Below are 144,179 nucleotides of genomic sequence, written 5' to 3'. Positions count from 1 at the left end.
CCCCGATTCTGAGCTGCGTCTGGGACCCTGCTCAGGAGAATGCAGCAAAGTAGTTCAGATCCAGGGCTTTTGGTCTAAGAGGAATTCAGGCAGTCACTCTTTGGATGCCAGTTCTCCAGCTCAACTGCCTGTCAGCCCAGGATCTGGTCTTAGTCATGGCTTGACACCCCTAAATTCCTCCCAGGTGTGCTCTGAACTCACCCTGTTCCGTGTTCTGATGAATCTGCCATTCTCCACGGGAGTAGCCTCAAGAAGTCCCTCTCATTTGAAGCTCCACTCAGAGTGCACTAAACACTGCTGGGGAGGGGCGTGGCCAACAGAGCACCCACCCCTTTCAGCTGTAGAACATTTAGCTCTAGAGTGAGCACTGCTGTGCATTGCGGAACTTAAGCAGTATCCCAGTCTTGGCCTGGGAAGAGCCATTGACACCCACACTTTCTGGGGTGACATTGTCTCCTGAGGATAGAGTCAGGCCAGGAGCAGCAACTGATGTTCCCGAGAGACAAACTTTCTTCACCTCCAGCCCATGCTGGCCCTAGGATCTGGGCTTTTTTGGTGACATGAGTGCTGAGCCTCCCAGGTAGATGGGTTTTCAGGGGTCAGGTGGTGATTGTCACCAAAGATATCCATAAGGATAAGTCATACTGTACTAATTCCCATATTAGATTCCTTCTCACAGGTCACAGAGGCCATAGTGGGTCCTAAATGTGGAGTCAGGTTCCTGTGCACTTTTGAGGAGACTGGTCAGACGTTTAGGCTTCGTGATATTTTGTTGGCATTATTTTGGGGGGATTTTATTTTTACAATTGGGGCCAAACCTGGGGCTGCCATGTGGAGGGAAAAGGCTTTGCCATAGCTGTAGATCATCCCTAATTATAAACTCCTGAATTCTCCCAATCCTGGAACTATCTAGGTCCCTCACATGATGCAACCTTTGGGGCATTCCTCACATAGAATCATGGGGTGGACTGCATCCCAAAGAGAGACAGTGGGAAAAATTCCCCAGTGTCTCCCTGTGGCTGTGAGGATGGGAGTGCTGACCAGTGGATGGCAGGCCCCATGTGAAAGCCTTTTGGTTTCTACTTGAGTGGAATCTTCACCATGCCTTTTTTTTTTTCCTTGAAACACAGGTTGCCCTGGAACTTACAGTCTTCCATCACCCTGACTCAGTTTCCCATGACTGGGATCATAGGCTTAAACTACTATGCCCATTTTTCTTTTTTGTATTTATAAATCTGCTAAAAAGCCAGAAGGATCCGGAATGTAAAATGGTGCGGTCCAAGGCATTTCCAACAGGGGATTCTTGACCTAGGAGTATCCAGACCAGTGTTTATTGTGTGGCTACTTCATTCCCATAACAGCTTATATTTGACAAAGAATTCCAAGTTGTGATATCACTGGGCATCAGGCGATATCCCACACAGCAGGACTGACACAGGTTGTAATTAAGGCTGGAGAAACTTACTAGGACCCTGGTAATCCTACCACCCTGGGGCCTTTAGATAGCCTTAATCTGATCTTCCCCCTGTGCTATGAATCAATTGCTCTTGAAGGTAGATTTGAATTTACAGTCACTGTGAGGCAGGAGAATTAGGACCCTATGATCTCTCTGGGCTCCATAGGAAGAGCCTGTTTCAATAGTAAAAGAGGTCACCTGTGAGTTCTTACTGTCTTCCCTGAGGCCTTCCTGCTGGAGTTAGACTAGCTGTCTCACCAATTGAAGTAGAGGGCAGAATGCTGGTGCCTTCTATAGTGAGGACTAGTGACAGATGGTCTATGGAAATTCTAGAAAGGTCTACTAGTATATGTCCTGTGCATGGGAACTGCTGGCTTCCCTGTGTCCTTTGCCTTTATTTTGCAGTCCATGGGGCACCTGGAAATGTCCCCAAACCAGGATGTACACAGGGCCTGTCCCGTGACTCTCACTTGCACTCAGAGCCTGCCTGATAGTCATAGGTCTGACAGAGTCCTGACACCTGCAGAGACCACTATAAGGGACCCTGCAATCCCCACACTGCCCATCAGTGTCTATAATGTCCCTATACGACACTGAGACGATCTAAGCTCCTTCCAATCTTTATGCTGCATCAGAATCTGATCATTGCTACTTTTGCTCCTCTCATACCCACACTAGAAGCCCTGTACCCACACTAGTCCCAGCTGGCCTGTTGCCTACTGATATCTCATGGACTCTGCCCCAATATTCCCTCTTTGCCTGGGTCCCTGCAACTGTGTCCAGTTCTGCCTGCTTCCCTGCCTCCCCTCTTCCATTTTCCAAATGGCCACATTGACACATGGGTTTCTGGGTCTCCCACTCCTCGGATGCTGGGAACAGGTTCATTCTTTGCTGTTTGAATGGTTGTCCTAACACTGGAGGACCTTGCTTCAAGTAGTGGCAGTCAAACCTGGTGCTGATCGTGTCAGATCTGTCCAGGCTGTCTGTGTGACTGTGGCAATGCGCCTCTGTTTTGGCTGAGTGTTATTTACCTCCCTCATGGCCATGTGATAACCAGACCATGAGAATGTTCATTGTTTGGAAAGAAGGGTGTGGAGGACATATGCTCCTCATCCTAGCATTAGTGGAAAAAAGACATAGGTAGATGATGCATTCTAGACCATCCTGGGCTATAGAAACTCTGCCTCGAAGAATGCAGGTGGAGCAGGGCTGGGGTTCAGTTGGTTGCCTAGCAGCCTACCACATTGAGCAGGCACTGCTCAACCACCTGTACATACACATCTCCTGAGATCTCTCTCCTAAATGGGAGGTGACCGTGTCCATCTAGTATAGCACATGCCCTGGAAGGACAAAAGCTACCTACAGGAGCTGTGGTGATGACTCCCAGGTTAGAGCATCTGCTGCTCTCTCAGAAGAGCCACATGGTCCCTAACAATCATCTACAATGGGGAATGCTATTCCCTCTTTTGGATCATGAGGGAAATGCACTCAGGAGTGGCCCAGACATACATTTGAAAAAAAAAGATCCATTGAGTTACATGATAAAAATAAATATAATCAGCAACAATAAAAAACACAGCATATGAATGATCAAGTGAAACAGCACCTATAAAAACCTATTTCCCAAAATGACGTTGATGGTCATTATCTTTGTGGTTTAATACTAATGCTGTATTGTAAGAAAAACCGAGGCACATGGTTCTCGATTAGGATTATTCTATATTCCTTTGTGAAAGTTGTCATTTTTTCTGCAGCTCTACAGGCATGAGTGTGTGTTACTCAATATCTGGGCAAACAGTCAATAAGGAATGTGTGTTGTAGACTGATATAGACTAGGATGAGCAGAACACATGACAGCATGGATACAGTATGTCAGTGATTACATCATAAAGTGTGTGTCCATAAAAAAAGTCACATTATCCACACAAAAGACACTATCACCCTGTGTACCCCTTGGTGGCTTTGAATTCACTGGATCATGCAAAGATCCATATCCAGCTGTCAGTTCTAAGTCTACAGGAGGGGAAAGGACCCTTGAATAAGATGGTCTTAAGAGTCAAGAGTTACAAATCAATTTTTATTCATAAGGAATACAATTTACAAAAAACAGGCATAAAATGAACAACTAAAATGGTATAAAAAAATGAAAAACAGTAACAAGAATATATAACTATGAAATACCAAAAAGAAAACTTCAATGAAAATCATAACCAAAAACATTTCTTAACAGCATTTTCTTAATGAATATTTAGAAACACAGTTGTAGTGCTGTTTCTCCTCTAAGACGTGAGATGTCAAGGCAGTCCCCTCAGTTGTCTCTCAAATGGTGTTGTCGGTAGGAGAGAGGAGAAAGACGTCAATGAGACAGGCTGGCATACGGATACATAAATTTAGGGTTTCTATACATTGAGGAAATTATCGGAGAAGAAGAATATTCCCCCAAAAAGTCTTTGACTGTGAGGATTGTCGTCACAGGGAACTCCTGAGAGAGAAACTCATTCCTCAGGGGACTGTCTTCCTGGGATCCGTCCTATGCCATGTCTCCTGCAGTTTCTGAGACCTGGGAGGAGAAGGAAGCTATTAAGACACTGATTTGGTGGGGACATGCATACCAGCTGTCAAGTTGCTGCCTTCTGTCCCCTCAAATACATTGGACAGACAGCACTGATCTTTTCACTGAAATCATTGCTGATATCTCTGCAGGCTGGGACATCACCAGCAACCCTCACAGTACTGTGGGAGAACAAGCTGCTCCTCAGACTCTACCAGTGCAAACCAGAAATGGGGAAATGGGGAGAGACCTAATTGGGGTGCAGGAAGAAAGAGAAGGCCACATGATACCCAGATCAAAGCCAATGACCAGGACTCATTTGCCATTTGCACTTGGTTCTTATCCCTACAAGGTGCTTCCAACCATAACATGACCTCTGTATGACCTTTGTCACACGACCAAGAACTCATTCAAAACTCTTCATAGCATCCAATCTTTGATAGGGAGATGCAGTCATATGATATGTTATTCCTCTGTCACCATTTCTGGACTGCAGTTTCAAAAAGGGCAGAGAAGTATAATTGCCAATAATTCAGTTTCTGAAAAGTGTTTAACATCCAAGAATACTTGTGCACAGACAGAGCAATGAATAACTCTATCACATGAAGTGGGTGACTGATTGGGTGTGGGGAGATTAGAAAGGTGATAGGGGAAGCAAAGATGTATCCAATAGGCAAATGGTATCAGACATTGTTAATCTGACTCAGCTGCTTGTTCCTACCACATTTTACTGGGTCTGGAGGTTGCTGGTCTTCTCCTGTTCGTCTTCATCTTTCCGGTTCAACTCAAACAAATATCGCTGTACCTCCTTGCTCTCCTGCTTCAATGTGACCAACTTCTTCTTCATACATGCCTGGTCCATCAGGAGCCGGCTCTGCAGGTTGCTGGAAACACACTCTGCATAGTAAGATCCTGAAGCCTCTTCCTCCCATTCCAAATGCCAAATCCCACAAAGTCCACCAGGACCCAGATACCCATAAAGACTTCATAGAATACATCTCCATACATGTAAGGCTGCTGCACAAACAGCAAACGGCCAATCCAGGGAAGAATAAATTGTTTCTGTGACCCAAGCACCAATAAGAGTCCATGTCTGTCCAAAAGAACAAGGGATCTACAACTACCCATGAGAGCCCAATGCATCGGGACAGCATCAATTAGTAGGCAGTAAACAACCACACGAGGACAGTAGAACAAAGGGAGGTCATGCTAACCATGTGGTCCACACATTGAGCTTTGTTAAACCTGGTCTGACACCAGAGCCGCAGGTTGGCCTAATAACACACTGATGCCTGAATCAGTGTAGTTCTATCCAGAGCCTTCTAAAGATGCATAGACACTGTGGTGATAAATGACAGTCTCTTATGGAACTGAAACTGAGTCCAAAAGACCCACGGCACAGTGATATTTAAACAGCAGAAGAGATGGGCCCAGAGCTGCAGACCCTCCGGTCCAGAACAAAGAGAGGCAGACATGGCCATTCCACAAGTGATGGGCCCTTCTGACCAGTACTTACCGATAGAAGTTAATCTCCTTCTTGAGCTCCTGAAATTTCTCACGATGTTCAATGTTCTTGGTGTCTAAGTTGTGCAGTAATGACATGACCTCTTTCTCCTTTATCTTCAAGTTTTCATAAAATGGATTTGGCCTGAAGTAGGGGCTGGCCCCAGGAAGATAGAACCCAATGAACATAGAGGTTTAGGATTATATGAACTCAGGCTGTGCCCTGTACTACCCCAGCCCTGGAAGGACACTTTCTGACTTCTACATATTTGGATCTTCTTCAGCTTCAGAAACTTGGAATTGTGTGCCCAGGACAACAGAAGCTAAGCACCCAGATAAAGGGTTCCCTGGCTCACTTTTTTCAATCAGGAGGGCTGGATCTGCATTCAAACCTGTTATGCTGTCAAGAGCCTAGGCCACAGCTCTTACGCTAACACACACACACACACACACACACACACACACACACACACACACACACACATACCCAGAAACCTCTTATTTCCTTTTTCCTGTTTTGACAAGTGGAATGCTACAAGCCGAATAACTAATATTCTAGAGGCAGACAGTACACGTAATTCTGGAGATGAGACCAGATATTGCCACAAACTTATAATCTGCCCAAGGCATACAAATGTATAGACAAATGTGACCACACAGGCAAAGAACTGTACTGTTGAAAGTGGGGCTTCCAAAATAAAGCACTTACACCTCCATGAAACTATTATACAGGTAAATCCTGAGGTCAAAAAACAGACCCCTAAATTCCAAGTGTGCAGGGACATAGAAACATATAAAAGTTGTTCATACGCATGCAGACCTGTGCACACACAGACACACAAACTGGGACACACCCACAAAAAAAGAAAAGTAAACAGACTCAGAGAATGAGAAAGAGAGACAAATATGGAAAGAGCACAACTGGAATCAGTAGAAATGTATGCACCATTACTGTCTCAGTGTTTAAGGCACACAGACAAGAAGGAACAGGCCTGAGCCTCAGGCCTTCTAGTTAAGCATGGAGATGAACAATGTGTTACCTGTCACCTAAGGGTGCTGCCAGGAGATGATAGCGTTCAGTCACCTTCCTAGCAAGTACAAACACTGTCCACAAACTCACAGCACCTAGAACCTTGCAAACTGCCACCTGTCAAGGGCTTTCCAATTGTACACTGGGAACTCATGCTCCAGTGACTTTATCCCTGAATGATTCACTCACATCACAAGTTCAGATTTTCAACAGGCGGAATCAGAGAGTCCATTTCCAAACTCACTCCTCAGTAAGGGTCAGATTCTGAATCTCCTCTCTATGGGAGATGAGGTTTAGAACAAGGTCGTTTGTTTGGAGCAATGCATACCTCTTGCTCATGGATCCACCTGTCACATAAAGGAGGCGATCTGTCAGCTCATTTCTCTCCTTGGTAGTTAGCTCCAGTTCTCTATTCAGCCTCTCCTCTTCCTCGTTGGCCTGCACCTTGTTTAGGATATTTTCAGGGGATGACGTCTGTCTGCAGGCCTCTGTAGGTAGAAGAACACAAGTGAACCTGCATGGGGCGAATGCATAGAGCATACACAGACCACAGTGAGGTCCAAACAGGAGAACATGCTTGGAAGCCAGTGTCACTGCAAGGAGTTTGGTCTATGTGTAAGAGGCCTCCTAAGTGGATCACAGTTCCCCCACTACTATATAGAGACCAAGAGATTTAAGCAGCCAGGAGTTCCCTATGCCCGCCCACACAGGCTTACAAGTACCAGAGAGATGCCTTCTCCAGGATTATTATCAGGTACGCAGGCTACAACCTGGTTTCAGGACCCTCACCCCTCTGGTTTCAGAAGCAGATCATCAATTCAGCATCCACAATGACTTGATTGATCAGGGATACTCAGATATCCTACACTGTTACTCTAGTCCAATAACTTTGCATTAAAATGTCATGTAGGGGGAGGACATGGTCAACAGACTTATTAATTACCCCTACTGAAATGACAAATGCCCCAGAAGTGTCAGTAGGTTACAGGCTCTTTCTCTACCTGCCCCATATAGTTTGGCTACTGTAGAAAAATATCTTCCACACAGAACCTCTTGTATGAAGGTAAGATTGGCCCCGTCAGCCAGAGGTAGTCAGAGGAGTTCTACGAATATAAGGTCATGTCAGGAGCACAATTCTCTCCCTCTTACTACTGTCAGCTAGTCACTTAATTTAAAGAAGCAATGAAAGTGAAGTACATTGATGCCCTGTTTAATTCAGAAAAGTTATACCCTCCACGACTCCTGATGGTGTTATTATATCAATTTAACCTACCGAATGCACTGTAAAAGTAAAGACTAGAAGTTCACCCAATAATAGCATAGGCAGTGCCATATCCTCCATGTGGTTATGGAGAAACTAATGATGTGAAAACCTTGACTTTCAGGAATTGTGATAATCATGGAATTCAATATCTGTGGAGATGTTCCAGTGGTTGTGGACCATTGCTATAAAGGCCAGCGGAAGACCCCCACACACACCCCTGACAGGAAGCTCAACATACACTGCCCAGAACTTACTCCACATTCCCCATGTCCTGTGTCCATCATTACCTTTAGGTTTCATTTGCTTCACTCTAGACTCTTCTCTATTAACATCAACTCTCCCAAAGCGCCTGAGAAGACGGGCAAACATGTCTGTGGATATATCCTTTGGACACTAAGAGAAAAAGTAGGGAATTGGTTGTCACAACGATACTGGTGACATCACAGGGATTCCAAGGTCTCTCTAGGAGACAATAGAATGTCCACGAAGGGACGGCTGATGTCATGGAGAACAGACTTTGCCTCCCTGCTAATGTTCTGCCTGTAATGAGCAAAAGCTGATGGACCCTTTTCAGGGGACTTCCCTGTGGCATAGCCACTGAGCACCACATGATTCCAAAGCCAAATTTGACTCTAGGCTTGATTGGAAAAACCTAAGTCATTGCTATGTATCTAAATGAGTGCTTCCTCCCCAATCCCTGCACAGAAATGTTTCATCCTACCTCAAATTCTCCTCAGTCAGCAATATTACCCATTAAAGATTACTGAGCAATCACACCAGTTCCTATAAGTAGCCAAAGAGGTCTCCTGTGTCATCATGTGCAGGTGCATGAAATCACACCCAGAAATAGCCTGTCGGGTAGGTTGCAATGTGGGTGTGTGTTATAGGTACAACCTGAAGCTTTGTGCTTAACATTTGACAGTTGCCACCAGATTCCTTAGGAGAAAGAATTGCATTCATTATGGTCCTGGCAACAATGTGGTGATCTGTTAGGAGAGGAAACTGAAATATTGGATCCACCAGTGAATGCACCCTCAGGCTGAGTGTGGGGCTCTCCTCTTTGCACTTAAGTTACCAAAGCAGGATTGCTTACAGGCCTCTCTAAGCTATAACGTGTGATTTCATCTGAAAAATAAAATAGTCAGCAGATGTGGGGGGGGGATGCAGCCAAAGGAGTAGGACAAGCCTAGAGACATAACTCAGTGGACAGAGTAAGAAACAAGAATCTTTACTCCTGTTTCATGGATCACCCCACAAAACACAAAAGCATCTATCGTACTAAAAAAAAAAAAAACAGTTATTTTATTGAATGCGTACACTAATACTGTTTACAGTATTAGTGGCAAAGCTCAGATTTTGGGGGCAGATCCATGACTTGAACTATCTTCCTGACAACATATAAAGCAATAAATAAATAAATAAATAAATAAATAAATAAGAAAAAACACAAAAATAAAAAACACAAAAAGCACAAGCCTCTCTTGTGAAGTTACAGAAGAGTGATCCAGTGGTCACTTCTGACCAGGCCATTTTAGCTATGACGGTGCATAGTGACCCTTAATTTGATGGGTCCTATATAAAGCTTTGTGAAATATTGTCATTTTAACCAACCTCATCTAGAACATACGTAACAACACAGGATATGATCACAATGTCCTTGCTGTGTATCAAGTTATTTTTCTGTGTCCTTGATTGTCAGGCATATTACACCAACAATCTGAGATGGCTGGTAGACTTGGAAGAAAGTGGATATGAAAGATCCCCGTTTGATATCAGTACAGCCATTTCTTAAGCATGAGAATCTTTTAAGCTGGCCCTCGCTTAGCCCCTAGACGTTAGACAATAGACCAGAAAGTACAGAAAGCACATTCCCACCCACTCTCTAGGAAGCTGCCCGACCATAAGAACAGAGGGTATAGAACATATTTACTGCAGGGCAATTACAAGACAGGAAACATCTCTGGGAAGCTGACTGATCACTATAGAAGTGAGATGTCCTTGGTACTGAATGCAGCTGTGCTATAGGCTGACATAGCTATAGCCTTGTCCTGGGAACTCCAGAAGAGAAACACCTGCCAAGACAGATATCCTTGATCCTTGTCCTGGGAACCCCAGGATAAGAAAACATATATCAAGTCAGACGTCCTTCCTACTGAAATAGCTACATTGATGTGGTTACGGCCTTATCCCAGGACGAGAAACATCTGCCTAGTTATTCTTGGCACCGAAATAGCTGAGCTAATGAAACTGTGTGATCATAAATGACTGTTTAAGCTGTACATTTCTGTTGTTTGAGGCTCCTTACATCCCTCCTCGTGAGGACCGTGTCGAGCCCCAGTGCATTGGTAACCCAAAGTAAACCTCTTGTTTTTACATCAAGACTGAGTCCAGTGTGTTCATGGGGTGGTGATTGTCCTCAGGACTGGAGCGAGAGTCTCCTCTGTCTGAGGGTCTTTCAGATAAAGCTATAGTTGTGGGTTACACACCTCAATTTTCATTGGCTAATGCTGTCCTCACAGTCCTTGGAGGCCCCTTTGTAAGACTACCTGTTGGAAAGTAGAAGCAGCTTTATTTGAGCTCAAAGTGAACCTGACGAGCAACGTAGAGAACAAGATGGGGTAATTGAGAACCTGTCTAAAACCAGCACAGAAACCCACCCTTCATTCAAAGCATCATCTACCAATTCTTGAATTTTTACCATTCTCTACCAACCAGTCTTTCATTCAGGAAAGGTAGAAAAAACCGGAAATGATCTTTTTATTCTAAGGATCTTGATCTGTCTTTCCTTTGGTCCACGTTAAGAACAAATGAAATGGGTATGACCATCTGAACAACTTAGTATCACCTACTCAGCATTTCTAGCCTAATACTGTGCCTATGGCAATCTCAAGCTTCCCTGAGTGTTGCTGCCCCAGCAAGAAGAGTGAAGAACTGAGGTCAAACCCCACTGAACCTTTCAAGGGGTTAGAAGAAAGCCATGAGAGATACTGCACTTCTTTGTCCTTAGATTAAATCAAGATGATACAACGTGAATCTATTGGGCTATTCAACCATACATCTTCCTCACAACCCCACCTATCTGAGTTCATTGCTTGGCAGAATTCATGCCCCACCATCCTAGATATTTCTTGATTCATTGCTGCCAAGGGCCAGGTTTCCTGAGTTTTGTTTTTTATAGAATTGGGTTTAGTCAATCATAGTTGCCCTCTGTAAGAAATGACAAATATCTATAATAACTGACCACACTGTACTTGTGTATACAAGTACAGTAGTGGAAAATTCAGCATAACCGAGGAGTGGGAAATCACCACTGTTTCCTGGCCTTTCTCTGCCCATATCACAGCTCACAGGCGGCTGGGGCAAACCTTGAGTTCCTCTGTAGAAACAGAGTGATGTTGAATGGACACTGAGCAGGCAGAGCAACACAGCTGAGGCAACTCAATTCCAGCAACAAATGCATTATTTGTTTCCCATCTTAACAGCTCCTTTTGAGGACTTGTCCCCACACCTAGCTTAAACACAGCAATTTTCATACATGCCCGCCTGCTATTTCATATTGTTGCTGTAATACGCCTCCACATCATAGATTTCAAAAAAGAAAGAAAATAAACCTGACACTGAGAAGGGTGATGCTTGTCAACAGCTAGTGTGTTGGGGGCCCAGGTACGGTCACAAATAACCAGGACACAGGGGATGCAGAGCAAAGGCAGATGCAACTGCATGCAGCTGCACGTTTATTAACCCTTATATAGGCATGAATATGGATTACCTCACTTTCCCTTTTGGCAAAATATAATAAGATCGTTATTCCCATGATACCAGGAACAACCGAGGCAAGACTAGGCAAAGAAGTGAGACTAAGCAAAGGCTTCTCCTTAAAATATCTGTATAGCAAATCACCCCTCTTCCTCTTATCACAATATACTTGTCATAACCCAGAGAGCATGAGAGCCGCTTCCACAAAAAACGGACACAGTACAGCATAGTGTAAGGTAAAGTGAGAAAAACATTTCCTTCTCAAGGGCAGCATTGCAGCCCCTGCTTGCATCTCTCAGCCGTCTTTCCTTGATCCTGTCTGGGAAGTGTCTCTCAGTGACTCCTCAATTTCTCTCTTTGTCCTTTTGTTTTAAAAGTAACACATTCTATAACATAGCTAAATGTCCTTGAAGGGGTTTAATCATGCAAAAAGAAAGCAATATAATATATAATGTATGCAACCTTTAATGAGTGTATCTATTTTCTTAGGGGTATTATTCAGATACCTTCCCAGATCTGGATTTAACTTTGGTAATTGTTATCTGTCTACAAAATCAACAATATCGAATAAATATTCCAGTTTTCTGGCGTAAAGTCCTCGGGAGTAAGAACTAATGATTTTGGAATTTGCTCGGTGTCTATTGTTATGTCCCTCATTTCATTTCTGATTTTTAATTCATGTATTGTCTCTCTTGTGCATTGTTAGTTTGAGGAAGGGGTTGTCTCTCTTGTGGATCTTCTCAAAAAAATAAAGAGGAAGAAAAGACAGCTCTTGCTTTCCTTGACTTTGTATTTTTCTCTTTGTTTCTAAAGGCTTGATTTCAACCCTGAGTTTATTTCCTTTCATCAGATCCTACCAGACTCTCTATGGGATGAGGCTTTGCCTCCTCTTGGTAACAGCAGCATGGAATAAATGAAGCTTCTGCTGATCTCTGTTGTGGTTTTGCACATCACAATCTCCCCGAAAACCATGCATACCCTGGTTTTAGGCTCTATTAAAGCGGCCCACTAATTCAGTGTTCCCTGCAAGGTGCCATGGAACAGTAGTAACATAATTCTGCATGCACATAGACAGGTTTCTCCACAGTCTTATGGGTCATTTGATAACAATTTATAGTGAGATCATGGATGAACACACACACACACACACACACACACACACACACACACACAGACACTCATACTCATACTGTCACTCATACACACACAAACTTTAAAGCAATAGTAATTTTTCTTAGAGTCTGATATAATTGGTTCTAATACAAAGACATCCTGAGTGTAGTTACTATATAACTAAATAGTACTCATGCTCTCAGGCAAAGAGTTTAAAGTTTATAGGTACCTAATAAACTAGCATTGGGACATATAAAGAACATTTAAATGTTCAGCAGAAATACAAAGAACAACTAATTTAATTTGTTAAAAGTGAAAGCTTATACAATTCTGAAGGTTTTTATACTGGTTTTATTATACATATAACTATGAAAAGAAAACATACATACTTGATCAATGAAATGAGGAAGAGTGATTTAATGAACAGAAAAATGGATGGTACTTCAAAACTTCCATGATTACATATTATCTATTTAATTCCCTCCACAATAGCAAGAAACGGACATTATTATTTATGTGACATTACAGATACATAAACTGAGAAAATATTGTTTGGCCTGATTTTCTGAGCTTTTTAAAGGTTTAGTTAATTGACAGAGCTGTGGTTTAAAATTAGGGTCCATATTCTTCTGTTTTAAATGTGTGACACTTTTCTCTTTTTTTCTCCATCTTTATTAAATGGATATTTCTTATTTACATTTCAATTGTTATTACCTTTCTGGGTTTCCAGGCAAACATCCCCCTAACCCCTCCCCCTCCCCTTCTCTATGGGTGTCCCCTCCTCATCCTCCTCCCATTACCACCCTCCCCCCCAACAATCCCTTTCACTGGGGTTTCACTCTTGGCAGGACCAAGGGCTTCCCTTTTATTTCTAGTGGGTGCTGCTCTCCCTGCTCCGTGGGAAGTGGATGGGGGGAAGGCCCGGGCCTGAGGTGAGTTGGAACTGGGGTAGAAAGGCATAGGGCCTCCTAGGTGAGAATGCCAAACCACCACTGCTGCTGCAGCCACCATGGAGAAGCCCTTGTTCCTGCTGCAGGGAGGAGAGTCTGGTGGCCACAAGATGGCTGAAGGGGAGCTGAGAGTGGACAGCTTCATCACCCGCCTGCTGGAGGTATGAGGATATCGTCCGGGGAAAATTGTGCAATGACTGAAGCAGAAGTCCGAGGGCTTTGTATCACGTCTCGTGAAATCTTTCTTAGCCAGCCAACAGCTGTGAACACAGGTTTCTTTTGGAGAGCAGGCCTGTGCAGGCCCAGAACCTAGGTGGGACAGTTCAAGCTACCCTTTTTCCATGGCCAATCTCAGATCATATTCAGAAAGTATTTCTTGGGCTAAAGAGATGGCTTAGTGGTTAAGAGCACTGACACCTCTTCCAGAGGTCCTGAGTTCAAATCCCAGCAACCACATGGTGGCTCACAACCATCTGTAATGAGATATGATGCCCTCTTCTGGTGTGTCTGAAGACAGTCACGGTGTACTTGTATACAATAAATGAATAAATAAATCTTTAAAAAAAGAGTATTTCTTCCAGGTGATGGATTTCCAATTTATGGAATTGAACTAACTTACTGATGGTGGAAGTGACACAGAGAGTTAAAGTACAGAAGGAATAATCCAGAATGTCCACCAACAGTTGCTGTCACACCAGGACTTTTAAAAGCTCAGCTGCTAGAGAAGCAATGTAGTCTTTGGTTATTCTCAAGCTTAGGTCTTCTAGTCATTATAAGCTGACCATGACACAAAAAGAGTCATCTATATCAAAATAGAGAATAGTAACTAGATTCGCCCCACACTATCACATTACTACTGTATTTGAGGTTCTCAGTTAATATCTAAGAACCTGGAAGAGGCCTGGGTCTTGCTACACATACTCATAATTTATGTCCCCATTGTCAGCTGAGAGTCTTCATGCAGCCTGGGGTCAAGGAGGTAGGTCATCCCACAAAGCACAAAACACCCATCTCAGATAAACATGTATGGTTTATTGAATCCAAAACATCCATGAATTTCAGGACACAATTAAATGTTGAAACCTAAGGATAATAGATAGAGAAGAGAATTAAGATTTCTAGTTCATAGATCCAGTAAACACCTTCAACAAATCATAGCAGCAAACTTCCATAAGGTAAAGAAAGAAAAGGCCATAAAGGTACAACAAGCCTACAGAACATCAAACTAATTGTACCAGAAAAATTCCTCCATTCACATAATTATTAAAACGCTAAATGCACAGATCAAGAAAGAACATTAAAAGGGGTAAGGTATAAATATCTAGTAACAAATAAATTCAGACGTATCTGAATTACACCAGACTTCTCAACAGAGATTCTAAAAGTCAGAAAATCTTGGGCAGATGTAATGCAGACACAGGCTCCTATATCCAGCATAATCCTCAATCACCATAAAAGGAGGAACCAGGATATTTCATGACAAAACCAAACTTAAACAATTCTTTTCTGTAAGAAAGCACAACAGAGGCTAATAGGAGGAAAACTCCAAGACAATGAACTAAACTATACCCAAGAAAAACCAAGAAATTAATCTTCTCTCAATAATTTAAAAAAAGAGAAGCACACAAACATAATTTCACCTATAACCAGAAAAAGAAGAGAATGCAGCAATCATTGGCTTTAATATCTGAACAGATCTTCTTTCCCTAATCCCCAAGCTCCCAGGGGCCAAACTGCCAGCCAAAGTGTATGCAAGGATGCTCTATGGTTCAAGGTGAGGCCTGTTGCCCACCAAAGGGAGATCCTAGAGGTGTGAGTTGGGGATGGATATGTGTGGGTGGGGGAGCACTGTCACATAGGCAAAGCTGAGCAGAAAAGGGATGTAAATTTGATGAGGGGAGTCTGGAAAGCAGGACAACAGTTGAAATGTAAATAAATAAAATAACCAATTAATATAAAATAGCCAAAAATAAAATAACAAGTAAAAAGGTAAATGAAAATTAAACCAAACCAACCAAACAAACAAACAAAAACCCCTGTAGTGTATTGGCCTAATGCTGCTTGTATTTTTTTTTTTTTACTGATGCAAAATATTTATTCCACGTTAGTTATTTTATGCAGTAGTTTTTCCCCTCAACAGACTTGTGGTAACCACATCTTTTAAATCTGTAAATAATGTTATCAAAATAATCTTAATCTTTGAATCTCACAAAAATTCATATTTTACAATCCACCCTGAATATCAAGGCTGCAAGAATAACATTTCCTATATCCAAATATTTTACAGCTGTACCCAAAAAAAAAGGAAAAAAAAAACCCAAACAAAAACAACCACATATGCTTGGTTAAGGGCTAAGTTACCCCAGCAGCCAAAAATAAAATAAAATATCCAAATTATTAGCATTAATTTAATACAATTATAACTTCAATAGTCACTTTGTCATTGACAATGATTGTGTGAGCACAGGCTGGGTGCCCAGGGCTGGGAGCAGAAGCTGTTGAGCAGCGCAGCGCCCCTCCCTGCATCTTTGCCTGCACAGCTCCCACTTGTGCACAGCCCAACAGGTACTGTGTGTGCTTAAAAATTCCCACCACACAAATGTCTACTGAGCAGATAACAGGGAAGAACAACAAAAGCTAAGCAGGACAATGGCTCTGTCTTTGGGATATGACTATTTCCCTTGTGCACGAAGTATTCAACAACAGAAGAAAGGAAAGAACTTTATATTCTCTAACACAAGGCCGAGCTCAGCGGGGCAGGGCAGCTGCGAGCATTTCTACTTCTACTTCCAGGCGTCGTCGTCTGACGTCTCGCTGCTGCTTGTTCCCGTGTCTGAGTCCTCACACTCTGCAATGCAAGTGCTTCTCCATGGGGAGAACAGGCTGGAACTACGGCCTTGTAAGAAGCCATTCTTTACAAACCCGTTCCTTCGTAGCTGTTCTGTTCTCGTGTGAAACTCCTTGAGTTCATCCTCTGTGAGTGGGAGGCAACTCTCTTCATTTTCAGGATACTCCTGCCACCCCATTGCTTTCAATAACCTGTGCTCTGCTTCTAGAGAGTGTGACAGGACCTCCCTCTCCTCTACCATGGGTAGAGAAAGCCCGTTCTGAAGACAACCTTGTTCTCCATTTTCCTTTGGTTCAGGTGTGTGGCTGCCCTCCAATCTTAGCCCCTCCAGCTTGTCACAGTCTCTACTTTGGGAGCAGTCTTCATTGCGCTCATCCTTCAGAGTCTTCAGGAACTCGCTCTTCCTGTCTGTGGTTCGTCGGGTCAATTTGGTCAGGCCAGAGGAGCTGATCTCTATCGGAGGGGTAGTACTGGAGGGACTCTCTTTGGGAGCGTTGAGAACTACACCAGCAGCTAGTACCACTGGTTTAGTAACAGAAACTGGATTGGTCAAAGCAGCCTCCCGGCTGGAGGAAAGTGATCCAGGTTGTGTTCCATTCTGTTAGCTTTCCATGCGTTGGGCTTAGAGGGAGGTGGTGCAGGCTTGGGAACCAAGTTCTTTTTTTTTTTTTAGCTGGGGACCGAACCCAGGGCTTTGGGCTTCCTAGGTAAGCGCTCTACCACTGAGCTAAATCCCCAGCCCCATGGGAACCAAGTTCTTATAAATATTCAGGACCATGGTTGACACTTTGTTCCCATTTGCATGGTGGGATCCTGAGGTAAATGCAGCAGAAAAGGCGGCAGCAGGATCCTCTTTGGAAATTTTTTTGATGACTAGCATCTTTGAGGGTTGCTTGGCACTAGGTGGATTTTCCCACACTCCAGAAGGGGTCCCAATAGGTCTGCATGGCTGATTCTGTTTGCCAGCTTCTGGATTCAAAGAAGGGAAGTCTTCCTCTTCAAACTGCAACTTTTCTACTTTATCCTCTTTTTTCTCTTCCCTAATTTCAGTTGGTGTTTTTTCTTGAAAGGCACAGCCTTTCCGGGAATGGAAGCTGCCATTCCAGTGTCGGTGGTTTCCTGTACTACCTCCACCACATTGGCTCATGCCATCATGACCTCGGGAAGAGCCATGCCAACCAGACAGATTCCCTGTGGTTCCAGCATACGCTCCCTTAGAGACACCAGAGTCAACAGAATCATGGCGGAATAGGGAGGGCTGGTGCCAAGAATCTCCTGTAGTCCGCAGAGGTCCATTGTTAAAAAAGCCATCAGAGGAATTATGTCTACGACGGCTTATTCCAAATCTACCTTCTCCAAGGGATAGGTGCTCTCCGTGTTTGTCAAAGGTGGCTGTAGATGACTTAGCTGACTGTGGCGTTGAAAAATTTAGCCAAGCAGGAACAAAGTCATGCTGCGCCATTTAGGTCCAGTGTCTTTTCAGCAAGTTGAGGCATCCAACCTCATGGCCAGGATCCTCAGAGTGTCACCTCTGTGGTCCTGTATCCAAGTTGCCACCTGTATCTTCCACGAGGTTTTCTTGTAAAAAGGGTCTAAAATAGCCTGGGCAGCAGCACGCCTTGTGATGAAGCACAAAGAAGCCCAGCTCTGTGTGGCCCACCCTCTGAATCCTCTCAATCGCTCATCCTCAATACCTAGTTCCCAACACTTTTCCACAGGGGGAAGGGGAAGGGGAAGGGGAAGGGGAAGGGGAAGGGGAAGGGGAACATAAAAAGTTATTTGTTACATTTAAAAAAGGGGGGAAAGGGGGAAAAGCTATGTCTATGTTCACCTCATTCAACTTCCTTGAGTAATGGCACTATAATGTTGCTTAAATAGGTAAAACATGGACATCTGCACAGGGAGTGCAAACACTGTTCATAACAAAGTCATGGCTAAAAAGACAAGTGGTCTCAGGTGTGAACAGGAAATGTCATCAGGGTGACAGGTCAAAACTGTATAGTAAAGCACTGGGATAGAGCTTCTGCACAACCAGTTCCAGTGGCACAATATCCACAACAAAAGCTTTTAAAACAGAAATCTCATTATCATACGCAACTGCTTAAAGCAGTGTGCAGATAAATGCTTTCATTGGTTTTAACCTTCAAAATCTAAAGATATATGTAGTCTTGTTTTGTTTTTTGTAAAAGGAATCCAACAGAAACTTGATATATTTTTCCTGCCACAGAATAGCAGCTTTCAAGGCAAATGTCTTGGTATAAAGCTCCTAAATATATATCATATTTCTTTGGTCTTAACTATTTATACATTCAAAGCAAAATTATAAGTAGAAAAGGTAAGGGTCAAGGAGAAAGAGAATTCCAAAATGAGGTTTTCTTCTTAATAATTTTCTGTATTTCACTTGTTCTCCTCTTTCCCAAAAAACTGAACTGTGCTTCCAGAAGTGATATGAAGAATCTTCTATTGCTTTATTGAAGAAATCACTTTCTAATTTGGGTCCATCTCCATCATTACACAAACATTAAAAAGGCCACTTGAGTCTGCAAATCCGGCAGCGGCGGGGCTACGGTCAAGGACAACTCGCAGCGTCTAATGACGCGTCCCCAGCTTCTCCGACCAGCAGAGGTGACTAGCCCACAACCATAACAAAGCTCTTCCCAAAATGGCTGCCCGGCCCACAAGGCCCAGGAGCGCTGCTTGTATTTTAATGCTAATTTGTAGAACTCAAGACTGGTTAACCCCAAATAACTGACCCTGCTCCCAGTTAACTGTGATTATGAAGAAGCCAACAGCCAACAGCTGCACAGCAGAGAGATGGGGGAGGTGAGCTTTGAGGGCTTTGCTAGAGAGGATCATGAGGAGGGAAGAAGGAAGAAGAAGCTGCCATAGAATAAAGGAAGAACGTGTGTGATGGAGAGGAGAGAGGAAGAGGACAGCAGCCATGGTTAAGGGAGAGGAGAGCCTGGTCCTGAGGGCTGTCCAAGTGCAACAAAGAGCAGCCAAGATGCTACACAGTCAGTAAGAGTTGAGCGTTATTGTTTGGAAAGTAGATCTGATACCATGGAGGGCAGGCAGCTGCACAGCTACTGTGCTGACTAATGCACACTAAAAATAAATTTAACAAAATATGTATAACCAGTAAGACAGCTCTATAGAGGATCCTAAAAGGAATACTTTAGTTTGAAGGGAAGGACAAAATACCAGAGAACACAGGGGATAAATTAATAAAACTAGGAAAGTTAATCAAAGAAGACTGGGAAAACCACAAAAATTAACAAAATGACAAAATTTAATACATAGATTTAAATAATAATTACATATCACTAAACTCAATATCTAGGGTGGTGGGGTATGAAATCTGCCATGGTCTGAACTCAGAAAGGTGGGGTTGGGAGAAACATGTCTGGTTAAATAGTCCACCCACATTGTGTCAATGTGATTTAATCTAAGGACAAAGAAGTGGAGCATCTCTCATGGCTTTCTTCTAACCCCTTGAAAGGATCACTGGGGTGTGGCCTCAGTACTTCATACTTCTTGCTGGGTCAGCGAAACTCAAGGAAGCTTGAGATTGTCATAGCACAGTATTAGGCTAGATATACTGAGTAGATGATACTAAGTTGTTCAGATGGTCATACCCATTTGCATGTGTTCTTAATGTGGACCTAAGGAAAGAGAGATCAAGGTCCTTAGAATAGAAGGAACATTCCCAGTCCTTTTCTACCATTCCAGACTGAAAGGCTGGTAGGGAGAAAGTGGTAAATAATAAAGAATTAATAGATGATGCTTTGAATGAAGGGTTGGTTTTTGTGCTGGTTTTAGACAGGGTCTCACGTATCCATGTTGCCCTCTCCCTGGCTGGCCCGGTTCACTTTGAAGTCAGTGCTTCCACTTTCCTATAGACAGTCTTACAAGAGGGGCCTCCGAGGTCTCTAGGACAGCATTAGCCATTGACAGTTGAGGTGTGCAACCCACAACTATAGTTTTAGCCACTTTGTTCCATGTCTACCAGCTATTTCAGATTGTTGCTGTCTATGCCTGACAATCAAGGACACAGAAAAATAACCTGATAGAGAGCAAAGACATGGTGATCACATCCTTGCCTCTGCTGTATGTTCTGGATGAGGTTTGTTAAAATTCCAATATTGCAAAAAGCTTTATATAGGGCCCATCACATTAAGGGTCACTATGCACTGTTTCATCTAAAATGGCCTAATCAGAACTGACCGCCAGACAACACTTCCTGCGAAGTTCCTATGAGAAGCTTAAGTTTTTTGTGTTTTTTCTTCTTCCTTCCTTCCTTCCTTCCTTCCTTCCTTCCTTTCTTTCTTTCTTTCTTTCTTTATAAGTTTAGAGGAATGTATTTTGGGCCACGGATCTGCCCCTAGTATCTTAGCTATGGATGCGATCAATCAGTGTTAGTGTATGCATTCAATAAAATGTCCATTTTTGACTAAGGTAGATGCTTCTGTGTTTTGTGGGGTGACCCATTGTCAATGTGTAGTGAGTTGGGGCCCTGGGTATGGTCGCATACCCCAGGACACAGGGGATGCAGAGCAAAGGCAGAAGAAACTGCACACAGTTGCAAGCTTTATTAATCCGTATTAAGCTAAGAATATGCATTACTACAATTTTCATTGTGTCAAGATACCATAAGATTATTATTCCCAGGATACCAGGAACAATGAGGGAAGATTAAACAAAGAAAGACGAATAAACGAAAGCTTCTTCTAAAAATATTCATATAACAAATCACCTCTCTTATTATAATCAAAATATACTCACCATTACCAAGAGAGCGTTAGAACCACTTCCACAGAAACGGGACACAGCAGAACATAATTTAAGGCCAAGTGAGAAAAACATTTTCTTCTCCAGGGCGGCATTCCAGCCCCTACTTGAATCTGTCACCAGGCCTTTCCTGACCCTGCCTGGGAGCTGCATCTCTATGTCTTAACAATTCCTTCTTTTTTCTTTTGTTTTAAAGTAACACTTTACATAACATAGCTAAAGGTCCTTGTAGGGGTTTAGTCATGTAAAAATAAAGCAACATAATACATAATGTACATAAGATTATGGCAAAACTAGCTCCTCCCATGCTATGGAAAATCCTTTGAAGACAAGCCTTGGGATCTAATCCTGTCAATTGATCAGCCAATAATTTCGCTATTTCCATAGGAGTAGTATCTTCTAGCTGTTTACCAAAAGACATTCGAACATCATATTTCAAGGCATTAATTACTTTTGAAGCACTTTCATTACCCTCTAAATAGGCTTGAATTAACTTCCAATCATGTTCTGTGTCATTATCCATATATTTACTAACAGAAAAGTAGTAGGATTTCATCATGATAAGCAATATAGGCCCGATAACTGGCATTGGCCGCAGCAGAAGAAACCATGAGTAAAACACACATTGCTAAGAATAAGTGCTCAGCAGTAAAGGACTTTCCTGAAGGGGACAAAATTATTCCTTTCAGTGCTTAATCGCTTCACCTGACCCCACAGGTAATAGGGTTGTCACTGCACGGATCCTTATCCATTGTTGTTTGTGGACACTAAGAGAAGCCAGGGCCTCAGTAATGGAGGACACCTCCTCATCTCCTGAGAACATCCATCAGGAGAAAATGGAGCTGGTTTAACTGGATTCCTTTGAGGGTAGGGAGCAGTTCTTATTATTCTGTGCTTGGATCCATCTCCTGGGTAGCCAGAATAGTCTCCCATCCTGTAATGAGACAAAACCCTCTCCCCTATATACAATGATGTCCCTTCCTGCCATTCAGCTTCCCGGGCAATTTTTATCCATACTGTCTGTTCCATGCCTTCTGGGGGGAAGTTCAACAAAGTGTCTATCGGCTCTTGATATAACTTCACCTTGTGGTAAATTAAGAAAATTAATAACATATAATGCTTGTGCCAATATAGCTCTGGGACTGGTCTGCAAACTCCATTCAGGTTGCATAAGGCCATCTCTTTCCCCCCTTTTTAATTTTATAATTTGTCATTTCAGGGTATGGTGAATTCTTTCAACAAAAGCTTGTCTTGTGTATTGTGTTCTGTACCAGTAATATGTACAATACGATATCGTTGACAAAATTGTTTATATTGATAAGAAATATATGTTGGTCCATTATCAGTTTTAATTTTAGAAGGCAGTCCCATAACAGCAAAAGTTTCCAATAGATGCTGTATAACATGAGCAGTGCGTACTCCTGGCAATGGTGTAGCCCACACAAATTTTGAAAAATTGTCTATGCTTACATCTATATGTGAAAGGCGACCAAACTCAGAAATATGGGTTATATCGATCTGACACGATGTATTAAGTTGCATCCTTCTGGGATTAATTTTAGATGGAATACATTTTATACGTGAAGACTGACACATAGGACAATTAGCAATAATTTGTTTGGCTTGAGAATAGGGAAGCTTATATTTAATATGTAAATATCCTGTATTGGCATGATTATGACTGTGTTCTTCTGGGGTAGCAAATGCCACTAATTGATCTACCATATGATTGCCAAGTGTTAAAGATTCTGGAAATTTGGAATGAGATCTAGTATGTGTAATAAATATTCTAGAGTTTCATAATAACAATAGTCCTTTAATATGTGAGAATAACATTTAATATAGGCTTAGATGTAGAAACAACAGCAGTCGCAATATTCTGTACTACTCCTACAACATAAGCGGACTCAGCTATAATATTTTTACATCATGAGTAAAATCCTGGAATACATTAATTACCGCTAATAATTCATTTTGTTGTACTGACCCAAAAGAAGATTCTTGTCCCCAAAATTTATCTTTGGTCCAATAAGCCATCTTGGTGTTAGAGCCATCTGTAAACACAGTAAAGGCTGATGGTAATGGATCAACAGAAATTAGTGTATTTATCAAATTTTTTTTTGTTTTTTAAAGCAATCCCACAATTTACTATGGGGAGGATGAAATTCACTATTTCCAGTGTAAGAAATCATGGCTAATTGAAAAACCTCAGACATCTGCATTAAATATTCCCCTTTATCTTTGCTTAATGGGAAAACAATAGCAGCACAATCATATCCCCACAGAGTAACAGGTCTTTGTATGCCTTGCTGAATAATTAAAGAAATTTGTTCCTCATAATTTGTTAATGTTTGGTTAAAGTTTTATTTAATATAAACCCATTCTAAAGGCAACTCATCCTGAGCGAAAGTGCCTGTTGGATATTCAAGAGTATTTAAACATATAATTTAATAACTCTATCTGGATCAATACGTGCCAAATATGCATCTTTCCATTTTCAGAAAAGATACCCTTGCATGCCTTCATATAAGCATTAATATCCCCAGCCTCCTTTATAGGTAATAATGCTCTCCTGTACTCTTCATTAGCATTTTCAAAAGCAAGCATTTGCAGCAGTTGTCCTCCAGCTTCCTCTCCTACCATTGTTCTTTCCAATGTTAATTTTAATATACATAAAAACTTAATATATGGTTCATAGAAAGCTACTACCTTTTTCAACCAACCAGTATCATCCTTTATAATAAGTCGGTTGGGCCACACCTTGAATCGATGCTGGCCTAATTATAGGAAAAGAAAAAGCAGGTGAATTCGTCATCATCATCGTGTGAATCTAATGGTCAACATGCCATCCTCCGGAAACTACTTAGAAAAACCTGCTTCAGGCAGTGGTGCAGAGGGCAAAACTTTTACTTTCGTTTTGTCTTAATGAAGCTCTAGCTTCTTGTTCTGCATTCGTTATTACCCTGTCTGCATTCATGGCCTTGAACACAGTAAAAATTACAGCCCAAAGAGACCAGAAATTGGAATCTTTTTGCCCTGCCTGACAGCCTTTTGCACCTTAACTTTCACTTTGACCCAGATATCAGAATCCCTGGAACCCTCGTCAGGGAACCATGGAGTTTACTCTTGCTGTCTCTAAACACTTTTCTAAACCAGACTGATAGACATGAATTCCCTGCACTCTTAAAGATGCTTAAGCATAGCGAGATGAACAGAAGATTTATCTTGTCCCATTTCCTTGTAATAAAATGTACTTACCTTATCTGACTGTCCAGACTTACCTTCAGGGACCCTGTTCCAGTGCCATAGGTCGATGTCTAGGGTGTTGGGAGCCCTGCGTCCAGTCTCATTCCTTTCTGTGTTTCCCGATGCTCAGTGGCCATGCCACTCCAGCATGCTTTGAAATGAACCAGTCCGCCGACACCACCACCACCACCACCACCACCACCACCACCACCACCACCAGCACCACCACCAATTTGGTTTTGTAAATAAAGTTTTATTGACATCGCCATCCTCAGCATTTACATCCTGTTCAGTGCTGCTTCTGGCTGCAGCTGCAGGGCTTAGGAGCCACAGAGCCCTTTAGGCTCCCAGAGCTGAGATCATTGACCATTTGCCTTGTTTGTGAAAGAGGTGACTGACCCCTGTGCTCGAGGTGGCCTTTCCGTGCCCCTTATCCCATAGCATAGGTCTCTGTGCCATCCTCTCCCTTTGCTATGGTGTGCACTTCCTGGTACATTTCCGTTAGCTCTTGACATTTCCAGAGCATTGGTCTTGCAAATTGAATTTGCATGGCACCAGGAATAGACCTGATAGCAGGGTGTGGGACACTCCCAATGGGGACCCTGCCCAGGGGCATAAGCTTACTTTTCCAGTCAACTCCATGAACAGTGAGCCTTTGTGGGACAAGATACTTCACGACATGACTTGACCTCTCTGCAGTGCACCCAATCCCTGCTTGGCTCAGATGAGTTTGTGTGTGTGTCCCCAGTAGAGACAGCACTCTGTGTGGTGGCATTGACATGGCATCCAGGAAAGTCAAAACCAGAGGGACATGTCGGGCAGTTGGAAGCAGATGTCTGCGTCCATGGAGAGAAGGATGGACTAGACACTCCTACAGGGGGTGAGCTGAGAAGCACTTCCTTGGCTTTTTCACAGCCGTGTAGGCTGCATGCCATGCTGTGTACCCATGCTGTGCTGAAGCCCCAGGCTTTGAGTCTCCCACAGCTGCTGTGTCCTGGGTCCAGGGTAGGATTAAGCAGACTTCAGCAGGAGAAAGGTGAAAACCCTGGTTGCAGGGTGGGGATGGCACAGTCATAACACTCCTGCACATGAGGCCCCTGACTTAGAGCCGTACAGCAGCTGTGACAAGCCAGCTCTGGTGACACTCATCTGCAATGCCAGGCCATGGGGGGTAGAGGCAGTAGGATCAGTTGTTTAATTATCCTTGGCTACACGGCAAGTTCGAGGCCAGCCTGGGCAACTTTGTCTATTAAAATAAGACAAAATGAGGTCTTGACTCTGAGCATCACTGCCTGTACCTGGCATGGTTGCCCCACCCCAGGTAAGAAACCCCTCTGTCCAGAGGCCATAACTGCAGGAGACCCCTGGCCAAGTGTCTATACAGCGCCCTGTTTGACTGGTCTATGCTGAGGACCAACCACGCTCTCCTCAACAGGAAGGACATGGGAGAGGCTGTTTCTGTGAGGTCCCGGGCCCTGAGACGGCCAAGAATAAACCCTGTCCTTGGGAAAGCCATGGAGACTAGGAACCCAGGGGATCTCTGCAAACACCAGGGCTGTCAGAGGACTCTGATCCTCTACAGCAGCTGCTCTCAATCTGTGGGTTCTACATCAGAGCTCCTGCACACCAGACATTTACATTACAGTTCCTCACAGTAACAAAGTGACACTCATGAAGTAGCTCTCCAATAAGTTTATGGTTGGGATCACAACATGAGGAACTGAAATAAAGAGACACAGGATTAGGAACGGTAAGAACCGCCATTCTATAGGAACCCAGGCATCTGCACTCGGTGTCTGGAAGTGTGGTAGGCTAGGCTTCACCCTCAGCGATGCCAGCATGTGGGCACCAAGCCTAGGTTCCACCCCAATGCTTCCTGGATATGTGCAGGCCTGGTTCCATCAAGAAGAAATAAAGGAACCCTTGGCAAAAAACACTGGGTACCAAACAGGTCAGGAAAACACACCCCCCTCTGCTGCAACTCCTCTCAGGAGGGCTAGTCTTTCCAGGAGGCCCCGGCTATAACCAAACCTTGTCTCCCAGTGCTTGCCCATTGGTGTCTTGGCCATATTCAGATTTGAGGACTTTGAACAGAATAGCTTCCAGCAGATTTGCATCAATGAATCCAACAAGCAGTTGCAGTCCTACTTCACCCAGCACATCTTCAAGCTGGAGCAGGTGAGAGTGGACACCTATTCCCCAGCCCAGCCCAGCCATCACCCTGAATGTCAGCTGTGTCCCTCAGTATCAGCAGGATGGGGCCTGGGCACCGTAGGTTCCCCAGGACCTAAAGCTATGTCCTTGAACTCAGTGCCATGCTCAGCCCTTCCAGCCTCTTTCAACCCTTCTGGAAGCTCTACTGCTCCTGCAGCAAGGCAGCAGTGTGCACATTCTGTCACGTCATTTGTGTGTGTCTACAGGAGGTCAGAGCCTGTCCCCTCTGTTCCTTTCTTTTGGTGTATTTGCCTTTCTGAGGAGGCAGCACCCACAGGTATGGGAGGCAGCCACATGCATATTCTGCAGCCATGTCTGATTCCTCTGAGGCTCAGTCCCACTTACACACCTACCCTCCAACCTCCCCACTCCATGTCACCCCTAGGGCTCTGTAAACCTTCCTGCTTTCTGTCTTTATATAACTGGTGAATCTGCAGCCCTCAGTGGTGTCATACAGTGTTAGTTTGTCTTTGCACTGCCTGGAGGTCTGACTTAGGAGAATGGCTACCATTCTATTCCTGTTCAAGGGTCAGAATCTGAATCCTATGTAAGGCTGAATAATATTCCAGCACATGGCTGGGCCATGTTGAATTTACACAGTCACCTATGGATCTTATATTTTGGCTTGTAAACACACACATATAAGACTCAAGTGACACCCAAGTGGAGAATTGCTGGAGTCCTCCATGGCTTTCTGAACCGTCTGAGAGACCATCCTGTCCACAGTGTATAGGGCACCATCTACTCATAGCTCACACAGCATGACAAGATTAGGGAGGGTTAACCTGGCTTCTCTGTCTCCTACTTTCTGCCACACTAGCCCTAGCATCTTTCTGTATTGCAGTGAATGTTTAGAACCCAGGAGGATTCCAGCTTCCTTGCTCAAATATAGCAAGTTCCTCCTTGCCTGCTTTGAGACTGAGTCTCATGCAGCCCAGGCTGGCTTTGATCTCACCATTAGTTAAGATAGCCATGAACTCCTGGTTCTCATGCCTCAGACGTCTCTGAGTGCTGGGTGACAGGTATGCACCACTCTTAAGTCCTGCCACTGGGACAAGAGTGAGCAGAGCCAGCTCTGAAGCACACACTTTGCTGGTGTCAGTGATGACTGACTTATGATCCTGTCTTCCTTGCCCATGGCCCTTCTCCTTGGTGCATGCCATCCTTCCTCCCTTTGACTCATGGGGACACCAAGCCTGAGGATGTCAGGAAGAAGTTTACTTACTTCACTGGGTTGGAGGCTGTTAGGTTCCTGCGTCAGTAGGTGAGATTCAAGCTAGAAGGTTTGTGGCATGAGAAACGGGAACAGAACTGGAATGGCAGGAACAATTGTCACCTGGCTCTGAGAAGACCAGGTGGGCAGAAACTCATCGTTGGGCAGGTAGTGAGCTCAAGTCCAGGCTGGGCATTGCTCAGCACATGTGAACAGGTGTGCTTACATGGACATGTGTTTCCCCCACATGGTCACCACTTATCCAGGCACGGTGAATACTCCAAGGAGCTTTTTATGTTTTATGTTTATGTTATGGTGTTTGTGTGTCCATACATACATATACACACATACATTCGTACACATACACGAATACATGTACATGAAAACACATGCATATACATGACTATACACATTCATGCTCACACACACATATATACACACCTACATGCATACACACATACACACACATACACACACATACACACATACACACATACATGCATACACACATACACATATACATACACACATACACACACATACAATACATATACACACATACAAATACACCTATACACACATATAGACAGACATATACACATATACATATACACGTATACACATACATGCATACACACATTCATATCCACACGTACATACAGACATATACATATATACTCACATACATGTAAGCACATGAGTGGAAGCCAGAGGACAGCTTGGCCCTTGTTTCTCTCCTTTTTACCACGTGGGTCCTGGGGATTGAGTCAAGCTCATCAGACTTGACAGCAAGCCCCTTTAACTGTAAAGCCCTCTCATTGGCTGCCAGTTGCCTCTTTCCACAAATTCTATCCATGGTGGGATGTTTAGAGTTGTTATTCTCATGATTCCTTCAGCAATAGTGCAGACATCATTTACACTGCATTAGGAGTTATAATTCATGTAGATGTCAGGAGAGCTGGAGGCGTGGATCAAGAAGAGAGCCCACTTTCAATGTCATTATGTGGTATTGCCTTAGGCCCTTTTATACACTCCCCTGGCTTTGTCTGAGTATATGTTTGAGGTCTCTCTATGACTGTGCAAAGAAGTAAGAGATAGGGCTGGGCCACAAAATAGGAAAGTACTTGTTCATTCAAAAACAAAAACAAAAAACAAACAAACAAACAAACAAACAAAAATAGCTCTAGGGTTAAATATTGGTGCTAGTGCTGAACTACACAGCCAGAAGGTATTTTTCTAAGTAAATAACACAATATCGGGGATGACAATATGATCAAATATCCTTCAACATAAGTTTGCAATGCTATCTACATTTTATAAATCAAATCTGACCACCGTTTTGGTTGTTTCCAATCATGTCTGAGTGCATCATCACGGGAATCCCAAGGAAAATCAGAAATGGGTTCTTGAAGCTGTTGCACAGGGCCAGTATAGACCTAAATACCACAGAGGAAACCTTGATTCTTATCTCAAGGGATCATTCACCATCCCTCTTGTCACATAACTTATGACAAGACATCACCTTTCCTAAACTTAGCCTTTTTCCCAAGTGCTGCAGAAGGGAAGATCTGGTGTCAAGGGGTCTGGATTCAAACCACAGGAACACTGAATTCATTTAAATAGGTGTAGTTTATTACTGCACACACCAATACAGTTCAACCAGAGCAACAGCTCACAACTGTGTACTGGACATTGCTAGGCCCTGCTCATTGCAAAATCCACATGGGCTCATGCACAAGTGTTGGAAATGCTTCGGTCTATGGGCCCTGACTCAGGCCATTTTACACATAATTGTTCCAATTTTCCTTGAGTCTATTGGGTCCTATGTGAAGAATACACTTGGGGAACTTGTTAAGATTAACAAACCTCATAACATACAGAACATAACAGGGTATGTGACCAGCACCACACAGTTCAACGTCAGAGTTTTTTGTTCTTTGTTAGTGTTTTTCTTGGCATCCATGATGTGGACGCGTATTACAGAACAATAGGAAAGAGCTGGCTGCTGTGTAGCAAATTCACTGCTATTAAGGTAGGTATGGGGGCAAGACCTCAGCAGTAGCCCTTAAGATGGGAAGGAGATGATGTGTTTGATAACTGAAAGGAGCTGCCTCAGCTGTGTTTCTCTGCCTGCTCAGTGCCCATTCAACATCACTCTGTCCCTGAAGAGGAACTCAAGGTCTGCCCCCTGCTGCCTGTGAGCCAGGAAGAGGCACAGAAAGGCAAGGCCACAGCACTGGTTTCCAATCCCTCAGTAATGCTGGATTTCCAATAATGTACTTGTATACACAAATACAGTGTGGTAAGTTGCAATAGATACTAATCATTTCTCACATAGGGCAGCAGTTGATTGACTACAACTAATTCTATTAAAAAAAGGAAACCTGGCTCTTGTAGAAATATACAAAGAAATATCTAGGATGGTGGGGGATGAATTCTGCCATGGACTGAACTCGTGGAAGTGGGGTTGGGAGAAAGATGCATGGTTAAATAGCCCACCAGGTTCACATTGTGTCAACTTGATTTAATCTAAGGACAAAGAAGTGGAGTATCTCTGATGGCTTTCTTCTAGTCCCTTTAAAGCATCACTGGGGTTTGAACTCAGAACTTCACACTTCTTGATGGGGCAACTACACTCAAGGAAGCTTAAGATTTTCATAGGCACAGTATTATGCTATATATACAGAGTAGATAATACTAAGATGTTCAGATGGTGATGTCCATTTGTATGCACTCTTAATGTGCACCTAAAAAAAGTGAGATCAAGGTCCTTAAAATAGAAAGATTAGTTCCAGTTTTTTTCTACCATTCCAAACAGAACGACTGGTAGGGAGAGAATGGTAAATAATCGAGAATTTGTAGATAATGCTTTGAATGAAGTGTGGATTTCTGTGCTGGTTTAAAACAGGGTCTCAAGTATCACATGTTGCCCTCTACCTGGCTGGCCAGGATCACTTTGAGCTCAGATAAACCTCCTTTCACTTTGTAATAAATAGGCTTATAAGAGTGGCCTCGAAGGACTGTGCAGACAGCATTAGCCTTTGACAGTTGAGGTGTGTAACCCACAACTATAGTTTTAGCCATGTTTTTCCATGTCTACCAGCTATTTCAGATTGTTGCTGTTATATGCCTGACAATCAAGGATGCAGAAAAATAACCTGATACAGAGTAAGGACATAGTGATCACATCTTTGCCTCTTCCGTACGTTCTGGATGAGGTTTGTTAAAATTCCAATATTGCAAAAAGCTTTATATAGGGCCCATCACATTAAGGGTCACTATGCACTGTTCTATCTAAAATGGCCTAATCAGAACTGACTCCCATATAACACATCCTGCAATCCTCATATGAGAAGCTTGAGCTTTTAGTTTTGACTTTTTCTTTTCTCGTTCTTTCTTATTTTTTGCTATAGAAGTTGAGACAAAGATAGTTAAGGCCATGAATTTGCCCCCAAAATTTGAACTACGGATGTGATCAATCAGTGTTAGTGGGTGCATTCTTTAAAGTATTCATTTTTTACTATGATAGATGCTTTTGTGTTTGGTGGGGTGGCCATTTCCCCGTGTACAGGTGCTGGGACCTTGCTCTATCCACTTAATGATGTTTATAGCCTCATTTTAGACGTTTCTGTGCCACCCTCTATATCTCTTGTGTATTTTATTTTTCTGATAAAAGCTCATGGTATATCTTACTCAGGCCTGTGAGCAGTGCTCCTTTGGCGACATTGGTGCAAAGAGCAGAACCCCACAAGCAGCACGAGGTTCCCTTCACTGGTGTCTCCAATATTGCATTTTCCTCTGCCAACTGGTCTCCACACTTTTCCTAGCACCATAAAGACTTCAACTCCTTCTCCTAAGGAATTTTCTGGCAATTGTCGATTGCTAAGCACATGACTTCATGAGTGTTCCCCTAATACACACGCATGTTGTAACCTACCATGCAGACTATTTCTTGATGTGATATAAAGCACCTGTACATAATGAGACAGGAGAACTTTTGAGTGCATATTCAAACTGGTGTGAAATATCAGGAAGTTTTAATGGCTTACATTGGTGAATGTGGACAATTTGAGTTAGTGAGACATTTTTTGGGCAAGATTTGAAAGGAAACATTCATTTAGATGCATAGGAATTACTAAGGTTTTTTATAATCAAGCCTTGAGGAAAATTTGGCTTTGGAAGCAGGAGATGCTCAGTGGCTCTGCCCCAGGAAAGTCTCCTGGAAAGGGCACCTCTGCTTATGCTCAGTACAGGGAGAACATTAGCAGGGATGCAAAGTCTGCTCCCCATGATATCTGCTGTCCCTTCTTGGACATTCTATTGTCTCCTAGAGAGTTCTGGCATCCTCTGTGATGTCACCAGTGTTGTAGTGACAACCGGTGCCCTAGTTTCTCTCAGTCTGAGTCTGGCAGTTACAAGCTAAGACATGTTTTCCCGTCTTCGCAAGCGTTTTGGGAGGGGGAACGTCGATTCTGGAGAGACTAGAGTGAAGGAGTCTGGCCTTTCGTCTCAAAGTAATGATGGACAAAGACAGCACTTCTGGGGAATGTGGAGTAAGTTCTGGGCAGTGTATTTTGAGCTTCCTGCCAGGGTGGCTGCAGGCTTAAGCTGACCTTTCTAGCAATGGGCCACAACAACTGGAGCATCTGAACAGGAATTGAATTTCCATGAATATCACAATTCCTTAAAGTCAAGGATTTCAGAACTTTAGTTTCCCCATCCCAACAGGGAGGATATGGTAAGGCCAATGCTATTATACTGTGAACTTCTGGTCTTTACTTTTCAGTTCATTTGTTCTGTTACATTGATATAATAACACCATCAGTAGTCATGGAGGGTCCACCTTTTCTGAGTTTAGACAGGGCAGCAATGTATTTCACTATCATTGCTTCTTTAAATACAGTGGGTATCTGACAGTAGTAACAGGGAGAGATTGTGCTCCAGGCAATAACCTTATGTTCTTAGACCTTCTCTGATTTCTTCTAACTGGAAGGGTCATCGTTAGCTTTATATATTAGAGATGTGTGTTACAAACTTGTTTCTAAAATACCAAAACTATTTGGAACGTGTAGACCAAGATTCAGCCTGTAAACTATTCGCACTTCTGGGGCATTTGGTATTTCACATAGGGACACTGATAAGTCTGTTGAACATATCCTCCCTGGAAATGCGTTTTAAATCCAAAGTTGTTGGCTTAGAGTATCAGGGTAGGACATCTGAGTGTCTCCAATCACTCAAGTTTTATGGATGGTGAATTTATCATCTGAGTTCTGAAGCCACAGGAGTGAGGGTCCTGAAACCAAGCTGTACCCTGTTCAGCTGATAATAATCCTGGAGAAGCCATCTCAGTGGTACATGTAAGCACCTGATGTCCGGCATAGGGAACACCTGGCTGCTTACATCTCTTGGTCTCGATAGAGTAGTGGGAGAACTGAGATCCACTGAGGAGGTCTCTTAAGCATAGACCAATCGCCTAGCAGTGACACTGGGTTCATGGCTTGTTCTCCTGTTTAGGCCTCACTGAGGTCTATGAACACTCTATGCATTGTCCCCATGCAGGTTCACTTGTGTTCTTCTACCTACAGACGCTGGGAGAGAAACATCATCCCAAGGAACTGACCTAAGCAAGAATCAGGCCATGAAGGAAAAGGAGAGGCTGATTAAAGAGCTGCAGCTCATTACCGAGGAGAGAAATGACCTGAGAGATCGCCTGAGGTTTCTGACAGAGAGATCCATGAAGAACAGGTATGAATCACTCCAAATGCTCTTGTTTCATTCCTGGGTCTGCAAGGTCACCTTTTTCTTATCCTATTAAGGTTTTGGGTTCTAGAAAGCTGTGCCTCCCTAACCACCCTGTGCTAAACCTCACCTCCCATATAGTGGAGATTCAGAACCTGACCCTTCCTGAGGAGTGAGATTGAAAATGGACTCATCTGCTTCCATTTATTGAAAAGCAGATCTTGTGGTCTGAATGAAGAATTCAGGGATAAAGTCAGGGAGAGTGAGTTCCCAGTGTGCATTTGCAAAGCCCTTTACAGCTGGTGGCTTTGCAAGATTGTAATTGCAGTGAGTTTATGGTGAGTCTCTGTACTTGCTAGGCAGGGGACTGAGTGCTGGAAGATCCAGGCAGCAGGCTGGGGTAATATAGGACACACCCTGAGTTCATATATTCCTAAATGCCGATGTTCATTGTATTCTATCATTTGGGGCCAGGCCACACTTCAGGCCAAATCCATATTATGAAGACCTGAGGAGAATGGAGGAGGCGGTCATGTCAATTCTGCACAACTTAGAGATGGAGAACACTGAGGTCCATGAGAACAACCATAAGCTGAAGAAGGAGATTACCTTCTCTAGGTAAGTCCTGGTCAGAAAGGCTATCACTTGTGGAATGGCCATATCTGACTTTCTTTGTTCTGGATTGGACGGTCTTCAGCTCTGGTTTTATCTCTTGTGCTATTTACCCATCAGTGTTCCAGGGTCATTAGGACTCAGTTTTCAGTTCCACAAAAGACTGTTCCTCATCCCAGGATTGTCTAGGCATCTTCAGAAGGCTCTAGAGAGAACAGTACTGATTGAAGTCAGCAGAAGGTTATTAGGCTGACCTGGACCTATGGTGTCACACCAGGTTTTACAAAACTCAGTGCGTGGACCACATGGTTAGCATGACCTTCTCTTTGTTCTACTTACCTCCTTTGAGGGTGTTGGCCCACTACTAATTGATGTTGCCCCCATGAATTGTGCTTTCATGGATAGTTGTAGATCCATGTTCTTTCTCAGAGGTGTGGACACTAATTGGTGTCAGGCCAAGCAAACAATTTATTCTTCCCTGAATTAACTCTTTATGTTTTGTGCAGCAGCCTTATATGTATCAAGATGCATTTTATTAAGTCTTCATGGGTATGTGGGACCTGGTAGAGTTATTGGGACTTGGGAGTAGGAATGGGAGAAAGGAGCAGCATGATCTTACTATGCAGACTGTATTTCCAGAAACCTGCTCAGCCAGCTCCTGATGGAAAACACATGTAGGAAGAAGTTGGTCCCACTGAAGCAGGAGAGCAAGGAGATACATCTTGATTATGCACTGAACCAGAAATATTTGGTTGACTTCAACAAGAAAGATAAAGACCATCAACGGCCAGAACCAGCATTATCAGGTAGGGACGAGCAGATGTGTTAGCTTAACAATATCTGATAAAATTTGCCAATTTGATACATCTTTGCTCTCTCCTACCACCTTTCTAATTTACACTCACAACCAGCCAACCACCTCATGTAATGGAATTGTTCATTGCTCTGCCTATGCACAAGTATTCTGGGAAGTTAACCACTTTTCAGAAACTGAATTATTGTGCAAGCATATTTTGCTGCTCTTTTTGAAGCTGCAGTCTAGAAATGGTGACAGATGAATAACATATCATATTATTGCATATCCATGTGATACATTGGATCCTATGTAGAGTTTTGAACAAGTTCTTGGTTCTTTGACAAATGACACTCTGTGGTCATGCGACTTCTTGTGTAGGAAGCACCTTTCCGGGATAAGAACCAAGTGCAAATGTCAAATTAGTACTTGTCATTGGCTTTAACCTTGGTGACATATGGACATCTCCTTTCTTCCTGCAACCCAATGAGGTTCCTTCCATTGCCCTGTTCTTGGTTTGCACTGGTATAAGTCTGGGTCCCATATTGTCAGCCCATATTACTGTGAGGCTCTCTGGAGATTTTGCCCTGCCCGCAGAGTTAGCAACAATGATATCACTTAAAATGTCCATGTTGACTATCCAATAGAACTGAGGTGGTAGAAGGCAGCATTCTGACAGCTGGCTTGCATTTCCCCACCAAATCAGTGTCTGAAAAACTGCCTTCCTCTCCCAGGTCTCAGAAAGTGCAAGAGAGCTGGAATTGGACACACACCAGTAAGAGAGCTTCCTGAAGAATAAGTTGCTTTCTCAGGAGTCCCTGATGACCAACATCCTGAATGGTAACAACATTTTTTGGATGTGTATTCATCCTCTGAGTTAATTTGTCATTTCTTAGAGACCCTAAGTTTATATACCACTAAGCCAGCCTGACTGATTGAGGTCTTACTTTCTTCTCAGAAAACAGCACTTGAGAGACAACTTGGGGGACCGCCTTTCATTATGTGTGCTAGAGGAGAAACAGCAATACATCTGTGCTTCTAAATGTTCGTTAAGAATATGCTTTTAGAAATATTTTTGTTATGATTTTAATTGAAGTTTTCTTTTTGTTGTTTTATATTTATATCTTCTTGTTACTATTTTTACTTTCAAATATTTTTAAATATTTTTATTCCTGTTAATCTTGTTGTGTTGTAAAAATGTATTTGTTATGAATAAAAATTGAATTCTATCTCTTGACTCTTAAGACCATCATTCTTACTCAATGGTTCTGTCCCCTCCTGTGGACCTAGAACTGACAGCTACAGATGGATCTCTGCATGTTCCATGGATCCTGGGCTAATAAGTGAATTCAAAGTCACCAAGGGGTACCCAGTGTGATAGTGTCTTTTGTGAGGATAATGTGGCTGTGTCTCAGACACACACTTTGTGATGTAATCACTGAAACACTTTACCCAATTGTTAGGGTCCATGTGGTTCTTCTGAGAGAGCAGCAGATGCTCTATCCTGTGAGTCATCACCACAGCTCCTGCAGGTAGCTTTTGTTATTCCACATGAGGTGCTGTATTAGGTGGACAGGATCACCTCCAATTAAATAGAGAGATCTCAGGAGATGTGTGTTCACAGGGAACTTACTGAGCTGTTCGTGTTCAACGTGTTAGGTTGTCAGGCATCCCTACAGGGCTCTGGTGTTCCCACTGCTCATTGTGGGTCAGCATCATCCTCCAGCATCACTTAGTGTCCATATTAGAGCAGATCTTTCACCTAATATCAATGATGACCATATGTATTATGCAAATCTGATAAAATACAGAATAGAAACTAGCTTCTTGTAGGCCAGATTGGCTTTAGTAGTCACATGGATGTGATCAATCAGTGTTAGTCATGCCCTTCCAGCATGGTAGACTGCAGGTTGTCTGTCCCCATCACTTTGCTCTCTTGTGCCCAAACAATGCTAAGGTCAGGGCCGTTCAGCCGTGAGGCAGAGGCTCACCACCCTCAGTGCTGCCTAAGACCCCTAAGACTGTCTCTTTCCGGTGTGTGCGTGCTGGACACTCAAGGATCCTGAGATCTCCGCAGCTGAGGTGAAACAGTACCGGAGCCATTGCAATGTGGGCACACATTTGTTTGTGGAGCTGGGCCACTCTTTGACTTTTGGTGAGTGGAGAGACAACTGTTGGCTGAGCCTTTGGTGAACTGGATGGCCCCTGGCCACGTCAGCAGTCAGCAGTATCAAAGCTGAGCAACCAGTGTTTTATGTTCCATTTTGTCATCGCTGGTCAGTGTTCTGATGCCACAGCACATGGCTGGTTTCAATCTCCCCATGTGGCCACAATCCCGAATTGATATTGCCTCCACTTCCCAAGTGCCACTGGAATTTCTGTAGAACCCCTAAGGCAGCAGCAAGCAGGAGCTCCTGGCTATTCCCTCCCTGCTCTCTGGATCTGCAAGTCGTTCTGTGTACATATGGCTAAGTCCTCATATACTCTTGATGCCATGATACCTTAATAAACACTTGAATCACGCCCCTTCTTACAGAGACCCCATAATGGCCAGTTTTCAACTGCTACCTGACACAATCTATAATCACCTGGGAAATGAGGGACAGTGTGGATCAGACTGGCCTTTGAGCATGACTATGCGTGACTGTCTTCGTTGTTCTGGGAGATGCCAGACAGCCTCTTTTCTGATCCTAGAGTCCCTATACCCAGCCACTTGTCCCCTCTACAGCCAGACCCTACTTCTGCTCCTAGGCACTGTCTTGGACTTCCTTCCCTCAGGTGGCTTCTCTCCTTTGGTTGCTACAGAAACCTGTTATGAGGAAAGGAACAGGGAGTTAAGACTTCAAAGCCATCTTCCCATTGATGTTCTTTCTCAGAGGTCAGTGGGACACTTAAAGAGTTTTGTGTATCCATTTTATTAAGCAAGGGACAATCATGCATCAGACACAGGAAACTAACAGCACATCTACCGGACCTCCTTCAACACCTGGGCATCTCTTCTGGCCTGTGCTTCTGTGTGCTGAAACCTGGGGACCAACTTCCTGTGGGGTTTCCCAGGATGACTGTGCACATTACTACACTGGCGTAAATCCTCAAAACTCACAAACAGCAACGGGACCGCCACAGGAACTGTTCTCCATCAACAGATACCACAGACCAGCAAGCAGAAGCATGGGAGGGTGGTGCTGTGGTTCACACACTTCTCTTTCCTCACTAGGGCAGGTGACCCGCTGGAGAAAACAAGGAGGCAGCAGGATGGAAGAGGAAAACTACAACCCAGTCCTTGCATTAAACACCCAAGCACATTTAGACTAGAAGAGAGAAGTTTGCCAAGATTGAGGGCCACTTTGGGCATCCATCATCAATAGCCCTGGCTGTCTAGGCCAGCATCAGATCCAGCCGTCTCCAGGCAGGTGTCAGCCAGGCCCTCAAGGGCACTAAGAGCATTAACCATGAAAAATAGAACAAGATCTCTGCCTCTTGCCTGCCTGACAGCCAAGCATGTGTATGCCCTGGCTATGCTCACGCTGGGACCCCTGCTAGATATTAAGATATAGATACCTGATAGTTGATTAGGACCCTGTTCGAAAAGGAAGACACCGGATATTTCCCTCTGGCATCCATATGTGCATGCGTGGTTGTACATGCTGGTAGAATCTCTCTCTCTCTCTCTCTCTCTCTCTCTCTCTCTCTCTCACACACACACACACACACACACACACACACACACACACACACATTCAAAGTTTTGAAGCACAGCAGAAGAATCTCTGGGACTCTAAGCCTGACCAGCCTCATCTGTGAGCCACAGCTTCTGTGTGAGAGCTCCTTTGTGTGAGAGGCGTAGGGTGACTGAGGAAGGTTGCTGGTGTCCATCCCTGGCCTGCATGTGCATGCATACAGACACATGGACACATGCACATGCTGAGTACCCCTCATCCAATCCTGAAATCTGAAAACACTGAATTTCAAATCCAGGCATTCTCCTAACCTACACCTTCCCTCAGGAATTGGAGATGAGGCCTTGCAAGAATCCTCAACCAGTGAGACTGGCCCAGACCTTCTGAGATCCATTCTGCCCCAGGAGAACACAGCAGGTGGTATCAGGACAACACAGACACTCAAGACTCCAGCCTGATGCAGGGACCGCCTGCTGGGTTAGGAGAAGACTCAGCATCAGGTTCCTGAATGAAAACATCACCTCTGAACACACGGGGTCGCTGTGGCTATGCCTTCAAGGCAACTTCAGCAGCAGCTTAAATGGACTAGGGATGACTATGGGAATCTGCCTGCAGGGTGATGTGAGAATCCTTTTGCTAAGGCTTGGTCGCTAGATGTTGCCACAGAAACCCTTGAACTCTTCTTGGAGTACAGTCCAGGCAGAGGCTGAACACAAAACATTCTGATTATGAACTGAGTTTAACAGATAATCTGGAACCTGAAGGCCACAGGCCCAAAGGTCTGCACTGCAGGGGTGAGGCATCACTGCAGGGATGACCACACAGTGCAGGGTTGAGGTGTCACTTCAGGGATGACCACACACTGCAGGGGTGAGGCATCACTGCAGGGATGACCACACACTGCAGGGGTGAGGTGTCACTGCAGGGATGACCACACACTGCAGGGGTGAGGAGACACTGCAGGGATGACCACACACTGCAGGGGTGAGGTGTCACTTCAGGGATGACCACACACTGCAGGGGTGAGATGTCACTGCAGGGATGACCACACACTGCAGGGGTGAGGCGTCACTGCAGGGATGACCACACACTGCAGGGGTGAGGTGTCACTGCAGGGATGACCACACACTGCAGGGGTGAGGCGTCACTGCAGGGATGACCACACACTGCAGGGGTGAGATGTCACTGCAGGGATGACCACACACTGCAGGGGTGAGGCGTCACTGCAGGGATGACCACACACTGCAGGGGTGAGCTATCACTGCAGGGATGACCGCACACTGCAGGGGTGAGGAGTCACTGTGGGGATGACCACACACTGCAGGGGTGAGGTGTCACTGCAGGGATGACCACCCACTGCAGGGGTGAGGTGTCACTGCGGGGATGACCACACACTGCAGGGGTAAGGTGTCAATGCGGGGATGACCACACTGCAGGGGTGAGGTGTTCCTGCAGGGATGACCAGGAAGCTGACTGAGCTCCTCAGGGCTCTCCCTGTCCTGAATGTGCTTCCCTTCTAGGTGAGCACTGCAGCTTTCAGGGTGCTGAAGGCCTGTGTGGGCAGCAGTAGAAACTGCTAGCCTTGTTATTCACAGCTGAAACTATCACACAGGGCATTCCAGAAGTGAACACCACCAAAGTGGGGCCTTTCACAGCATTCTGGGTAGGATGGCACAAAGCCCCATGACAATTTCACCTGCGATCCATACCAAATGTCTGCTGTCAGTGCCTGTCTCTTAGGAGCCACCTGGATGATCCAGGGGATGGTCCTAAAGAAAAGGCTTGGCAAAATTGAGGTCCCCAAAGCAAGAGGAGCAGTGAGGAGGTGCAGGGGCCGTAGACCATGGAGACTGATATATGCTGATGCTAGACTACCCAGACTCATCCCTGTGTCCAAGTCTGGATGTCACAGAGGCACCTGGCAAAGGTCCCAACAGTGTCCTTCAGGATTCAGCTGTCTCCCTACTTGCCCTCCACCTAACCCACGTCCTGTGGTTCTGGGAGTCAAGGACTTCATCACCTTTTTCGTTTTCTTGTCATATTGCAGGTACTGTGAGTCGACCACTCTTCCTCCTGCAGGAGACACATCGTTTGTCACAGAACAGGACTGCTGCACCAGGAAGACCCAGAGCATAACCAGGACGCTACAATGAAAGCAGGACTGACCCTTCATGCTGAATGACAGGAAAAGCACCCGGCCTTGTCTTTGTTGCAGACTGGATTCCTCAGCATTCCTGTTATGAACAGGGCACTAGTAACCTTCACAGGATACTTAGTGTTTATAAGACATTTATAGAATTCATCTTGTATATAGGCCATTGGGCTAGGAGCCAGCATCAAGGCATCAAGTAGGAGGAAATACAGAAACATTCTAGGAAGGGACAGCCAGGGGCCAGTGGGATGGCTCAGTGATTGAGGACCAGAGTTCAGATCCCAGCACCCACATGGATGTTCACAGTCATCTCCAGAATCAGATCTAGGGGGTCCCATGACCTCCCCAGCTCCCAAGCAGCTACATGTGTGCGTCTTAGACACTTCTCACTCACCGTGAAACAACCTAAGCCACAAAACATCCCACACCTTCTTGGATGGGCCCATCCCTGGGGGAGTCTTGTGTGTTCTGGGCTTCAACTCTAGGAAGGCTTGGCCTTGTTTTATAGGATGTCTTATTACTTGTATCAGCAGAGAGAGAAAAAAAAGATCCAGTCCTGGAACCCTAGAGGACACTGCCATGATGTCACTGCTGTGCTGGCATAGGCTTAGAGATCTCTCCATGATCCATCCGAGTCACCTAGAGCTCAGGGAATGATGGAAAAGTCCATGTGAGATCGCCCAGCGCTTACAACCATGAGAAAGCTTGGAAAACACAGGGCACATGTGGTGTTTGATCCTGGGTCAGTTCAACCCTCTTGAGCCTGCAGCTAAGACAAACAGATACACTGGCCTGAGTGCACAGGCCAGATCTCAGAACCTGTTTGCCAACCATGGAACACTCTGGATTCCTCCTCTCAGCTGGACATTGATCTGCTACACCTCATCCACCCAAGCTTCTCAAGAAATGAAGCTACCAGGTTAATACAACCACAAACTGAAGGCAGCAAGAGCCTTCACCCGCCCAGTGGCAATGAGGTCAGTCCATAGGTCTCCTGTCCCTGCACCCTCAGTACCTGTGAGAGCCATGGCCACCTATTCCCTTCCGAGGTGAGGACAATTATACCCACAACCTTGCTTTCAACAAATCCTGCCTTGGCCACTGGTGGGACCCTCATGAGATGCAGCAATCTGATGCAGGCCTCCTCAGACACTTTGGCTTCCTTTCTGGCTGCTGGAGCTTGGGCCCTCTGGCCTGGCCTAATGTAGGATCAGCAACATCCAACTCTGTCGGGCCTCAGCCACCCCACATTGGGGGCCCTGCTTCACTCCTAGGTGCATTCTTTTCCCACATCTCTCCAGTCTCTCCCTCATCCCTAATTCCCCTCGCCTCTCAGGCCCAGCCCTTCAGTCTCTGATGGAGACTGTCCTGGAAGGACAGGAGCCCCTCCCCTGAGATACTCTCCCACCCCTTGCTGCTGGGCTCTGACAACTCTGCCCTTGGGCTGACTCATCTCTACAGGCACAGCCTGCTGCTCCCCTGCCCCTGCAACCCACTTCCTAGCTCAGCTTCACACAAACACTCTAAGATCTCTACACTGGATTCCTGTTCTATTTTGCTCCCTCTCTGTCCTCCAGAAGTTCTGCTGCTCTCTCTCACCACAGCAGGACCCACCAAGACACTGCTCCTGACCCCAGCAGCCACCAGCATCCCAGGTCATGGGGCTACTAACAGCTTTGGCCCAGGACTCAGGGCTCCTTCCTTCTTCAGTATCGAGTCCAGGCTGAGACCATCTGGCCTGCTGCTGGGTCCTTGAAACCCTCAGTCTCACAGCCTCTGGGCACTCTGAGCCCTAGTCCTTATGGCTAACAAGTAGCTGCCGAGTCAAGCAACATGGGCCTCACTGGCTTCCTGGTGTGCCATGATGCTTTCCCTGCATGGCCGGCGATGACTGCATGCTAGGATTCTGTCTACAACTAGACCTGCAGGTAACACCTGATGGGTTGACCAGGCTGTCCTCCTACTCCTGTTCTCAGGAGATTCTCCTGACTAAGCCTCCCAAGTGCTGGGATGAGAAGTATGTGCCACCATGCCAGCTAGGGGTCTTCAGGTGTGATGAAAGACTGGGATCTGTGGTCCTGGTTATTTCCAACAGTGGGGACACCAGTGTTCTGAGCATTCTGTCATCTAGGACTTATATTCCATGTACTTCACATGAACACTGTGAGACTTCTGCACTGGTTACCTGTTCTCTTTGAAACCTGTCTTCAGGTATCTGACAGTGGGAGTCTCCATGAAGTTTTTGTCACCCTGAGGATGTGGCTATATTAATAAGCTCAGGCAGCATGCAAACACAGCAGAGGTTACAAACAAGACTACCAGGCTGGGGCCACTAAGTGATAGAGTGCTCCTTTGGCATGGTGAGGGCCCAAGTTCTCTTGCAACCAACATCTGCAGGGGATGTAGCTCAGTGATTAGGCACTTGCCTAGTGTATGTGAGGTCCTGGGCTCCATCCCTAGGACTAAACCCTCATCACCTACCCTGAACTCACCAGGTCCAGGCATCACTGTCAATCCTGAGGGCTTGAGTTTGATCCTTAGGCCCTCTCTGATACAAAAAGAGAAAAAAATCCCCTGATTTGTGTTTGACCCCTACATATGTCATGCCCACCCCACCTCGAGTGTACAATTAAGGAAAGCATGAGTAAGTGGTTGAGAGGCACTCACTGCCCTTGCAGGACACCCAGTTTGCTTCTCCGCACAAACTGCATGTGACTCAGCAGGTCTCAGGGTAGAACTGGATATGTGACCCTGTGCTAAAGCACTGTCCTGAGTGGGGACTGCAGCTTCTGAAGAGGAATGCAGGCCTGGCCTCCAGACCTCCACCTTCCAGGCCTGTCTTGAGAGCCTGATGCCCTGTCAAAAGAGACTCCATCTCTCCAGAGGAGCACTGCACTCAAATGACACCTCAGTGATGAAAACTATCAGTCCCCAAAGGCATGCCACTGAGCAGAGATAGCCTCAGTCATACACCTCTGCCCATCCCCAGTACCTCGTGTCAATAACTCAACCTTTCATGAAGTAGATGGCAATGCTTGAGGTAGGATGATCAGTAGTTTACTGGCCAGTCTGGGCTCTATGAGTTACTCTCCCTGAAATCAGAGCCAGCAGGAAATTCAGCTTGAAAGCTCTTTGTAGCCGAGCTCAAGGACCTGGTTCATAGCCTGGGACCCCACACAGTAGGATAAAGTGACTCCCATGGCTTTTCCTCCACCTTCAACACTCATGCTTTGGCATGCACACCCCTACAAGGAGATCAATATACATGGGATAAAAAATTAAACAGAAACATTAATGAAGACAATGCAGACACTTTTTAAAGATCCCGGGAGCCCTCACTTTGTACTGTCCTTTCCTTTGCCTTGGGAACAGCACCTGCACCAGAGACTGGAGACTTCCTGCAAAAGAGAGAGGAGAGATGCACTGTTCATTCAGCCGGGGAGCTGTGCAAAGACAAAAGCCAACCGCCTTTTCCTGACAGTGGGAGCTAGGCCCAAGTGTGGGCTGCTCCTACTAGAGGCACCAAAAGAAGAGGACCACCTTCCTCAAACCTTCCTGGAAGTCAGAGCACAGGCTATGGACGTCCCTCAATCCTCAGATGACACAATTTCAGCGATGGCTCAGAGCCTCTTAGAACAGAGAGGGACCAGAGCTTCCTCCCAAAGCAAGATCCCTGTCTTATCTGACAGGTATGAGGGCTTAGGGATGGGACAGAGGATGTGACAAGGTTACATGTACCACAGGGGCTAGGTTAATAAAGAAATCAAAGAGGAAAGAAACCTGGACGATTCCTCATCTGTTCTTTTTGCTCTATTCGTAGGGATGAGGTGGCAGTGTGGGATAGAGGACTAGGACACAGCACAGCCTTCTCTGCTCAGGGTGAGCTTTCTAGGCTGCCTGGTCACTCTGACCAGCAAATTTTCAACTGTGCGACTCTACTACCAAGGCTGACACAACTGGTGCACCATGTAGTAATAGGACTGTACTGACTTAGCGACATTTGGAATCTCACAATGATCATGTGTCACAGAAGAGTTTTTTTTTTTTTAAGAAAAGGATTTTAAAAAACTATTTATTTTGTCCATCTGAGTATGCTGTCCCTGTTTTCAGACACAACAGTAAAGGGTAGTATATGAGAGTAGAAATGGTTATGAGACACAATGTGTGGTTGCTGGGGATTGAACTCAGATCCTCTGGAAGAGCAGTCAGTGGTCTTAACCACTGAGCCATCCCTCCAGCCCCAGTATATTGTATTTTCAATATTGTTTGTTTTTATTTCTTTTCTCACCTATGTCTGTATGGCGTTTCTGTGAGTACAGGTACTCATGTGCTTGTGTAAAGGTCAGGGACAACCTGAGCACAGGTCCTCACCTTCTACCTCTCCTCCATGGCTGTGTATGCTAGGCTAGCCCTTCCCCCTAATCCTAGAGACTGTCCACTTTAGGCTCCTATCTCCCTGTGGGAAGGGCTGGATGACAGACACTACTGCATCCAGGTTCATGTGGCTTCTAGGGACCTAAACTGTTGTTGGGCTTGTTCAGATGAAAATAAACACCATTTCACAGCCCTGGCTGGGCCAGGCAGTGCACGGGTCTTTGCTGCTCTTGCAGACGACTTGAGTTCAGTCTCCAGCACCAGGGTCAGGTGGCTCACAACCACCTGAGACTCCAGGTCCAGGGACTTTCAACCTCTTCTGGATAAACCTACATGGCAAAAGCAGGGCTGGGAGCTGGAGGCTTCTGGTGTTGGCTTCTCCCTCCAGTAGGGGGCAAATCATGGGCATGTGAGGTAACATGGAACCCTGTAATTCTACAAAGTCCAATAGCTCCTGATATCCCTCATGGTGCCCCAGAGCCTGCTCACCACACATGGAGGCTTCAGTAACATGGCCTTGTCCTGACCTGTGTGCACTCTGCATCCTCACTCTCTACCCCCTGCTTTTCGTGGTTGGAAGTCTCAGGTGTAGGAGGTGCCTACCATAGGCCTCTTCTCTCAGCATTTCAGCATTTTACATTTTATGTAGTCTGTGGTGTTCCTGTGCCATGATGTGCACATGGAGAGCAGAGGACACAATGTGGACTCAGTTCTCTACTTTCACCAGATGATCAAACTGAGGCCATGAGGCTGGGTGGCAGAGCCTTTACCTGCTGATCTGTACCCACTTGACCTTCACCAAGCATCCTTTGCTGTACACAGATATATCAGCCTGTGACCCTCATCCTCCAGACTCTTATGAAGCAAACCCCATAGTGTGGAGCTCTCATGTTAGCCAGGCCTAAAGGGGAAGGCAGCAAGCCCTTCAGGAACTCTAGAAAAATGTCTATACTGGGACTAAACTCGTGCTGCCATGTAGGGCTACATTTTTCCTTTAAAAAGGGGGATTTGTGGTGGTGGTGGTGGTGGCACAGGCCTTTGATCCTAACACTTGGGAGGCAGAGGCAGACAGATCTCTGTGAATTCTAGGCCAGCTCCCTCTATAGAGCTAGTTCCAGGTCAGCTACACAAAAGAAACCCTGTCTCCAAGAGTAAAACAGAGAAAGAGAAAGAAAGAAAGAAAGAAAGAAAGAAAGAAAGAAAGAAAGAAAGAAAGAAACGATTTATATTTTTTCTACAATGAGATGCCTGCCTGTCTGTGCCTGAACCATCATGTTAACTATAACTCTTGTCACACCTGCATTTATTCAAATACTGAAGGCCAAATGGTTAAATCTTAATGACAATACAATGGGGGGGGTGCTGAAGAGATGGTTGGTTTAGTGGCTAAGAGCAGAAGACCAGGGTTCAGTTCCCAGTGCCCACATGGTGGCTCCTATTAGCCTGTAATTGCAGTTCAATGGAATCGTTCTGGACTTCATGGGCACCAGACATACCACATAGTGCACAAGCATTTATTAGGTGAAACACTCAGGCCCATAAAAATAAGTAAATAAAATATATGGTTAACAGACACTGTGATTCAGGAAGTTCTTAGTGACTTTGGTTATCATTTCTCTCTCCTGGAGACCTGTCTTCCTCATGCTCAGCCTCCCTGGCTTCTAGGACATTTCCTAGCTCTGTGGAGCATGAAGTACTCAATACCATAAGCCAAGCATTGCAAAGCCATCTGCACCTTCACTGCTACACCTTCTCCATGGCTGTGTCTAAAGGGAGAGACTTAAAATCCCACAGATGCAAGGCCAAACCTGTTGGGCTATGTGAGCCCAGCCACCCAATAGTCAGATCTACTCCTGTCCTTGGCTATGGCATGAGGCTCTTAAGACAAATTAATCTGAAGGATCTCAACAGCTATGCTGTTAGACCTCTCATTGCTCTGCCCAACCTACAAGCTCCTTTACTGGCTCAAATTCACACCCGAACTCCTCTCCTGCCTCAGCCACCATCAGCTCTTCTATTCCTCTCCATCTGTGCTCTGAATAATCCACACTAAGGTGGACGTTAACCTCTTGTGGACCTCCAGACGTATGCTTGTGATTACTCTTCATTGGCTGTTTTGTATGGGTAGGCAGGTTCTTCTAGTCTCATGAAGAACACTGCTCACACATTTTGGATCTTACAACATCCTCTTGATTGAGAATCCTGACTAATGACTGACTGAGCCTTCCATGCCTGAAGTCACCCTCTGTCTCCAGTCCAAGATGAGAATCCCCACCCTAACCCCATGGTGTCCAGTTTCATCTCAGAAGCTAGACTCTGCACTGCCCATTACCTTTTGGTTCTCTGCCTCTAATTCTGTTAAATCGTTCCTCTCTTCTTTAAAACAAATTCATTTTGTTGTTTATTTTTTGAGACAGGGTTTCTCTGTTTGGCCCTGGCTATTCTGACAGACTCTCAGTAGATCAGACTTGTCAGGAAACCAGATATCTGCCTGCCTCGGCCTCTTAAGCACTGGGATTACTGGATTGTGCCAGCATGTTTAATTAAAAATTAATTAGTGGCAGTGCATGTTGGCACATGCCTTTAATTCCATCCGTTGGGAGGTAGAGGCATTGTGAGTTCCAGGACAGCCAGGGCTATAAATTAACACCTTGTCTCAAAGAAAACAAGCCAAAAATGAAACAAAAATGTTGCAATATGGTCTTAGGTATGTAACTGAGTCTGTTCTTGAACTCTGAATCCTCCCACTTTCACTCAGGTGCTAATCAGCAGGCTTCTGTCTTGACTTTCACTGCGCACTCAGGGCTGCCAGGACTGTTACCTCTCCCAGTGTAACTCCTGACTCTCTCATCAGCATCATCACAAAACTCCTGCTAAGAATTAAGGAAACCTGAATTCTAAGGAACAGTCAGAGCTCCAGTATTTCCAAAGCTCACTCTAATAGAGATGGTCCTATGCTGCAGTAAAATGGTCACAGCTGGAGGTCTTAATTCCAGGACTTGGGACAGAGGGGTTGGAGGATCTTGAATTCAAGGTTATTTTTATGTTATATTGTTGCCTAAAGCGAGTTGGGCTGCTACAAGATACCCTGTCTCAAAACTATACCAAACACACCTAAAATGAAACAGAGGAGTTTGAGTGGGTACAGATGGGAAAGCTCGGCACTTTATGGCTAAGCCACCTGCTGCCAGCACCAAAGTCCATGCACAGCCCCAATTCTGAGCTGTGTCTGTGACCCCACTTAGGAGCACGAACCAAAGTAGCTCAGATCCAGGGCTTTTGGTCTAAGAGGAATTCAGGCAGTCACACTTTGGATGCCAGTTCTCCAGCCCAGGATCTGGTCTTAGTCATGGCTTGGCATCCCTAAATTCCTCCCACCTGTGCTCTGAACTCACCCTGTGCCCCGTTCTGATGAATCTGCCATTCTCCATGGGAGTAGCCTCAAGAAGTCCCTCACATCTGAAGCACTACTCTGAGTGCACTAAATACTGCAGGGGAGGGGTGTGGTCAGCAGAGCACCCACCCCTTTCAGCTGTAGAACATTTAGCTCTAGAGTGAGCACTGCTGTGCATTGTGGAACTTAAGCAGTATCCCAGGCTTGGCCTGGGAAGAGCCTTTGACACCCACACTTCCTGGGGTGACATTGTCTCCTGAGGATAGAGTCAGGTCAGGAGCAGCAACTGATGTTCACGAGAGACAAACTTTCTTCACCACTTGCCCATGCTGGCCCTAGGATCTGGGATTTTTGGGTGACATGAGTGCTGAGCCCCCCAGGTAGATGGGTTTTCAGGGGTCAGGTGGTTATTGTCACCAAAGGTATCCACAAGGATAAGTCATACTGTACTAATTCCCATATTAGATCCCTTCTCACGGGTCACAGAGGTCGTGCTGGGTCCTAAATGTGGACCCAGGTTCCTGCGCACTTTTGAGGAGACTGGTCAGGGCTCAGGCTTCAGGCCATTTTGTTTGAATTATTTTGGGGGATTTTATTTTTACTGTTGGGGACAAACCTAGGGCTGCCATGTGCTGGGAAAAGGCTTTGCCACAGCTGTAGATCATCCCTAATTATAAACTCCTAAATTCTCCCAATCCTGGAACTTTCTAGGTCCCTCACATGATGCAACCTTTGGGGGATTCCTCACATAGAATCATGGGGTGGATTGCATCCCAAAGAGAGACAGTGGGAAATGTTCCCCAGTGTCTGCCAGTGGCTGTGGTGATGAGAGTGCTGACCAGTGGATGGCAGGGCCCATATGAAAGCCTTTTGGTTTCCACTTGAGTGGAATCTTCACCATGCCTTTTTTTTTTTTCTTGAAACACAGGTTGCCCTGAAACTTACAGTCTTCCATCATCCTTACTCAGTTTCCCATGACTGGGATCACTGGCTTAAATTACTATGCCCATCTTTCCTTTTTTTGTATTCATAAATCTTCTAAAAGCCAGAAGGATCTAGAATTTAAAATTTTGCGGTCCAAGGCATTTCCAACAGGGGATTCTTGACCTAGGAGTGTCCAGACCAGTGTTTATTGTGTGGCTACTTCATTCCCATACCAGCTTATGTTTGACAAAGAGTTCCAAGGTGTGATGTCACTGGGCATCAGGCGGTGTCCCAAATAGCAGCACCGACTCAGGTTGTAATTTAGGCTGGAGAAACTTACTAGGACCCTGGTAATCCTAGCACCCTGGGGCCTCACATGTCCTTAGTCTGATCTAGTGATGAATCAACTGCTCTTGAGGGTGGATTGGAATTCTAGTCACTGTGAGGCAGTAGAATTAGGACCCTACGGCCACTCTGGGCTCCATAGGAAGACCCTGTTTCAATAGTAAAAGGGGTCACCTGCGAGTTCTTACTGTCTTCCCTGAGGCCTTCCTGCTGGAGTTAGAATAGCTGTCTCACCAAGTTGAAGTAGAGGGCAGAATGTTGGTGCCTTCTATAATGAGGACTAGTGACAGATAGTCTATGGAAATTCTAGAAAGATCTACAGGTATGTATGTCCTGTGCATGGGAATTGCTGGCTTCCCTGTGTCCTTTGCCTTTAATTTGCAGTCCATGGGGCACCTGGGAATGTCCCAAAACCAGGCTGCACACAGGGCTTGTCCCATGATTCTCACTTGCACCCAGTGCCTGCCTGATTGTCATAAGTCTGACAGAGCCACTGTATGCTCTCCTGACACCTGCAGAGAGCAGTATATGGGACCCTACCATCCCCACACTGCCTATCAGTGTCTACAATGTCCCTATATGGCACTGAGAGATGGTCTAAGCTGCTTCCCGCCTATATGCTGCATCAGAATCTGACCATTCCTAATTTCCACCTCTCACACCCACACTAGAAGCCCTGTACCCACACTAGCCCCAGCTGGCCTGTTGCCTACTGACATCTCATGGACTCTGCCCCAATCCCCTGCCCTGCCCTGCCCTGCCCTGCCCTGCCCTCACTCAGCTGACATTGTGGACATCTCAAGACAGTCACTGGACAATGGCTGACACACTTGTCTGAAGACTGGAAATGTTTCTCGATCTTGAAGAGGAAAGAAGGACCCTCCAACTACACTGTCCTCTAAGGCAGTTTATTCAGGTGAGGGATGACATGGATTGTTTTGTCTCACGTCACACATGTCAGTAGAAAATATCCTAGGTATTGGATGCCGCAGTTAGCATTAACAGAACAAAGCACATAGTGTTGGGAAGAATAATAAATTATGAGTAGGATTAGAAAACCCCAAGCCTCTTCCAGGTCCTAAGAGGGCAAAAAGTACCACCAAACATAGCATTAATGTGATAGGTTGGTTAAATCTAGTTACTAGATTCTAGTGTGATGCCTGTGACCCTTTGTGTGTCATGCTCAGCTTATAATGACTAGAGGACCTCAGCTTGAGAGTCACCAATGCCTCTCCCTTGCTTCTCCAGCTGCTGAGCATTGACAAGCCCAAATGAGACAGCATCTGTGTGCAGACATACTGGATTATTCTTCTTCACTTTATCTCTCCGAGTTACCTCCACTGACAGTAAGTCAGTTTAATTCCATAAATTTGAAATGAGTCACGTGGAACATATACTTTCTCAATACAATCACAGATTTCCATGTAAAAGGTGAAAAATGAACTGTCCCACCTAAGCTCTGGGCTTGCACAGACCTGCTGTGCAAAAGAAACATGTGGTCACAGCTGCAGTCTGCATTCACTATGGATGCTCTTGAGGACCTCCCTAAGCTGCATAGATTAAGATAATTATCTTGCTTTCTATCAAAAGAATTCATTATGCCAAGTTGGCCTGTAGAAGGAGGCTAGTCTCTTCAGTATTTTATCAGATGTGCATAATCTATATGATCATCGATAGTAAGTGAAAGATCTGTTTGGAATTGAAACTGAGTGATGCTGGAGGATGATCCTGAATGCACAATGAGCAGTGGAGGCACCAGAGCCCGGTGTGGATGCCTAGCAGGCTACCACATTGAGCAGGCACCCCTCAACCACCTGTACATACACATCTCCTGAGATCTCTCTCCTTAATGGGAGATGATGGCGTCCATCTAGTATAGCACATGCCCTGGAAGGACAAAAGCTACCTACAGGAGCTGTGGTGATGGCTCACAGGTTAGAGCATCTGCTGCTCTCTCAGAAGAACCACATGGTCCCTAACAATCATCTACAATGGGGAATGCTATTCCCTCTTTTGGATCATGAGGGAAATGCACTCAGGAGTGGACCAGACATACATTTGAAAAAAAAAGATCCATTGAGTTACATGATAAATATAATCAGCAACAATAAAAAACACAGCATATGAATGATCAAGTGAAACAGCACCTATAAAAACCTATTTCCCAAAATGACGTTGATGGTCATTATCTTTGTGGTTTAATACTAATGCTGTATTGTAAGAAAAACTGAGGCACATGGTTCTCCATTAGGATTATTCTATATTCCTTTGTGAAAGTTACCATTTTTTCTGCAGCTCTACAGTCATGAGTGTGTGTTACTCAATATCGGGTGCACACAGTCAATAAGGAATGTGTGTTGTTCACTGATATAGACTAGGATGAGCAGAACACATGACAGCATGGATACAGTATGGCAGTGATTACATCATAAAGTGTGTGTCCATAAAAAAGTCACATTATCCACACAAAAGACACTATCACCCTGTGTACACCTTGGTGGCTTTGAATTCCCTATTTACCCATGCTGCCTGGTCCATGCAAAGATCCATATCCAGCTGTCAGTTCTAAGTCTACAGGAGGGGAAAGGACCCTTGAATAAGATGGTCTTAAGAGTCAAGAGTTACAAATCAATTTTTATTCATAAGGAATACAATTTACAAAAAACAGGCATAAAATGAACAACTAAAATGGTATAAAAATGAAAAACAGTAACAAGAATATATAACTATGAAATAACAAAAAGAAAACTTCAATGAAAATCATAACCAAAAACATTTCTTAACAGCATTTTCTTAATGAACATTTAGAAACACAGTTGTAGTGCTGTTTCTCCTCTAGGACATGAGATGTCAAGGCAGTCCCGTCAGATGTCTCTCAAATGGTGTTGTCGGTATGAGAGAGGAGAAAGACCTCAAGGAGACAGGCTGGCATACGGATACATAAATTTAGGGTCTCTAAACATTGAGGAAATTAACTGAGAAGAAGAATATTCACCCACAAAAAGTCTTTGACTGTTGAGGATTGTCATCAGCAGGGAACTTCTGACAGAGAAACTCACTCTTCAGGGGGCTGTCTTCCTGGGATCCGTCCTATTCCATGTCTCCTGCAGTTTCTGAGACCTGGGAGGAGAAGGCAGCTATTAAGACACTGATTTGGTGGGGACACGCATACCAGCTGTGAAGTTGCTGCCTTCTGTCCCTTCAGCTGCATTGGACAGACAACACTGATCTTTCACTGAAATCATTGCTGATATCTCTGCAGGCTGGGAACATCACCAGCAACCCTCACAGTACTGTGGGATAACAAGCTGCTCCTCAGACTCTACCAGTGCAAACCAAGAACGGGGAAATGGGGAGAGACCTAATTGAGGTGCAGGAAGAAAGGAGAAGGCCACATGATACCCAGATCAAAGCCAATGACCAGGACTCATTTGCCATTTGCACTTGGTTTTTATCCCTACAAGGTGCTTCCAACCATCACATGACCCCTGTATGACCTTTGTCACAGGACCAAGAACTGGATAAAAAATCTTCATAGCATCCAATCTGTGATAGGGAGATGCAGTCATGTGATATGTTATTTCTCTGTCACCATTTCTGGACTGCAGTTTCAAAAAGGGCAGAGAAGTATAATTGCCCATAATTCAGTTTCTGAAGAGTGGTTAAAATCCCAGAATGCTTGTGCATAGACAGAGCATTGAATAACTCTATCACATGAGGTGGGTGACTTACTGGGTGTGGGGAGATTAGAAAGGTGATAGGGGAAGCAAAGATGTATCCAATAGGCAAATGGTATCAGACATTGTTAATCTGACTCAGCTGCTTGTTCCTACCACATTTTGCTGGGTCTGGAGGTTGCTGGTCTTCTCCTGTTCGTCTTCCTCAGTCGGGTTCAACTCAAACAAATATCGCTGTAACTCCTTGCTCTCCTGCTTCAATGTGACCAACTTCTTCTTCATACATGCCTGGTCCATCAGGAGCCGGCTGTGCAGGTTGCTGGAAACACACTCTGCATAGTAAGATCCTGAAGCCTCTTCCTCCCATTCCAACTGCCAAATCCCACAAAGTCCACCAGGACCCAGATTCCCATAAAGACTTCATAGAATACATCTCCATACATGTAAGGCTGCTGCACAAACAGCAAATGGCCAATCCAGGGAAGAATAAATTGTTTCTGTGACCCAAGCATCAATAAGAGTCCACGTCTCTCCAAAAGAACAAGAGATCTACAACTATCCATGAAAGCCCAATGCATCGGGGCAAAATCAATTAGTAGGCGGCAAATAACCACAAGAGGACAGTAGAACCAAGGGAGGTCATGCTAACCATGTGGTCCACACATTGAGCTTTGTTAAACCTGGTATGACCCCAGAGACGCAGGTTGGCCTAATAACACTCTGATGCCTGAATCAGTATAGTTCTATCCAGAGCCTTCTAAAGATGCATAGACACTGTGGTGAGAAGTCACAGTCTCTTATGGAACTGAATCTGAGTCCAAAAGACCCACTACACAGTGATATTTAAACAGAAGAAGAGATGGGCCCAGAGCTGCAGACCCTCCTGTCCAGAACAAAGAGAGGGAGGCAGACATGGCCATTCCACAATGATGGGCCCTTCTGACCAATACTTACCGATAGAAGTGAATCTCCTTCTTGAGCTCCTGAAATTTCTCACGATGTTCAATGTTCTTTGTGTCTAAGTTGTGCAGTAATGACATGACCTCTTTCTCCTTTATCTTCAAGTTTTCATAAAATGGATTTGGCCTGAAGTAGGGGCTGGCCCCAGGAAGATAGAACCCAATGAACATCGAGGTTTAGGATTATATGAACTCAGGCTGTGTCCTGTACTACCCCAGCCCTGGAAGGACACTTTCTGAATTCTACATATTTGGATCTTCTTCAGCTTCAGAAACTTGGAATTGTGTGCCCAGGACAACAGAAGCTAAGCACCCAGATAAAGGGTTCCCTGGCTCACTTTTTTCAATCAGGAGGGCTGGATCTACATTCAAACCTGTTATGCTGTCAAGAGCCTAGGCCACAGAGCTTACCCAAACACACACACACACACACACACACACACACACACACACACACACACACAGACACATCCAGAAACCTCTGATTTCATTTTTCCTGTTTTGACAAGTGGAATGCTACAAGCCGAATAACTAATATTCTAGAGGCAGACACTTCACATAATTCTGGAGATGAGACCAGATATTGCCACAAACTTATAGTCTTCCCAAGGCATACAAATGTACAAACAAATGTGACCACACAGGCAAAGAACTGTGCTGTTGAAAGTGGGGCTTCCAAAATAAAGCACTTGCACCTCCATGAAACTATTATACAGGTTTATCCTGAGGTCAAAAAACAGACCCCTAAATTCCAAGGGTGGAGGGACACAGAAACATATAAAAGTTGTGCATATGCATGCAGACCTATGCACACACAAACACACAAACTGGGACACACCCACAAGAAAAGCAAAGTAAACAGACTCAGAGAATGAGAAAGAGAGACAAATATGGAAAGAGCACAATGAGAATCATTAGAAATGTATGCACCATTACTGTCTCAGAGTTTAAGGCACACAGACAAGAAGGGCCAGGCCTGAGCCTCAGGCCTTCTAGTTAAGCATTGATATGAACAATGTGGGACCTGTCACCTAAGGGTGCTGCCAGGAGATGATAGCGTTCAGTCACCTTCCTAGCAAGTACAAACACTCTCCACAAACTCACAGCACCTAGAACCTTGCAAAGCTGCAACCTGTCAAGGGCTTTCCAATTGTACACTGGGAACTCATGCTCCAGTGACTTTATCCCTGAATTCTTAACTCAGATCACAAGTTCAGATTTTCAACAGGCGGAATTAGAGAGTCCATTTCCAAACTCACTCCTCAGTAAGGGTCAGGTTCTGAATCTCCTCTCTATGGGAGATGAGGTTTAGAACAAGGTCGTTTGTTTGGAGCAATGCATACCTCTTGTTCATGGATCCACCTGTCACATAAAGGAGGCGATCTGTCAGCTCATTTCTCTCCTTGGTAGTTAGCTCCAGTTCTCTATTCAGCCTCTCCTCTTCCTCGTTGGCCTGCACCTTGTTTAGGACATTTTCAGGGCATGACGTCTGTCTGCAGGCCTCTGTAGGTAGAAGAACACAAGTGAACTCTAAGGGGCGAATGCATAGAGCATACACAGACCACAGTGAGGTCCAAACAGGAGAACATGCTTGGAAGCCAGTGTCACTGCAAGGAGTTTGGTCTATGTGTAAGAGGCATCTTAAGTGGATCACAGTTCCCCCACTACTCTATAGAGACCAAGAGATGTAAGCAGCCAGGTGTTCCCTATGCCCGCCCACACAGGCTTACAAGTACCAGAGAGATGCCTTCTCCAGGATTATTATCAGGTACGCAGGCTACAACCTGGTTTCAGGAACCTCACCCCTCTGGTTTCAGAAGTCAGATCATCAATTCAGCATCCACAATGACTTGATTGATCAGGGATACTCAGATATCCTACACTGTTACTCAAGTCCAATAACTTTGCATTAAAAAGTCATGTAGGGGGAGGACATGGTCAACAGACTTAATAATTACCCCTACTGAAATGACAAATGCCCCAGAAGTGCCAATAGGTTACAGGCTCTTTCTCTACCTGCTCCATATACTTTTGCTACTGTAGAAAAATATCTGCCACACAGAACCTCTAATATATGAAGGTAAGATTGGCCCCGTCAGCCAGAGGTAGTCAGAGGAGTTCTAAGAATATAAAGTCATGGCCAGGAGCACAGTTCTCTCCCTCTTACTACTGTCAGATAGACACTGAATTTAAAGAAGCAATGAAAGTGAAGTACATTGATGCCCTGTTTAATTCAGAAAAGTTATACCCTCCATGACTACTTATGGTGTTATTATATCAATTTAACCTACCGAATGCAGTGTAAAAGTAAAGACTAGAAGTTCACCCAATAATAGCATAGGCATTGCCATATCCTCCATGTGGTTATGGAGAAACTAATGATGTGAAAACCTTGACTTTCAGGAATTGTGATAATCATGGAATTCAATATCTGTGGAGATGTTCCAGTGGTTGTGGCCCATTACTAAAAAGGCCAGCAGAAGACCCCCACACACACCCCTGACAGGAAGCTCAACATAAACTGCCCAGAACTTACTCCACATCCCCCATGTCCTGTGTCCATCATTACCTTTAGGTTTTGTTTGCTTCACTCTAGACTCTTCTCTATCAACATCAACTCTCCCAAAGCGCCTACTAAGACGGGCAAACATGTCTGTGGATATATCCTTTGGACACTAAGAGAAAAAGTAGGGAATTGGTTGTCACAACGATACTGGTGACATCACAGGGATTCCAAGATCTCTCTAGGAGACAATAGAATGTCCACGAAGGGACTGCTGATGTCACGGAGAACAGACTTTGCCTCTTGCTAATGTTCTCCCTGTACTGAGCAAAAGCTGATGTGCCCTTTTCAGGAGACTTCCCTGTGGCATAGCCACTGAGCACCACATGCTTCCAAAGCCAAATTTGACTCTAGGCTTGATTGGAAAAACCTAAGTCATTGCTATGTATCTAAATGAGTGCTTCCTCCCCAATCCCTGCACAGAAGTGTTTCATCCTACCTCAAATTCTACTCAGTCAGCAATATTACCCATTAAAGATTACTGAGAAATCACACCACTTCCTATAAGTAGCCAAAGAGGTCTCCTGTCTCATCATGTGCAGGTGCATGAAATCACACCCAGAAATAGCCTGTCGGGTAGGTTGCGATGTGGGTGTGTGTTAGAGGTACAACCTGAAGCTTTGTGCTTAACATTTGACAGTTGCCACCGGATTCCTTAGGAGAAAGAATTGCATTCATTATGGTCCTGGCAACAATGTGGTGATCTGTTAGCAGAGGAAACTGAAATATTGGATCCACCAGTGAATGCACCCTCAGGCTGAGTGTGGGGCTCTCCTCTTTGCACTTAAGTTACCAAAGCAGGATTGCTTACAGGCCTCTCTAAGCTATAAGGTGTGATTTCATCTGAAAAATAAAATAGTCAGCAGATGTGGGGGGGGGGGGATGCAGCCAAAGGAGTAGGACAAGCCTAGAGACATAACTCAGTGGACAGAGTAAGAAACAAGCATCTTCACTCCTGTTTCATGGATCACCGCACAAAACACAAAAGCATCTATCATACTAAAAAAAAAAAACAACCAGTTATTTTATTGAATGCATACACTAATACTGTTACAGTATTAGTAGCAAAGCTCAGATTTTGGTGGCAGATCCATGACTTGAACTATCTTCCTGACAACATATAAAGCAATAAATTAATAAATAAATAAATAAATAAGAAAAAAAAACACAAAAATAAAAAACACAAAAAGCACAAGCCTCTCAATGAAGTTACAGAAAAGTGATCCAGTGGTCACTTCTGACCAGGCCATTTTAGCTATGACAGTGCATAGTGACCCTTAATTTGATGGGTCCTATATAAAGCTTTGTGCAATATTGTCATTTTAACAAACCTCATCCAGAACATACATAACGACACAGGATATGATCACAATGTCCTTGCTGTGTATCAAGTTATTTTTCTGTGTCCTTGATTGTCAGGCATATTACAGCAACAAACTGAGATGGCTGGTAGACTTGGAAGAAAGTGGATATGAAAGATCCCCGTTTGATATCAGTACAGCCAGTTCTTTTTTTTTTTTTTTTTTTTTTATTAACTTGAGTATTTCTTATATACATTTCAAGTGTTATTCCCTTTCCCGGTTTCCGGGCAAAATCCCCCTCCCCCCTCCCATTCCTTATGGGTGTTCCCCTCCCAACCCTCCCCCCATTGCCGCCCTCCCCCCATAGTCTAGTTCACTGGGGGTTCAGTCTTAGCAGGACCCAGGGCTTCCCCTTCCACTGGTGCTCTTACTAGGATATTCATTGCTACCTATGGGGTCAGAGTCCAGGGTCAGTCCATATATAGTCTTTAGGTAGTGGCTTAGTCCCTGGAAGCTCTGGTTGCTTGACATTGTTGTACTTTTGGGGTCTCGAGCCCCTTCAAGCTCTTCCAGTTCTTTCTCTGATTCCTTCAACGGGGGACCTATTCTCAGTTCAGTGGTTTGCTGCTGGCATTCGCCTCTGTATTTGCTGTATTCTGGCTGTGTCTCTCAGGAGCGATCTACATCCGGCTCCTGTCGGTCTGCACTTCTTTGCTTCATCCATCTTGTCCAATTGGGTGGCTGTATATGTATGGGCCACCTGTGGGGCTGGCTCTGAATGGGTGTTCCTTCAGTCTCTGTTTTAATCTTTGCCTCTCCCTTCCCAGCCAAGGGTATTCTTTTTCCTCATTTAAAGAAGGAGTGAAGCATTCACATTTTGATCATCCGTCTTGAGTTTCGTTTGTTCTAGGGATCTAGGGTAATTCAAGCATTTGGGCTAATAGCCACTTATCAATGAGTGCATACCATGTATGTCTTTCTGTGATTAGGTTAGCTCACTCAGGATGATATTTTCCAGTTCCAACCATTTGCCTACGAATTTCATAAACTCGTTGTTTTTGATAGCTGAGTAATATTCCATTGTGTAGATGTACCACATTTTCTGTATCCATTCCTCTGTTGAAGGGCATCTCAGTTCTTTCCATTTTATGGCTATTATAAATAAGGCTGCGATGAACATAGTGGAGCACGTGTCTCTTTTATATGTTGAGGCATCTTTTGGGTATATGCCCAAGAGAGGTATAGCTGGATCCTCAGGCAGTTCAATGTCCAATTTTCTGAGGAACCTCCAGACTGATTTCCAGAATGGTTTTACCAGTATGCAATCCCACCAACAATGGAGGAGTGTTCCTCTTTCTCCACATCCTCGCCAGCATCTGCTGTCACCTGAGTTTTTGATCTTAGCCATTCTCACTGGTGTGAGGTGAAATCTCAGGGTTGTTTTGATTTGCATTTCCCTTATGACTAAAGATGTTGAACATTTCTTTAGGTGTTTCTCAGCCATTCGGCATTCCTCAGCTGTGAATTCTTTGTTTAGCTCTGAACCCCATTTTTTAATAGGGTTATTTGTTTCCCTGCGGTCTAACTTCTTGAGTTCTTTGTATATTTTGGATATAAGGCCTCTATCTGTTGTAGGATTGGTAAAGATCTTTTCCCAATCTGTTGGTTGCCGTTTTGTCCTAACCACCGTGTCCTTTGCCTTACAGAAGCTTTGCAGTTTTATGAGATCCCATTTGTTGATTCTTGATCTTAGAGCATAAGCCATTGGTGTTTTGTTCAGGAAATTTTTTCCAGTGCCCATGTGTTCCAGATGCTTCCATACTTTTTCTTCTATTAGTTTGAGTGTGTCTGGTTTGATGTGGAGGTCCTTGATCCACTTGGACTTAAGCTTTGTACAGGGTGATAAGCATGGATCGATCTGCATTCTTCTACATGTTGCCCTCCAGTTGAACCAGCACCATTTGCTGAAAATGCTATCTTTTTTCCATTGGATGGTTTTGGCTCCTTTGTCAAAAATCAAGTGACCATAGGTGTGTGGGTTCATTTCTGGGTCTTCAATTCTATTCCATTGGTCTATCTGTCTGTCCTGTACCAATACCATGCAGTTTTTATCACTATTGCTCTGTAATACTGCTTGAGTTCAGGGATAGTGATTCCCCCTGAAGTCCTTTTATTGTTGAGGATAGCTTTAGCTATCCTGGGTTTTTTGTTATTCCAGATGAATTTGCAAATTGTTCTGTCTAACTCTTTGAAGAATTGGATTGGTATTTTGATGGGGATTGCATTGAATCTCTAGATTGCTTTTGGTAAAATGGCCATTTTTACTATATTAATCTTGCCAATCCATGAGCATGGGAGATCTTTCCATCTTCTGAGGTCTTCTTCAATTTCTTTCCTCAGTGTCTTGAAGTTCTTATTGTACAGATCTTTTACTTGCTTGGTTAAAGTCACACCGAGGTACTTTATATTATTTGGGTCTATTATGAAGGGTGTCGTTTCCCTAATTTCTTTCTCGGCTTGTTTCTCTTTTGTATAGAGGAAGGCAACTGATTTATTTGAGTTAATTTTATACCCAGCCGCTTTGCTGAAGTTGTTTATCAGCTTTAGTAGTTCTCTGGTGGAACTTTTGGGATCACTTAAATATACTATCATGTCATCTGCAAATAGTGATATTTTGACTTCTTCTTTTCCGATCTGTATCCCCTTGATCTCCTTTTGTTGTCTGATTGCTCTGGCTAGAACTTCAAGAACTATATTGAATAAGTAGGGAGAGAGTGGGCAGCCTTGTCTAGTCCCTGATTTTAGTGGGATTGCTTCAAGTTTCTCTCCATTTAGTTTAATGTTAGCAACTGGTTTGCTGTATATGGCTTTTACTATGTTTAGGTATGGGCCTTGAATTCCTATTCTTTCCAGGACTTTTATCATGAAGGGGTGTTGAATTTTGTCAAATGCTTTCTCAGCATCTAATGAAATGATCATGTGGTTTTGTTCTTTCAGTTTGTTTATATGATGGATCACGTTGATGGTTTTCCGTATATTAAACCATCCCTGCATGCCTGGGATGAAGCCTACTTGATCATGGTGGATGATTGTTTTGATGTGCTCTTGAATTCGGTTTGCCAGAATTTTATTGAGTATTTTTGCGTCGATATTCATAAGGGAAATTGGTCTGAAGTTCTCTTTCTTTGTTGTGTCTTTGTGTGGTTTAGGTATAAGAGTAATTGTGGCTTCATAGAAGGAATTCGGTAGTGCTCCATCTGTTTCAATTTTGTGGAATAGTTTGGTGAATATTGGTATGAGGTCTTCTATGGAGGTTTGATAGAATTCTGCACTAAACCCGTCTGGACCTGGGCTCTTTTTCGTTGGGAGACCTTTAATGACTGCTTCTATTTCCTTAGGAGTTCTGGGGTTGTTTAACTGGTTTATCTGTTCCTGATTTAACTTCGATACCTGGTATCTGTCTAGGAAATTGTCCATTTCCTGAAGATTTTCAAATTTTGTTGAATATAGGTTTTTATAGTAAGATCTGATGATTTTTTGAATTTCCTCTGAATCTGTAGTTATGTCTCCCTTTTCATTTCTAATTTTGTTAATTTGGACGCACTGTCTGTGTCCTCTCGTTAGTCTGGCTAAGGGTTTATCTATCTTGTTGATTTTCTCAAAGAACCAACTTTTGGTTCTGTTGATTCTTTCTATGGTCCTTTTTGTTTCTACTTGGTTGATTTCAGCTCTGAGTTTGATTATTTCCTGCCTTCTACTCCTCCTGGGTGTATTTGCTTCTTTTTGTTCTAGAGCTTTTAGGTGTGCTGTCAAGCTGCTGACATATGCTCTTTCCTGTTTCTTTCTGCAGGCACTCAGCGCTATGAGTTTTCCTCTTAGCACAGCTTTCATTGTGTCCCATAAGTTTGGGTATGTTGTATCTTCATTTTCATTAAATTCTAAAAAGTTTTTAATTTCTTTATTTCTTCCTTGACCAGGTTATCCTTGAGTAGAGCATTGTTCAATTTCCACGTATATGTGGGCATTCTTCCCTTATTGTTATTGAAGACCAGTTTTAGGCCGTGGTGGTCCGATAGCACGCATGGGATTATCTCTATCTTTCTGTACCTGTTGAGGCCCGTTTTTTGACCAATTATATGGTCAATTTTGGAGAAAGTACCATGAGGAGCTGAGAAGAAGGTATATCCTTTTGCTTTAGGATAGAATGTTCTATAAATATCCGTTCAGTCCATTTGGCTCATGACTTCTCTTAGTCTGTCGACATCACTGTTTAATTTCTGTTTCCATGATCTGTCCATTGATGAGAGTGGGGTGTTGAAGTTTCCCACTATTATTGTGTGAGGTGCAATGTGTGTTTTGAGCTTTAGTAAGCTTTCTTTTACGTATGTAGGTGCCCTTGTATTTGGGGCATAGATATTTAGGATTGAGAGTTCATCTTGGTGGATTTTTCCTTTGATGAATATGAAGTGTCCTTCCTTATCTTTTTTGATGACTTTTAGTTGGAAATTGATTTTATTTGATATTAGAATGGCTACTCCAGCTTGCTTCTTCTGACCATTTGCTTGGAAAGTTGTTTTCCAGCCTTTCACTCTGAGGTAGTGTCTGTCTTTGTCTCTGAGGTGTGTTTCCTGTAGGCAGCAGAATGCAGGGTCCTCATTGCGTATCCAGTTTGTTAATCTATGTCTTTTTATTGGGGAGTTGAGGCCATTGATATTGAGAGATATTAAGGAATAGTGATTATTGCTTCCCTTTATATTCATATTTGGATGTGAGGTTATGTTTGTGTGCTTTCATTCTCTTTGTTTTGTTGCCAAGACGATTAGTTTCTTGCTTCTTCTAGGGTATAGCTTGCCTCCTTATGTTGGGCTTTACCATTTATTATCCTTTGTAGTGCTGGATTTGTAGAAAGATATTGTGTAAATTTGGTTTTGTCATGGAATATCTTGGTTTCTCCATCTATGTTAATTGAGAGTTTTGCTGGATACAGTAACCTGGGCTGGCATTTGTGTTCTCTTAGGGTCTGTATGACATCAGTCCAGGATCTTCTGGCCTTCATAGTTTCTGGCGAGAAGTCTGGTGTGATTCTGATAGGTCTCCCTTTATATGTTACTTGACCTTTTTCCCTTACTGCTTTTAATATTCTTTCTTTATTTTGTGCGTTTGGTGTTTTGACAATTATGTGACGGGAGGTGTTTCTTTTCTGGTCCAATCTATTTGGAGTTCTGTAGGCTTCTTGTATGTCTATGGGTATCTCTTTTTTTAGGTTAGGGAAGTTTTCTTCTATGATTTTGTTGAAGATATTTACTGGTCCTTTGAGCTGGGAGTCTTCACTCTCTTCTATACCTATTATCCTTAGGTTTGATCTTCTCATTGAGTCCTGGATTTCCTGTATGTTTTGGACCAGTAGCTTTTTCTGCTTTACATTATCTTTACAGTTGAGTCAATGATTTCTATGGAATCTTCTGCTCCTGAGATTCTCTCTTCCATCTCTTGAATTCTGTTGGTGAGGCTTGTATCTACAGCTCCTTGTCTCTTCTTTTGATTTTCTATATCCAGGGTTGTTTCCATGTGTTCTTTCTTGATTGCTTCTATTTCCATTTTTAATTCCTTCAACTGTTTGATTGTGTTTTCCTGGAATTCTTTCAGGGATTTTTGCGATTCCTCTCTGTAGGCTTCTACTTGTTCTCTAAGGGAGTTCTTCATGTCTTTCTTGAAGTCCTCCAGCATCATGATCAAATATGATTTTGAAAATAGATCTTGCTTTTCTGGTGTGTTTGGATATTCCATGTTTGTTTTGATGGGAGAATTGGGCTCCGATGGTGCCATGTAGTCTTGGTTTCTGTTGCTTGGGTTCCTGCGCTTGCCTCTCGCCATCAGATTATCTCTAGTGTTACTTTGTTCTGCTATTTCTGACAGTGGCTAGACTGTCCTATAAGCCTGTGTGACAGGAGTGCTGTAGACCTGTTTTCCTCTCTTTCAGTCAGTTATGGGGACAGAGTGTTCTGCTTTCTGGCGTGTAGTTTTTCCTCTCTACAGGTCTTCAGCTGTTCCTGTGGGCCTGTGTCTTGATTTCACCAGGCAGCTTTCTTGCAGCAGAAAATTTGGTCTTACCTGTGGTCCCGAGGCTCAGGTTCGCTCCTGGGGTGCTGCCCACGGGCTCTCTGCAGCGGCAGCAACCAGGAAGACCTGTGCCGCCCCTTCCGGGGGCTTCAGTGCACCAGGGTTCCAGACGGTCTTTGGCTTTTTCCTCTGGCGTCCGAGATGTGTGTGCAGGGAGCAGTCACTTCTGGTTTCCCAGGCTTGTCTGCCTCTCTGAAGGTTTAGCTCTCCCTCCCACGGGATTTGGGTGCAGAGAACTGTTTACCCGGTCTGTTTCTTTCAGGTTCCGGCGGTGTCTCAGGCAGGGGTCCTGCCGCTCCTGGGCCCTCCCCCACGGGAGCCCAGAGGCCTTATACAGTTTCCTCTTGGGCCAGGGATGTGGGCAGGGGTGAGCAGAGTTGGTGGTCTCTTCCGCTCTGCAGCCTCAGGAGTGCCCACCTGACCAGGCGGTTGGGTCTCTCTCTCACCGGGTCTGGGAGCAGAGAGCTGCTGCGGGCCAGGATCCGCGGGTGTGGGACTTCCGGTAAACACAGAACGTGCGCGGTCCTAGAGAAATTCTGCTTTCCTGTGTCCCAAGCTCACCAGGCAGCTTTCTTGCAGCAGAAAATTTGGTCTTACCTGTGGTCCCGAGGCTCAGGTTCGCTCGTGGGGTGCTCCCCACGGGCTCTCTGCAGCGGCAGCAACCAGGAAGACCCAGCCAGTTCTTAAGAATGAGAATCTTTTAAGCTGGCCCTCGCTTAGCCCCTAGACGTTAGACAATAGACCAGAAAGTACAGAAAGCACATTCCCACCCACTCTCTAGGAAGCTGCCCGACCATAAGAACAGAGGGTATAGAACATATTTACTGCAGGGCAATTACAGGACAGGAAACATCTCTGGGAAGCTGACTGATCACCATAGAAGTGAGATGTCTTGGGTACTGAATGCAGCTGTGCTATAGGCTGACATAGCTATAGCCTTGTCCTGGGAACTCCAGAAGAGGAACACCTGCCAAGACAGATATCCTTGGTCCTTGTCCTGGGATCCCCAGGATAAGAAAACATGTATCAAGTCAGACGTCCTTCATACTGAAATAGCTGCATTGATGTGGTTACGGCCTTATCCCAGGAATTCCAGTATGAGAAACATCTGCCTAGTTATCATTGGCACCGAAATAGCTGAGCTAATGAAACTGTGTGATCGTAAATGACTGTTTAAGCTGTACATTTCTGTTGTTCGTGGCTCCTCACATCCCTCCTGTGTGAGGACCGTGTCGCGCCCCAGTGCATTGGTATCCCAAAGTAAACCTCTTGTTTTTACATCAAGACTGAGTCCTGTGTGTTCATGGGGTGGTGATTGTCCTCAGGACTAGAGCGAGAGTCTCCTCTGTGTGAGGGTCTTTCAGATGAAGCTATAGTTGTGGGTTACACACATCAGTTCTCATTGGCTAATGCTGTCCTCACAGTCCTTGGAGGCCCCTTTGTAAGACTACCTGTTGGAAAGTGGAAGCAGCTTTATTTGAGCTCAAAGTGAACCTGACGAGCAACGTAGAGAACAAGATGAGGTAATTGAGAACCTGTCTAAAACCAGCACAGAAACCCACCCTTCATTCAAAGCATCATCTACCAATTCTTGAATTTTTACCATTCTCTGCCAACCAGTCTTTCATTCAGGAAAGGTAGAAAAGAACTGGAAATGATCTTTGTATTCTAAGGACCTCGATCTGTCTTTCCTTAGGTCCACGTTAAGAACAAATGAAATGGGTATCACCATCTGAACAACTTAGTATCATCTACTCAGCATTTCTAGCCTAATACTGTGCCTATGGCAATCTCAAGCTTCCCTAATGTTTCTGTCCCAGCAAGAAGAATGAAGTTCTATGGTCAATCCCGAGTGATCCTTTCAAGGGGTTAGAAGAAAGCCATCAGAGATATTGCACTTCTTTGTCCTTAGATTAAATCAAGATGATACAACGTGAATCTATTGGTCTATTCAACCATACATCTTCCTCACAACCCCATCTATCTGAGATCATTGCTTGGCAGAATTCATGCCCCACCATCCTAGGTATTTCTTGATTCATTGCTGCCAAGGGCCAGGTTTCCTGAGTTTTGTTATTTGTAGAATTGGGAGTAGTCAATCATTGTTGCCCTCTGTAAGATATGACAAATATCTATAATAACTGACCACACTGTACTTGTGTATACAAGTACAGTAGTGGAAAATTCAGCATAACTGAGGAGTGGGAAATCACCACTGTGTCCTGGCCTTTCTCTGCCCACATCACAGCTCACAGGCGGCTGGGGCAAACCTTGAGTTCCTCTGTAGAAACAGAGTGAGGTTGAATGGACACTGAGCAGGCAGAGCAACACAGCTGAGGCAACTCAATTCCAGCAACAAATGCATTATTTGTTTCCCATCTTAACAGCTCCTTTTGAGGACTTGTCCCCACACCTAGCTTAAACACAGCAATTTGCATACATGCCAGCCTATTTCATATTGTTGCTGTAATACGCCTCCACATCATAGATTTCAAAAAAGAAAGAAAATAAACCTGACAGTGAGAAGGGTGATGCGTGTCAACATCTAGTGCGTTAGCGGCCCAGGTACGGTCACAAATATCCAGGACACAGGGGATGCAGAGCAAAGGCAGATGCAACTGCATGCAGCTGCAGGCTTATTAACCCTTATACAGGCATGAATATGGATTACCTCACATTCCCTTTTGGCAAGATATAATAAGATCGTTATTCCCATGATACCAGGAACAACCGAGGCAAGACAAGGCAAAGAAGTGAGACTAAGCAAAGGTTCTTCTTAAAATATCTGTATAGCAAATCACCCCTCTTCCTAGTATCACAATACACTTGTCATAAGCCAGAGAGCATGAGAGCCGCTTCCACACACATAGGACACAGTACAACATAGTGTGAGGTAAAGTGAGAAAACATTTTCTTCTCAAGGGCAGCGTTCCAGCCCCTGCTTGCATCTGTCAGCCATCTTTCCTTTAGCCTGTCTGGGAAGTGTATCTCAGTGACTCCACAATTTCTTTCTTTGTTCTTTTGTTTTAAAAGTAACACTTTCTATAACATACCTAAATGTCCTCAAAGGGGTTTAATCGTGCAAAAAGAAAGCAATATAATATATAATGTATGTAACCTTTAATGACTGTATCTATTCTCTTAGGGGTATTATTCAAATACCTTCCCAGATCTGGATTTAACTTTGGTAATTGTTATCTGTCTACAAAATCAACAATATCGAAGAAATATTCCAGTTTTCTGGCGTAAAGTCCTCGGGAGTAAGAACTAATGATTTTGGAATTTGCTCGGTGTCTATTGTTATGTCCCTCATTTCATTTCTGATTTTTAATTTATGTATTGTCTCTCTTCTGCATTGTTAGTTAGAGGAAGGGGTTTTCTCTCTTGTGGATCTTCTCAAAAAAAAAAGAGGAAGAAAACACAGCTCTTGCTTTCCTTGACTTTGTATTTTTCTCTTTGTTTCTAAAGGCTTGATTTCAACCCTGAGTTTATTGCCCTTGATCAGATCCTACAGACTCTCTATGGGATGAAGCTTTGCCTCACTTGGTAACAGCAGCATGGAATAAATGAAGCTTCTGCTGATCTCTGTTGTGGTGTTGCACATCACAATCTCACAGAAAACCATGCATAGCCTGGTTTTAGGCTCTATTAAAGCAGCCCACTATTTCAGTGTTCCCTGCAAGATTCCATGGAACAGTAGTAACAAAATTCTGCATGCACATTGACAGGTTTCTCCACGGTCTTCTGGGTCATTTGATAAAAGTTTATAGTGAATTCATGGATGAACACACACACACACACACACACACACACACACACTTTACTGACATGGTGCATATTCTTTGCACACCAAAAATAAAGTGAGCGTTACTGAAAATGCACCAATAGTGCAATCGATGGAGGGAGCTGTGGGGAAGCTGGGGCTTAGAGTTACTTAAAAGACCGGATGCAGATTCTCCATCTATTGGAGGAGAAACTTGGTAGACAATGTGGTTCTTTATTTTCTTTCTCTAGAGCACACAGGACTAGGGTGGCAGCTAGGGCTTTGAGCATGTTTGGCAAGTACTGTAGCACTGAATTAAATCCTAGGGCTGGAACCATATTAATCATCTACAACAATTACAGGGCAGGCTGGATGACGACACTCAGCTGACAATGTGGACATCTCAAGACAGTCACTGGACAATGGCTGACACACTTGTCTGAAGACTGGAAATGTTTCTCGATCTTGGAGAGGAAAGAAGGACCCTCCAACTACACTGTCCTCTAAGGAGGTTTATTCAGGTGAGGGATGACAGGGACTGTTTTGTCTCATGTCACTCATGTCAGTAGAAAATATCCTAGGTATTGGATGGCGCTGTTAGCATTAACAGAACAAAGCACATAGTGTTGGGAAGATTAATAAATTATGAGTAGGATTAGAAAACCCCAAGCCTCTTCCAGGTTCTAGGAGAGCAAAAAAAAAAAAAAAAAACACGAAATACAGCATTAATGGGATAGTTTGGTTAAATCTAGTTACTAGTTTCTATTGTGATACATATTGTCAGTGCCTGCGCCAACAGTGTGTGAATATCGGGTGTAGGTTTGTGGGGTTGAAAGAAAACACGTACACGGGTCACCCCTTTTTAGCGAGTGCCACCAAGGCTTTACTGAGATCTCTTATGTACCAGAGGCAAAAGCCGTGGAAAAACAACAAGGCAGGTGAAAATCCCCAACCAGGAAAATAGGACAAGTCTGTGTGGTGAAAGTTCCAGCCCAATCAGGGGCATAAATAGCTTCTTAAAAACAAGAAGCAGGAAAGCTCAGTGGGGAGGAAGGGTGCCATGGAAAATCCCAGCCCCAAATCAGGGGCTAAGAGCAGCTGTCAAAGGTGTAAACAATTCTTGCTATAGCAGGCTGAAAGGCTCAGTGAGGGGCAAAGGAAATACCAAGGTAGGGCCCAACAGGAGCCTTCCCTGGTGGCTCTAATGTTTCACTTTCCTATGCCAACTGGCCTCCACACTGTTTCTAGCACCATAATGATTTCAAATCTTCCTCCTAAGGAATTTTGTGGCAATCTTTGAATGCTAAGCACAAGGCTTCATGAGTGTTCCCCTAACACACACCCATGTTGCAACCTTCCATGCAGGCTATTTCTTGATGTGATTTCAAGCACCTGTACATAATAAGACAGGAGAACATTTTGACTGCATATTCAAACTGGTATTATTTCTCAGGAATTTTTAATGGCTAATATTGGTGAAGGAGGATAATTTGAGTTAGGATGAGACATTTTTGGGCAGGATTTGGAAGGAAACATTCATTTACATGCATAGGAATTACTAAGGTTTTTATAATCAACCCTTGAGGAAAATTTGGCTTTGGAAGCAGGAGATGCTCAGTGGCTCTGCCCCGGGAAAGTCTCCTGGAAGGGACACCTCAGCTTATGCTCAGTACAGGGAGAACATTAGCAGGGAGGCAAAGTCTGCTCCCCATGACATCTGCTGTCCCTTCTTGGACATTCTATTGTCTCCTGGAGAGTTCTTGGCGTCCTCTGCTATGTCACCAATGTTGTAGTGACAACCAGTGCCCTAGTTTGTCTCAGTCCGAGTCTGGCACATACATCCTAAGACATGTTTTCCAGTCTTAGAAGTGTTTTGGGAGGGGGGAATGTCGATTGTGGAGAGACTAGGGTGAAGGAGTCTGACCTTTCATCTCAAAGAAATGATGGACAAAGAAAGTGGTTCTGGGGAATGTGGAGTAAGTTCTGGGCAGTGTCTTTTGAGCTTTCTGTGGAGGCGGGGGGAGGGATGGTGGGGGTCCTGCAAGCTTAAGCTGACCTTTCTAGCAATTGGCCACAACAACTGGAGCATCTGCAAAGGAATTGAATTTCCATGAATATCACAATTCCTGAAAGTCATGGATTTCAGAACATTAATTTTCCCATCCCCAAAGAAAGGATATGGTAAGGCCAATGCTACTATTCTGTGAACTTCTGGCCTTTACTTTTAAAGTTGATTGGTGGCTTGTTTTTTCTTTGTTTATTTATTTATTTAGTTGGTAATATTATTTATTGCCAAAGTCAAACATCTGGGTTACATCCTGGGACCCACATGACAGAAGGAGAGAAATGGCTCCTGAAAGTTGTTTGGTCATGTGCTGCACACACACACACACACACACACACACACACACACACACACACACACTCAAAAAAACACTCTCACACACACACAGACACTCACACTCATACACACACAAACTTTTAAGCAAAAGTAATTTTTCTTAGAGTCTGATATAATTGGTTCTAATACAAAGACAGCCTGAGTGTAGTTACTATATAATTAAATAGTACTCATGCTCTCAGGCAAAGAGTTTAAAGTTTATAGGTACCTAATAAACTCGCATTGGGACATATAAAGAACATTTAAATGTTCAGCAGACAAAGAACAACTAATTTAATTTGTTAAAAGTGAAAGCTTATACAATTCTCAAGGTTTTTATGCTGGTTTTATTATACATGTAATTATGAAAAGAAAACATACATACTTGATCAATGAAATGAGGAAGATTGATTTAATGAACAGAAAAATGGATGGTACTTCAAAATTTCCATGATTACATATTAACTATTTAATTCCCTCCACAATAGCAAGAAACGGACATTATTATTTATGCGACATTACAGATACATAAACCGAGAAAATATTGTTTGGCCTGATTTTCTGAGCTTCCTTAAAGATATAGTTAATTGACAGAGCTGTGCTTTAAAATTAGGGTCCATATTCTTCTGTTTTAAATGTGTGACACTTTTCTCTTTTTTTCTCCATCTTTATTACATGGATATTTCTTATTTACATTTCAATTGTTATTACCTTTCTGGGTTTCCAGGCAAACATCCCCCTAACCCCCCCTCCCCTTCTCTATTGGTGTCCCTTCCCCATCCTCCTCCCATTACTGCCCTCCCCCCCAACAATCCCTTCACTGGGGGTTCAGTCTTGGCAGGACCAAGGGCTTCCCTTTTATTTCTAGTGGGTGCTGCTCTCCCTGCTCCGTGGGAAGTGGATGGGGGGAAGGCCCGGGCCTGAGGTGAGTTGGAACTGGGGTAGAAAGGCATAGGGCCTCCTAGGTGAGAATGCCAAACCACCACTGCTGCTGCAGCCACCATGGAGAAGCCCTTGTTCCTGCTGCAGGGAGGAGAGTCTGGTGCCCACAAGATGGCTGAAGGGGAGGTGAGAGCGGACAGCTTCATCACCCGCCTGCTGGAGGTATGAGGATATCGTCCGGGAAAAACTGTGCAGATGACTGAAGCAGAAGTCCGAGGGCTGTGTATCACGTCTCGTGAAATCTTTCTTAGCCAGCCAACAGCTGTGAACACAGGTTTCTTTTGGAGAGCAGTCCTGTGCAGGCCCAGAACCTAGGTGGGACAGTTCAAGCTACCCTTTTTCCATGGCCAATCTCAGATCATATTCAGAAAGTATTTCTTGGGCTAAAGAGATGGCTTAGTTGTTAAGAACACTGACAGCTCTTCCAGAGGTCCTGAGTTCAAATCCCAGCAACCACATGGTGGCTCACAACCATCTGTAATGAGATATGATGCCCTCTTCTGGTGTGTCTGAAGACAGTCACGGTGTACTTGTATATAATAAATGAATAAATAAATAAATAAATAAATAAATAAATAAATAAATAAATCTTTTAAAAAAAAGAGTATTTCTTCCAGGTGATGGATTTCCAATTTATGGAATTGAACTAACTTACTGATGGTGGAAGTGACAGAGAGTTAAAGTACAGAAGGAATAATCCAGAATGTCCACCAAAATTTGCTGTCACACCAGGACTTTTAAAAGCTCAGCTGCTAGAGAAGCAAGGTAGTCTTTGGTTATTCTCAAGCTTAGGTCTTCTAGTCATTATAAGCTGACCATGACACAAAAAGAGTCATCTATATCAAAATAGAGAATAGTAACTAGATTCATACCACACTATCACATCACTACTGTATTTGAGGTTCTCAGTTACTATCTAAGAACCTGGAAGAGGCCTGGGTCTTGCTACACATACTCATAATTTATGTCCCCATTGTCAGCTGAGAGTCTTCATGCAGCCTGGGGTCAAGGAGGTCATCCCACAAAGCACAAAACACCCATCTCAGATAAACATGTATGGTTTATTGAATCCAAAACATACATGAATTTCAGGACACAATTAAATGTTGAAACCTAAGGATAATAGATAGAGAAGAGAATTAAGAATTCTAGTTCGTAGATCCAGTAAACACCTTCAACAAATCATAGCAGCAAACTTCCATAAGGTAAAGAAAGAAAAGGCCATAAAGGTACAACAAGCCTACAGAACATCAAACTAATTGTACCAGAAAAATTCCTCCATTCACATAATAATTAAAACGCTAAATGCACAGATCAAGAAAGAACATTAAAAGGGGTAAGGTATAAATATCTAGTAACAAATAAATTCAGACGTATCTGAATTACACCAGACTTCTCAACAGAGATTCTAAAAGTCAGAAAATCTTGGGCAGATGTAATGCAGACACAGGCTCCTATATCCAGCATAATCCTCAATCACCATAAAAGGAGGAACCAGGATATTTCATGACAAAACCAAATTTAAACAATTCTTTTCTGTAAGAAAGCACAACAGAGGCTAATAGGAGGAAAACTCCAAGACAATGAACTAAACTATACCCAAGAAAAACCAAGAAATTAATCTTCTCTCAATAATTTAAAAAAAGAGAAGCACACAAACATAATTTCACCTATAACCAGAAAAAGAAGAGAATGCAGCAATCATTGGCTTTAATATCTGAACAGATCTTCTTTCCCTAATCCCCAAGCTCCCAGGGGCCAAACTGCCAGCCAAAGTGTATGCAAGGATGCTCTATGGTTCAAGGTGAGGCCTGTAGCCCCACCAAATGCAGATCCTAGAGGAGTGAGGTGGGGATGGATATGTGTGGGTGGGGGAGCACTGTCACATAGGCAAAGCTGAGCAGAAATGGGATGTAAATTTGATGAGGGGAGTCTGGAAAGCAGAACAACAGTTGAAATATAAATAAATAAAATAACCAATTAATAAAAAATAGCCAAAAATAAAATAACAAGTAAGAAGGTAAATGAAAATTAAACCAAACCAAACAAACAAACAAACAAAAATCCCTGTGGTGGATTGGCCTAATGCTGCTTGTATTTTAATGCTAATTTGTAGAACTCAAGACTGGTTAACCCCAAATAACTGACCCTGCTCCCAGTTAACTGTGATTATAAAGAAGCCAACAGCCAACAGCTGCACAGCAGAGAGATGGGGGAGGTGAGCTTTGAGGGCTTTGCTAGAGAGGATCATGAGGAGGGAAGAAGGAGGAAGAAGCTGCCAGAGAATAAAGGAAGAACTTGTGTGATGGAGAGGAGAGAGGAAGAGGAAAGCAGCCATGGTTAATGGAGAGGAGAGCCTGGTCCTGAGGGCTGTCCAAGGGGAACAAAGAGCAGCCAAGGTGCTACACAGCCTGTAAGAGTTAGCGTTATTGTTTGGAAAGTAGATCTGATACCATGGAGGACAGGCAGCTGCCCAGCTACTGTGCTGACTAATGCACACTAAAAATAAATTTAGCAAAATACGTATAACCAGTAAGACAGCTCTGTAGAGGATCCTAAAAGAAATACTTTAGTTTGAAGGGAAGGACAAAATACCAGAGAACACAGGGGATAAATTAATAAAACTAGGAAAGTTAATCAAAGAAGACTGTGAAAACCACAAAAATTAACAAAATGACAAAATTTAATGCATAGGTTTAAATAATAATTACATATCACTAAACTCAATATCTAGGGTGGTGGGGCATGAATTCTGCCATGGTCTGAACTCAGAAAGGTGGGGTTGTGAGAAACAGGTCTGGTTAAACAGTCCACCCACATTGTGTCAATGTAAGTTAATCTAAGGACAAAGAAGTGGAGCATCTCTCACAGCTTTCTTCTAACCCCTTGAAAGGATCACTGTGGTGTGGCCTCAGTACTTCATACTTCTTGCTAGGTCAGCGAAACTCAGGGAAGCTTGAGATTGTCATAGCACAGTATTAGGCTAGATATACTGAGTAGATGATACTAAGTTGTTCAGATGGTGATACCCATTTGCATGTGTTCTTAATGTGGACCTAAGGAAAGAGAGATCAAGGTCCTTAGAATAGAAGGAACATTCCCAGTCCTTTTCTACCATTCCAGACTGAAAGGCTGGTAGGGAGAAAGTGGTAAATAATAAAGAATTAATAGATGATGCTTTGAATGAAGGGTTGGTTTTTGTGCTGGTTTTAGAGAGGGTCTCAAGTATCCCATGTTGCCCTCTCCCTGGCTGGCCCGGTTCACTTTGAAGTCAGTGCTTCCACTTTCCAATAGACAGTCTTACAAGAGGGGCCTCCGAGGTCTCTAGGACAGCATTAGCCATTGACAGGTGAGGTGTGCAACCCACAACTATAGTTTTAGCCACTTTGTTCCATGTCTACCAGCTATTTCAGATTGTTGCTGTTCTATGCCTGACAATCACGGACACAGAAAAATAACCTGATAGAGAGCAAGGACATGGTGATCACATCCTTGCCTCTGCTGTATGTTCTGGATGAGGTTTGTTAAAATTCCAATATTGCAAAAAGCTTTATATAGGGCCCATCCCATTAAGGGTCACTATGCAGTGTTTCATCTAAAATGGCCTAATCAGAACTGACCGCCAGACAACACTTCCTGCGGAGTTCCTATGAGAAGCTTAAGTTTTTTGTGTTTTTTCTTCTTCTTTCCTTCCTTCCTTCCTTTCTTTTTTTCTTTCTTTCTTTCTTTCTTTCTTTCTTTCTTTCTTTCTTTCTTTCTTTCTTTCTTTCTTTCTTTCGCTTTATAGGTTTAGAGGAATGTATTTTGGGCCACGGATCTGCCCCTAGTATCTTAGCTATGGATGCGATCAATCAGTGTTAGTGTATGCATTCAATAAAATGTCCATTTTTGACTAAGGTAGATGCTTCTGTGTTTTGTGGGGTGACCCATTGTCAATGTGTAGTGAGTTGGGGGCCCTGGGTATGGTCGCATACCCCCAGGACACAGGGGGTGCACAGCAAAGGCAGAAGCAACTGCACACAGTTGCAAGCTTTATTAATCCTTATATAGCTAGGAATATGCATTACTACAATTTTCATTTTGTCAAGATACCATAAGATCATTATTCCCAGGATACCAGGAACAATGAGGGAAGATTAAACAAAGAAAAATGAATAAACAAAAGCTTCTTCTAAAAATATTCATATAACAAATAACCTCTCTTATTATAATCAAAATATACTCACCATTACCAAGAGAGCGTAAGAACCACTTCCACAGAAACGGGACACAGCAGAACATAATTTAAGGCCAAGTGAGAAAAACATTTTCTTCTCCAGGGCGGCATTCCAGCCCCTACTTTAATCTGTCACCACGCCTTTCTTGACCCTGCCTGGGAGCTGCATCTCTATGTCTTAACAATTCCTTCTTTTTTCTTTTGTTTTAAAGTAACACTTTACATAACATAGCTAAAGGTCCTTGTAGGGGTTTAGTCATGTAAAAATAAAGCAACATAATACATAATGTACATAAGATTATGGCAAAACTAGCTCCTCCAATGCTATGGAAAATCCTTTGAACTCAAGCCTTGGGATCTAATCCTGTCAATTGATCAGCCAATAATTTCGCTATTTCCATAGGGGTAGTATCTTCTAGCTGTTTACCAAAAGACATTCGAACATCATATTTCAAGGCATTAATTACTTTTGAAGCACTTTCATTACCCTCTAAATAGGCTTGAATTAACTTCCAATCATGTTCTGTGTCATTATCCATATATTTACTAACAGAAAAGTAGTAGGATTTCATCATGATAAGCAATATAAGCCCGATAACTGGCATTGGGTGCAGCAGAAGAAACCATGAGTAAAACACACATTGCTAAGAATAAGTGCTCAGCAGTAAAGGACTTTCCTGAAGGGGACAAATTATTCCTTTCAGTGCTTAATCGCTTCACCTGACCCCACATAGGTAATAGGGTTGTCACTGCACAGATCCTTATCCATTGTTGTTTGTGGACACTAAGAGAAGCCAGGGCCTCAGTAATGGAGGACACCTCCTCATCTCCTGAGAACATCCATCAGGAGAGAATGTAGCTGGTTTAACTGGATTCCTTTGAGGGTAGGGAGCAGTTCTTATTATTCTGTGCTTGGATCCATCTCCCGGGTAATCAGAATAGTCTCCCATCCTGTAATGAGACAAAACCCTCTCCTCTATATACAATGATGTCCCTTCCTGCCATTCAGCATCCTGGGCAATTTTTATCCATACTGTCTGTTCCATGCCTTCTGGGGGAAGTTCAACAAAGTGTCTATCTGCTCTTGATATAACTTCACCTTGTGGTAAATTAAGAAAATTAATAACGTATAATGCTTGTGCCATATAGCTCTGGGACTGGTCTGCAAACTCCATTCAGGTTGCATAAGGCCATCTCTTTTCCCCCTTTTTAATTTTATAATTTGTCTTTTCAGGGTATGGTGAATTCTTTCAACAAAAGCTTGTCCTTGTGTATTGTGTTCTGTACCAGTAATATGTACAATATGATATCGTTGACAAAATTGTTTATATTGATAAGAAATATATGTTGGTCCATTATCAATTTTAATTTTAGAAGGCAGTCCCATAACAGCAAAATTTTCCAATAGATGCTGTATAACATGAGCAGTGCGTACTCCTGGCAATGGTGTAGCCCACACAAATTTTGAAAAATTGTCTATGCTTACATCTATATGTGAAAGGCGACCAAACTCAGAAATATGGGTTATATCGATCTGACACGATGTATTAAGTTGCATCCTTCTGGGATTAATTTGAGATGGAACACATTTTATACGTGAAGACTGACACATAGGACAATTAGCAATAATTTGTTTGGCTTGAGAATAGGGAAGCTTATATTTAATATGTAAATATCCTGTATTGGCATGATTATGACTGTGTTCTTCTGGGGTAGCAAATGCCACTAATTGATCTACCATATGATTGCCATGTGTTAAAGATTCTGGAAATTTTGAATGTGATCTAGTATGTGTAATGCATATTCTAGAGTTTCATAATAACAATAGTCCTTTAATATGTGAGAATAACATTTAATATAGGCTTAGATGTAGAAACAACAGCAGTCGCAGTATTCTGTACTACTCCTACAACTCCTATAGCTGACTCAGCTATAATATTTTTCATCATGAGTAAAATCCTGGAATACATTAATTACCGCTAATACTTCATTTTGTTGTACTGACCCAAAAGAAGATTCTTGTCCCCAAAATTAATCTTTGGTCCAATAAGCCATCTTGGTGTTAGAGCCATCTGTAAACACAGTAAAGGCTGATGGTAATGGATCAACAGAAATTAGTGTATTTATCAAATTTTTTTTGTTGTTTTTTAAAGCAATCCCACAATTTACTATGGGGAGGATGAAATTCAATATTTCCAGTGTAAGAAATCATGGATAATTGAAAAACCTCAGACTTCTGCATTAAATATTCCACTTTATCTTTGCTTAATGGGAAAACAATAGCAGCACAATCATATCCCCACAGAGTAACAGGTCTTTGTATGCCTTGCTGAACAATTGAAAAATTTGTTCCTCATAATTTGTTAATGTTTGGTTAAAGTTGTATTTAATATAAACCTACTCTAAAGGCAACTCATCCTGAGCGAAAGTGCCTGTAGGATATTCAAGAGTATTTAAACATATAATTTAATAACTCTATCTGGATCAATACATGCCAAATATGCATCTTTCCATTTTCAGAAAAGATACCCTTGCATGCCTTCATATAAGCATTAATATCCCCAGCCTCCTTTATAGGTAATAATGCTCTCCTGTACTCTTCATTAGCATTTTCAAAAGCAAGCATTTGCAGCAGTTGTCCTCCAGCTTCCTCTCCTACCATTGTTCTTTCCAATGTTAATTTTAATATACATAAAAACTTAATACATGGTTCATAGAAAGCTACTACCTTTTTCAACCAACCAGTATCATCCTTTATAATAAGTCGGTTGGGCCAAACCTTGAATCGATGCTTGACTAATTATAGGAAAAGAAAAAGCAGGTGAATTCGTCATTATCATCGTGTGAATCTAATGGTCAACATGCCAACCTCGGGAAACTACTTAGAAAAACCTGCTTCAGGCAGTGGTGCAGAGGGCAAAACTTTTACTTTCGTTTTGTCTTAATGAAGCTCTAGCTTCTTGTTCTGTATTCGTTATTACCCTGTCTGCATTCATGGCCTTGAACACAGTAAAAATTACAGCCCAAAGAGACCAGAAATTGGAATCTTTTTGCCCTGCCTAACAGCCTTTTTCACCTTAACTTTCACTTTGACCCAGATATCAGAATCACTGGAACCCTCGTCAGGGAACCATGGAGTTTACTCTTGCTGTCTCTAAACACTTTTCTAAACCAGACTGATAGACATGAATTCCCTGCACTCTTAAAGATGCTTAAGCATAGCGAGATGAAGAGAAGATTTATCTTGTCCCATTTCCTTGTAATAAAATGTACTTACCTTATCTGACTGTCCAGACTTACCTTCAGGGACCCTGTTCCAGTGCCATAGGTCGACGTCTAGGGTGTTGGGAGCCCTGCGTCCGGTCGCATTCCTTTCTGTGTTTCCCGATGCTCAGTGGCCATGCCACTCCAGCATGCTTTGAAATGAACCAGTCCGCAACCACCACCACCACCACCACCACCACCACCACCACTACCACCACCACCACCACCACCACCAGCACCACCACCAATTTGGTTTTGTAAATAAAGTTTTATTGACATCGCCATCCTCAGCATTTACATCCTGTTCAGTGCTGCTTCTGGCTGCAGCTGCAGGGCTTAGGAGCCACAGAGCCCTTTAGGCTCCCAGAGCTGAATGCATTGACCTTTTGCCTTGTTTGTGAAAGAGGTGACTGACCCCTGTGCTCGAGGTGGCCTTTCCGTGCCCCTTAACCCATAGCATAGGTCTCTGTGCCATCCTCTCCCTTTGCTGTGGTGTGCACTTCCTGGTACATTTCCGTTAGCTCTTGACATTTCCAGAGCATTGGGTCTTGCAAATTGAATTTGCATGGCACCAGGAATAGACCTGAGAGCAGGGTGTGGGACACTCCCTATGGGGACTCTGCCCAGGATCCCCTTACTTTTCCAGTCAACTACCTGAACAGTGAGCCTTTGTGGGACAAGGTACTTCACGACATGACTTGACCTCTCTGCAGTGCACCCAATCCCTGTTTGGCTCAGATGTCCCCCAGAGAGGTTGTGTGAGTGTCCCCAGTAGAGGCAGCACTCTGTGTGGTGGCATTGACATGGCATCCAGGAAAGTCAAAACCAGAGAGACATGTCGGGCAGTTGGAAGCAGATGTCTGTGTCCATGGGGAGAAGGATGGACTAGACACTCCTGCAGGGGGTGAGTTGAGAAGCACTTCCTTGGCTTTTTCACAACTATACATCCTGCATGCCATGCTGTGTACCCATGCTGAGCTGAAGCCCCAGGCTTTGAGTCTCCCACAGCTGCTGTGTCCTGGGGCCAGAGTAGGATTAAGCAGACTTCAGTAGGAGAAAGGTGAAAACCCTGGTTGCGGGGTGGGGATGGCACAGTCATAACACACCTCACATGAGGCCCCTGACTTAGAGTCGTATAGCAGCTGTGACAAGCCAGCTCTGGTGACACTCATCTGCAATCTCAGCCCATGGGGGGTAGAGGCAGTAGGATCAGTTGTTTAATTATCCTTGGCTACACGGCAAGTTCGAGGCCAGCCTGGGCAACTTTGTCTATGAAAATAAGACAAAATGAGGTCTTGACTCTGAGCATCACAGTCTGTACCTGGCACAGTTGACCCACCCAGGTAAGAAACCCCTCTGTCCAGAGGCCATAACTGCAGGAGACCCCTGGCCAAGTGTCTATACAGCGCCCTGTTTGACTGGACTGTGCTGAGGACCAACCACGCTCTCCTCAACAGGTAGGACAAGGGAGAGGCTGTTTCTGTGAGATTCCGGGCCCTGAGACGGCCATTATAAACCCTGTCCTTGGGAAAAGCCATGGAGACTGGGAACCCACGGGATCTCTGCAAACACCAGGGCTGGCAGAGGACTCTGATCCTCTACAGCAGCTGCTCTCAATCTGTGGGTTCTACATCAGAGCTCCTGCACACCAGACATTTACATTACAGTTCCTCACAGTAACAAAGTTACACTCATGAAGTAGCTCTCCAATAAGTTTATGTTGGGATGACAACGACATGAGAACTGAAATAAAGAGTCACAGTGTTAGGAAGGGTAAGAACCGCCATTATATAGGAACCCAGGCATTTGCACTCGGTGTCTGGAAGTGTGATAGGCTAGACTTCACCCTCAACGATGCCAGCATGTGGGCACCAAGCCTAGGTTCCACCCCAATGCTTACTGGATATGTGCAGGCCTGGTTCCATCAAGAAGTAATAAAGGAACCCTTGGCAAAAAAACACTGTGTACCAAACTGGTCAGGAAAACACACCCCCTCTGCTGCAACTCCTCTCAGGAGGGCTAGTCTTCCCAGGAGACCCCGGCTATAACCACACCTTGTCTCCCAGTGCTTGCCCATTGGTGCCTTGGCCATATTCAGATTTGAGGGCTTTGAACAGAATAGCTTCCAGCAGATTTGCATCAATGAATCCAACAAGTAGTTGCAGTTCTACTTAATCCAGAGCACCTTCAAGCTGGAGCAGGTGAGAGTGGACACCTATTCCCCAGCCCAGCCCAGCCATCACCCTGAATGTCAGCTGTGTCTCTCAGTATCAGCAGGATGGGGCCTGGGCACCGTAGGTTCCCCAGGACCTAAAGCTATGTCCTTGAACTCACTGCCATGCTCAGCCCTTCCAGCCTCTTTCAACACTTCTGGATGCTCAACTGCTCCTGCAGCAAGGCAGCAGTGTGCACATTCTGTCACGTCATTTGTGTGTGTCTACAGGAGGTCAGAGCCTGTCCCCTCTGTTCATTTCTTTTGCTGTATTTGCCTTTCTGAGGAGGCAGGACCCACAGGTATGGGAGGCAGCCACATGCATATTCTGCAGCCATGTCTGATTCCTCTGAGGCTCAGTCCCACCCACACACCTACCCTCCAACCTCCCGACTCCATGTCACCCCTGGGGCTCTGTAAACCTTCCTGCTTTCTGTCTTTATATAACTGGTGACAGTCCAGCCCTCAGTGGTGTCATACAGTGTTAGTTTGTCTTTGCACTGCCTGGAGGTCTGACTTAGGAGAATGGCTACCATTCTCATTCCTGTTCAAGGGTCAGAATCTGAATCCTATGTAAGGCTGAATAATACTCCAGCACATGGCTGGGCCATGTTGAATTTACACAGTCACCTATGGATCTTATATTTTGGCTTGTAAACACACACATATAAGACTCAAGTGACACCCAAGTGGAGAATTGCTGGAGTCCTCCATGGCTTTCTGAACCGTCTGAGAGACCATCCTGTTTAGAGTGTATAGGGCACCCTCTCCTCATTGCTCACACAGCATGAGGAGATTAGTGAGAGTTAACCTGGCTTCTCTGTCTCTAACTTTCTGCCACACTAGCCCTAGCATCTTTCTGTATTGCAGTGAATGTTTAGAACCCAGGAGGATTCCAGCTTCCTTGCTCAAATATAGCAAGTTCCTCCTTGCCTGCTTTGAGACTGAGTCTCATGCAGCCCAGGCGGGCTTTGATCTCACCATTAGTTAAGATGGCCATGAACTCCTGGTTCTCATGCCTCAGACGTCTCTGAGTGCTGGGTGACAGGTATGCACCACTCTTAAGTTCTGCCACTGGGACAAGAATGAGCAGAGCCAGCTCTGAAGCACACACTGTGCTGGTGTCAGTGATGACTGACTTATGATCCTGTCTTCCTTGCACATGGCCCTTCTCCTTGGTGCATGCCATCCTTCCTCCCTGTGACTCATGGGGGACACCAAGCCTGAGGATGTCAGCAAGAAGTTTACTTACTTCACTGGGTTGGAGGCTGTTAGGTTCCTGCGTCAGTAGGTGAGATTCAAGCTAGAAGGTTTGTGGCATGAGAAACTGGAACAAAACTGGAATGGCAGGAACAATCGTCACCTGGCTCTGAGAAGACCAGGTGGGCAGAAACTCATCGTTGGGCAGGTAGTGAGCTCAAGACCAGGCTGGGCATTGCTCAGCACATGTGAACAGGTGTGCTTACATGGACATGTGTTTCCCCCACATGGTCACCACTTATCCACGCACGGTGAATACTCCAAGGAGCTTTTTATGTTTTAACATTGTGTGTGTTTGTGTGTCCATACATACATATACACACATACATTCGTACATAAACACGAATACACGTACATGAAAACACATGCATATACATGACTATACACATTCATGCTCACACACACATATATACACACCTACATGCATACACACACACACACACATACACACATACACACATACACACATACATGCATACACACATACACATATACATACACACATACACACACATACAATACATATACACACATACAAATACACCTATACACACATATAGACAGACATATACACACATATACATATACACATATACACATACATGCATACACACATTCATATCCACACGTACATACAGACATATACATATATACTCACATACATGTAAGCACATGAGTGGAAGCCAGAGGACAGCTTGGCCCTTGTTTCTCTCCTTTTTACCACGTGGGTCCTGGGGATTGAGTCAAGCTCATCAGACTTGACAGCAAGCCCCTTTAACTGTAGAGCCCTCTTGTTGGCTGCCAGTTGCCTCTTTCCACAAATTCTATCCATGGTGGGTTGTTTAGAGTTGTTATTCTCATGATTCCTTCAGCAATAGCGCAGACATCATTTACACTGCATTAGGAGTTATAATTCATGTAGATGTCAGGAGAGCTGGAGGCGTGGATCAAGAAGAGAGCCCACTTTCAATGTCATTATGTGGTATTGCCTTAGGCCCTTTTATACACTCCCCTGGCTTTGTCTGAGTATACGTTTGAGGTCTCTCTATGACTGTGAAAAGAAGTAAGAGCTAGGGCTGGGCCACAAAATAGGAAAGTACTTGTTCATCCAAAAACAAAAACAAAAAACAAACAAAGAAACAAAAATAGCTCTAGGGTTAAATATTGGTGCTAGTACTGAACTACACAGCCAGAAGGTATTTTTCTAAGTAAATAACACAATATTGGGGATGACAATATGATCAAATATCCTACAACATAAGTTTGCAATGTTACCTACATTTTATAAATCAAGTCTGACCACCGTTTTGGTTGTTTCCAATCTTGTCTGAGTGCATCATCACGGGAATCCCAAGGAAAATCAGAAATGGGTTCTTGAAGCTGTTGCACAGGGCCAGTATAGACCTAAATACCACAGAGGAAACCTTGATTCTTATCTCAAGGGATCATTCACCATCCCTCTTGTCACATAACTTATGACAAGACGTCACCTTTACTAAACTTAGCCTTTTTCCCAAGTGCTACAGAAGGGAAGATCTGGTGTCAAGGGGTCTGGATTCAAACCACAGGAACACTGAATTCATTTAAATAGGTGTAGTTTATTAATGCACACACCAATACAGTTCAACCAGAGCAACAGCTCACAACTGTGTACTGGACATTTCTAGGCCCAGCTCATTGCAAAATCCACATGGGCTCATGCACAAGTGTTGGAAATGCTTCAGTCTACGGGCCCTGACTCAGGCCATTTTACACATAATTGTTCCTATTTTCCTTGAATCTATTGGGTCCTATGTGAAGAATACACTTGGGGAACTTGTTAAGATTAACAAACCTCATAACATACAGAACATAACAGGGTATGTGACCAGCACCACACAGTTCAACGTCAGAGTTTTTTGTTCTTTGTTAGTGTTTTTCTTGGCATCCATGATGTGGAGGCGTATTACAGAACAATAGGAAAGAGCTGGCTGCTGTGTAGCAAATTCGCTGCTATTAAGGTAGGTATGGGGGCAAGACCTCAGCAGTAGCCCTTAAGATGGGAAGGCGATGATGTGTTTGATAACTGAAAGGAGCTGCCTCAGCTGTGTTTCTCTGCTTGCTCAGTGCCCATTCAACATCACTCTGTCCCTGAAGAGGAACTCAAGGTCTGCCCCCTGCTGCCTGTGAGCCAGGACTAGGCACAGAAAGGCTAGGCCACAGCACTGGTTTCCAATCCCTCAGTAATGCTGGATTTCCAATAATGTACTTGTATACACAAATACAGTGTGGTAAGTTGCAATAGATACTAATCATTTCTCACATAGGGCAGCAGTTGATTGACTACAACTAATTCTATTAAAAAAAAGAAACCTGGCTCTTGTAGAAATATACAAAGAAATATCTAGGATGGTGGGGGATGAATTCTGCCATGGACTGAACTCGTGGAAGTGGGGTTAGGAGAAAGATGCATGGTTAAATAGCCCACCAGGTTCACATTGTGTCAACTTGATTTAATCTAAGGACAAAGAAGTGGAGTATCTCTGATTGCTTTCTTCTAGTCCCTTTAAAGCATCACTGGGGTTTGAACTCAGAACTTCACACTTCTTGATGGGGCAACTACACTCAAGGAAGCTTAAGACTTTCATAGGCACAGTATTATGCTATATATACAGAGTAGATAATACTAAGATGTTCAGATGGTGATGTCCATTTGTATGCACTCTTAATGTGGACCTAAAAAAAGAGAGATCAAGGTCCTTAAAATAGAAAGATCAGTTCCCGTTGTTTTCTACCATTCCAAACAGAACAACTGGTAGGGAGAGAATTGTAAATAATCGAGAATTCGTAGATGATGCTTTGAATGAAGTGTGGATTTCTGTGCTGGTTTAAAACAGGGTCTCAAGTATCACATGTTGCCCTCTACCTGGCTGGCCAGGATCACTTTGAGCTCAGATAAACCTCCTTTCACTTTGCAATTAATAGGCTTATAAGAGTGGCCTCCAAGGACTGTGCAGACAGCATTAGCCTTTCACAGTTGAGGTGTGTAACCCACAACTACAGTTTTAGCCATGTTTTTCCATGTCTACCAGTTATTTCAGATTGTTGCTTTTATATGCCTGACAATCAAGGATGCAGAAAAATAACCTGATGCAGAGTAAGGACATGGTGATCACATGGTGATCTCATGGTGCCTCTTCCGTACGTTCTGGATGAGGTTTGTTAAAATTCCAATATTGCAAAAAGCTTTATATAGGGCCCATCACATTACGGGTCACTATGCACTGTTCTATCTAAAATGGCCTAATCAGAACTGACTCCCATATAACACTTCCTGCAATCCTCATATGAGAAGCTTGAGCTTTTAGTTTTGACTTTTTCTTTTCTCGTTCTTTCTTATTTTTTGCTATATAAGTTGAGACAAAGATAGTTAAGGCCATGAATATGCCCCCAAAATTTGAACTATGGATGTGATCAATCAATGTTAGTGTGTGCATTCTATAAAGTATTCATTTTTTACTATGATAGATGCTTTTGTGTTTGGTGTGGTGGCCATTTCCCAGTGTACAGGTGCAGGGACCTTGCTCTATCCACTTAATGATGTTTATAGCCTCATTTTAGACGTTTCATTGCACCCCCTATATCTCTTGACTATTTTATTTTTCTGATAGAAGCTCAGGGTATATCTTACTCAGGCCTGTGAGCAGTGCTCCTTTTCGACATTGGTGCAGAGAGGAGAAGCCCACCACCAGCATGAGGTTCCCTTCACTGGTGGCTCCAATATTGCACTTTCCTCTGCCAACTGGTCTCCACACTTTTCCTAGAACCTTAAAGACTTCAACTCTTTCTCCTAAGGAATTTTCTGGCAATTGTCGATTGCTAAGCACATGACTTCATGAGTGTTCCCCTAATACACACGCATGTTGTAACCTACCATGCAGACTATTTCTTGATGTGATATAAAGCACCTGTACATAATGAGACAGGAGAACTTTTGACTGCATATTCAAGCTGGTATGAAATCTCAGGAAGTTTTAATGGCTAACATTGGTGAATGTGGACAATTTGAGTTAGGATGAGACATTTTGGGGCAAGATATGGAAGGAAACATTCATTTAGATGCATAGGAATTACTAAGGTTTTTATAATCAAGCCTTGAGGAAAATTTGGCTTTGGAAGCAGGAGATGCTCAGTGGCTCTGCCCCAGGAAAGTCTCCTGGAAAGGGCACCTCTGCTTATGCTCAGTACAGGGAGAACATTAGCAGGGATGCAAAGTCTGCTCCCCATGACATCAGCTGTCCCTTCTTGGACATTCTATTGTCTCCTAGAGAGTTCTGGCATCCTCTGTGATGTCACCAGTGTTGTAGTGTCAACCAGTGCCCTAGTTTCTCTCAGTCTGAGTCTGGCGGTTACAAGCTAAGACATGTTTTCCCGTCTTCGCAAGCTTTTTGGGAGGGGGAACGTTGATTCTGGAGAGACTAAAGTGAAGGAGTCTGGCCTTTCGTCTCAAAGTAATGATGGAGAAAGACAGCACTTCTGGGGAATGTGGAGTAAGTTCTGGGCAGTATATTTTGAGCTTCCTGCCAGGGTGGCTTCAGGCTTAAGCTGACCTTTCTAGCAATGGGCCACAGCAACTGGAGCATCTGAAAAAGAATTGAATTTCCACGAATATCACAATTCCCTCAAGTCAAGGATTTCAGAATTTTAGTTTCCCCATCCCCACTGGGAGGATATGGTAAGGCCAATGCTATTATACTGTGAACTTCTGGTCTTTACTTTTCAGTTCATTTGCTCTGTTACATTGATATAATAACACCATCAGTAGTCATGGATGGTCCACCTTTTCTGAGTTTAGACAGGGCAGCAATGTATTTCACTATCATTGCTTCTTTAAATACAGTGGGTATCTGACAGTAGTAACAGGGAGAGATTGTGCTTCAGGCAATAATCTTATGTTCTTAGACCTTCTCCGATTTCTTCTAACTGGCAGGGTCATCGTTTGCTTTATATATTAGAGGTTGTATGTTACAAAAATTTTTCTACAATACCAAAACTATTTGGAACGTGTAGACCAAGATTCAGCCTGTAACCTATTCGCACTTCTGGGGCATTTGTTATTTCATATAGGGGAATTGATAAGTCTGTTGAACATGTCCTCCCTGGAAATGTGTTTTAAATCCAAAGTTGTTGGCCTAGAGTATCAGGGTAGGACATCTGAGTGTCTCCAATCACTCAAGTTTTGTGGATGGTGAATTTATCATCTGAGTTCTGAAACCACAGGGGTGAGGGTCCTGAAACCAAGCTGTACCCTGTTCAGCTGATAATAATCCTGGAGAAGCCATCTCTGTGGTACATGTAAGCACGTGATGTCCAGCATAGGGAACACCTGGCTGCTTACATCTCTTGGTCTCTATAGAGTAGTGTGAGAACTGAGATCCCCTGAGGAGGTCTCTTAAGCATAGACCAATCGCCTAGCAGTGACACTGGGTTCCAGGCTTGTTCTCCTGTTTAGGCCTCACTGTGATCTATGTACACTCTATGCATTCTCCCCATGCAGGTTCACTTGTGTTCTTCTACCTACAGACTCTGGGATAGAAACATCTTCCCATGGCACTGACCTAAGCAAGAATCAGGCCATGAAGGAAAAGGAGAGGCTGATTAAAGAGCTGCAGCTCATTACCGAGGAGAGAAATGACCTGAGAGATCGCCTGAGGTTTCTGACAGAGAGATCCATGAAGAACAGGTATGAATCACACCAAATGCTCTTGTTTCATTCCTGGGTCTGCAAGGTCACCTTTTTCTTATCCTTTTAAGGTTTTGGGTTCTAGAAAGCTGTGCCTCCCTAACCACCCTGTGCTAAACCTCACCTCCCATATAGTGGAGATTCAGAACCATACCCTTCCTCAGGAGTGAGATTGAAAATGGACTCATCTGCTTCCACTTATTTAAAAGCAGAACTTGTGGTCTGAATGAAGAATTCAGGGATAAATTCAGGGAGAGTGAGTTCCCAGTGTGCATTTGCAAAGCCCTTGACAGCTGGTGGCTTTGCAAGATTGTAATTGCAGTGAGTTTATGGTGAGTCTCTGTACTTGCTAGGCAGGGGACTGAGTGCTGGAAGATCCAGGCAGCAGCCTGGAGTAATATAGGACCCACCCTGAGTTCATATATTCCTAAATGCCGATGTTCATTGTATTCTATCATTTGGGGCCAGGCCACACTTCAGGCCAAATCCATATTATGAAGACCTGGAGAGAATGGAGGAGGCGGTCATGTCAATTCTGCACAACTTAGAGATGGAGAACACTGAGGTCCATGAGAACAACCATAAGCTGAAGAAGGAGATTACCTTCTCTAGGTAAGTCCTGGTCAGAAAGGCTATCACTTGTGGAATGGCCATTTCTGACTTTCTTTGTTCTGGATTGGACGGTCTTCAGCTCTGGTTCTATCTCTTGTGCTATTTACCCATCAGTGTTCCAGGGTCATTAGGACTCAGTTTTCAGTTCCCTAAAAGACTGTTACTCATCCCAGGATTGTCTAGGCATCTTCAGAAGGCTCTAGATAGAACAGTACTGATTGAAGTCAGCAGAAGTTTATTAGGCTGACCTGGACCTATGGTGTCACACCAGGTTTTATAAAATTCAGTGCGTGGACCACATGGTTAGCATGACCTTCTCTTGGTTCTACTGACCTCCTTTGAGGGTGTTGGCCCACTACTAATTGATGTTGGCCCCATGCATTGGGCTTTCATGGATAGTTGTAGATCCATGTTCTTTCTCAGATGTGTGGACACTAATTGGTGTCAGGCCAAGCAAACAATTTATTCTTCCCCGAATTAACTCTTTATGGTTTGTGCAGCAGCCTTATATGTATCAAGATGCATTTTATTAAGTCTTCATGGGTATCTGGGATCTGGTAGAGTTAGTGGGACTTGGGAGTAGGAATGGGAGGAAGGGCCAGCATGATCTTACTATGCATACTGTATTTCCAGAAACCTGCTTAGCCAGCTCCTGATGGAGAACACATGTAGGAAGAAGTTGGTCCCCCTGAAGCAGGAGAGCAAGGAGGTACATCTTCATTGTGCACTGAACCAGAAATATTTGGTTGACTGCAACAAGAAAGATAAAGACCATCAACGGCCAGAACCAGCATTATCAGGTAGGGATGAGCAGATGTGTTAGCTTAACAATATCTGATAAAATTTGCCAATTTGATACATCTTTGCTTCTCTTACCACCTTTCTAATTTACACTCACAACCAGCCAACCACCTCATGTAATGGAATTGTTCATTGCTCTGCCTATGCACAAGTATTCTGGGAAGTTAACCACTTTTCAGAAACTGAATTATTGTGCAAGCATATTTTGCTGCTCTTTTTGAAGCTGCAGTCTAGAAATGGTGACAGATGAATAACATATCTAAAATTGCATATCCATGTGATAGATTGGATCCTATGTAGAGTTTTGAACAATTTCTTGGTTCTTGAACAATTGACACTCTGTGGTCATGTGACCTCTTGTGTAGGAAGCACCTTTGGGATAAGAACCAAGTGCAAATGTCAAATTAGTACTTGTCATTGGCTTTAACCTTGGTGACATATGGACATCTCCTTTCTTCCTGCAACCCGATGAGGTCTCTTCCCATTGCCCTGTTCTTGGTTTGCACTGGTATAAGTCTGGGTCCCAGATTGGCAGCCCACATTACTGTGAGGCTTGCTGGAGATTTTGCTCTGCCCACAGAGTTAGCAGCAATGATATCAGTTAAAATGTCCATGTCGACTGTCCAATAGAACTGAGGTGGTAGAAGGCAGCATTCTGACAGCTGGCTTGCATTTCCCCACCAAATCAGTGTCTGAAAAACTGCCTTCCTCTCCCAGGTCTCAGAAAGTGCAAGAGAGCTGGAATTGGACACACCCCAGTAAGAGAGCTTCCTGAAGAATAAGTTGCTTTCTCAGGAGTCCCTGATGACCAACATCCTGAATGGTAACAACATTTTTTGGATGAGTATTCATCCTCTGCGTTAATTTGTCATTTATTAGAGACCCTAAATTTATATACCACTAAGCCATCCTGACTGATTGAGGTCTTACTCACTTTCTTCTTCAGAAAACAGCACTTGAGAGACAACTTGGGGGACCGCCTTTCATTATTTGTGCTAGAGGAGAAACAGCAATACGTCTGTGCTTCTAAATGTTCGTTAAGAATATGCTGTTTAGAAATATTTTTGTTATGATTTTAATTGAAGTTTTCTTTTTGTTGTTTCATATTTATATGTTCTTGTTACTCTTTTTACTTTCAAATATTTTTAAATATTTTTATTCATTTTAATCCTGTTTTGTTGTAAAAATGTATTTGTTATGAATAAAAATTGAATTCTATGTCTTGACTCTTAAGACTATCTTTCTTACTCAAGGGTTCTGTCCCTTCCTGTGGACCTAGAACTTACAGCTACAGATGGATCTCTGCATGTTCCATGGAGCCTGGGCTAATAAGTGAATTCAAAGTCACCAAGGTGTACCCAGTGTGACAGTGTCTTTTGTGTGGATAATGTGGCTGTGTCTTGGACACACACTTTATGATGTAATCACTGACACACTTTACCCAATTGTTAGGGTCCATGTGGTTCTTCTGAGAGAGCAGCAGATGCTCTACCCTGTGAGTCATCACCACAGCTCCTGCAGGTGGCTTTTGTTATTCCACATGAGGTGCTGTATTAGGTGGACAGGATCACCTCCAATTAAATAGAGAGATCTCAGGAGATGTGTGTTCACAGGGAACTTACTGAGGCGTGCGTGCTCAACGTGTTAGGTTGTCAGGCATCCCTACAGAGCTCTGGTGTTCCCACTGCTCATTGTGTGTCAGGATCATCCTCCAGCATCACTTAGTTTTCATATTAGAGCAGATCTTTCACCTATTATCAGTGATGACCATATGTATTCTGCACATCTGATAAAATACAGAATAGAAACTAGCTTCTTGTAGGCCAGATTGGCATAATCAGTTTTTTGATTGTTAGCAAGAAAATTATTTTAATCTAAGCAGTTTAGGAAGGAACCTCCAGAGCATCCATAGTGAGTGTAGCTTGCAGCTGTGAACACAGGTTTCTTTTGGAGAGAAGGCCTGTGCAAGCCCAACCTAGGTGGGACAGTTCAAGCTACCCTTTTTCCATGGCCAATCTGGGATCGTATTGAGAATGTATTTTTTCCAGGTGACTGATTTCCAATTTGTGGAATTGATCTAACTTGCTGAGAGTGGAGGTGACTCAGAGAGTTAAAGTACAGAAGGACCAATGCAGTATGTCCACAAAAGCTTGCTGTCACCCCAGGGCTTTTAAAAGCTCAGCAGCTAGAGAAGCAATGTAGTATTTGGTTACTCTCATGCTTAGGTCTAGTCATTCATTAAAAGCTGACCATGACACAAAAAGTGTCATCTGTGTCACAATACAAACTAGTTGTAACTAGATTCACCCCACACTATCACATCACGACCATATTTGAGGTTCTCAGTTACTATCTAAGAACCTGGAAGAGGCCTGGGTCTTGCTACACAAACTCATAATTTATGTCTTCATGACACTATGTGCTTTGTTCTGTTGATGCTACCATTGGCATACAACACCTTGGATACTTTGTGCTGACATCTGTGACCTGAGACAATAGTTCATGTCATCCTAACCTGAATAAACTGTCCTTAGAGTACAGTGTAGTGGGAGGGGCCTTCTTTTCCTATGAGATACCAAAACATTTCCAGTCTTCAGTCAAGTCTGTCAGCCATTGTCCAGTGCCTGTCTTGAGATGTCCACCTTTTCAGCTGAGAGTCTTCATCCAGGCAGCTCTGTAATTCTGTAGAAGATTAATAGGGTTCCAGCCCTATTATTTAATTCACTGTGACTGTACTTGCCGAACATGCTCAAAGCCCTGTGATCCACCCTAGCCCTCTGTGCTTTAGAGAAAGAAAATAAAGAACCACATTGCACTTGAAGTTTCTCCTCCAACAAAAGGAGAGCCTGCATAGGGCCTTTAAGTAACTCTAAGCCCCAGCTTCCCCACAGCTCCCTCCATCAATTCCATTATTGGTGTGTTTTCACTACTACTCACTTTCTTCTGTGTGCAAAGAATGTGCACCATGTCAGTAAAGTGTGTGTGTGTGTGTGTGTGTGTGTGTGTGTGTGTGTAGTCCCTAGTGAAATGTGTCGAGGTGCATGCAGACTCATGCTACTACTGTCCCATGGTACCTTGCAGGGAACCCTGAAATGGTGTGCTACTTTAATACAGTCTAAACCGGGTGTGCATGGTTTCTGTAAGGTCACCACTACAGAGAGCAGGAAAAGCTTCAGTAGTCACATGGATGTGATCAATCAGTGTTAGTCATGCCCTTCCAGCATGGTAGACTGCAGGTTGTCTGTCCCCATCACTTTGCTCTCTTGTGCCCAAACAATGCTAAGGTCAGGGCCATTGAGCCGTGAGGCAGAGGCTCACCACCCTCAGTGCTGCCTAAGACCCCTAAGACTGTCTCTTTCAGGTGTGTGCGTGCTGGACACTCATGGATCCTGAGATCTCCGCAGCTGAGGTGAAACAGTACCGGAGCCATTGCAATGTGGGCACACATTTGGTTGTGGAGCTGGGCCACTCTTTGACTTTTGGTGAGTGGAGAGACAACTGTTGGCTGAGCCTTTGGTGAACCGGATGGCCCCTGGCCACATCAGCAGTCAGCAGTATCAAAGCTGAGCAACCAGTGTTTTATGTTCCATTTTGTCATCGCTGGTCAGTGTTCTGATGCCACAGCACATGGCTGGTCTCAATCTCCCCATGTGGCCACAATCCCTAATTGATATTGCCTCCACTTCCCAAGTGCCACTGGGATTTCTGTAGAACCCCTAAGGCAGCAGCAAGCAGGAGCTCCTGGCTATTCCCTCCCTGCTCTCTGCATCTGCATGTCGTTCTGTGTACATATGGCTATGTCCTCATATACTCTTGATGCCATGATACCTTAATAAACACTTGAATCATGCCCTGATGGCCAGTTTTCAACTGCTACCTGACACAATCTATAATCGCCTGGGAAATGAGGGACAGTCTGGATCAGACTGGCCTTTGAGCATGACTATGCGTGACTGTCTTCGTTGCTGTGGGAGATGCCAGGCAGCCTCTTTTCTGATCCTAGAGTCCCTATACCCAGCCACTTGTCCCCTCTACAGCCAGACCCTACTTCTGCTCCTAGGCACTGTCTTGGACTTCCTTCCCTCAGGTGGCTTCTCTCCTTTGGCTGCTACAGAAACCTGTTATGAGGACAGGAACAGGGAGTTAAGAGTTCAAAGCCATCTTCCCTTTGATGTTCTTTCTCAGAGGTCAGTGGGACACTTAAAGAGTTTTGTGTATACATTTTATTAAGCAAGGGACAATCATGCATCAGGCACAGGAAACTAACAGCACATCTACCGGACCTCCTTCAACACCTGGGCATCTCTTCTGGCCTGTGCTTCTGTGTGCTGAAACCTGGGGACCAACTTCCTGTGGGGTTTCCCAGGATGACTGTGCACATTACTACACTGACGTAAATCCTCAAAACTCACAAACAGCAACAGGACTGACCGCCACAGGAACGGTTCTCCATCAACAGATAACACAGACCAGCAAGCAGAAGCATGGGCAGGTGGTGCTGTGGTTCACACACTTCTCTTTCCTCACTAGGGCAGGTGACCCACTGAAGAAAACAAGGAGGCAGCAGGATGGAAGAGGAAAACTACAACCCAGTCCTTGCATTAAACACCCAAGCACATTTAGACTAGAGGAGAGAAGTTTGCCAAGAATGAGGGCCACTTTGGACATCCATCATCAATAGCCCTGGCTGTCTAGGCCAGCATCAGATCCAGCCGTCTCCAGGCAGGTGTCTGCCAGGCCCTCAAGGGCACTAAGAGCATTAACCATGAAAAATAGAGCAAGATCTCTACCTCTTGCCTGCCTGACAGCCAAGCATGTGTATGCCCTGGCTATGCTCACGCTGGGACCCCTGCTAGATATTAAGATATAGAGACCTGATAGTTGATTAGGACCCTGTTCGAAAAGGAAGATACAGGATATTTCCCTCTGGCATCCATATGTGCATGCATGGTTGTACAAGCTGGTAGAATCTCTCTCTCTCTCTCTCTCTCTCTCTCTCTCTCTCTCTCTCTCTCTGTCTCTCTCTATCTGTCTCTCTCTCTCTCTCACACTCTCTCTCTCTCCCTCTGTCTCTCTCCCTCTGTCTCTCTCTCTCTGTCTCTCTCTCTCTCTCTCTCTCTCTCTCTCTCTCTCTCTCTCTCTCAAAGTTTTGAAGCACAGCAGAAGAATCTCTGGGACTCTAAGCCTGAGCAACCTCATCTGTGAGCCACAGCTTCTGTGTGAGAGCTCCTTTGTGTGAGAGGCATAGGGTGACTGAGGAAGGTTGCTGGTGTCCATCCCTGGCCTGCATGTGCATGCATACAGACACATGGACACATGCACACGCTGAGTTCCCCTCATCCAATCATGAAATCTGAAAACACTGAATTTCAAATCCAGGCGTTCTCCTAACCTACACCTTCCCTCAGGAATTGGAGATGAGGCCTTGCAGGAATCCTCAACCAGTGAGACTGGCCCAGACCTTCTGAGATCCATTCTGCCCCAGGAGAACACAGCAGGTGTTATCAGGACAACACAGAAACTCAAGACTCCAGCCTGATGCAGGGACCGCCTGCTGGGTTAGGAGAAGACTCAGCATCAGGTTCCTGAATGAAAACATCACCTCTGAACACACAGGGTCGATGTGGCTATGCCTTCAAGGCATCTTTAGCAGCAGCTTAAATGGACTAGGGATGACTATGGGAATCTGCCTGCAGGGTGATGTGGGAATCCTTTTGCTAAGGCTTGATCTCTAGATGTTGCCACAGAAACCCTTGAACTCTTCTTGGAGTACAGTCCAGGCAGAGGCTGAACACAAAACATTCTGATTATGAACTGAGTTTAACAGATAATCTGGAACCTGAAGGCCACAGGTCCAAAGGTCTGCACTGCAGGGGTGAGGCATCACTGCAGGGATGACCACACAGTGCAGGGGTGAGGAGTCACTGCAGGAATGACCACACACTGCAGGGGTGAGGTGTCACTGCGCGGATGACCACACACTGCAGGGGTGAGGCATCACTGCAGGAATGACCACACACTGCAGGGGTGAGATGTCACTGCAGGGATGATCACACACTGCAGGGGTGAGGAGTCACTGCAGGGATGACCACACACTGCAGGGGTGAGGCGTCACTGCAGGGATGACCACACACTGCAGGGGTGAGGAGTCACTGCAGGGATGACCACACACTGCAGGGGTGAGGTGTCACTGCGCGGATGACCACACACTGCAGGGGTGAGGTGTCACTGTGCGGATGACCACACACTGCAGGGGTGAGGCATCATTGCAGGGATGACCACACACTGCAGGGGTGAGGAGTCACTGCGGGGATGACCACACACTGCAGGGGTGAGGTGTCACTGCAGGGATGACCACACACTGCAGGGGTGAGGAGTCACTGCGGGAATGACCACACACTGCAGGGGTGTGGTGTCATTGCGGGGATGACCACACACTGCAGGGGTGAGGTGTCACTGCGGGGATGACCACACACTGCAGGGGTGAGGTGTCACTGCGGGGATGACCACACTGCAGGGGTGAGGTGTCTCTGCAGGGATGACCAGGAAGTTGACTGAGCTCCTCAGGGCTCTCCCTGTCCTGAATGTGCTTCCCTTCTAGGTGAGCACTGCAGCTTTCAGGGTGCTGAAGGCCTGTGTGGGCAGCAGTAGAAACTGCTAGCCTTGTTATTCACAGCTGAAACTATCACACAGGGCATTCCAGAAGTGAACACCACCAAAGTGGGGCCTTTCACAGCATTCTGGGTAGGATGGCACAAAGCCCCATGACAATTTCGCCTGTGATCCATACCAAATGTCTGCTGTCAGTGCCTGTCTCTTAGGAGCCACCTGGATGATTCAGAGGATGGTCCTGAAGAAAAGGCTTGGCAAAATTGAGGTCTCCAAAGCCAGAGGAGCAGTGAGGAGGTGCAGGGGCCGTAGACCATGGAGACTGATATATGCTGATGTTAGATACCCAGACTCATCCCTGTGTCCAAGTCTGGATGTCACAGGGGCACCTGGCAAAGGTCCCAACAGTGTCCTTCAGGATTCAGCTGTCTCCCTACTTGCCCTCCACCTAACCCACTTCCTGTGGTTCTGGGAGTCAAGGACTTCATCACCTTTTTCGTTTTCTTCTCATATTGCAGGTACTGTGACTCGACCACTCTTCCTCCTGCAGGAGACACATCATTTGTCACAGAACAGGACTGCTGCACCAGGAAGACCCAGAGCATAACCAGGACACTACAATGAAAACATGACTGGCCCTTCATGCTGAATGACAGGAAAAGCACCCAGCCTTCTCTTTGTTGCAGACTGGATTCCTCAGCCTTCCTGTTATGAACAGGGCACTAGTACCCTTCACAGGATACTTAGTGTTTATAAGACATTTATAGAATTCATCTTGTATATAAGGCCATTGGGCTAGGAGCCAGCATCAAGGCATCAAGTAGGAGGAAATACAGAAACATTCTAGGAAGGGAAAGCCAGGGGCCAGTGGGATGGCTCAGTGATTGAGGACCAGAGTTCAGATCCCAGCACCCACATGGATGTTCACAGTCATCTCCAGAATCAGATCTAGGGGGTCCCATGACCTCCCCAGCTCCCAAGCAGCTACATGTATGCGTCTTAGACACTTCATACTCACCGTGAAACAACCTAAGCCACAAAACATCCCACACCTTCTTGGATGGGCCCATCCCTGGGGGAGTCTTGTGTGTTCTGGGCTTCAACTCTAGGAAGGCTTGGCCTTGTTTTATAGGATGTCTTATTACTTGTATCAGCAGAGAGAGAAAAAAAAAAAGATCCAGTCCTGGAACCCTAGAGGACACTGCCATGATGTCACTGCTGTGCTGGCATAGGCTTAGAGATATCTCCATGATCCATCCGAGTCACCTAGAGCTCAGGGAATGATGGAAAAGTCCATGTGAGATCGCCCAGCGCTTGCAACCATGAGAAAGCTTGGAAAACACAGGGCACATGTGGTGTTTGATCCTGGGACAGTTCAACCCTCTTGAGCCTGCAGCTAAGACAAACAGTTAACCTGGCCTGAGTGCACAGGCCAGATCTCAGAACCTGTTTGCCAACCATGGAACACTCTGGATCCCTCCTCACAGCTGGACCTTGATCTGCTACACCTCATCCACCCAAGCTTCTCAAGAAATGAAGCTACCAGGTTAATATAACAACTAACTGAAGGCAGCAAGAGCCTTCAGCCGCCCTGTGGCAGTAAGGTCAGTCCATAGGTCTCCTGTCCCTGCACCCTCAGTACCTGTGAGAGCCATGGCCACCTATTCCCTTCTGAGGTGAGAACAATTATACACACAACCTTGCTTTCAACAAATCCTGCCTTGGCCACTGGTGGGACCCTCATGAGATGCAGCAATCTGATGCAGGCCTCCTCAGACACTTTGGCTTCCTTTCTGGCTGCTGGAGCTTGGGCCCTCTGGCCTGGCCTAATGTAGGATCAGCAACATCCAACTCTGTTGGGCCTCAGCCGTCCCACATTGGGGGCCCTGCTTCACTCCTAGGTGCATCCGTTTCCCACATCTCTCCAGTCTCTCCCTCATCCCTAATTCCCCTCGCCTCTCAGGCCCAGCCCTTCAGTCTCTGATGGAGACTGTCCTGGAAGGACAGGAGCCACTCCCCTGAGATACTCTCCCACCCCATGCTGCTGGACTCATCTCTACAGGCACAGCCTGCTGCTCCCTTGCCCCTGCAACCCACTTCCTAGCTCTGCTTCACACAAACACTCTAAGATCTCTACACTGGATTCCTGTTCTATTTTGCTCCCTCTCTGTCCTCCAGAAGTTCTGCTGCTCTCTCTCACCACAGCAGGACCCACCAAGACACTGCTCCTGACCCCAGCAGCCACCAGCAGCCCAGGTCATGGGGCTACTAACAGCTTTGGCCCAGGACTCAGGGCTCCTTCCTTCTTCAGTATCGAGTCCAGGCTGAGAACATCTGGCCTGCTGCTGGGTCCTTGAAACCCTCAGTCTCACAGCCTCTGGGCACTCTGAGCCCTAGTCCTTATGGCTAACAAGTAGCTGCCCAGTCAAGCAACATGGGCCTCACTGGCTTCCTGGTGTGCCATGATGCTTTCCCTGCATGGCCGGGGATGACTGCATGCTAGGATTATGTCTGGAACTAGACCTGCAGGTAACACCTGATGGGTTGCCCAGGCTGTCCTCCTACTCCTGTTATCAGGAGATTCTCCTGACTAAGCCTCCCAAGTGCTGGGATGAGAAGTATGTGCCACCATGCCAGCTAGGGGTCTTCAGGTGTGATGAAAGACTGGGATCTGTGGCCCTGGTTACTTCCAAGAGTGGGGACACCAGTGTTCTGAGCATTCTGTCATCTGGGACTTATATTCCATGTACTTCACACGAACACTCTGAGACTTCTGCACTGGTCATCTGTTCTCTTTGAAACCTGTCTTCAGGTATCTGACAGTGGGATTCTCCATGAAGTTTTTGTCACCCTGAGGATGTGGCTATATTAATAAGCTCAGGCAGCATGCAAACACAGCAGAGGTTACAAACAAGACTACCAGGCTGGGGCCACTTAGTGATAGAGTGCTCCTTTGGCATGGTGAGGGCCCAAGTTCTCTTGCAACCAACATCTGCTGGGGATGTAGCTCAGTGATTAGGCACTTGCCTAGCGTATGTGAGGTCCTGGGCTCCATCCCTAGGACTAAACCCTCATCCCCTACCCTGAACTCACCAGGTCCAGGCATCACTGTCAATCCTGAGGGCTTGAGTTTGATCCTTAGGCCCTCTCTGATACAAAAAGAGAAAAAAACTCCCTTGATTTGTGTTTGACCCCCACATGTGTCATGCCCGCCCCACTTCGAGTGTACAATTAAGGAAAGCATGAGTAAGTGGTTGAGAGGCACACACTGCCCTTGCAGGAGACCCCAGTTTGCTTCTCAGCACAAACTGCATGTGACTCAGCAGGTCTCAGTGTGGAACTGGATATGTGACCCTGTGCTATAGCACTGTCCAGAGTGGTAAATGCAGCTTCTGAAGAGGAATGCAGGCCTGGCCTCCAGACCTCCACCTTCAAGTCCTGTCTGGAGAGCCTGATGCCCTGGCAAAAGAGACTCCATCTCTCCAGAGGAGCACTGCACTCAAATGACACCTCAGTGATGAAAACTATCTGTCCCCAAAGGCATGCCACTGAGCAGAGATAGCCTCAGTCATGCACCTCTGCCCATCCCCAGTTCCTCATGTCAATAACTCAACCTTTCATGAACTAGATGGTAATGCTTGAGGTAGGATGATCAGTAGTTTACTGGCCAGTCTGGGCTGTATGAGATGCTCTCCCTGAAATCAGAGTCAGCAAGAAATTCAGCATGAAAGCTCTTTGTAAAGAAGCTCAATGACCCAGTTCAGAGCCTGGGACCCCGCACAGTAGGATAAAGTGACTCCCATGGCTTTTCCTCCACCTTCAACACTCATGCTTTGGCATGCACACCCCTACAGGGAGATCAATACACATGGAATAAAAAATTAAACAGAAACATTAATGAAGACAATGCAGATAATGTTTTAAAGGATCCCGGGAACCCTCACTTAGCACTTTCCTTTCCTTTGTCTTGGGAACAGCACCTGCACCAGAGACTGGAGACTTCCTGCAAGAGAGAGAGGAGAGATGCACTGTTCATTCAGCTAGAGAGCTGTGCAAAGACCAGAGCCACCCTCCTTTTTCTGACAGTGGGAGCTGGGCCCAAGTGTGGGCTGCTCCTACTAGAGGCACCACAAGAAGAGGACCCCCTTCCTCAAACCTTCCTGGAAGTCAGAGCACTGGCTATGGATGTCCCTCAGTCCTCAGAGGACACTCTTTCAGCGATGGCTCAGAGCCTGTTAGGACAGAGAGGACCAGAGCTTCCCCCCAAAGCAAGATCCCTGTCTTATCTGACAGGTATGAGGGCTTAGGGATGGGACAGAGGATGTGACAAGGTTACATGTAGCACAGGGCTAGGTTAGTAAGGCAATCAAAGAGGAAAGAATCCTGGAACATTCCTCATCTGTTCTTTGTGCTATGTTCGTAGGGATGAGGGGCAGTGTGGGTAGAGGACTAGGACAAAGCACAGCCTTCTCTGCACATGGTTAGCTTTCTAGGCTGCCTGGTCACTGTGACCAGCAAATTTTCAACTGTGCCATTCTACTACCAAGGCTGACACAACTGGTGCACCATGTAGCAATAGGACTTTACTGACTTAGCGACATTTGGAATCACACAATGATCATGTGTCACAGAAGAGTTTTTTTTTTTTAAGAAAAGGATTTTAAAAAACTATTTATTTTGTCCATCTGAGTACGCTGTCCCTGTTTTCAGACACAACAGTAAAGGGTAGTATATGAGAGTAGAAATGGTTATGAGACACAATGTGTGGTTGCTGGGGATTGAACTCAGATCCTCTGGAAGAGCAGTCAGTGGTCTTAACCACTGAGCCATCCCTCCAGCCCCAGTATACTATATTTTCAATGTTGTTTGTTTTTATTTCCTTTTTCACGTATGTCTGTATGGCGTTTCTGTGAGTACAGGTGTGTGTGTGCCTGTGTAAAGGTCAGAGACAAACTGAGCACAGGTCCTCACCTACCTCTCATCCATGGCTGTGATTGCTAGGCTAGCCCTTCCCCCTAATCCTAGAGACTGTCCACTTTAGGTTCATATTTCCCAGTAGGAAGGGCAGGATGACAGACACTACTGCATCCAGGTTTACGTGGCTTCTAGGGACCTAAACTGTTGTTGGGCTTGTTCAGCATGAAAATAAATCCCATTTCACAGCCCTGGCTGGGCCAGGCAGCGCACAGGTCTTTGCTGCTCTTGCAGAAGACTTGGGTTCAGTCTCCAGCACCAAGGTCAGGTGGCTTACAACCAACTGAGACTCCAGGTCCAGGTACTTCCAACCTCTTTCTGGATAAACCTACATGGCAAAAGCAGGGCTGGGAGCTGGAGGCTTCTGGTGTTGGCTTCTCCCTGCTGCAGGGGGCAAATCATGGGCATGTGAAACATATAACCCTGTAATTCTACAAAGTGCAGAAGCTCCTGAGGTCCCTCATGGTGCCCTAGAGCCTGTCCACCACTCATGGAGGCTTCAGGAACATGGCTTTTTCCTGACCTGTGTGCACTGTGCATCCTCACTCTCTACCCCCTGCTTTTCGGGGTTGGAAGTCTCAGGTGTAGGAGGCGCCTACCATAGGCCTCTTCTCTCAGCATTTCAGCATTTTACCCACTTGACCTTCACCAAGCATCCTTTGCTCTACACAGTTACCTCAGCCTGTGACCCTCATCCTCCAGACTCTTGTGAAGCAAACACCCATGGGTGTGCAGCTCTCATAGTTAGCCAGGCTAAAGGGGAAGGCAGCAAATCCTTCATGAACTCTACAGCTCCTAAGGCCTAGGAAAATGTCTATACCGGGGCTAAACTCATGCTGACCTGTAAGACTACATTTTTCCTTTAAACAGAAGGATGTGTGGTGGTGTGGCACAGGCCTTTGATCCTAACACTTGGGAGGCAGAGGCAGACAGATTTCTGAATTCCAGGCCATCTTCCTCTACAGAGCTAATTCCAGGTCAGCTACACAAAAAACAACACTGTCTCCAAGAGTAAATCAAAAAGAGAAAGAAAGAAAGAAAGAAAGAAAGAAAGAAAGAAAGAAAGATAGAAAGAAAGGAAGGAAGGAAGGATTCATATTTTGTATACAATGAGATGCCTGCCTGTCTAAAAACAACACTGTCTCCAAGAGTAAATCAAAAAGAGAAAGAAAGAAAGAAAGAAAGAAAGAAAGAAAGAAAGATAGAAAGAAAGGAAGGAAGGAAGGATTCATATTTTGTATACAATGAGATGCCTGCCTGTCTATACCTGAACCACCATGTTAACTATAACTCTTGTCACATCTGTATTAATTCAAATACTGAAGGCCAAATGGTTAAATCTTAATGACTATACAATTGGGGGGTGGTGCTGAAGAGATGGTTGGTTTAGTGGCTAAGAGCAGAAGACCAAGGTTCAGTTCCCAGTGGCCACATGGTGGCTCCTATTAACCTGTAATTGCAATTCTAGGGAATCAGTCTGGACTTCACGGGCACCACACATACCACATGGTGCACAAGCATTTATTAGGTGAAGCACTCAGGCCCATAAAAATAAGTAAATAAAATATATGGTTAACAGACACTGTGATTCAGGAAGTTCTTAGTGACTTTGGTTATCATTTCTCTCTCCCAGAGACCTGTCTTCCTCATGCTCAACCTCCCTGGCTTCTAGGACATTTCCTAGCTCTGTGGAGCATGAAGTACTCAACACCATAAGCCAAGCATTGCAAAGCCATCTGCACCTTCACTGCTACACCTTCTCCATGGCTGTGTCTAAAGGGAGAGACTTGGAATCCCACAGATGCAAGGACAAACCTGTTGGGCTATATGAGCCCAGCCACCCAATAGTCAGATCTACTCCTGTCCTTGGCTATGGCATGAGGCTCTTAAGACAAATTAATCTGAAGGATCTCAACAGCTATGCTGTTAGACCTCTCATTGCTCTGCCCAACCTACAAGCTCCTTTACTGGCTCAAATTCACACCCGAACTCCTCTCCTGCCTCAGCCACCATCAGCTCTTCTACTCCTCTCCACCTGTGCTCTGAAGAATCCACACTAAGGTGGATGTTAACCTCTCCATGGACCTCCAGACGTATGCTTGTGATTACTCTTCATTGGCTGTTTTGTATAGGTAGGCGGGTTCTTCTACTCTCATGCAGAACACTGCTCACACATTTTGGAACTTACAACACCCTCTTGATTGAGAATCCTGACTAATGACTGACTGAACCTTCCATGCCTGAAGTCACCCTCTGTCTCCCAGTCCAAGATGAGAATCCCCACCCTAACCCCATAGTGTCCAGTTTCATCTCAGAAGCTAGACTCTGCACTGCCCATTACCTTTTGGTTCTCTCCCTCTAATTCTGTTAAATAGTTCCTCTCTTCTTTAAAACAAATTCATTTTGTTGTTTATTTTTTGAGACAGGGTTTCTCTGTTTGGCCCTGGCTATTCTGACAGGCTCTCTGTAGATCAGACTTGTCAGGAAGCCAGATATCTGCCTGCCTCGGCCTCTTAAGCACTGGGATTACTGGATTGTGCCAGCATGTTTAATTAAAAATTAATTAGTGGCAGTGCATGTTGGCACATGCCTTTAATTCCATCCGTTGGGAGGTAGAGGCATTGTGAGTTCCAGGACAGCCAGGGCTATAAATTAACACCTTGTCTCAAAGAAAACAAGCCAAAAATGAAACAAAAATGTTGCAGTATGGTCTTAGGAATGTAACTGAGTCTGTTCTTGAACTCTGAATCCTCCCACTTTCACTCAGGTGCTAATCAGCAGGCCTCTGTCTTGACTTTGACTGCGCACTCAGGGCTGCCAGGACTGTTACCTCTCCCAGTGTAACTCCTGACTCTCTCATCAGCATCATCACAAAACTCCTGCTAAGAATTAAGGAAACCTGAATTCTAAGGAACAGTCGGAGCTCCAGTATTTCCAAAGCTCACTCTAATACAGATGGATCCTATGCTGCAGTAAAATGGTCACAGCTGGAGGTCTTAATTCCAGGACTTGGGACAGAGGGGTTGGAGGATCTTGAATTCAAGGTTATTTTTATGTTACAGTGTTGCTCAAAGCGAGTTGGGCTGCTACAAGATACCCTGTCTCAAAACTATACCAAACACACCTAAAATGAAACAGAGGAGTTTGAGTGGGCACAGATGGGAAAGCTCGGCACTTTATGGCTAAGCCACCTGCTGCCAGCACCAAAGTCCATGCACAGCCCCAATTCTGAGCTGTGTCTGGGACCCCACTTAGGAGCACGCACCAAAGTAGCTCAGATCCAGGGCTTTTGGTCTAAGAGGAATTTAGGCAGTCACACTTTGGATGCCAGTTCTCCAGCTCAACTGCCTGTCAGCCCACGATCTGGTCTTAGTCATGGCTTGGCATCCCTAAATTCCTCCCAGCTGTGCTCTGAACTCACCCTGTGCCCCGTTCTGATGAATCTGCCATTCTCCATGGGAGTAGCCTCAAGAAGTCCCTCACATCTGAAGCACCACTCTGAGTGCACTAAATACTGCAGGGGAGGGGCGTGGCCAGCAGAGCACCCACCCCTTTCAGCTGTAGAACATTTAGCTCTAGAGTGAGCACTGCTGTGCATTGTGGACCTTAAGGAGTATTCCAGCCTTGGCCTGGGAAGAGCCGTTGACACCCACACTTTCTGGGGTGACATTGTCTCCTGAGGATAGAGTCAGGTCAGGAGCGGCAACTGATATTCACGAGAGACAAACTTTCTTCACCTCCTGCCCATGCTGGCCCTAGGATCTGGGCTTTTTGGGTGACATGAGTGTTGAGCCCCCCAGGTAGATGGGTTTTCAGGGGTCAGGTGGTTATTGTCACCAAAGGTATCCACAAGGATAAGTCATACTGTACTAATTCCCATATTAGATCCCTTCTCATGGGTCACAGAGGTCGTGCTGGGTCCTAAATGTGGACCCAGGTTCCTGGCACTTTTGAAGAGACTGGTCAGGGCGCAGGCTTCAGGACATTTTGTTTGAATTATTTTGGGGGATTTTATTTTTACTGTTGGGGGCAAACCTAGGGCTGCCATGTGCTGGGAAAAGGCTTTGCCACAGCTGTAGATCATCCCTAATTATAAACTCCTAAATTCTCCCAATCCTGGAACTTTCTAGGTCCCTCACATGATGCAACCTTTGGGGGATTCCTCACATAGAATCATGGGGTGGATTGCATCCCAAAGAGAGACAGTGGGAAATGTTCCCCAGTGTCTGCCTGTGGCTGTGGTGATGAGAGTGGATGTAGTGACCAGTGGATGGCAGGGCCCATGTGAAACCCTTTTGGTTTCCACTTGAGTGGAATCTTCCCCATGCCTTTTTTTTTTTTTCTTGAAACACAGGTTGGCCTGGAACTTACAGTCTTCCATCACCCTTACTCAGTTTCCCATGACTGGGATCACAGGCTTAAATTATTATGCCCATCTTTCTTTTTTTGTATTTATAAATCTTCTAAAAGCCAGAAGGATCTAGAATTTAAAATTTTGCGGTCCAAGGCATTTCCAACAGGGGATTCTTCACCTAGGAGTGTCCAGACCAGTGTTTATTGTGTGGCTACTTCATTCCCATAACAGCTTATGTTTGACAAAGAGTTCCAAGGTGTGATGTCACTGGGCATCAGGCAGTGTCCCAAATAGCAGCACTGACTCAGGTTGTAATTTAGGCTGGAGAAACTTACTAGGACCCTGGTAATCCTAGCACCCTGGGGCCTCACATGTCCTTAGTCTGATCTAGTGATGAATCAACTGCTCTTGAGGGTGGATTGGAATTCTAGTCACTGTGAGACAGGAGCATTAGTATCCTACAGTCACTCTGGGCTCCATAGGAAGACCCTGTTTCAATATAAAAGGGGTCACCTGCGAGTTCTTACTGTCTTCCCTGAGGCCTTCCTGCTGGAGTTAGAATAGCTGTCTCACCAAGTTGAAGTAGAGGGCAGAATGTTGGTGCCTTCTATAATGAGGACTAGTAACAGATAGTCTATGGAAATTCTAGAAAGTTCTACAGGTATTTATGTCCTGTGCATGGGAATTGCTGGCTTCCCTGTGTCCTTTGCCTTTAATTTGCAGTCCATGGGGCACCTGGGAATGTCCCAAAACCAGGCTGCACACAGGGCTTGTCCCATGATTCTCACTTGCACCCAGTGCCTGCCTGATTGTCATAAGTCTGACAAAGCCACTGTATGCTCTCCTGACACCTGCAGAGAGCAGTATATGGGACCCTACCATCCCCACACTGCCCATCAGTGTCTACAATGTCCCTATATGGCACTGAGATGATCTAAGCTGCTTCCGGCCTATGTGCTGCCTCAGAATCTGACCATTCCTAATTTCCTCCTCTCACACCCACACTAGAAGCCCTGTACCCACACTAGCCCCAGCTGGCCTGTTGCCTACTGACATCTCATGGACTCTGCCCCAATCCCCTGCCCTGCCCTGCCCTGCCCTGCCCTGCCCTGCCCTGCCCTGCCCTGCCCTGCCCTCACTCAGCTGACAATGTGGTCATCTCAAGACAGTCATTGGACAATGGCTGACACACTTGTCTGAAGACTGGAAATGTTTCTCGATCTTGGAGAGGAAAGAAGGACCCTCCAACTACACTGTCCTCTAAGGAAGTTTATTCAGGTGAGGGATGACAGGGACTGTTTTGTCTCATGTCACACATGTCAGTAGAAAATATCCTAGGTATTGGATGGCGCTGTTAGCATTAACAGAACAAAGCACATAGTGTTGGGAAGGATAATAAATTATGAGTAGGATTAGAAAACCCCAAGCCTCTTCCAGGTCCTAAGAGGGCAAAAAATACCACCAAACATAGCATTAATGTGATAGGTTGGTTAAATCTAGTTACTAGATTCTAGTGTGATACCTATGACTTTTTGTGTCATGCTCAGCTTATAATGACTAGAGGACCTAAGCTTGAGAGTCACCAATGCCTCTCCCTTGCTTCTCTAGCTGCTGAGCATTGAAAAGCAATACTCAATACGATCACAGATTTCCATGTAAAAGGTGAAACATGAACTATCCCACCTAAGTTCTGGGCTTGCACAGACCTGCTCTGCAAAAGAAACATGTGGTCACAGCTGCAGTCTGCATTCACTATGGATGCTCTTGAGGACCTCCCTAAACTGCATAGATTAAGATAATTATCTTGCTTTCTATCAAAAGAATTCATTATGCCAAGTTGGCCTGTAGAAGGAGGCTAGTCTCTTCTGTATTTTATCAAATGTGCTTAATGTATATAATCATCGATAGTAAGTGAAAGATCTGTTTGGAATTGAAACTGAGTGAGGCTGGAGGGTGATCCTGAATGCACAATGAGCAGTGGAGGCACCAGAGCCCGGTGTGGATGCCTAGCAGGCTGCCACATTGAGCAGGCACCGCTCAACCACCTGTACATACACATCTCCTGAGATCTCTCTACTTAATGGGAGATGATGGCGTCCATCTAGTATAGCACATGCCCTGGAAGGACAAAAGCTACCTACAGGAGCTGTGGTGATGACTCCCAGGTTAGAGCATCTGCTGCTCTCTCAGAAGAACCACATGGTCCCTAACAATCATCTACAATGGGGAATGCTATTCCCTCTTTTGGATCATGAGGGAAATGCACTCAGGAGTGGCCCAGACATACATTTGAAAAAAAAAGATCCATTGAGTTAAATGATAAAAATAAATATAATCAGCAACAATAAAAAACACAGCATATGAATGATCAAGTGAAACAGCACCTATAAAAACCTATTTCCCAAAATGACGTTGATGGTCATTATCTTTGTGGTTTAATACTAATGCTGTATTGTAAGAAAAACCGAGGCACATGGTTCTCGATTAGGATTATTCTATATTCCTTTGTGAAAGTTGTCATTTTTTCTGCAGCTCTACAGGCATGAGTGTGTGTTACTCAATATCTGGGCAAACAGTCAATAAGGAATGTGTGTTGTAGACTGATATAGACTAGGATGAGCAGAACACATGGCAGCATGGATACAGTATGTCAGTGATTACATCATAAAGTGTGTGTCCATAAAAAAAGTCACATTATCCACACAAAAGACACTATCACCCCGTGTACAGCTTGGTGGCTTTAAATTCCCTATTTACTCATGCTGCCTGGACCATGCAAAGATCCATATCCAGCTGTCAGTTCTAAGTCTACAGGAGGGGAAAGGACCCTTGAATAAGATGGTCTTAAGAGTCAAGAGTTACAAATCAATTTTTATTCATAAGGAATACAATTTACAAAAAACAGGCATAAAATGAACAACTAAAATGGTATAAAAAATGAAAAACAGTAACAAGAATATATAACTATGATATAACAAAAAGAAAACTTCAATGAAAATCATAACCAAAAATATTTCTTAACAGCATTTTCTTAATGAACATTTAGAAACACAGTTGTAGTGCTGTTTCTCCTCTAGGGAGATGTCAAGGCAGTCCCCTCATTTGTCTCTCAAATGGTGTTGTCGGTATGAGAGAGGAGAAAGACCTCAATGAGACAGGCTGGCATACGGATACATAAATTTAGGGTCTCTATACAATGAGGAAATTAACTGAGAAGAATAATATTCTCCCCAAAAAAGTCTTTGACTGTTGAGGATTGTCGTCAGCAGGGAACTCCTGACAGAGAAACTCACTCTTCAGGGGGCTGTCTTCTTGGGATCTGTCCTATTCCATGTCTCCTGCAGTTCCTGAGACCTGGGAGGAGAAGGCAGCTATTAAGACACTGATTTGGTGGGGACACGCATACCAGGTGTCAAGTTGCTGCCTTTTGTCCCTTCAGCTGCATTGGACAGACAGCACTGATCTTTTCACTGAAATCATTGCTGATATCTCTGCAGCCTGGGGAAAATCACCAACAACCCTCACAGTACTGTGGGAGAACAAGCTGCTCCTCAAACTTCTACCAGTGATAACCAAGAACGGGGAAAGGAGAAGAGACCTAACTGGGTTGCAGGAAGAAAGTAGAAGGCCACATGATACTGAGATCAAAGCCAATGACCAGGACTCATTTGCCATTTGCACTTGGTTCTTATCCCTACAAGGTGCTTCCAACCATCACATGACCCCTGTATGACCTTTGTCACACGACCAAGAACTCGTTCAAAACTCTTCATAGCATCCAATCTGTAATAGGGAGATGCAGTCATGTGATATGTTATTCCTCTGTCACCATTTCTGGACTGCAGTTACAAAAAGGGCAGAGAAGTGTACTTGCCCATAATTCAGTTTCTGAAAAGTGGTTAACATCCCAGAATACTTGTGCATAGACAGAGCAATGAATAACTCTATCACATGAGGTGGGTGACTGATTGGGTGTGGGGATATTAGAAAGATGATAGGGGAAGCAAAAATGTATCCAATAGGCAAATGGTATCAGACATTGTTAATCTGACTCAGCTGCTTGTTCCTACCACATTTTGCTGGGTCTAGAGGTTGCTGGTCTTCTCCTGTTCGTCTTCAGCATTCGGGTTCAACTCAAACAAATATCGCTGTACCTCCTTGCTCTCCTGCTTCAATGTGACCAACTTCTTCTTCATACATGCCTGGTCCATCAGGAGCCGGCTGTGCAGGTGGCTGGAAACACACTCTGCATAGTAAGATCCGAAACCTCTTCCTCCCATTCCAACTGCCAAATCCCACAAAGTCCACCAGGACCCAGATACCCATAAAGACTTCATAGAGTACATCTCCATACATGTAAGGCTGCTGCACAAACAGCAAATGGCCAATCCAGGGAAGAATAAATTGTTTCTGTGACCCAAGCACCAATAAGAGTCCATGTCTGTCCAAAAGAACAAGGGATCTACCACTACCCATGAGAGCCCAATGCATCGGGGCAACATCAATTAGTAGGCAGTAAACAACCACAAGAGGACAGTAGAACCAAGGGAGGTCATGTAAACCATGTGGTCCACACATTGAGCTTTGTTAAACCTGGTATGACCCCAGAGACGCAGGTTGGCCTAATAACACTCTGATGCCTGAATCAGTGTAGTTCTATCCAGAGCCTTCTAAAGATGCATAGACACTGTGGTGATAACTGACAGTCCCTTATGGAACTGAATCTGAGTCCAAAAGACCCACGGCACAGTGATATTTAAACAGCAGACGACATGGACCCAGAGCTGCAGGCTCTCCAGTCCAGAACAAAGAGAGGCGGGAATGGATATTCCACAAGTGATGGGCCCTTCTGACCAGTACTTACCAATAGAAGTTAATCTCCTTCTTGAGCTCCTGAAATTTCTCACGATGTTCAATGTTCTTTGTGTGTAAGTTGTGCAGTAATGACATGACCTCTTTCTCCTTTATCTTCAAGTTTTCATAAAATGGATTTGGCCTGAAGTAGGGGCTGGCCCCAGGAAGATAGAACCCAATGAACATCGAGGTTTAGGATTATAGGAACTCAGGCTGTGTCCTGTACTACCCCAACCCTGGAAGGACACTTTCTGAATTCTACATATTTGGATCTTCTTCAGCTTCAGAAACTTGGAATTGTGTGCCCAGGACAACAAAAACTAAGCACCCAGATAAAGGGTTCCCTGGCTCACATTTTTCAATCAGGAGGGCTGGATCTGCATTCAAACCTGTTATGCTGTCAAGAGCCTAGGCCACAGAGCTTACCCAACCACACACACACACACACAAACACACACAGACACACACACACACACACACATCCAGAAACCTCTGATTTCATTTTTCCTGTTTTGACAAATGGAATGCTACAAGCCGAATAACTAATATTCTAGAGGCAGACAGTACACATAATTCTGGAGATGAGACCAGATATTGCCACAAACTTCTAATCTGCCCAAGGCATACAAATGTACAGACAAATGTGACTACACAGGCAAAGAACTGTGCTGTTCTGCACACACAGACACACAAACTGGGGCACACCCACAAGAAAAGAAAAGTAAGGTCTCCAGCTCCGAAAAAAAGAACCAAAAAAAAAAAAAAGAAGAAAAGAAAAGTAAACAGACTCAGAGAATGAGAAAGAGAGACAAATATGGAAAGAGCACAATGAGAATCAGTAGAAATGCATGCACCATTACTGTCTCAGAGTGTAAGGCACAGAGACAAGAAGGAGCAGGCCAGAGCCTCAGGCCTTCTACTTAAGCATTGATATGAACACTGTGGGACCTGTCACCTAAGGCTGCTGCCAGGAGATGATAGTGTTCAGTCACCTTCCTAGCAAGTACAAACACTCTCCACAAACTCACAGCACCTAGAACCTTGCAAAACTACCACCTGTCAAGGGCTTTCCAATTGTACACTGGGAACTCATGCTCCAGTGACTTTATCCCTGAGTTCTTCACTCAGATTGCAAGTTCAGATTTTCAACAGGCAGAATCAGAGAGTCCATTTTCAATCTCACTCCTCAGTAAGGGTCAGGTTCTGAATCTCCTATCTATGGGAGATGAGGTTTAGAACAAGGTCGTTTGTTTGGAGCAATGCATACCTCTTGCTCATGGATCCACCTGTCACATAAAGGAGGCGATCTGTCAGCTCATTTCTCTCCTTGGTAGTTAGCTCCAGTTCTCTATTCAGCCTCTCCTCTTCCTCGTTGGCCTGCACCTTGTTTAGGACATTTTCAGGGGATGACGTCTGTCTGCAGGCCTCTGTAGGTAGAAGAACACAAGTGAACCTGCATGGGGCGAATGCATAGAGCATACACAGACCACAGTGAGGTCCAAACAGGAGAACATGCTTGGAAGCCAGTGTCACTGCAAGGAGTTTGGTCTATGTGTAAGAGGCATCCTAAGTGGATCACAGTTCCCCCACTACTATATAGAGACCAAGAGATGTAAGCAGCCAGGTGTTCCCTATGCCCGCCCACACAGGCTTACAAGTACCAGAGAGATGCCTTCTCCACGATTATTATCAGGTACGCAGGCTACAACCTGGTTTCAGGACCCTCACAACCTCTGGTTTCAGAAGTCAGATCATCAATTCAGCATCCACAATGAATTGATTGATCAGGGATACTCAGACATCCTACACTGTTACTCTAGTCCAATAACTTTGCATTAAAAAGTCATGTAGGGGGAGGACATGGTCAACAGATTTATTAATTATCCTACTGAAATGACAAATGCCCCAGAAGTGCCAATAGGTTACAGGCTCTTTCTCTACCTGCTCCATATAGTTTGGCTACTGTAGAAAAATATATGCCACACAGAACCTCTAATATATGAAGGTAAGATTGGCCCCGTCAGCCAGAGGTAGTCAAAGGAGTTCTAAGAATATAAGGTCATGCCAGGAGCACAGTTCTCTCCCTCTTACTACTGTCAGATAGTCACTGAATTTAAAGAAGCAATGAAAGTGAAGTACATTGATGCCCTGTTTAATTCAGAAAAGTTATACCCTCCATGACTACTTATGGTGTTATCATATCAATTTAACATACCGAATGCACTGTAAAAGTAAAGACTAGAAGTTCACCCAATAATAGCATAGGCATTGCCATATCGTCCATGTGGTTATGGAGAAACTAATAATGTGAAAACCTTGACTTTCAGGAATTGTGATAATCATGGAATTCAATATCTGTGGAGATGTTCCAGTGGTTGTGGCCCATTGCTATAAAGGCCAGCTGAAGGCCCCCACACTCACCCCTGAGAGGAAGCTCAACATACACTGCCCAGAACTTACTCCACATTCCCCATGTCCTGTGTCCATCATTACCTTTAGGTTTCGTTTGCTTCACTCTAGACTCTTCTCTATCAACATCAACACTCCCAAAGCGCCTGAGAAGACGGGCAAACATGCCTGTGGATATATCCTTTGGACAATAAGAGAAAAAGTAGGGAATTGGTTGTCACAACGATACTGGTGACATCACAGGGATTCCAAGGTCTCTCTAGGAGACAATAGAATGTCCACGAAGGGACAGCTGATGTCACGGAGAACAGACTTTGCCTCCTTGCTAATGTTCTCCCTGTACTGAGGAAAAGCTGATGTGCCCTTTTCAGGAGACTTCCCTGTGGCATAGCCACTGAGCACCACATGCTTCCAAAGCCAAATTTGGCTCTAGGCTTGATTGGAAAAACCTAAGTCATTGCTATGTACCTAAATGAGTGCTTCCTCCCCAATCCCTGCACAGAAATGTTTCATCCTACCTCAAATTCTCCTCAGTCAGCAATATTACCCATTAAAGATTACTGAGAAATCACACCAGTTCCTATAAGTAGCCAAAGAGGTCTCCTGTCTCATCATGTGCAGGTGCATGAAATCACACCCAGAAATAGCCTGTAGGGTAGGTTGCAATGTGGGTGTGTGTTATAGGTACAACCTGAAGCTTTGTGCTTAACATTTAACAGTTGCCACCGGATTCCTTAGGAGAAAGAATTGCATTCATTATGGTCCTGGCAACAATGTGGTGATCTGTTAGCAGAGGAAACTGAAATATTGGATCCACCAGTGAATGCACCCTCAGGCTGAGTGTGGGGCTCTCCTCTCTGCACCTAAGTTACCAAAGCAGGATTGCTTACAGGCCTCTCTAAGCTATAACGTCTGATTTCATCTGAAAAATAAAATAGTCAGCAGATGTGTGTGTGTGGGATGGTGCAGCCAAAGGATTTGGACAAGCCTAGAGACATAACTCAGTGGACAGAGTAAGAAACAAGCATCTTCACTCCTGTTTCATGGATCACCCCACAAAACACAAACGCATCTATCCTACTTAAAAAAAAAAAAACAAGTTATTTTATTGAATGCATACACTAATACTGTTGTAAACATTGGTATTGGTAGTAAAGCTCAGATTTTGGGGGCAGTTCCATGACTTGAACTATCTTCCTGACAACATATAAAACAATAAATGAATAAATAAATAAATAAATAAATAAATAAATAAGAAAAAACAGAAAAATAAAAAAACACAAAAAGCACAAGCCTTTCATGTGAAGTTACAGAAGAGTGATCCAGTGGTCACTTCTGACCAGGCCATTTTAGCTATGACAGTGCATAGTGAACCTTAATTTGATGGGTCCTATATAAAGCTTTGTGCAATATTGTCATTTTAACCAACCTCATCTAGAACATACATAACAACACAGGATATGATCACAATGTCCTTGCTGTGTATCAAGTTATTTTTCTATGTCCTTGATTGTCAGGCATATTACAGCAACAATCTGAGATGGCTGGTAGACTTGGAAGAAAGTGGATATGAAAGATCCCCGTTTGATATCAGTACAGCCATTTCTTACGAATGAGAATCTTTTAAGCTGGCCCTCGCTTAGCCCCTACACATTAGACAATAGACCAGAAAGTACAGAAAGCACATTCCCACCCACTCTCTAGGAAGCTGCCGGACCATAAGAACAGAGGGTACAGAACATATTTACTGCAGGGCAATTAGACAGGAAACATCTCTGGGAAGCTGACTGACCACTATAGAAGTGAGATATCCTTGGTACTGAATGCAGCTGTGCTATAGGCTGACATAGCTATAGCCTTGTCCTGGGAACTCCAGAAGAGAAACACCTGCCAAGACAGATATCCTTGGTCCTTGTCCTGGGAACCCCAGGATAAGAAAACATATATCAAGTCAGATGTCCTTCGTACTGAAATAGCTGCACTGATGTGGTTACGGCCTTATCCCAGGAATTCCAGGACGAGAAACATCTGCCTAGTTATCCTTGGCACGAAATAGCTGAGCTAAGGAAACTGTGTAATCTTAACTGACATTTTAAGCTGTATATTTCTGTTGTTTGAGGCTCCTCACATCCCTCCTGCGTGAGGACCGTGTCGAGCCCCAGTGCATTGGTATCCCAAAGTAAACCTCTTGTTTTTACATCAAGACTGAGTCCTGTGTGTTCATGGGGTGGTGATTGTCCTCAGGACTGGTGCGAGAATCTCCTCTGTCTGAGGGTCTTTCAGATAAAGCTACAGTTGTGGGTTACACACCTCAGCTCTCATTGGCTAATGCTGTCCTCACAGTCCTTGGAGGCCCCTTTGTAAGACTACCTGTTGGAAAGTGGAAGCAGCTTTATTTGAGCTCAAAGTGAACCTGACGAGCAACGTAGAGAACAAGATGGGGTAATTGAGAACCTGTCTAAAACCAGCACAGAAACCCACCCTTCATTCAAAGCATCATCTACCAATTCTTGAATTTTTACCATTCTCTGCCAACCAGTCTTTCATTCAGGAAAGGTAGAAAAGAACTGGAAATGATCTTTGTATTCTAAGGACCTCGATCTGTCTTTCCTTAGGTCCACGTTAAGAACAAATGAAATGGGTATCACCATCTGAATAACTTAATATTACCTACTCAGCATTTCTAGCCTAATACTGTGCCTATGGCAGTCTCAAGCTTCCCTGAGTGTTGCTGCCCCAGCAAGAAGAATGAAGTTCTATGGTCAATCCCCAGTGAACCTTTCAAGGGGTTAGAAGAAAGCCATCAGAGATACTGCACTTCTTTGTCCTTAGATTAAATCAAGATGATACAACGTGAATCTAGTGTGCTATTCAACCATACATCTTCCTCACAACCCCACCTATCTGAGGTCATTGCTTGGCAGAATTCATGCCCCACCATCCTAGATATTTCTTGATTCATTGCTGCCAAGGGCCAGGTTTCCTGAGTTTTGTTTTTTATAGAATTGGGTGTAGTCAATCATAGTTGCCCTCTGTAAGAAATGACAAATATCTATAATAACTGAATATTCTGAAGGTTTTTATACTGGTTTTATTATACATATAACTGTGAAACGGAAAACATACATATTTGATCAATGAAATGAGTAAGATTGATTTAATGAACAGAAAAATGGATGGAACTTCAAAACTTCCATGATTACATATTATCTATTTAATTCCCTCCACAATAGCAAGAAACGGACATTATTATTTACTTAAACCGAGAAAATATTAATTGTTTGGCCTGCTTTTCTGAGCTTCCTTAAGGTATAGTTAATTGACAGAGCTGTGGTTTAAAATTAGGGTCCATATTCTTCTGTTTTAAATGTGTGCCTTTTCTTTCTATTTTTTTCTCCATCTTTATTAAATTGGGTATATCTTATTTACATTTCAATTGTTATTACCTTTCTGGGTTTCCAGGCAAACATCCCCCTAACCCCTGTCCCTCCCCTTCTCTATTGGTGTCCCCTCCCCATCCTCCCCCCATTACCACCCTCCCCCCAACAAGCCCCTTCACTGGGGGTTCAGTCTTGGCAGGACCAAGGGCTTCCCTTTATTTCTAGTGGGTGCTGCTCTCCCTGCTCTGTGGGAAGTGGATAGGGGGAAGGCCTGGGCCTGAGGTGAGTTGGAACTGGGGTAGAAAGGCATAGGGTCTCCTAGGTGAGAATGTCAAACTGCCACTGCTGCTGCAGCCACCATGGAGAAGCCCTTGTTCCTGCTGCAGGGAGGAGAGTCTGGTGCCCACAAGATGGCTGAAGGGGAGCTGAGAGTGGACAGCTTCATCACCCGCCTGCTGGAGGTATGAGGATATCGTCCGGGAAAAATTGTGCAGATGACTGAAGCAGAAGTCCGAGGGCTGTGTATCACGTCTCCTGAAATCTTTCTTAGCCAGCCAACAGCTGTGAACACAGGTTTCTTTTGGAGAACAGGCCTGTGCAGGCCCAGAACCTAGGTGGGACAGTTCAAGCTACCCTTTTTCCATGGCCAATCTCAGATCATATTCAGAAAGTATTTCTTGGGCTAAAGAGATGGCTTAGTGGTTAAGAGCACTGACAGCTCTTCCAGAGGTCCTGAGTTCAAATCCCAGCCACCACATGGTGGCTCACAACCATCTGTAATGAGATCTGATGCCCTCTTCTGGTGTGTCTGAAGACAGTCACGGTGTACTTGTATATAATAAATAAATAAATAAATCTTTAAAAAAAAAGAGTATTTCTTCCAGGTGAGGAATTTCCAATTTATGGAATTGAACTAACTTACTGATGGTGGAAGTGACACAGAGAGTTAAAGTACAGAAGGAATAATCCAGAGTGTCCACCAACAGTTGCTGTCACACCAGGGCTTTTAAAAGCTCAGCTGTTAGAGAAGCAAGGTAGTCTTTGGTCATTCTCAAGCTTAGGTCTTCTAGTCATTATAAGGTGACCATGACACAAAAAGAGTCATCTATATCAAAATAGAGAATAGTAACTAGATTCACACCACACTATCACATTACTACTGTATTTGAGGTTCTCAGTTAATATCTAAGAACCTGGAAGAGGCCTGGGTCTTGCTACACATACTCATAATTTATGTCCCCATTGTCAGCTGAGATTCTTCATGCAGCCTGGGGTCAAGGAGGTCATCCCACAAAGCACAAAACACCCATCTCAGATAAACATGTATGGTTTATTGAATCCAAAACATACATGAATTTCAGGACACAATTAAATGTTGAAACCTAAGGATAATAGATAGAGAAGAGAATTAAGATTTCTAGTTCATAGATCCAGTAAACACCTTCAACAAATCATAGCAGCAAACTTCCGTACGGTAAAGAAAGAAAAGGCCATAAAGGTAAAACAAGCCTACAGAACATCAAACTAATTGTACCAGAAAAATTCCTCCATTCACATAATAATTAAGACGCTAAATGCACAGATCAAGAAAGAACATTAAAAGGGGTAAGGTATAAATATCTAGTAACAAATAAATTCAGACATATCTGAATTACACCAGACTTCTCAACAGAGATTCTAAAAGTCAGAAAATCTTGGGCAGATGTAATGTAGACACAGGCTCCTATATCCTGCATAATCCTCAATCACCTTAAAAGAAGGATCCAGGTTATTTCATGACAAAACCAAATTTAAAGAATTCTTTTCTGTAGGAAAGCACAACAGAGGCTAATAGGAGGAAAACTCCAAGACAATGAACTAAACTATACCCAAGAAAAACCAAGAAATTAATCTTCTCTCAATAATTTAAAAAAAGAGAAGCACACAAACATAATTTCACCTATAACCAGAAAAAGAAGAGAATGCAGCAATCATTGGCTTTAATATCTGAACAGATCTTCTTTCCCTAATCCCCAAGCTCCCAGAGGCCAAACTGCCAGCCAAAGTGTATGCAAGGATGCTCTATGGTTCAGGTGAGGCCTGTTGCCCACCAAATGGAGATCCTAGAGGTGTGAGGTGGGAATGGATATGTGTGGGTGGGGAAGCACTGTCACATAGGCAAAGCTGAGCAGAAAAGGGATGTAAGGTTTGATGAGGGGAGTGTGGAAAGCAGGACAACAGTTGAAATGTAAATAAATAAAATAACCGTTTAATAAAAAATAGCCAAAAATAAAATAACAAGTAAAAAGGTAAATGAAAATTAAACCAAACCAAACAAACAAACAAACAAAACCCCTGTAGTGTATTGGCCTAATGCTGCTTGTATTTTAATGCTAATTGTAGAACTCAAGACTGGTTAACCCCAAATAACTGACCCTGCTCCCAGTTAACTGTGATTATAATGAAGCCAACAGCCAACAGCTGCACAGCAGAGAGATGGGGGAGGTGAGCTTTGAGGGCTTTGCTAGAGAGGATCATGAGGAGGGAAGAAGGAAGAAGAAGCTGCCATAGAATAAAGGAAGAACGTGTGTGATGGAGAGGAGAGAGGAAGAGGACAGCAGCCATGGTTAAGGGAGAGGAGAGCCTGGTCCTGAGGGCTGTCCAAGGGGAACAAAGAGCAGCCATGATGCTACATAGCCTGTAAGAGTTGAGCCTTATTGTTTGGAAAGTATATCTGGTCCATGGAGGTCAGGCAGCTTCACAGCTACTGTGCTGACTATTGCACACTAAAAATAAATTTAACACAATATGAGTAACCAGTAAGACAGCTCTGTAGCGGATCCTAAAAGGAATACTTTAGTTTGAAAGGAAGGACAAAACACCAGAGAACACAGGGGATAAATTAATAAAACTAGGAAAGTTAATCAAAGAAGACTGTGAAAACCACAAAAATTAACAAAATGACAAAATTTAATACATAGGTTTAAATAATAATTACATATCACTAAACTCAATATCTAGGGTGGTGGGGCATGAATTCTGCCATGGTCTGAACTCAGAAAGGTGGGGTTGGGAGAAACATGTCTGGTTAAATAGTCCACCCACATTGTGTCAATGTGATTTAATCTAAGGACAAAGAAGTGGAGCATCTCTCACAGCTTTCTTCTAACCCCTTGAAAGGATCACTGGGGTGTGGCCTCAGTACTTCATACTTCTTGCTAGGTCAGCGAAACTCAAGGAAGCTTGAGATTGTCATAGCACAGTATTAGGCTAGATATACTGAGTAGATGATACTAAGTTGTTCAGATGGTGATACCCATTTGCATGTGTTCTTAATGTGGACCTAAGGAAAGAGAGATCAAGGTCCTTAGAATAGAAGGAACATTCCCAGTCCTTTTCTACCATTCCAGACTGAAAGGCTGGTAGGGAGAAAGTGGTAAATAATAAAGAATTAATAGATGATGCTTTGAATGAAGGGTTGGTTTTTGTGCTGGTTTTAGACAGGGTCTCACGTATCCATGTTGCCCTCTCCCTGGCTGGCCCGGTTCACTTTGAACTCAGATAAACCTGCTTCCACTTCCAATAGACAGTCTTACAAGAGGGGCCTCCGAGGTCTCTAGGACAGCATTAGCCATTGACAGTTGAGGTGTGCAACCCACAACTATAGTTTTAGCCACTTTGTTCCATGTCTACCAGCTATTTCAGATTGTTGCTGTTCTATGCCTGACAATCACGGACACAGAAAAATAACCTGATAGAGAGCAAGGACATGGTGATCACATCCTTGCCTCTGCTGTATGTTCTGGATGAGGTTTGTTAAAATTCCAATATTGCAAAAAGCTTTATATAGGGCCCATCACATTAAGGGTCACTATGCACTGTTTCATCTAAAATGGCCTAATCAGAACTGACCACCAGACAACACTTCCTGCGAAGTTCCTATGAGAAGCTTAAGTTTTTTGTGTTTTTTCTTCTTTCTTTCTTTCTTTCTTTCTTTCTTTCTTTCTTTCTTTCTTTCTTTCTTTCTTTCTTTCACTTTATAGGTTTAGAGGAATGTATTTTGGGCCACGGATCTGCCCCTAGTATCTTAGCTATGGATATGATCAATCAGTGTTAGTGTATGCATTCAATAAAATGTCCATTTTTGACTAAGGTAGATGCTTCTGTGTTTTGTGCGGTGACCCATTGTCAATGTCTAGTGAGTTGGGGCCCTGGGTATGGTCGCATACCCCAGGACACAGGGGGTGCAGAGCAAAGGCAGAAGAAACTGTACGCAGTTGCAAGCTTTATTAATCCTTATTAAGCTAAGAATATGCATTACTACAATTTTCATTATGTCAAGATACCATAAGATCATTATTCCCAGGATACCAGGAACAATGAGGGAAGATTAAACAAAGAAAGACGAATAAACAAAAGCTTCTTCTAAAAATATTCATATAAAAAATCACCTTTCTTATTATAATCAAAATATACTCACCATTACCAAGAGAGCGTTAGAACCACTTCCACAGAAACGGGACACAGCAGAACATAATTTAAGGCCAAGTGAGAAAAACATTTTCTTCTCCAGGGCGGCATTCCAGCCCCTACTTGAATCTGTCACCATGCCTTTCTTGTCCCTGCCTTGGAGCTGCATCTCTATGTCTTAACAATTCCTTCTTTTTTCTTTTGTTTTAAAGTAACACTTTACATAACATAGCTAAAGGTCCTTGTAGTGGTTTAGTCATGTAAAAATAAAGCAACATAATACATAATGTACATAAGATTATGGCAAAACTAGCTCCTCCCATGCTATGGAAAATCCTTTGAAGCCAAGCCTTGGGATCTAATCCTGTCAATTGATTAGCCAATAATTTCGCTATTTCCATAGGGGTAGTATCTTCTAGCTGTTTACCAAAAGACATTCGAACATCATATTTCAAGGCATTAATTACTTTTGAAGCACTTTCATTACACTCTAAATAGGCTTGAATTAACTTCCAATCATGTTCTGTGTCATTATCCATATATTTACTAACAGAAAAGTAGTAGGATTTCATCATGATAAGCATTATAAGCCCGATAACTGGCATTGGCCGCAGCAGAAGAAACCATGAGTAAAACACACATTGCTAAGAATAAGTGCTCAGCAGTAAAGGACTTTCCTGAAGGGGACAAAATTATTCCTTTCAGTGCTTAATCGCTTCACCTTACCCCATATAGGTAATAGGGTTGTCACTACATGGATCCTTATCCATTGTTGTTTGTGGACACTAAGAGGAGCCAGGGCCTCAGTAATGGAGGACACCTCCTCATCTCCTGAGAACATCCATCAGGAGAAAATGTAGCTGGTTTAACTGGATTCCTTTGAGGGTAGGGAGCAGTTCTTATTATTCTGTGCTTGGATCCATCTCCCAGGTAACCAGAATAGTCTCCCATCCTGTAATGAGACAAAACCCTCTCCCCTATATACAATGATGTCCCTTCCTGCCATTCAGCATCCCGGGCAATTTTTATCCATACTGTCTGTTCCATGCCTTCTGGGGGGAAGTTCAACAAAGTGTCTATCGGCTCTTGATATAACTTCACCTTGTGGTAAATTAAGAAAATTAATAACGTATAATGCTTGTGCCAATATAGCTCTGGGACTGGTCTGCAAACTCCTTCAGGTTGCATAAGGCCATCTCTTTTCCCCCTTTTTAATTTTATAATTTGTCATTTCAGGGTATGGTGAATTCTTTCAACAAAAGCTTGTCCTTGTGTATTGTGTTCTGTACCAGTAATATGTACAATATGATATCGTTGACAAAATTGTTTATATTGATAAGAAATATATGTTGGTCCATTATCAATTTTAATTTTAGAGGGCAGTCCCATAACAGCAAAAGTTTCCAATAGATAATGTATAACATGAGCAGTGCGTACTCCTGGCAATGGTGTAGCCCACACAAATTTTGAAAAATTATCTATGCTTACATCTATATGTGAAAGGCGACCAAACTCAGAAATATGGGTTATATCGATCTGACACGATGTATTAAGTTGCATCCTTCTGGGATTAATTTGAGATGGAACACATTTTATACGTGAAGACTGACACATAGGACAATTAGCAATAATTTGTTTGGCTTGAGAATAGGGAAGCTTATATTTAATATGTAAATATCCTGTATTGGCATGATTATGACTGTGTTCTTCTGGGGTAGCAAATGCCACTAATTGATCTACCATATGATTGCCAAGTGTTAAAGATTCTGGAAATTTTGAATGTGATCTAGTATGTGTAATGAATATTCTAGAGTTTCATAATAGTAATAGTCCTTTAATATGTGACAATAACATTTAATATAGGCTTAGATGTAGAAACAACAGCAGTCGCAATATTCTGTACTACTCCTACAACATAAGCGGACTCAGCTATAATATTTTTACATCATGAGTAAAATCCTGGAATACATTAATTACCGCTAATAATTCATTTTGTTGTACTGACCCAAAAGAAGATTCTTGTCCCCAAAATTAATCTTTGGTCCAATAAGCCATCTTGGTGTTAGAGCCATCTGTAAACACAGTAAAGGCTGATGGTAATGGATCAACAGAAATTAGTGTATTTATCAATTTTTTTTTTGTTTTTTAAAGCAATCCCACAATTTACTATGGGGAGGATGAAATTCAATATTTCCAGTGTAAGAAATCATGGCTAATTGAAAAACCTCAGACATCTGCATTAAATATTCCACTTTAACTTTGCTTAATGGGAAAACAATAGCAGCACAATCATATCCCCACAGAGTAACAGGTCTTTGTATGCCTTGCTGAATAATTAAAGAAATTTGTTCCTCATAATTTGTTAATGTTTGGTTAAAGTTTTATTTAATATAAACCCATTCTAAAGGCAACTCATCCTGAGCGAAAGTGCCTGTAGGATATTCAAGAGTATTTAAACATATAATTTAATAACTCTATCTGGATCAATACGTGCCAAATATGCATCTTTCCATTTTCAGAATAGATACCCTTGCATGCCTTCATATAAGCATTAATATCCCCAGCCTCCTTTATAGGTAATAATGCTCTCCTGTACTCTTCATTAGCATTTTCAAAAGCAAGCATTTGCAGCAGTTGCCCTCCAGCTTCCTCTCCTACCATTGTTCTTTCCAATGTTAATTTTAATATACATAAAAACTTAATATATGGTTCATAGAAAGCTACTACCTTTTTCAATCAACCAGTATCATCCTTTATAATAAGTCAGTTGGGCCACACCTTGAATCGATGCTGGCCTAATTATAGGAAAAGAAAAAGCAGGTGAATTCGTCATCATCATTGTGTGAATCTAATGGTCAACATGCCATCCTCGGGAAAGACTTAGAAAAACCTGCTTCAGGCAGTGGTGCAGAGGGCAAAACTTTTACTTTCGTTTTGTCTTAATGAAGCTCTAGCTTCTTGTTCTGTATTCATTATTACCCTGTCTGCATTCATGGCCTTGAACACAGTAAAAATTACAGCCCAAAGAGACCAGAAATTGGAATCATTTTGCCCTGCCTGACAGCCTTTTTCACCTTAACTTTCACTTTGACCCAGATATCAGAATCCCTGGAACCATCGTCTGGGAACCATGGAGCTTACTTACTCTTGCTGTCTCTAAACACTTTTCTAAACCAGACTGATAGACATGAATTCCCTGCACTCTTAAAGATGCTTAAGCATAGCGAGATAAAGAGAAGATTTATCTTGTCCCATTTCCTTGTAATAAAATGTACTTACCTTATCTGACTGTCCAGACTTACCTTCAGGGACCCTGTTCCAGTGCCATAGGTCGACATCTAGGGTGTTGGGAGCCCTGCATTCCTTTCTGTGTTTCCCGATGCTCAGTGGCCATGCCACTCCAGCATGCTTTGAAATGAACCAGTCCGCAAACACCACCACCACCACCACCACCACCACCACCACCACCAGCAGCAGCACCACCATCAATTTGGTTTTGTAAATAAAGTTTTATTGACATTGCCATCCTCAGCATTTACATCCTGATCAGTGCTGCTTCTGGCTGCGGCTTCAGGGCTTTGGAGCCACAGAGCCCTTTAGGCTCCCAGAGCTGAGAGCATTGACCTTTTGCCTTGTTTGTGAAAGAGGTGACTGACCCCTGTGCTCGAGGTGGCCTTTCCATGCCCCTTAACCCATAGCATAGGTCTCTGTGCCATCTTCTCCGTTTGCTGTGGTGTGCACTTCCTGGTACATTTCTGTTAGCTCTTGACATTTCCAGAGCATTGGGTCTTGCAAATTGAATTTGCATGGCACCAGGAATAGACCTGATAGCAGGGTGTGGGACACTCCCTATGGGGACCCTGCCCAGGGGCATAAGCTTACTTTTCCAGTCAACTCCCTGAACAGTGAGCCTTTGTGGGACAAGGTACTTCAGGACATGACTTGACCTCTCTGCAGTGCACCCAATCCCTGCTTGGCTCAGATGTCCCCCAGAGAGGTTGTGTGAGTGTCCCCAGTAGAGGAAGCACTCTGTGTGGTGGCATTGACATGGCATCCAGGAAAGTCAAAACCAGAGAGACATGTCGGGCAGTTGGAAGCAGATGTCTGCGTCCATGGAGAGAAGGATGGACTAGACACTCCTACAGGGGGTGAGCTGAGAAGTACTTCCTTGGCTTTTTCACAACCATACATCCTGCATGCCATGCTGTGTACCCATGCTGAGCTGAAGCCCCAGGCTTTGAGGCTCCCACAGCTGCTGTGTCCTGGGGCCAGGGTATGATTAAGCAGACTTCAGCAGGAGAAAGGTGAAAACCCTGGTTGAGGGGTGGGAATGGCACAGTCATATCACACCTGCACATGAGGCCCCTGACTTAGAGCCGTACAGCAGCTGTGACAAGCCAGCTCTGGTGACACTCATCTGCAATCTCAGCCCATGGGGGGTAGAGGCAGTAGGATCAGTTGTTTAATTATCCTTGGCTACACGGCAAGTTCAAGGCCAGCCTGGGCAACTTTGTCTATGAAAGTAAGACAAAATGAGGTCTTGACTCTGAGCATCACAGTCTGTACCTGGCACAGTTGCCCCACCCAGGTAAGAAACCCCTCTGTCCAGAGGCCATAACTGCAGGAGACCCCTGGCCAAGTGTCTATACAGCGCCCTGTTTGACTGGACTGTGCTGAGGACCAACCACGCTCTCCTCAACAGGAAGGACATGGGAGAGGCTGTTTCTGTGAGATTCCGGGCCCTGAGATGGCCAAGAATAAACCCTGTCCTTGGGAAAAGCCATGGAGACTGGGAACCCACGGGATCTCTGCAAACACCAGGGCTGGCAGAGGACTCTGATCCTCTACAGCAGCTGCTCTCAATCTGTGGGTTCTACATCAGAGCTCCTGCACACCAGATATTTACACTACAATTCCTCACAGTAACAAAGTTACACTCATGAAGTAGCTCTCCAATAAGTTTATGGTTGGGATCACAACATGAGGAACTGAAATAAAGAGTCACAGGATTAGGAACGGTAAGAACCGCCATTCTATAGGAACCCAGGCATCTGCACTCGGTGTCTGGAAGTGTGGTAGGCTAGGCTTCACCCTCAGCGATGCCAGCATGTGGGCACCAAGCCCTAGGTTCCACCCCAATGCTTACTGGATATGTGCAGGCCTGGTTCCATCAAGAAGTAATAAAGGAACCCTTGGCAAAAAACACTGGGTACCAAACAGGTCAGGAAAACACACCCCGTCTTCTGCAACCCCTCTCAGGACGGCTAGTCTTCCCAGGAGATCCCGGCTATGACCACAGCTCGTCTCCCAGTGCTTGCCCATTGGTGTCTTGGCCATATTCAGATTTGAGGACTTTGAACAGAACAGCTTCGAGCAGATTTGCATCAATGAATCCAACAAGCAGTTGCAGTCCAACTTCATCCAGAGCACCTTCAAGCTGAGGCAGGTGAGAGTGGACACCTATTCGCCAGCCCAGCCCGGCCATCACCCTGAATGTCAGCTGTGTCCATCAGTATCAGCAGGATGGGGCCAGGGCACCATAGGTTCCCCAGGACCTAAAGCTATGTCCTTGAACTCAGTGCCATGCTCAGCCCTTCCAGCCTCTTTCAACACTTCTGGATGCTCAACTGCTCCTGCAGCAAGGCAGCAGTGTGCACATTCTGTCACGTCATTTGTGTGTGTCTACAGGAGGTCAGAGCCCGTCCCCTCTGTTCTTTCCTTTTGCCATGTTTGCCTTTCTGAGGAGGCAGGACCCACAGGTATGGGAGGCAGCCACATGCATATTCTGCAGCCATGTCTGATTCCTCTGAGGCTCAGTCCCACTTACACACCTACCCTCCAACCTCCCCACCCCGTGTCACCCCTGGAGCTCTGTAGACCTTCCTGCTTTCTGTCTTTATATAATTGGTGACACTCTAGCCCTCAGTCAGTGGTGTCATACAGTGTTAGTTTGTCTTTGCACTGCCTGGAGGCCTGACTTAGGAGAATGGCTACCATTCTCATTCCTGTTCAAGGGTCAGAATCTGAATCCTATGTAAGGCTGAATAATACTCCAGCACATGGCTGGACCATGTTGAATTTACACAGTCACCTATGGATTTTATATTTTGGCTTGTAAACACACACGTATAAGACTCAAGTCACACCCAAGTGGAGAATTGCTGGAGTCCTCCATGGCTTTCTGAACCGTCTGAGAGACCATCCTGTCCACAGTGTATAGGGCACCTTCTCCTCATTGCTCACACAGCATGAGGAGATTAGTGAGGGTTAACCTGGCTTCTCTGTCTCCTGCCTTCTGCCATACTAGCCCTAGCATCTTTCTGTATTGCAGTGAATGTTTAGAACCCAGGAGGATTCCAGCTTCCTTGCTCAAATATAGCAAGTTCCTCCTTGCCTGCTTTGAGACTGAGTCTCATGCAGCCCAGGCTGGCTTTGATCTCACCATTAGTTACGATGGCCATGAACTCCTGGTTCTTGGGCCTCAGACTTCTCTGAGTGCTGGGTGACAGGTATGCACCACTCTTAAGTCCTGCCACTGGGACAAGAGTGAGCAGAGCCAGCTCTGAAGCACACACTTTGCTGGTGTCAGTGATGACTGACTTATGATCCTGTCTTCCTTGCACATGGCCCTTCTCCTTGGTGCATGCCATCCTTCCTCCCTGTGACTCATGGGGGACACCAAGCCTGAGGATGTCAGGAAGAAGTTTACTTACTTCACTGGGTTGGAGGCTGTTAGGTTCCTGCGTCAGTAGGTGAGATTCAAGCTAGAAGGTTTGTGGCATGAGAAACTGGAACAGAACTGGCATGGCAGGAACAATCGTCGCCTGGCTCTGAGAAGACCAGGTGGGCAGAAACTCATCGTTGGGCAGGTAGTGAGCTCAAGACCAGGCTGGGCATTGCTCAGCACATGTGAACAGGTGTGCTTACATGGACATGTGTTTCCCCCACATGGTCACCACTTATCCAGGCACGGTGAATACTCCAAGGAGCTTTTTATGTTTTAACATTGTGTGTGTTTGTGTGTCCATACATACATATACACACATACATTCGTACATATACACGAATACACGTACATGAAAACACATGCATATACATGACTATACACATTCATGCTCACACACACATATATACACACCTACATGCATACACACATACACACACACATACACACACATACACACATACACGCATACATGCATACACACATACACATATACATACACATATACATACACACATACACACACATACAATACATATACACACATACAAATACACCTATACACACATATAGACAGACATATACACACATATACATATACACGTATACACATACATGCATACACACATTCATATCCACACGTACATACAGACATATACATATATACTCACATACATGTAAGCACATGAGTGGAAGCCAGAGGACAGCTTGGCCCTTGTTTCTCTCCTTTTTACTACGTGGGTCCTGGGGATTGAGTCAAGCTCATCAGACTTGACAGCAAGCCCCTTTAACTGTAGAGCCCTCTTGTTGGCTGCCAGTTGCCTCTTTCCACAAATTCTATCCATGGTGGGTTGTTTAGAGTTGTTATTCTCATGATTCCTTCAGCAATAGCGCAGACATCATTTACACTGCATTAGGAGTTATAATTCACGTAGATGTCAGATTGTTCCTATTTTCCTTGAATCTATTGGTTCCTATGTGAAGAATACACTTGGGGAACTTGTTAAGATTAACAAACCTCATAACATACAGAACATAACAGGGTATGTGACCAGCACCACACAGTTCAACGTCAGAGTTTTTTGTTCTTTGTTAGTGTTTTTCTTGGCATCCATGGTGTGGAGGCGTATTACAGAACAATAGGAAAGAGCTGGCTGCTGTGTAGCAAATTCGCTGCTATTAAGGTAGGTACGGGGGCAAGACCTCAGCAGTAGCCCTTAAGATGGGAAGGAGATGATGTGTTTGATAACTGAAAGGAGCTGCCTCAGCTGTGTTTCTCTGCCTGCTCAGTGCCCATTCAACATCACTCTGTCCCTGAAGAGGAACTCAAGGTCTGCCCCTGCTGCCTGTGAGCCAGGACTAGGCACAGAAAGGCAAGGCCACAGCACTGGTTTCCAATTCCTCAGTAATGCTGGATTTCCAATAATGTACTTGTATACACAAATACACTGTGGTAAGTTGCAATAGATACTAATCATTTCTCACATAGGGCAGCAGTTGATTGACTACAACTAATTCTATTAAAAAAAAGAAACATGGCTCTTGTAGAAATATACAAAGAAATATCTAGGATGGTGGGGGATGAATTCTGCCATGGACTGAACTCGTGGAAGTGGGGTTAGGAGAAAGATGCATGGTTAAATAGCCCACCAGGTTCACATTGTGTCAACTTGATTTAATCTAAGGACAAAGAAGTGGAGTATGTCTGATGGCTTTCTTCTAGTCCCTTTAAAGCATCACTGGGGTTTGAACTCAGAACTTCACACTTCTTGATGGGGCAACTACACTCAAGGAAGCTTGAGACTGTCATAGGCACAGTATTATGCTATATATACAGAGTAGATAATACTAAGATGTTCAGATGGTGATGTCCATTTGTATGCACTCTTAATGTGGACCTAAAAAACGAGAGATCAAGGTCCTTAAAATAGAAAGATCAGTTCCAGTTGTTTTCTACCATTCCAAACAGAACGACTGGTAGGGAGAGAATGGTAAATAATCGAGAATTCGTAGATGATGCTTTGAATGAAGTGTGGATTTCTGTGCTGGTTTAAAACAGGGTCTCAAGTATCACATGTTGCCCTCTACCTGGCTGGCCAGGATCACTTTGAGGTCAGATAAACCTCCTTTCACTTTGTAATAAATAGGCTTATAAGAGTGGCCTCCAAGGACTGTGCAGACAGCATTAGCCTTTCACAGTTGAGGTGTGTAACCCACAACTATAGTTTTAGCCATGTTTTTCCATGTCTACCAGCTATTTCAGATTGTTGCTGTTATATGCCTGACAATCAAGGATGCAGAAAAATAAACTGAAACAGAGTAAGGACATGGTGATCACATCTTTGCCTCTTCCGTACGTTCTGGATGAGGTTTGTTAAAATTCCAATATTGCAAAAAGCTTTATATAGGGCCCATCACATTAAGGGTCACTATGCACTGTTCTATCTAAAATGGCCTAATCAGAACTGATTCCCATATAACACTTCCTGCAATCCTCATATGAGAAGCTTGAGCTTTTAGTTTTGCCTTTTTCTTTTCTCATTCTTTCTTATTTTTTGCTATATAAGTTGAGACAAAGATAGTTAAGGCCATGAATTTGCCCCCAAAATTTGAACTACGGATGTGATCAATCAGTGTTAGTGGGTACATTCTATAAAGTATTCATTTTTTACTATGATAGATGCTTTTGTGTTTGGTGGGGTGACCATTTCCCAGTGTACAGGTGGTGGGACCTTGCTCTATCCACTTAATGATGTTTATAGCCTCATTTTAGACGTTTCTGTGCCACCCTCTATATCTCTTGTGTATTTTATTTTTCTGATAAAAGCTCATGGTATATCTTACTCAGGCCTGTGAGCAGTGCTCCTTTGGCGACATTGGTGCAGAGAGGAGAACCCCACAAGCAGCATGAGGTTCCCTTCACTGGTGTCTCCAATATTGCACTTTCCTCTGCCAACTGGTCTCCACACTTTTCCTAGCACCATAAAGACTTCAACTCTTTCTCCTAAGGAATTTTCTGGCAATTGTCGATTGCTAAGCACATGACTTCATGAGTGTTCCCCTAGTACACACGCATGTTGTAACCTACCATGCAGACTATTTCTTGATGTGATATAAAGCACCTGTACATAATGAGACAGGAGAACTTTTGACTGCATATTCAAGCTGGTGTGACATCTCAGGAAGTTTTAATGGCTAACATTGGTGAATGAGGACAATTTGAGTTAGTGAGACATTTTGGGGGCAAGATTTGACAGGAAACATTCATTTAGATGCATAGGAATTACTAAGGTTTTATAATCAAGCCTTGAGGAAAATTTGGCTTTGGAAGCAGGAGATGCTCAGTGGCTCTGCCCCAGGAAAGTCTCCTGGAAAGGGCACCTCTGCTCATGCTCAGTACAGGGAGAACATTAGCAGGGAGGGAAAGTCTGCTCCCCATGACATCTGCTGTCCCTTCTATGACACTCTATTGTCTCCTAGAGAGTTCTGGCATCCTCTGTGATGTCACCAGTGTTGTAGTGACAACCAGTGCCCTAGTTTCTCTCAGTCAGAGTCTGGCGGTTACAAGCTAAGACATGTTTTCCTGTCTTCGCAAGCGTTTTGGGAGGGGGAACGTCGATTCTGGAGAGACTAGAGTGAAGGAGTCTGGCCTTTCGTCTCAAAGTAATGATGGACAAAGACAGCACTTCTAGGGAATGTGGAGTAAGTTCTGGGCAGTGTATTTTGAGCTTCCTGTCAGGGGTCTGCAGGCTTAAGCTGACCTTTCTAGCAATGGGCCACAACAACTAGAGCATCTGAAAAGGAATTGAATTTCCATGAATATCACAATTCCTGAAAGTCAGGATTTCAGAACTTTAGTTTCCACATCCCCACTGGGAGGATATGGTAAGGCCAATGATATTATACTGTGAACTTCTGGTCTTTACTTTTCAGTTCATTTGTTCTGTTACATTGATATAATAATACCATCAGTAGTCATGGAGGGTCCAACTTTTCTGAGTTTAGACAGGGCAGCAATGCATTTCACTATCATTGCTTCTTTAAATACAGTGGGTATCTGACAGTAGTAACAGGGAGAGATTGTGCTCCAGGCAACAACCTTAAGTTCTCAGACCTTCTCTGATTTCTTCTAACTGGCAGGGTCATCGTTTGCTTTATATATTAGAGGTTGTATGTTACAAAAATTTTTCTACAATACCAAAACTATTTTGAACGTGTAGACCAAGATTCGGCATGTAACCTATTCGCACTTCTGGGGCATTTGGTATTTCACATAGGGACACTGATAAGTCTGTTGAACATATCCTCCCTGGAAATGCGTTTTAAATCCAAAGTTGTTGGCTTAGAGTATCAGGGTAGGACATTTGAGTTTCTACAATCACTCAAGTTTTGTGGATGGTGAATTTATCATCTGAGTTCTGAAGCCACAGGAGTGAGGGTCCTGAAACCAAGCTGTACCCTGTTCAGCTGGTAATAATCCTGGAGAAGCCATCTCCTTGGTACATGTAAGCACGTGATGTCCAGCATAGGGAACACCTGGCTGCTTACGTCTCTTGGTCTCTATAGAGTAGTGGGAGAACTGAGATCCACTGAGGAGGCCTCTTAAGCATAGACCAATCGCCTAGCAGTGACACTGGGTTCCTGGCTTGTTCTCCTGTTTAGGCCTCACTGAGGTCTATGGACACTCTATGCATTCTCCCCATGCAGGTTCACTTGTGTTCTTCTACCTACAGACGCTGGGAGAGAAACATCATCCCCTGGTACTGAACTAAGCAAGAATCAGGCCATGAAGGAAAAGGAGAGGCTGATTAAAGAGCTGCAGCTCATTACCGAGGAGAGAAATGACCTGAGAGATCGCCTGAGGTTTCTGACAGAGAGATCCATGAAGAACAGGTATGAATCGCTCCAAATGCTCTTGTTTCATTCCTGGGACTGCAAGGTCACCTTCTTATCCTATTAAGGTTTTGGGCTCTAGAAAGCTGTGCCTCCCTAACCACCCTGTGCTAAACCTCACCTCCCATATAGTGGAGATTCAGAACCTGACTCTTCCTGAGGTGTGAGATTGAAAATGGACTCATGTGCTTCCATTTATTTAAAAGCAGAACTTGTGGTCTGAATGAAGAATTCAGGGATAAAGTCAGGGAGAGTGAGTTCCCAGTGTGCATTTGCAAAGCACTTGACAGCTGGTGGTTTTGCAAGATTGTAATTGCAGTGAGTTTATGGTGAGTCTCTGTACTTGCTAGGCAGGGGACTGAGTGCTGGAAGATCCAGGCAGCAGCCTGGGGTAATATAGGACCCACCCTGAGTTCATATATTCCTAAATGCCGATGTTCATTGTATTCTATCATTTGGGGCCAGGCCACACTTCAGGCCAAATCCATATTATGAAGACCTGGACAGAATGGAGGAGGTGGTCATGTCAATTCTGCACAACTTAGAGATGGAGAACACTGAGGTCCATGAGAACAACCATAAGCTGAAGAAGGAGGTTACCTTCTCTAGGTAAGTCCTGGTCAGAAAGCCTATCACTTGTGGAATGGCCATTTCTGACTTTCTTTTTTCTGGATTGGACGGTCTTCAGCTCTGGTTCTATCTCTTGTGCTGTTTACACATCAGTGTGCCAGGGTCATTAGGACTTACTTTTCAGTTCCATAAAAGACTGTTCCTCATCCCAGGATTGTCTAGGCATCTTCAGAAGGCTCTAGATAGAACTGCACTGATTGAAGTCAGCAGAAGGTTATTAGGCTGACCTGGACCTATGGTGTCACACCAGGTTTTACAAAACTCAGTGCGTGGACCACATGGTTAGCATGACCTTCTCTTGGTTCTACTGACCTCTTTTGAGGGTGTTTGCCCACTACAAATTGATGTTGGCCCCATGCATTGGGCTTTCATGGATAGTTGTAGATCCATGTTCTTTCTCAGATGTGTGGACACTAATTGGTGTCAGGCCAAGCAAACAATTTATTCTTCCCCGAATTAACTCTTTATGGTTTGTGCAGCAGCCTTATATGTATCAAGATGCATTTTATTAAGTCTTCATGGGTATGTGGGACCTGGTAGAGTTAGTGGGACTTGGGAGTAGGAATGGGAAAAAGGGCCAGCATGATCTTACTATGCAGACTGTATTTCCAGAAACCTGCTCAGCCAGCTCCTGATGGAGAACACATGTAGGAAGAAGTTGGTCCCACTGAAGCAGGAGAGCAAGGAGGTTCATCTTGATTGTGCACTCAACCAGAAATATTTGGTTGACTTCAACAAGAAAGATAAAGACCATCAACGGCCAGAACCAGCATTATCAGGTAGGGACGTCTTAGCTTAACAATATCTGATAAAATTTGCCAATTTGATACATCTTTGCTTCTCTTACCACCTTTCTAATTTACACTCACAAGCAGCCAACCACCTCATGTAATGGAATTGTTCATTGCTCTGCCTATGCACAAGTATTCTGGGAAGTTAACCACTTTTCAGAAACTGAATTATTGTGCAAGCATATTTTGCTGCTCTTTTTGAAGCTGCAGTCTAGAAATGGTGACAGATGAATAACATATCATATTATTGCATATCTATGTGATACATTGGATCCTATGTAGAGTTTTGAACAAGTTCTTGGTTCTTTGACAAATGACACTCTGTGGTCATGCGACTTCTTGTGTAGGAAGCACCTTTCTGGGATAAGAACCAAGTGCAAATGTCAAGTTAGTACTTGTCATTGTCATAACCTTGGTGACATATGGACATCTCCTTTCTTCCTGCAACCCAATGAGGTTCCTTCCATTGCCCTGTTCTTGGTTTGCACTGGTATAAGTCTGGGTCCCATATTGTCAGCCCACATTACTGTGAGGTTCTCTGGAGATTTTGCCCTGCCCACAGAGTTAGCAACAATGATATCAGTTAAAAGGTCCTTGTCGACTGTCCAATAGAACTGAGGTGGTAGAAGGCAGCATTCTGACAGCTGGCTTGCATTTCCCCACCAAATCAGTGTCTGAAAAACTGCCTTCCTCTCCCAGGTCTCAGAAAGTGCAAGAGAGCTGGAATTAGGCACACACCAGTAGAGAGCTTCCTGAAGAATAAGTTGCTTTCTCAGGAGTCCCTGATGACCAACATCCTGAATGGTAACAACATTTTTTGGATGAGTATTCTTCCTCAGAGTTAATTTGTCATTTCTTAGAGACCCTAAATTTATATACCACTAATCCATCCTGACGGATTGAGGTCTTACTTTCTTCTCAGAAAACAGCACTTGAGAGACAACTTGGGGGACCGCCTTTCATTATGTGTGCTAGAGGAGAAACAGCAATACATCTGTGCTTCTAAATGTTCGTTAAGAATATGCTTTTAGAAATATTTTTGTTATGATTTTAATTGAAGTTTTCTTTTTATTGTTTCATATTTATATGTTCTTGTTACTATTTTTACTTTCAAATATTTTTAAATATTTTTATTCATTTTAAACCTGTTTTGTTGTAAAAATGTATTTGTTATGAATAAAAGTTGAATTCTATCTCTTGACTCTTAAGACCATCATTCTTACTCAATGTTCTGTCCCTTCCTGTGGACCTAGAACTGACAGCTACAGATGGATCTCTGCATGTTCCATGGAGCCTGGGCTAATAGGTGAATTCAAAGTCACCAAGGGGTACCCAGTGTGACAGTGTCTTTTGTGTGGATAATGTGGCTGTTTCTCAGACACACACTTTATGATGTAATCACTGACATGCTTTACCCAATTGTTAGGGTCCATGTGGTTCTTCTGAGAGAGCAGCAGATGCTCTACCCTGTGAGTCATCACCACAGCTCCTGCTGGTGGCTTTTGTTATTCCACATGAGGTGCTGTATTAGGTGGACAGGATCACCTACAATTAAATAGAGAGATCTCAGGAGATGTGTATTCACAGGGAACTTACTGAGCCGTGCGTGCTCAATGTGTTAGGTTGCCAGGCATCCCTACAGGGCTCTGGTGTCCCCACTGCTCATTGTGGGTCAGGATCATCCTCCAGCATCACTTAGTTTCCATATTAGAGCAGATCTTTTACCTGTTTTCAATGATGACCATATATACTATTCACCTGATAAAATACAGAATAGAAACTAGCTTCCTGTAGGCCAGATTGGCATAATCAGTTTTTTGATTGTTAGCAAGAAAATTATTTTAATCTAAGCAGTTTAGGGAGAAACCTCAAGAGCATCCATAGTGAATGCAGCCTATAGCTGTGAACACAGGTTTCTTTTGGAGAGCAGGCCTGTGCAGGCCCAGAACCTAGGTGGGACAGTGCAAGCTACCCTTTTTCCATGGCCAAACTGGGATCGTATTGAGAATGTATTTTTCCAGGTGACTCATTTCCAATTTGTGGAATTGATCTAACTTGCTGAGAGTGGAGGTGACTCAGAGAGTTAAAGTACAGAAGAACCAATCCAGTGTGTCCACAAAAGCTTGCTGTCACCCCAGGGCTTTTAAAAGCTCAGCAGCTAGAGAAGCAATGTAGTATTTGGTTACTCTCATGCTTAGGTCTAGTCATTCATTATAAGCTGACCATGACACAAAAAGTGTCATCTGTGTCAAAACTAGTTGTAACTAGATTCACCCCACACTATCACATCAACACCTTATTTGAGGTTCTCAATTACTATCTAAGAACCTGGAAGAGGCCTGGGTCTTGATACACAAACTCATAATTTATGTCTTCATGACACTGTGTGCTTTGTTCTGGTGATGCTACCATTGGCATACAATACCTTGGATACTTTGTGCTGACATCTGTGAACTGAGACAATAGTTCATGTCATCCTAACCTGAATAAACTGTCCTTAGAGTACAGTGTTGTAGGAGGGGCCTTCTTTTCCTATGAGATAGCAAAACATTTCCAGCCTTCTGTCAAGTCTGTCAGCCATTGTCTAGTGCCTGTCTTGAGATGTCCACCTTTTCAGCTGAGAGTATTCATCCAGGCTGCTCTGTAATTTTGTAGAAGATTAATAGGTTCCAGCCCTAGGATTTAATTCAGTGTGACTGTACTTGCCGAACATGTTCAAAGCCCTGTGATCCACCCTAACCCTCTGTGCTTTAGAGAAAGTAAATAAAGAACCACGTTGCACTTGAAGTTTCTCCTCCAACAGAAGGAGAGCCTGCATAGGGCCTTTAAGTAACTCTAAACCCCAGCTTCCCCACAACTCCCTCCATCAATTCCATGATTGGTGTGTTTTCACTACTACTCACTTTCTTCTTTGTGCAAAGAATGTGCACCATGTCAGTAAAGTGTGTGTGTGTGTATGTGTGTGTTTGTGTGTGTGTGTGTGTGTGTGTGTGTGTGTGTGTAGTCCCTAGTGAAATGTGTCGAGGTGCATGCAGACTCATGCTACTACTGTCCCATGGTACCTTGCAGGGAACCCTGAAATGGTGTGCTACTTTAATACAGTCTAAACCGGGTGTGCATGGTTTCTGTAAGGTCACCACTACAGAGAGCAGGAAAAGCTTCAGTAGTCACATGGATGTGATCAATCAGTGTTAGTCATGCCCTTCCAGCATGGTAGACTGCAGGTTGTCTGTCCCCATCACTTTGCTCTCTTGTGCCCAAACAATGCTAAGGTCAGGGCCATTGAGCCGTGAGGCAGAGGCTCACCACCCTCAGTGCTGCCTAAGACCCCTAAGACTGTCTCTTTCAGGTGTGTGCGTGCTGGACACTCATGGATCCTGAGATCTCCGCAGCTGAGGTGAAACAGTACCGGAGCCATTGCAATGTGGGCACACATTTGGTTGTGGAGCTGGGCCACTCTTTGACTTTTGGTGAGTGGAGAGACAACTGTTGGCTGAGCCTTTGGTGAACCGGATGGCCCCTGGCCACATCAGCAGTCAGCAGTATCAAAGCTGAGCAACCAGTGTTTTATGTTCCATTTTGTCATCGCTGGTCAGTGTTCTGATGCCACAGCACATGGTTGGTCTCAATCTCCCCATGTGGCCACAATCCCTAATTGATATGGCCTCCACTTCCCAAGTGCCACTGGGATTTCTGTAGAACCCCTAAGGCAGCAGCAAGCAGGAGCTCCTGACTATTCCCTCCCTGCTCTCTGGATCTGCAAGTCGTTCTGTGTACATATGGCTAAGTCCTCATATACTCTTGATGCCATGATACCTTAATAAACACTTGAATCATGCCCTGATGGCCAGTTTTCAACTGCTACCTGACACCATCTATAATCACCTGGGAAGTGAGGGACTGTGTGGATCAGACTGGCCTTTGAGCATGACTATGCGTGGCTGTGTTCACTGCTCTGGGAGATGCCAGACAGCCTCTTTTCTGATCCTAGAGTCCCTATACCCAGCCACTTGTCCCCTCTACAGCCAGAACCTACTTCTGCTCCTAGGCACTGTCTTGGACTTCCTTCCCTCAGGTGGCTTCTCTCCTTTGGTTGCTACAGAAATCTGTTATGAGGACAGGAACAGGGAGTTAAGAGTTCAAAGCCATCTTCCCATTGATGTTCTTTCTCAGAGGTCAGTGGGACACTTGAAGAGTTTTGTGTATACATTTTATTAAGCAAGGGACAATCATGCATCAGATACAGGAAACTAACAGCACATCTACCGGACCTCCTTCAACACCTGGGCATCTCTTCTGGCCTGTGCTGCTGTGTGCTGAAACCTGGGGACCAACTTCCTGTGGTGTTTCCCAGGATGACTGTGCACATTACTACACTGGTGTAAATCCTCAAAACTCACAAGCAGCAACAGGACCGCCACAGGAACGGTTCTCCATCAACAGATACCACAGACCAGCAAGCAGAAGCATGGGAGGGTGGTGCTGTGGTTCACACACTTCTCTTTCCTCACTAGGGCAGATGACCCGCTGGAGAAAACAAGGAGGCAGCAGGATGGAAGAGGAAAACTACAACCCAGTCCTTGCATTAAACACCCACGCACATTTAGACTAGAAGGGAGAAGTTTGCCAAGAATGAGGGCCACTTTGGGCATCCATCATCAATAGCCCTGGCTGTCTAGGCCAGCATCAGATCCAGCAGTCTCCAGGCAGGTGTCAGCCAGGCCCTCAAGGGTGCTAAGAGCATTAACCATGAAAAATAGAACAAGATCTCTGCCTCTTGCCTGCCTGACAGCCAAGCATGTGTATGCCCTGGCTATGCTCACGCTGGGACCCCTGCGAGATATTAAGATATAGAGACCTGATAGTTGATTAGGACCCTGTTCGAAAAGGAAGACACCGGATATTTCCCTCTGGCATCCATATGTGCATGCGTGGTTGTACAAGCTGGTAGAATCTCTCTCTCTCTCTCTTTCTCTCTCTCTCTCACACACACACACACACACACACACACACACACACACATTCAAAGTTTGAAGCACAGCAGAAGAATCTCTGGGACTCTAAGCCTGAGCAACCTCATCTGTGAGCCACAGCTTCTGTGTGAGAGCTCCTTTGTGTGAGAGGCGTAGGGTGACTGAGGAAGGTTGCTGGTGTCCATCCCTGGCCTGCATGTGCATGCATACAGAGACATGTACACATGCACATGCTGAGTACCCCTCATCCAATCCTGAAATCTGAAAACACTGAATTTCAAATCCAGGCATTCTCCTAACCTACACCTTCCCTCAGGAATTGGAGATGAGGCCTTGCAAGAATCCTCAACCAGTGAGACTGGCCCAGACCTTCTGAGATCCATTCTGCCCCAGGAGAACACAGCAGGTGGTATCAGGACAACACAGAAACTCAAAACTCCAGCCTGATGCAGGGACCACCTGCTGGGTTAGGAGAAGACTCAGCATCAGGTTCCTGAATGAAAACATCACCTGTGAACACACGGGGTCACTGTGGCTATGCCTTCAAGGCATCTTCAGCAGCAGCTTAAATGGACTAGGGTTGACTATGGGAATCTGCCTGCAGGGTGATGTGAGAATCCTTTTGCTCAGGCTTGATCGCTAGATGTTGCCACAGAAACCCTTGAACTCTTCTTGGAGTACAGTCCAGGCAGAGGCTGAACACAAAACATTCTGATTATGAACTGAGTTTAACAGATAATCCGGAACCTGAAGGCCACAGGCCCAAAGGTCTGCACTGCAGGAGTGAGGAGTCACTGCAGGGATGACCACACAGTGCAGGGGTGAGGAGTCACTGCAGGGATGACCACACAGTGCAGGGGTGAGGTATCACTGCAGGGATGACCACACACTGCAGAGGTGAGATGTCACTGTGGGGATGACCACACACTGCAGGGGTGAGGTGTCACTGCAGGGATGACCACACACTGCAGGGGTGAGGTGTCACTGCAGGGATGACCACACACTGCAGGGGTGAGGTGTCACTGCAGGGATGACCACACACTGCAGGGGTGAGGTGTCACTGCGCGGATGACCAGCAGTATCCCAGCCTTGGCCTGGGAAGGGCCATTGACATCCACACTTTCTGGGGCGACATTGTCTCCTGAGGATAGAGTCAGGCCAGGAGCAGCAACTGATGTTCACGAGAGACAAACTTTCTTCACCTCCTGCACATGCTGGCCCTAGGATCTGGGCTTTTTTGGTGACATGAGTGCTGAGCCTCCCAGGTAGATGGGTTTTCAGGGGTCAGGTGGTGATTGTCACCAAAGATATCCATAAGGATAAGTCATACTGTACTAATTCCCATATTAGATCCCTTCTCACAGGTCACAGAGGCCATAGTGGGTCCTAAATGTGGAGTCAGGTTCCTGTGCACTTTTGAGGAGACTGGTCAGACATTTAGGCTTCGTGATATTTTGTTTGAATTATTTTGGGGGATTTTATTTTTACTGTTGGGGCCAAACCTGGGGCTGCCATGTGGAGGGAAAAGCTTTGCCATAGCTGTAGATCATCCCTAATTATAAACTCCTGAATTCTCCCAATCCTGGAACTATCTAGGTCCCTCACATGATGCAACCTTTGGGGCATTCCTCACATAGAATCATGGGGTAGACTGCATCCCAAAGAGAGACAGTGGGAAATGTTCCCCAGTGTCTCCCTGTGGCTGTGATGATGGGAGTGCTGACCAGTGGAATGCAGGCCCCATGTGAAAGCCTTTTGGTTTCTACTTGAGTGGAATCTTCACCATGCCTTTTTTTTTTTTTCTTGAAACACAGGTTGCCCTGGAACTTACAGTCTTCCATCACCCTGACTCAGTTTCCCATGACTGGGATCATAGGCTTAAATTACTATGCCCATTTTTCTTTTTTGTATTTATAAATCTGCTAAAAAGCCAGAAGGATCCAGAATGTAAAATGGTGCGGTCCAAGGCATTTCCAACAGGGGATTCTTGACCTAGGAGTATCCAGACCAGTGTTTATTGTGTGGCTACTTCATTCCCATAACAGCTTATATTTGACAAAGAATTCCAAGTTGTGATATCACTGGGCAGCAGGCGATATCCCACACAGCAGGACTGACTCAGGTTGTAATTAAGGCTGGAGAAACTTACTAGGACCCTGGTAATCCTACCACCCTGGGGCCTTTAGATAGCCTTAATCTGATCTTCCCCCCTGTGCTATGAATCAATTGCTCTTGAAGGTAGATTTGAATTTACAGTCACTGTGAGGCAGGAGAATTAGGACCCTACGGTCACTCTGGGCTCCATAGGAAGAGCCTGTTTCAATAGTAAAAGGACACCTGTGAGTTCTTACTGTCTTCCCTGAGGCCTTACTGCTGGAGTTAGACTAGCTGTCTCACCAATTGAAGTAGAGGGCAGAATGCTGGTGCCTTCTATAGTGAGGACTAGTGACAGATGGTGTATGGAAATTCTAGAAAGGTCTACAAGTATTTATGTCCTGTGCATGGGAACTGCTGGCTTCCCTGTGTCCTTTGCCTTTATTTTGCAGTCCATGGGGCACCTGGAAATGTCCCCAAACCAGACTGTACACAGGGCCTGTCCCGTGACTCTCACTTGTGCTCAGAGCCTGCCTGATAGTCATAGGTCTGACAGAGCCCTGACACCTGCAGAGACCACTATAAGGGACCCTGCAATCCCCATACTGCCCATCAGTGTCTATAATGTCCCTATACGACACTGAGACGGTCTAAGCCTCTTCCAATCTTTATGCTGCATCAGAATCTGACCATTGCTACTTTTGCTCCTCTCATACCCACACTAGAAGCCCTGTACCCACACTAGTCCCAGCTGGCCTGTTGCCTACTGACATCTCATGGACTCTGCCCCAATATTCCCTCTTTGCCTGGGTCCCTGCAACTGTGTCCAGTTCTGGCTGCTTCCCTGCCTCCCCTCTTCCATTTTCCAAATGGCCACATTGACACATGGGTTTCTGGGTGTCCCACTCCTCGGATGCTGGGAACAGGTTCATTCTTTGCTGTTTGAATGGTTGTCCTAACACTGGAGGACCTTGCTTCAAGTAGTGGCAGTCAAACCTGGTGCTGATCGTGTCAGATCTGTCCAGGCTGTCTGTGTGACTGTGGAATGAGCCTCTGTTTTGGCTGAGTGTTATTTACCTCCCTCATGGCCATGTGATAACCAGACCATGAGCATGTTCATTGTTTGGAAAGAAGGGTGTGGAGGACATATGCTCCTCATCCTAGCATTAGTGGAAAAAAGACATAGGTAGATGCTGCATTCTAGACCATCCTGGGCTATAGAAACTCTGCCTCGAAGAATGCAGGTGGAGCAGGGCTGGGGTTCAGTTGGTTGCCTAGCAGCCTCCCACATTGAGCAGGCACTGCTCAACCACCTGTACATACACATCTCCTGAGACTCTCTCCTAAATGGGAGGTGACCGTGTCCACCTAGTACAGCACATGCCCTGGAAGGACAAAAGCTACCTACAGGAGCTGTGGTGATGACTCACAGATTAGAGTATCTGCTGCTCTCTCAGAAGAACCACATGGTCCCTAACAATCATCTACAATGGGGAATGCTATTCCCTCTTTTGGATCATGAGGGAAATGCACTCAGGAGTGGCCCAGACATACATTTGAAAAAAAAAGATCCATTGAGTTAAATGATAAAAATAAATATAATCAGCAACAATAAAAAACACAGCATATGAATGATCAAGTGAAACAGCACCTATAAAAACCTATTTCCCAAAATGACGTTGATGGTCATTATCTTTATGGTTTAATAATAATGCTGTATTGTAAGAAAAACTGAGGCACATGGTTCTCCATTAGGATTATTCTATATTCCTTTGTGAAAGTTGTCATTTTTTCTGCAGCTCTACAGGCATGAGTGTGTGTTACTCAATATCTGGTGCACACAGTCAATAAGGAATGTGTGTTGTAGACTGATATAGACTAGGATGAGCAGAACACATGACAGCATGGATACAGTATGTCAGTGATTACATCATAAAGTGTGTGTCCATAAAAAAAGTCACATTATCCACACAAAAGACACTATCACCCTGTGTACCCCTTGGTGGCTTTGAATTCACTGGACCATGCAAAGATCCATATCTAGCTGTCAGTTCTAAGTCTACAGGAGGGGAAAGGACCCTTGAATAAGATGGTCTTAAGAGTCAAGAGTTACAAATCAATTTTTATTCAAAAGGAATACAATTTACAAAAAACAGGCATAAAATGAACAACTAAAATGGTATAAAAAATGAAAAACAGTAACAAGAATATATAACTATGAAATAACAAAAAGAAAACTTCAAGGAAAATCATAACCAAAAACATTTCTTAACAGCATTTTCTTAATGAACATTTAGAAACACAGTTGTAGTGCTGTTTCTCCTCTAGGATGTCAAGGCAGTCCCCTCAGTTGTCTCTCAAATGGTGTTGTCTGTAGGAGAGAGGAGAAAGACCTCAATGAGACAGGCTGGCATACGGATACATAAATTTACATAAATTTTCCTCTATACATTGAGGAAATTATCTGAGAAGAAGAATATTCCCCCAAAAAGTCTTTGACTGTGAGGATTGTCGTCACAGGGAACTCCTGAGAGAGAAACTCATTCCTCAGGGGGCTGTCTTCCTGGGATCCGTCCTATGCCATGTCTCCTGCAGTTTCTGAGACCTGGGAGGAGAAGGCAGCTATTAAGACACTGATTTGGTGGGGACATGCATACCAGCTGTCAAGTTGCTGCCTTCTGTCCCCTCAGCTGCATTGGACAGACAGCACTGATCTTTTCACTGAAATCATTGCTGATATCTCTGCAGGCTGGGAACATCACCAGCAACCCTCACAGTACTGTGGGAGAACAAGCTGCTCCTCAGACTATACCAGTGCAAACCAGAAATGGGGAAATGGGGAGAGACCTAACTGGGGTGCAGGAAGAAAGGAGAAGGCCACATGATACCCAGATCAAAGCCAATGACCAGGACTCATTTGCCATTTGCACTTGGTTCTTATCCCTACAAGGTGCTTCCAACCATCACATGACCCCTGTATGACCTTTGTCACACGACCAAGAACTCGTTCAAAACTCTTCATAGCATCCAATCTGTGATAGGGAGATGCAGTCATGTGATATGTTATTCCTCTGTCACCATTTCTGGACTGCAGTTTCAGAAAGGGCAGAGAAGTATAATTGCCCATAATTCAGTTTCTGAAGAGTGGTTAACATCCCAGAATACTTGTGCACAGACAAAGGAATGAATAACTCTATCATATGAGGTGGGTGACTGACTGGGTGTGGGGAGATTAGAAAGGTGATAGGGGAAGCAAAGATGTATCCAATAGGCAAATGGCATCAGACATTGTCAATCTGACTCAGCTG

General features: G+C 44.3%; 3 protein-coding genes and 1 pseudogene across 5 annotated transcripts; 1 reads left to right on the top strand and 3 right to left on the bottom strand.

Moving 5' to 3' along the window:
- Positions 1 to 4,732: 4,732 nt before the first annotated feature.
- LOC134483434 (disks large homolog 5-like) lies at positions 4,733 to 7,048 on the bottom strand. Its single transcript, XM_063278703.1, has 2 exons — positions 5,524 to 7,048; positions 4,733 to 4,891 (listed from the first exon to the last, which is right to left on the bottom strand). The coding sequence occupies exons 1-2, from the start codon at positions 5,697 to 5,699 to the stop codon at positions 4,735 to 4,737; spliced, it is 333 nt and encodes a 110-aa protein (XP_063134773.1). The 5' UTR covers positions 5,700 to 7,048; the 3' UTR covers positions 4,733 to 4,734.
- An 8,969-nt stretch (positions 7,049 to 16,017) lies between these two features.
- Positions 16,018 to 19,074, bottom strand: LOC134483541 (vasculin-like protein 1; annotated as a pseudogene).
- A 13,251-nt stretch (positions 19,075 to 32,325) lies between these two features.
- On the top strand, positions 32,326 to 90,851 carry LOC134483223 (uncharacterized). 3 transcript variants are annotated; one of them, XM_063278502.1, is made up of 6 exons: positions 32,326 to 32,485; positions 33,518 to 33,677; positions 34,146 to 34,289; positions 34,923 to 35,089; positions 90,455 to 90,560; positions 90,684 to 90,851. In XM_063278502.1, the coding sequence occupies exons 1-5, from the start codon at positions 32,359 to 32,361 to the stop codon at positions 90,517 to 90,519; spliced, it is 663 nt and encodes a 220-aa protein (XP_063134572.1). In that variant the 5' UTR covers positions 32,326 to 32,358; the 3' UTR covers positions 90,520 to 90,560; positions 90,684 to 90,851. The 3 variants fall into 3 exon arrangements, with proteins under 3 accessions (XP_063134572.1, XP_063134571.1, XP_063134573.1); XM_063278501.1 differs by lacking the exons at positions 90,455 to 90,560; positions 90,684 to 90,851 and adding exons at positions 35,811 to 35,916; positions 36,035 to 36,233; XM_063278503.1 differs by lacking the exons at positions 32,326 to 32,485; positions 33,518 to 33,677; positions 34,146 to 34,289; positions 34,923 to 35,089 and adding exons at positions 88,171 to 88,324; positions 88,793 to 88,936; positions 89,570 to 89,736.
- LOC134483227 (disks large homolog 5-like) lies at positions 52,567 to 57,277 on the bottom strand. The gene is made up of 5 exons (XM_063278509.1): positions 57,151 to 57,277; positions 55,925 to 56,084; positions 54,577 to 54,720; positions 53,779 to 53,941; positions 52,567 to 53,065 (listed from the first exon to the last, which is right to left on the bottom strand). The coding sequence occupies exons 1-5, from the start codon at positions 57,230 to 57,232 to the stop codon at positions 53,036 to 53,038; spliced, it is 579 nt and encodes a 192-aa protein (XP_063134579.1). The 5' UTR covers positions 57,233 to 57,277; the 3' UTR covers positions 52,567 to 53,035.
- Positions 90,852 to 144,179: the final 53,328 nt, after the last annotated feature.

This window comes from Rattus norvegicus, chromosome 19, assembly GCF_036323735.1.
Source record: "Rattus norvegicus strain BN/NHsdMcwi chromosome 19, GRCr8, whole genome shotgun sequence".
In the NCBI taxonomy this organism is placed as follows: Eukaryota; Metazoa; Chordata; class Mammalia; order Rodentia; family Muridae; genus Rattus; species Rattus norvegicus.
This window is presented reverse-complemented; position numbering and strand designations above follow the sequence as displayed.

Excerpts from the sequence above, each read along its gene's own strand:
- LOC134483434 (XM_063278703.1), bottom strand. The coding sequence starts at position 5,699 with ATGTTCATTGGGTTCTATCTTCCTGGGGCCAGCCCCTACTTCAGGCCA. Across the intron at positions 4,892-5,523 it reads AAGGAGATTAACTTCTATCG|CAACCTGCAGAGCCGGCTCC; the intron begins GTAAGTACTGGT and ends GTGTGTTTCCAG.
- LOC134483223 (XM_063278502.1), top strand. The coding sequence starts at position 32,359 with ATGTTTTCCCGTCTTCGCAAGCGTTTTGGGAGGGGGAACGTCGATTCT. Across the intron at positions 32,486-33,517 it reads GCACTTCTGGGGAATGTGGA|ACGCTGGGAGAGAAACATCA; the intron begins GTAAGTTCTGGG and ends TTCTACCTACAG. Across the intron at positions 33,678-34,145 it reads GAGAGATCCATGAAGAACAG|GCCACACTTCAGGCCAAATC; the intron begins GTATGAATCACT and ends ATTTGGGGCCAG.
- LOC134483227 (XM_063278509.1), bottom strand. The coding sequence starts at position 57,232 with ATGTTTGCCCGTCTTAGTAGGCGCTTTGGGAGAGTTGATGTTGATAGA. Across the intron at positions 54,721-55,924 it reads GGTGGATCCATGAACAAGAG|CCCCTACTTCAGGCCAAATC; the intron begins GTATGCATTGCT and ends TCCTGGGGCCAG. Across the intron at positions 53,066-53,778 it reads TCCAGACCCAGCAAAATGTG|GTCTCAGAAACTGCAGGAGA; the intron begins GTAGGAACAAGC and ends TTCTCCTCCCAG.